We start from the raw sequence: 144179 nt of genomic DNA, 5'->3' as shown, positions 1-144179 counted from the left end.
CAGAAAGGATATATGCACCCCTATGTTCATAGCAGCACAATTTACCATAGCTAAGATCTGGAAACAGCCTAAGTGCCCATCAGCAGATGAGTGGATTAAAAAACTGTGGTACATCTACACAATGGAATACTATGCTGCGCTTAAAAAGAAGGAATTCATACCATTTGCAACAACATGGATGGAACTGGAGAGCATTATGCTAAGTGAAATAAGTCAGTCAGAGAAATATAAATATCACATGATCTCACTCATCTATGGAAAATAATGAACAACATAAACTGATGAACAAAAACAGATCCAGAGACAGGGAAGCATCGATCAGACTGTCAACCCTCAGAGGGAAGGTAGGGGAGGGTGGGGGGGAAGGGGGAGAGATCAACCAAAGGACTTGTATGCATACATATAAGCCTAACAAATGGACACAAACAACAGGGGGGTGGGGGCATGAGTGGGGGCGGGGTTGGGAAGATAATGGGGGGATGAGGACAAATATGTAATACCTTAATCAATAAAGAAATTTAAAATAATAAAAAATAAAATAATAAATAAATTGTACCCCCAGAGCCAGAAGACACATCTACTAGCCACAGCCATGTCAATTACACCAGCCAGTTGGAGGCCCTGACTCTTTAGACTCAGCCATGTTTCATGAAGCACTGGCAAGACAAGATAGATCACATGGTCACTGAAACACAGGGCTTTCAGAGCCTAAAGGAAAATAAATCCTATTATGTTCTCTCTGAATTCATCAGTTCAGGTCATAAATACATGGACAGAGCCCCTCTTTCCCACGAGGGAGTCGCTGCTGAGAATGGTAAGCATGAACACATGCAGCTCTGCAGTGGCATTCTCGGTGAGCTGTGTCCCCGAATGACCTCTCTGACAACTGTAAATCATTCAGCTAAACTTAAAGTAAAACACTTCAATCTCATAGCACCTTTTAGGGGAGTTTCATGCAGCACCCATAAGCCAAATAACGTAGGTAGCTATTTCAACACTGAAAACTGCGCTTGCTTCTCTCTGGGGCTAGGACAGAGGGCACAGAAAATAAGACTAGATATCTAATTGAAACTGCCCAGAAGCCTCCAAGTGCTTCACACTGAGGGTCACAGAGCACGATTAGTGGACTGGCAGAGTAGTCTGCATTTCCTCTGGGCCACGTCCTAGGAATCTGGTTGTAATCATGATTGTTAATTATCAGAACCGGACTTTGGTTGATGATGTATGAAGTGGCATGAGGATGTGGGCTCTTGTGTGCAAATGTACACAGTTCATTGACTTTACTCTCAAATTCCCACACTGCAATCATCAAAATGGCATGGGAGCTGCCCCTGAGATGAATACCCATCCAAAACAGTCAGTTACAAGATAGGCCACGGAGACTGCAGCCAGAGAAAGGAATTCCAACATGACAGATGTTTGGCTGTTATAAGTTTAGAAAAAGCAGAGAAAATGAGAAACAGAAGCATGAAGCCAAGGTTAGAGCGGCTTCTTTCCTGGAGGCCTCGACCACAACAGCAGCTGCTCAGAAGGCACCAGTTGCCATAAGGCACCTCTAAAAAGATAATCAGCGAGAGGGCTTTCCCCAAATACTAAAGGTCAGAAAGCTGTAGACGTTTTGATCCCAGCCTAGCACACCATAGGTCAGAGAGACCTGGCTTACAAGCCTCTGGGAAGAACTGTTAATCATTTATTTTGAGAACATGCAATCCAAATAAAGTGCCTCCTCCTGCTTTAGAACAAGCCTCACTACAGATCTATTTTTTAAAAAACAAACAAACAAACAAACGCCTAACTCTGGATAGTTACTGAAGATTTTCATCAAGGGAGCTAGTTGGGGAGCAAGAGGTATAAATTACAATACACAACACACAGTAACACTTTCTATAAACCCTCTCTATTCACCTCTGTCCCCCAAGTCCTACTTCTTGGCACGGTGGCCCCTGTTCCCATTTTCTGTCTCTTAAAATACTCGAGCATCAGAAAGCTCTACTTCTCAGCAACCTGTCGGCATCTTTCCTTTATTACTCAGAGAGTTTCCGGCCCTTTCTTAGGATCGGTCATCAATCCTTCAGGGCTTCTTCAGTTTTTAACTCCAACCATGTCCCCAACTGGAACAGTGGTTCTACAGGGAAGAATTCTAGCTCCTGATAAGAAGAAAGAGGAAAAAGGCTTATATAAATTGCCTTTTGAATATTCATTTCTTTCTTGTACAAATACACACTGGCACAGACACTTATATACCACAGTTATAGGCTATATGGCAGTGATGGCGAACCTATGACACACGTGTCAGCACTGACACGCGTAGCCATTTCTGATGACATGCGGCCAAGGATGAAACATTTGTGAAATAATGTTTTTTCCTCAAAGTGACACACTACCCGAGTTATGCTCAGTTTTTTGGCGAAGTTTGACACACCAAGCTCAAAAGGTTGCCCATCACTGCTATATGGAGAAGCTGAAGTCATTAAAACATTCACTAATGAACTGATTTTGTTTATCCCACACTCCTCACAAATTCATTTATCCAATCCTGTGCTCTCTGAGGTAAGCATTTTGATTAGCAACTGGCTGTATTCATTTCATATTACTACACCCTAGGTGCCTTAAAACACCACAAATTTATCCTGTTACAGTTCTGGCGGTCAGAATTTGAAATGAGTCTTGAGGGGCCAACATTAAGGTGCTGGCAGGGCTTGTGCCTTCTGCAGGTTCCAAAACAGAATCCATTCCTTGCCTTTTCTTACTTCCATAGGCAGCAGGCTTTCCTTGGCTGGTGGCTGCATCACTCCAATCTCTTGCTTCCATCATCATATTTACCACTCATGTTGATCTCCTGCCTTCTTCTTATAAAGACCTTTGTGATTACATCATTCCTACCCTAATAATCCGGGATAAGATCTCATGAGCCTTAACTTAATTGTATCAACAAAGTCCCTTTTGTCATATGAGGTAACAGTCAACAAATTCCACAGATTAGGATATGAACATCATGAGGTAGGGTGAGGGAATTATTCACAATATCAGATGTCACAAACTTTATAAAAATCAGTACAAATTCAATGTACAACAACTGCAAAGTGAAATTGCCAGGCTTGCAAAAGATGAATGAATTCATAAAGTCAACAAAACTTATGGGTGAGAACTGCTAAAATTATGAGCAAAGCCATTGACAAATGGTAATTCAGCAGAGACAGAACAGAACCCCATACAATTGAAAAAAACAGAAAATCAGCAGGATGATAACAGCTGGCTAGAGCAAAGAAAAGAGTTATTGAAATACCACCTGATTAAGAGAGAATATTGGGAAAACTGATGAAGCCCTCAAATTTTTGCTGTGATGAAAAAATGTGAGATAAAAATAATATATAATGTAGAATTGTCTTGGAAAATTTTTCTACAAAATGAATCAATAGTGTCTTGATTACTTTCTTGTTCAGCCTTTTATAATTATTATGTTAATTTTATTTTAATAAGACTTACTTTTATAATTTTTAGTTTCATTTTTCAAGAAAAATAAGCAATTTAAACCTTTTTTCACTCTTTATTATAAAGTTTTGGTCCCTATTCTAAGCAGATTCATTTTAAATAGCTATTTGCTAGTAAAAATTAGCCTTAGAAATAAAGGCAGGGGTGGGGAGAAACCTCCCATGAAAACAGAATGTGCTCTAAAGTGCAGGCAAGCGGCCCAAAGCCATACAGCAGCTGCACAGGGAAAGCTGGGAGAGCAGGGCCCTGTGCCACCTTACACAGAGCCCTTCCCCCATCTGAGCCAGAGGTTTTCTCCCTTATTACAGCCTGCAATTTTATCTGGGGGGTGGGGGGGGGAGGCGGGAATTTCATTAGTCTGGTAAACATCACACTACAAAGTGATCCCAAAAATCACAGTGTCGCATGGGAAAGTATTTCTGAAGGAGGGGAAAAGAAAACTAAACTAAGCTAACAAAAAGAAGAACCACCATTTATTGAGTGCCTCCAAAGTGCCAAATAGGATAAGGTACATTCTCAGTAATCCTCTTCAAATTAAGTACCACCCTCCATTTATTGAAGCTGAGTTTCTTGAATCATTTTCCAGAAATCTCACAGATAGGAAATAGCAAAGTCAGAAGAGAACTGAAGTCTTCCCCACACTAAAGCCGTCGTTACTACACCATCTTTAGCATGATTGCATGCCACCACAGGTGCACCCTTGGTCTCCAGAACCTGCCTCTCCCTGCCATAAAGGGATAGAGAGACTGAGTGTTCTCTGACAGAGATCAAGAGTATAAGGGAGAATACCCAGTCTAGGCCCTTTTAAAGTCTTGTCATTTTTGTGACATTGAGGAATAAGGATGTTTGGAATCTCTCAGATCTCTGCTTCCTCTATAAAATGATAATATAATTAATGCTTGTCCTCATACATTTGCTGATTTCAAGAAATGCACCTTAAAATTCAGATGAATAGTAAAATTCAGTATTAAAGATAACCATTTCATACTATCCAAAAAAAAAAAAAAGACATTGACAGGAATTTTTGGAATGAAACAAGTTAATTCTAAAGTTAATATGGAAAAATAAACTTGCAGTAATAGTCAAGAATATTCTGAGGAAGGAGAGTAATGAGGTAAGCCCAACAGAGAAGAGGCGATATTATAAAGGTGTACTGATTAAGCAGTAAGGTATTATACCTGAAAGGACAGAACAGTAGAGCAAAACAGAGTCCTGAAATGGACTCAAATACCAACAGGAATTTAAGATATGATATAACTATACTTCTAAATCAGTAGGTAAAAGATGAATTGTCCAATGATGATGTCAGAACAACTGAGTAGCCATCTGGGGGGAAAATATACATCTACTTCATACCTTTCACAAAATAAAGTAGGGATGGATAAGGGATTTTAACATACAAAATGAAACCATTATAATTGCTCTAAGAAAATGGGAGAAATTTTCACAATCTTAAATTAGGATGGTCTTAACACTACCTTAACATTTTAGCATAAAAAATAAGGAATTTTACATCTTTTAATTTCTGCTTGAAAAGAACTAACAAAGTAGAGAAAAAAGCCCACTGTTCTTTCTATTCTTCTTGCATACCTCAGGGTACTTTCACTTGCTCTGAAAATGCTTTCTCCAGCTTGCAAACAACAAACAGGAGAAAATACTTACAATGCATATAAAGATTCCAACAAATCAGTAAGAAAATATCAACAACTCAAAAGAAAAAAAGGGCAAAAACAGTAAGTCATAGAAAATGAAATACAAATGACTTTCCAACATTTTGGAAGATATTGAACCTTAGAACAAGTGAATCTCTAATAATACTCTGATTCCAGCTTTTAACTGTCAGATTAGAGAAAAACAAAAATTTTATTGTGTATTATATTGGATAAGTGAAGCAATCACTTTCATACAATATTGGTGGAAATGTAAGTAGAACAACCTCATTATAGAGAAATTTGAAAATATCTACCAAAAATATAAACATACAATATTTTGACACATAGATTACACTTATATCAAAATTAAATATCTATGAATATTTACATTTACATAATTCTAATCCTAGTACATCCTATAAAAATACTCTCATTTGTATACAAATAAGTATATAAAGGGAAATGAAAATGTAACTTTTTTATAATAGAAAACAATGAGATAAAAATCAAATACCTTTCTGTTGAGGACTGGTTAAATAAGTGATACCAATACAATGAAATATTCTGTAGTCATTAATAGGAGTGAGATGAGGTATACTACCATTTGTGAGTGTTTAAGGGATATAAGTATAGTTATGTGTGTACATTATAGGATCAAGGATGGGTGAAAACTTGAATTTTTTATCATGTTCATATATTATCTATTCAAGAAATTAAGGGGGAAAATGTTCAAGCAAGGCCTTGAAACATTTGGGCAATTATCTGCGATTTACCATTGCTGGCACCACTAAGCTTTGTTGTTGACATAAATAATGAAAACTGACTATATATATTTTTTATTGTTCACTGAGCACTGAACTCAGTGGAGTCTGAAATTCAATAGGAGATAGCGTAATGTGATGCAAATGCACAGTAAGCATTTGGAGTTAGAAGACCTGTGTCTAGTTTCCAGCTCCATGTCTTAAGAGCTATGTGACCTGGAAAAAGGCACTTATATTTTGAACCGCATTTTCTTAACTATTTTATTGATTTTTTACAGAGAGGAAGGGAGAGGGATAGAGAGTTAGAAACATTGATGAGAGAGAAACATTGATTCAGCTGCCTCCTGCACACCCCCTACTAGGGATGTGCCCGCAACCAAGGTACATGCCCTTGACCGGAATCAAACCTGGGACCCTTCAGTCCACAGGCCGACACTCTATCCACTGAGCCAAACTGGTTAGGGCAATTTTTCCTTTTTTTACTTCCTTTTCATTTTATTGTATCTATATGAGAAGATGGAAGTTAGCTGAACCTATTGCGGTAATCATTTTACAATATGTATAAACTAGAGCACATCATAGCGAGCAGTTGAGTGGCCTTAGCATATCATTAGCATACTACGATTGAACGGCCGACTGGACGACCAGACACTTAGCATATTAGGCTTTTATTATATAGGATCAAACTATTATATTGTATGCCTTAAACTTATACAGTGCTATATGTCAATTATTTTTCAGTAAAACTGGATAATAAATAATATCTGAGTAGTGCCATATAAACTTAAAGTGACATAAACAAGCTAGCTAATATGTAATTAATTTATAGGAATTAAGAAACTTAATTGAGAAGAAGACAATCATCAGAAAATCTTGATGAGACCACATAACAATGAGGATCAAATATATGTTCAATGTACCCAATCAGAGGGCACTATTCACACCTTTGTCCAAAAAGGGGTGAGAAGGGGGAGGAGGGTAGTGTGTGTATGTTTTGGGATGGTGATGAAACATACATATTTTTTCTTTTTAACTTGAATCCCAACCAAGAAGTTATTCTTCCTCGTCAAGGAATTCATCTGCCCTGGCAGATGCTGAACACAAAGAGATACAACCCAGAGACAGCTGGCCATAGAGCAGAGAGCTCACTGAAAGGCAGAAAATGGACATGCCATTCAGGTGGGCCAGAAGCATTTTGTCAAGTAAATGTGCAAGTCATATTTCCATAGAATTGTTAAAGACATTTTATTTAAAATCTAAATTTGACTAACCACAAATAAAAACTAGAAAAAAATCTGCAAATAGTTCTAAGCTTCCTGGTATAAGGAAGAGATAATATACATGCAGGAAGAATGAAGAGAACCATCAGCAGAGCACAGAAGTCAAAGAAAGAAGGAATCAGAGGAATCTGGATGTGAGGATTTTAACACACATCTGCAAAGTGTCTGACACTCCTGTCCTTAACAGGTGGGTTCTGTGTTCCCTCCCCTTGAACCTGGTTGACATAGTGACTGGTTCACCAATAGCCTATGGTGAGAGTAGCACTATGTGGCTTTCACAGTTGAGGGACCTAGAAGCCATAGAAGGCCCATGCTCAGAAAGATTCCATGCTCTTCTGTTTCAATCTTGAAATTCCTAAGAGGTTTTTTTGAACAAGGGACCCACATTTTCATTTCGCACTGGGCCCCACACATTATGAACCTAGTCCTGCTCCTGAACCTGGGTATTGGAAGGCAATGCAGCTTCTGCTTGGTTCTCTGGAACACTCGTGGGAGAGCTATAAGCCACAGGTGCACTGAAGCCTGAAGCCACCAGGCTGAGATGAAACCAACCGTCCCACCCAAGAAGATCACGGGTGATGATCAGAAACTGTGAAAGATAATAAAATGGCTGCCGATGTGTTAAGTCTTTACATTTTAGGCTGACTTTAACACACAAACACACAAACACACACACACACACACACACACACACACACACACACACGCACGCACGTGCACCCGCACGTTAACTGGATCACTGAATTATGTCATAAATTCTTAATCTTTGGAGAGCTATAAAAGAGAAATGAGTGGTTAAAAAAGAGAAGAGACACTTCCTTTAGACATTTTCTTTAGAGCTTTTTCTCTAGCTAGTAACCATTAAACAGGAAAGGGAGATACATGAGGGGAATGAATGGGCCTGGAACCCAGGAAATAAGGCACAGCCTGCCTGACAAGTCACTGCCAGGGATGAAGCCTCTACCTGGCACCGGGCGAGCCAGGGGTGCATCAACTCCAACAGCCTAATTGAATGAGGTAAAGAGAGTAAAGAGAGACCGTATCTTATTAACCTAACTAATCTCCATTCGGTTTCCATGTCTCCTGAGATCAGCCCTCACACAGCGGAACCCTCTGTAACTCCATCCTCTGCTGGGGTCTGCAGGTTTAAGAGAAAGAGGCCACTGTTCATCAAGGACTCATCCTGAGCCAGACTCTCAACCAACACTAGTTCTAATTCCACAAACAACTCCATGGGGAGGTTTTATTGCCCCATTCTAGGAGTTAGGAAAGGAAGCTTAGAGTAATGAAGCAACTTTATAAAGCCGACGTCCACTGAGTGCTGATTACGTGTAGGCTCTGCTGCGTGCTCCATAAGCATTACCCCACTAAATGCTCATAGCTTCCCTCTAAAGCAGGGAATAATGTCATCTCTGTTTTGCAACAGACGTACCTACTTTCAGAGGAGTTTGGTAACTTGCCAAGTGTCACAGAGTGGCCATTGAGAGAGCAGAGACGCTGGGTCAACAACCAGCTCAGAACCTTTCTGCTTTGGCAACGCCAAAGGCCAGGCTCAGCCCACAGAACACCTTGTTGCCTCTTTGGTAAAACTCCCTTGACATCAAAAGTATGGTCTTTGGAGGGAGAAGGGGGATATATCTCCCTCAAATCCCTTGGCCCTGTTACGAGATTATTGAAATGTTTAGACATTGCAGGTTGGGAGATGCACGAAGGCTATTTGGTAGCAGATATCACAAAACTCAATGAGTTCATTCTGTACCCCACAAGGGCTCATCAATGGAGTGTGCCATTCAGAGTAACTGTAGCAAATAATACAAGACTTGGCGGTGGCCTGGGGAAAGCTCTCTGGAAACATACAGGCTCATCTTGCTTCTACTTGCATGAAATGTCTTTGTATATCTGTAAACCTGACCATTGCTTGGTTCCACTTCTCAGAGGATCGAGGCAGCACCTCTTAAAACAAATGCACTCAGCTACACTGTCCAGGCTGAGCCCTATCACCATTACAAGATAATGTGGCTCAAACACAGAACTTAAGCCCTTCCTGTCTCTTTAGCTTATAGTCACAAGTTTTTTATAACTTTCTGGGCTGATTATGCTGTCAGTTCCTAAGGTAGGCAACACCACCCCACAGACACCTCTTCTCCATGTCCTAGATGGGATCTTACACTATCTATTCCCAATCATGGCTTCTTGCTTATTGTGTAAATTGCATTTATCACTCTAAAAGGACGTGAAACATCTTGACTATTTTCTCTTATGTGGGACTTGAAATGCATCGATTTCTGTTGCTACAGCCCTAGTGATTGTTTATTATCTGTCAGTTCTAGTTTACTTAGAAGTTGCCTCTACCGAACCTAGCAGTCTACAACTAGCTCACAAAAAAGAGAGAATTAAGAGCCGTATTTCATCCACATGATGACATTTGCCATCCACCTTCCCGATTCTGCTCAGCATGTTTCTAGTGGAAAGGCCCCTGGCATCCGAGGGCTCTCTCTCTTTCAATGGCAGCAGACAAGCCCTCTAAATGCTTCCAGTTGTTAGAAGAGAACACAGTTGTCACTTCTTGTGATCAAATTCAGAACTTCCTGTTATTGCTGCCACCATCATGAACGTATGTCACAGAGCAAAGCCATGTGTGCTGTATTCCCAGGAATAAAGTCAGGAATACGCTTACCCCCAGACAGGTCCTGGGGAACTAACTACCTCAGAGAAGTAAAGGCAGGTCTACAGCACAGATGGTGGACTTTGCAAACGGAGACGTGGTGCTGGCAAAGTCATTTAATTTCTCATGAAGGGTAGTTCTCTTCTCTGTAAATGGTGATGATAATAGCTTACTGGCAGGGTTCATGTTAAAATTAGAAATAAAAATAATAAAATTAAAAATAATGTCTGAAAAAAACTTATTTTCATGCTTAGCAGATAGGAGGTCCACAGTAAACAGCTGCTGTTATTGTTATGAAAAGAAACTGGTATGGTTCTGGCCAGGTAGCATTGTCCCCATACACCACAGTTGTAGGTTAGATCCCCAGTCAGAGCACATGCAAGAATTAATCAATGAATGCCTAAATAAGTGGAACAACAAATCAATGTTTCCCTCTCTCTCTAAAAATCAATAAATAAAAATTTAAAAAGAATAGACACCTTTCTTTAAAATGTTAGTCTTATTTTTAACAAAGTTACACATGTACTTTTTTTTATAATTCTTTATTGTTGAAAGTATTACATATGTCCCCTTTTCACATGCACATTTTTAATGGTTAGATGGGGCTATCAGTCTTGTTATAAAAACACTACCCCTAATGTATGCCTCCTTTTTTTTTTAAATGAAATGTATTTCATTTTTTATTTTTCAATTACAGTTTACTCTTATTTTGTGTTAGTTTTAGTTGTACAGTATAGTGGTTAAAATATAGACTTTACAAAGTGCTCCCCCCGCCCCATATTTCCAGTACCCAACTGGCACCATACATACTTACTATATTATTATTTATTCTATTCCCTATGCTGTACTTTACATCCCCAAGACTATTTTGCAATTACCACTATGTATTTGTTAATCCCTTCACCTCTTTCTCCCAGTCCCCCAACCCCGCTCCCCTCTGGCAACCACCAGTCCACTCTGTCTGTGAGTCTGTTTCAATTTTGTTTCTACTCAACAGGCAATACCAAACTGTTTCCCACATTGGTTGAATCTGTTTACAATCCGACAAGTTCATGGTCTCTTTGATTCTGGAAACACTTGTCCTTCAATACTGTAAAATGGTTTTAATTACTTTTTGGTCTACATTCTGGCTGTTTTCTTAATTTTTTATTCCTGAATGTCCACTGAATTTTTATTTCTTCTCTCGGTTTTTTTATTTTTCTAGATCTCTTTTGTTTTCTGAATGTTACTTTTACATAGCCACTAGTTTTGTCTATGGTTGCAATATCTTCCTTCATCCCCCTAACTATATTAATGACTTTCTTTGGTCATATTTTCTTCTTCCTATTGCCTTCCTAGTGCCTATCCCCACCCCAACCCCATCCCAGGTGCTTTTGTGGGTTGTTTCAGTCTCTGTCTGCCTTATCGAATGTTTTTCTAAAATGTCTGAAGATCCCAGGTTATCTGCCTCTAACAAGTTTATTAGAAGACAGATGTGCATGGGTGAAGCTTAGCAACTTGGTTCTTTTGTGTAGTCATCAGTCTAGACTATTTCATTGGCAAACACTCGATGTCAATAGATAAAGATCTTTTCTCCTGGACTGGTCAAACTTTCCAGAGAAGACTCTTTCAGTCTCCTGCACGTAGGTGCAGGCTGACTCTGCATGCTGGGACCAGGAGAAGGGGAGGGAGAGTGGAGTCACAACTGTCAGTATGTAAGTATTCACTTTCTCCCTGTTGTTAATATAAATAAACCTGCATAAATAAATCTCCAGTTTCCTGCCAAGGTTGTACAGAGTGGGAGAGAAGTTTTTTAAGATATGTTTCTATGTTAATTAGGAAAACAGTTTCTTCCTCTCTCAAAATAATATAGTTCAGAAGTAGGCAAATGGTCCTGGATGTGTATGCTTGCTCAATGAGATAATCCAAAGATCCAAGTGTATTCTATTTATTGCCCCTTCTCCTAGAAGGTCCTTTTCATCTACATGGTCAAAAGTAACTCATCATATGATATCTACATTCCAGCCGACATGAGGAGAGGAGGGAGAGAATGAAGGGCAATTAGCTTCTTTTCTAAGGACCCGACCTATCATAGCCATTAGCTGGAATTTATTCATGTAGCCATATCTCCCTGCAAGAAAGACTGAGACTTGTAACTGCTAGCTGGGCAGCATGTGCTCAGCTAAAACTCGGTGATGAGGGGGTTCTATTCCAAAGGAGGAAAGGGCGATTGGGTTTGGAGATAGTAGCTTTCTCTGCCAGTCTCTCAAACAGATTTTCGAGCAGCCATCCTGTTCTTGGCCCCACCACCACTTCCCCCTGTTCTTGGCCCCCTTCCACCACTTCACACTGATTCTGTGGCTTTCTTGGGGTTTTGCAGTGCTAATCAAATCACTTTTTTAACTTTCCCAACTCTGGGTCAGGGTTCAGATTCCTTCAATCTGCTTTGCCATTTGCAACTAATGGATCTGCTCTCCAGCCTCCAGAGTTTCATGGCTGTTGTCTTTCTTCTTACCTTCTTTTCCTTGAAGATTTATTCCTTTATTAAAGAAACCTTTCACTCTTATTTTAATGATTTGGGATTTTGGGAGCAAGTGATGATTAAATATGTGTGCTTGGCCAGTTTTAAACAATTCCAATTTCACCAATTCTGACTTTTAATAGGGATTAAAAGTGATAGGCATCTGGTTTTGGTCTTTCATTGGTCATCTTTCATTTATTCATTTCTTCATTCTATAAGCATCTATTAAGTGTTTGTTATATGGTAATCACTGGAGAGACAATGGCTTTATCAAACTCATAGGCCAAAGGCAGAAACAGAACATCAAGACTAAGAGGTAAACATGAAATAACACTTAAGAAACAAGAAACAAAGAAAGCAAACATTACACTGGAACAGAAAATAAAGAGATAAATGCAAGGCATATATGCTAAACTTGCCTTGTTTGAGAAACTAAAAAGACACTACTGCGACTTTACAGCTTCTTATCTTTACATCTCCTTGCCTTCTGATTTCTAAATAGTTTCTCATAAAATTTTTCTTGTTTTTCCTTCCCAACTTATAGTTAGTGTTATAATGAATAGAACATTACCCTTTGACTCAAAAGACAAGGGCTCAAATTCCAACTCTGCCATTTTCCAACTATGTGACTCAGCCAAGTTATTCAACTTCTCAGAACTTAATTTTCTTCGTAAAAGAATGAAAAATTATAAAAAGCTTATAGTGAGAATCAAATTAGATAATTTATATAGAAGTATCTGGCATATAGTAGGTACACAGAAATTGTTTAAAGTAAATCTGAATGTTGAATACATTCTCAGCTAATACTCAACTTGTATTCTCCCTCAAATAGGCAAAGGACTCATGAATTAGTTTTCTGCTCAGATAATGAGGAAAAAATATGTAAATATTACAAACAAATATCTTAGGTGAAATCAGAATGACTGGATCAGATCCATGGCTTCCTCCACTTAGAATTATATCTGAAGGTGGCATTCATGCCTCTTGACATCTGTTTCAAGGGTAGGGATGTAACATCCGTATTACAAAGTTATAGTTAATGGAGTATCTACTGTGTTTTGGGTAATTCATTCATTCTCATTCTCTCTCTCTCTCTCCCCCCCCCCACCTCTCTCTGTAGCATGGATGGACTCTTGGGAAGCATAAGCTCCAATTTGAAGTACTCTTTTTTCCCATTACTTAATGTCTTAAATATCGTGAAATGCCCCTAAGAGATATTATTTAAACTTAATTCAACAAACGTTTATCATTCACTTCAAAGACACATAATACTGTGTTAATGTGCTGGGAGGAATACCAACATCATCTTAATATTTGTTGTCTAGAATATAATAAAATACAGATTACTCCAAAGTCTTTTTTCCCCCCAGTGATTCAGAGGGCACTTTATGATCTTACAACATTTCAGAGTAATCATTATGAACACCAGTTACAATTCTATATAGACCTGCTTATACAGAAAGGCTAAACAAGGTCTAAAAGACACAAAATATTGGCAAAGGTGACTTGTTCTCTTCTCTGTGCTCCCATAGCACTCTGTTCTATCTGGAACTTGGAGATTTGTGCTGTAGTAGCCCAAATACAGACTGTCCCCACCCCTGCTTCTAAAGTGTTCAGTGGGCAGATCTGCATCCTGTGCATTTTTGCATCCTCGGTACCTAAAATGCCTCAGGTACATGAGTGTACATTCAATAAATGTGGACAATGGATGGATGGATGGATGGGTGGATGGATGGATGGATGAGTGGGTGGGTGGATGGACTGATGAATATCTAAAGGTTTTCTCTTTCTAATTTTTGCCCTAGAAAATATACACTGGTAAATGTTGAAATTAAAGACACTCTAGAAGCACAATGAAGCTTAGCTTTTGCATTGCACATAGTGATGCTACCATTTCTACAGCACCAGTGTGAGCGTGAATAAAGGGTTAATATCAGGCCTGGCTAAGGCAGGCCTGCCTGAGAATGACCTCAGCTACCACTGCCCTGTTTCCTTGGAAACAGTAGAGTTAAGATAAATGGAGAACAGTTGTCTCTCCTTCTGTATTATGTGAAACAAAAACCTGCTTTGGGGGATCTGCGAGTTGACATGCAGATTTCAGACTTGATGAAAACCATATATGAGATTTGTGGGGGAAGGGGACAGTGGTCTCTCTGTGACAAGGTGACCCCAAACACCTTGGCTCTCACACCTTGATCCTGCATGGTTGAGGGGGCAAAAAATGCTGTACTAGGATAGCTGCTGGGCCTCCTCGGGAGTTGATGACACTGTATCACCTTGTCTCCTACCAGGTTTCCTTCCAGAAAACTGAGTAAGGTTTGGCTGCTTTGGCTTAGTGGATAGAGCCTCGACCAGAGGACTGAGGGGGTCCTGGGTTGGATCCTGGTCAGGTCAGTGGGGGGCATATGTCCCGGTTGTGGGCTCGATCCCCAGTAGGGGACATGGGGGAGGCAGCCGATCAATGATTCTCATCATTGATATTTCTATCTCTACCTCTCTCTTCCTCTCTGAACTCAATAAAAATCTATTTTTAAAAAAGTAAGGGTAACATTAGATTAAAGCCTGTCTGTGTCTCCTGATTTGCCAACTCAGACTCATAATAGCAGCTAAACTGTCTCAGTCCGTAATCTTCATACCTGGCTTTCCTGCTCCCAAATGTCACTCTCAGTACAGAGAAGAGGAAGTTAAAAGAAGGGTGGGGCGGGGAGGGAGAGAGAAAGAGAAAAGAAAGATCTCCAATCGGTACTTTCTTCCCAAGGATGGAAAATAAATCGTTTGTAAATTTAGGATGTCACGAAACCCAGGCAAAACCCAAGCCGGCTCCCAAGAGGTCAGCATTGTTGTCCCATCAAAATCAGAATGGAAGGGATTAAAATCAATCCAAGTGACAATGTCTGAATTAGGCACTGCACAATTTAAACTGCAGCACCAAAGAAAGGTCATTTGGGAAAGGAAGTGCCAAAGAGAAAAAGCAGGATGAGGGTAATTTGATGACTAGGGAAAGGTCAAAGGGGCATATTCACTGAAGGTCCCACTGGATAGGTAAAACAAGAAGGAATAAAAGCGAATGCATGTTCATTGAAATTAAAAACTCTTTCAGGTTGTTCTTTCTGCTAACTTCTTATGGCCTGAAAATGATTTTAAATTCCTGAAAGCAACTCTTTCTTCTCTGAGTGAATGTTTAGATGCTTTTACCTGGGAGTTCCTTGTGTGCTTTCAGCCAGGAAAAGAGTTCTAACAGGGTCTAATATCCCTTGCAGGCATATGTAACATTTTCAAGCACCAAAGAGTCCGCAAGCTAATGAAGGCAAAAGAGACCACATAGGTGACCAAAAGCCATGCAAAGACCCTGGCTCAGAGCCCTTGGAACTCACATCCACTAGGCTGACCATTTTCACTATCATTCATTATCATTCTTTTTTTTTTTTTTTTTAATGTATTGAGAGCCCACCATGGGCAAACAAATTTAGCCCTAAATTTCTTTTACTTCTTTATTCCATGTGTTTAGCTCTAAAGAGAAGTGCACTAGATGTCATTACTCTCCATATATTTAAAAACATTTACACAATCTTTAGTGGGTCAGTCTAAGAAATATTGATGGTTTCAGTTATATCAACATAAAATAAAGGTAGATGTGAAATGGTACATCTTCCTACAATAAAATGGTAAGTACAACATATTTAAAGTAGACTATACATACTAATCTTGTTTTAAGTAAAATTGCTTATACTCCTAAAGCCCTTTATATGCCCAAGCATTTTGCATAAATCATCTCATTTGATATTCTAAATAACCCTGTGATATAGTAAGGCAGACATTATTATTACTATTCAGATCTCTTGAAAACAAATAGTGGTTTAAAAATATCCATAGAAACACAGAAAGTTGTTAAAAGACTTTAAACTACAACCTAGATATTCTGACCTCTAGCAAAATAATCTATCAAAGAACTTAATAAAACTAATGCAAATTTTTTTCAGTTTAGTTCTACAAGACTTCAAAGTTAGTAAAAACAAATGAAAGTTGTTAAGCATCTCCCTTGATTATAAGGTAATTTGTCTGTATGCTATTAATTTAAAAATTCAAGCTTTTATAAAACATAGTCATTTTTGTGAAGCTACTGGGTGAGGAATTTATCCTATTTTTTATTTCCCAAGAGAGAGTTAGTAGGCAAATACAAGTTTAAAAATTCATATAGCTTAAGCACCAGTTCAAAAAATTTAATTCTATCAATTCGAATACTTTAATTTAGTCAGAATAAAAAAATTTTTTTAAATCAAAATTGAGACCCACTTCCTTTGGTATTCATTCTAACCATTCAATAAGCTCCATATTTTGTTTCAGAACAAATCTAGTGGGCATTTCAACCCACAAATCTTCAGATTTGCTTTAAATTCTTCTGGAAGATTCATACTTTTATAGGTGGGAAAGGAAATTAATAACTTCTGTAAAGGATAGAAAAAAGTATTTATAAAAGGATTTAGGGGCAGGAGCTTTGCAATTAAAAATACCATTTAAACATTCTACTTAAATCCAACCAAACTGGAGTGTCAGCGCAATTCTATTCGTTAATTTTGACATGATTTACTGAGTGTAATCCCCTTAAGTCAGAAGCTGACCTCGACAGCATTCAAGCTTCCTGTGGGATCAAAAGGAATAATAAGAAACATGTTACTACTGTAAAATAAGCAAGTCTGGTGTTGTGTGCACGTTTGTTCCTATGTTGTCAAGTAGACAAGCATGCAGCAAATACTCAGCAATAACAAAATAAATGTCCAGAGACCTTTTTCCACCCAACAAGCCGACAACTCAGCAACTTCAAACAGATTTTTTTCCTCTCGGAGCCAATTCACTTGCAGTGTAGGCTGATAAAGCAGTATTAATCTCCTGCTTTAAATCAAGTTTCTGTCACTGGGCTCCATTAATCTCCCCCCTGTTATCAAGTGTCTCCATGGCAGGAAATTATATTTCTAAATTGAATTTTGTTCTGGTTCAATGTAGTAAGAAATATTTTCCAGACTACTAATAGGATGCATAAAGACTGTGACTCTGACAATACTGTTAGATAAATAAAAACTATAAATTAAAACCACCTTTATTCTCGAGCAAGCATAATAGCAAAATAGAAAGCACTGATTACCTGAAAAGAGTAATCAAATAAAAGATTTTAAATGAAAAGTTAAGGTAGCAGATGGTTAACTTTTTAATTTACCTTTTTATAGCAAGTGCCCATAAAGGCAAAAAGAAAAAAAATCAATCCAATGAGTCTCTTTGTGCTAATAAAACACATATTGATTCTTAGTGCATATGCTTACTCTACAAGATGCCTGAACATGGTCCACCACCGGTAATGGGAGCAGATACTGTTTATGAGCACTTCAGTGGAGACAAATTTACAGGAAAGAAATGTCTTTGAGCTGGATTTATTATGAAAGAACAAAAACTTATAACTATAAGCAACAAAGAGATTTCATTTTATGGGCAGAGATCCACTCACAGTCGACCAGGACAATTCAGCCAAATGGCAGTTCAGTGACTAGGAGAGGCCTTCAAAATTATAGTCTCCTTTTTTGTCAGTGAACAATACAGTGATTTCAATAAGCTTCAGTTTATTTTCCATTGACATAAATGCTTTGTACTGCCACCTTTAATGCAGGCGTAGGTTCTCTGACAGTAGCAATTTGGGGAAAATCTCTTCAACATGTTATTGAAAGCGTGGTCCCAAGGTGGTCCACTTAAAACTTCCCATATTTAAAGAAACATTACATGAAAGGAGCTTTTCATCCTGCATCAATGTGAAGAGTTTGTAGGACACGTAATTAATTCTACCAAGATGCTTGAAGGATAAGCAGAATCTGATAAATGCACACAGGAATGGGGGGAAAGTTTTGCAGAGAGCAGGGAGATGAATGGATACCAGCATCTCTTTCCCACTAACCTATGCATCTTGGTCTGAATAGATAAGATATGTGGATCAAATCACTATTCCCTCTTCAACTTCACATTCAGAATATTTCAAACAGAAAGATCGTGATAGACTTAAGTCACTGTTATATATACTATCTTAGAATACCTTTAAAATAATATACAAATATTAGTCAAAACTAGAAAGCCAGACGAAATTAAATAAATTACCTTCAGAAGAGAAATAAATACAGCCTGCTCTTTTTTATAAATAAAAGCAAGAGGTAAATGGGAAGTCAGCATCTGAAAAACATACACCCTCCTCCTTTACCCTTTGACCCGATATTACCTATATGCGTGAGAAAGAAATGGCAGCATCCCAAAGTAGGGGTCATAAGTCACATTCTTTAAGAGCAGCCAACTGGGAATGGGACGTTTGAAAAAACTATGAAGCTTATTTTTAAAATTATTATCATTATATAACATAATTTTGACAGGAGAGCAGACAATAATATGCTCCTGGGAAAAATGGCAGCAAAAGAGGTCATTATTTTTCTATACGCTGCAATTCGACAATGAATTTTACATAAACAACACCACCATATGTCTAGCCTCTGGACTCACTTTTTATCAGAAAGGCCAGCCATCTCAGCAAGTGTGATGTACATTTCAAGCATTTACACCGTGCTTCATTTAATGCCATTTGGTGGGGTTCCACATGGAATTAATTTGTGATCCTGAAAGCCAGTTAAGGACAGTCTCCATTTTAAGCTAAATACATCTGCCAAAATGTTGCTTCACACATGAAATGTACTTTCTAGTGGCTAATTTCCAGAAGCATCTCATAGCCACCTATTGATTTGATATATAAAAAGTATACTTCAATTGCTATTCATGAAAGGGGAAAAAATCTATTATTGCCTAAATGGAGTAAAAAACAGAAGTCACACAAAAGCTCTTCCATCTTTCAGAAGAGAGATTCTTATACTGCATTTATTACAGTTCTCCAGCATCAGGCATTCTCTTGGGCTGAATGTTCAAGATTCTCATTTTTACCATTTAGTCCCATTTTAAGAGAATCTCCTTATTTGTCAAAACATACTTAAACATCCAGTTGTGTTGGTCCAAAAGCTTCTCATTCTAAATGTTTATAGGTAGAAAAGAGAAGTGTTAGGAGCCTACTTCACCTTGCCTCTTCCTGATATCTGAAAAAGTCTGACCAACCACACACCAGAAAATCAGGATATAACCAGAGGTTTCATTCCTCTGCCATGAGATAGTTTCTCAGGAAGGAAATCATCAGAACGGTATCAGGAAACTAAGGACTGTGGCAGTCTTCTGGAAAGAGCTCAAAGCACCGTATTTCAGGGAGCAAAGTGTTTAATTAGCTCTCTTTTGGAACAGAAAAATAAAATCTCCGAGTCAGCCAAGGAGAAAAAGATCACAAGAAATATTCTATCTCTAGCTCCACCAAAATGGCACCTATTCTCAATTTTTAAAATGTATCTTTAGTACCTTCCAACTTTAGATTTGAATATATTGAGAGCGTTGCTTTGAGTGATGGTGCTGGATTCTCCCTAGGCAGGTTTCCCAGGCCTTGGTCGGCAAACTGCGGCTTGCCCCTTGAGTGTGGCTCTTCCACAAAATACCACGGCCTGGGTGAGTCTATTTTGAAGAAGTTTAAGTTTAAAAAATTTGGCTCTCAAAAGAAATTTCAATCGTTGTACTGTTGATATTTGGCTCTGTTGACTAATGAGTTTGCGAACCACTGTCCCAGGCCATTCACCTTGAATGTCAAATTTCCCAGGATGCTTCTTTATGAGAGCCTCACTTCCAAAAGATACCAATCCTTAAAACTTGAGCTGAATAGGAGAATAGATGCTTGATTTTAAAAATATTTCATCAAGTTTTATCTGAGCAGAAGGGACAACTCCCAGGGCTAACATAAAGTGTCTTTAAAAATCCAACTTTATAAATGACCAGTTAATCAAGCATGAAAGCTTGACTGAGGAGGTAAGAAGGTTCACTGACATGACTTCTTAATACCCATCTGGTTCCAAACAGCCAATATTTATATGAAAAGGCTGAAGCTAATAACATTTTTCTTGTCTGTGTCAGTCTTAAGATCTAGCAATACCTACAAACTCCTAGAATTTTTTTAACTAAATTCTTCAACATTGCCAATCCACAGAATGCTGAGGACAAAGCAGAATGCAAATAAACTAAAAGAGCAGGGACCCGGACCTTAACGGAGTTTTAGGAGTTTTTAATTCACTGCTGCCATTTAAATTTTTGAAGATTTTCCATAAGTATCCAAATTTCTGGCTTATTTTTAAGTTGGAAGATCCAGCATCACTGAGCCCTCCTTCCATTCTGGCAATAATTGATTGGCACTGAGTAGCTGCTGTTTAATCCCCAGGCCAGATAATCTCCAAAATCCTTCTAGGAACAAAATTCTGAATATCTAAATATGACTGTAGTAAATTGGTTAAACTTTTCATTCCAATAGCATTAACAAAATAGAATTCATAAGTGTGAAGCTCAGAACAGTTCTCGGAAGTTAAAGTGAATTCCAGAATTGTGATTATTTAAAGTGACAGGATGTTTGCTCTTGTACTGAGCAGGATTACCATGGCAACAACACATCATCAGTAGGGTAAAACTAACCTGTCTCACCATAATCTAATTCAAACTCACATTCCCTATGAGTGGGTGAATAATTCAATGCTTAGTGAATTCTGCTTCACAATGAACATGGGAAGATCATAAAGCAACCTCACTATGAACACCTGGCTGCCACCAGCCAGCTATCTCTGTGGTATCTTTTCTGACACCTCCTGCTTAAAACCCAAAAGGTCACAAGGATCTGAGGCCCTGTTTTCACTGTCTGTATTCATATACTGAAAATGAAGATCAAGCAAGCCCTTCTGCGTCATGAGTTTTGAATTCATTGAGGTTTCTGTCCTCCTCAAGCTTGCTTTAGGACACCTGCATTATCATTTGACAGGTGTTCCTCCCTAGTCCCGGGCAGCAGTGCCCAAGTGCTTGTTGAAGGAGATGTGGGGGAGAAGGGGTGGACTCACAGTACTGAGGCACCAACTTCTGTCAGGTTCCTCTGCTCCAAATACATGGCCTTGAACTGCAGCCTCTGGAAGACCTCTGTCAGGACCTCACAGGTCTTAGAGTTGAGCTCCAGAACCTCATTCCTAAAACTCCACACACAGCACCCCATGGAACTTAGGAAAGAGGTGGCTAGGAGTGACGAGGAGTGGCCCCAGGTCCAGTCAGACCATCCTCAGGAACGCCACACTCATCAAGTGATTGTACCTACCTGACTTCCTCAGCACCTTCAACTCCACCAGCTTCATCAGTAACTTGTGCTGCTGCTCTGAGCCTCTCAGCAGTGACAGGTGTTCTCCGCCAAGTGTACGGAAGAGTGGCTCTGTGTGGCCGCATCCACATCGACCACCTGGAGCCTGGGGGGCTGGGGAAGCCCAACCCTGTGCCCAACTTCATTCCTACCTTGACATGCTGAAGGCGGATATCGTTCACTACCTCTTCTGAAAGGTTGCAGTGGTGGTATTCGTCAAAAGAAGCCACTCACATCAGCATCTTCAGGCTGGGCTACCTGCTGGCCTGCATCTCCCTGCTGCTCTTTGGCACAACCTTGCTGCTGACGGACACGGGCACGCACCTCACGCTGTGGGGCTGCTGCATTCTCTACATCGTCACCTTCATCGTCTCCAACACCATGCTCTCGCTCCTGTCCTACATCTCCATGGAGCAAACGCAAGCAACTTCTATGGTCCATCCAGCTTTTCAGCCTCCTGCCACAGTCAAAGGCTACTATGGCGTCAAGGAGACGCCGCTGTGGGTGAGGAGGTGGCATCCTCCCGGACAGGACAGCGTCTGCTTCCTGTTTCTGCCGCCGGCCCCAGCGGGTGTCTCCCTGGCCATGACTTCCTGCACCTCCGGGCCCAACTCCAGGCCTCTGCCCTGCAGGCCTCCAGGCGCCTCACCCTCTACAACGGGGTCAACCTCAAAAGCATCGACCACCCCACAAAAACAGAGACGTCCCTGACCCAGTGCAGACAGACGGAGCCCGTGGTGCCCTGGCTGGACCACACCACATACATTATCCACTCCGAGGATACTTGCAGTTTGAGTCCAACGGGGGGGGGGGGGGGGGGGGGGGGGGGGGGGGGACGGAAGTCCAGCCTGAGGACCCCAGGACGCCCACACAGAGAGCCTTAGGGACAGCGTGGCATACCGGATGGCATGGTGGGCAGCTCCCAGATGATGCTGAGGCCGCAGGGGCGGCGGGAACCGGCAAGGCAGCTGTCCACGGGGCCAGCCGGAACCAGGGGCCAACCAGGGGGCCCGGAGGACAAGGTGCCGAGCACATCCCCGGCACAGTGAGCGCTGAGCACGTGCAGTTCCCGTGGGCGCCAGGCGCTCCCGCGGGATCTTATCGAGGCGTGGGGGGCGGGGTCCAGCGGCGCAGAGGATGCCGGACCCTGAGCCCCACTGAGTGGGCAGTGGGCCCGCTTACATCACCCTCAGCGGCAGCGGCAGCGAGGAGAGGTCCGGGAGTGGCACCATGCGCGGCTAGAGCCTCCTCCACCTCCACCACGACTGCCACCCAGAGCGGCTCCTGGCAGGCGGCTACCGGTGTGGCCACCCCCTAGGCCAGTGATGGCGAACCTATGACACACGTGTCAGCACTGACACACGTAGCCATTTCTGATGACACGCAGCCACATGCCGGGGATGAAACGTTTGCTGCTCCTGAGGATGAAACATTTGCGACTAGAGTCTTGGAGTTAGTTTTTTCCTCAAAGTGACACACTACTGGAGTTATGCTCAGTTTTTTGGCGAAGTTTGACACACCAAGCTCAAAAGGTTGCCCATCACTGCCCTAGGCTAAGGTGACCAGACGTCCCGCTTTTGGTGGGACAGTCCCGATTTTTAACAATTTGTCCCGCGTCCTGCGGCGTTTTAAAAAAGTCCCGATTTTTGGAAAGAATGCACGACAAGCTAGGGAACGGCGGGAGAACGGGAAGGGAATATACGGTTTTCGGCGGCCATGTGGCTATTTAGCCAGGATATGAGTTTTATATTATTTTTGTTAATTTTATAATGTTAAACTTTAATTATGACAAATAATTGTTGAGAACTGATTATCGAGAACTGCTTATCAAAGTTCGCATTGTTGATCAGTTGTTAGAATTCGACCACCATTGTTTGGACTTAATGAACAATGGCATTTTTTGGGATGGGAAACGACGAAAACATTTTGAAACTGTCTCTCAGACAATACACATCGTACTGCGTGCTAGTAAGCTAGTTAAACAAGTGATGTCATTACAAATCAGCTATTCAGATAATTTAGGTAAGTAATTTATTTATTTATTTCATAAATACATAAATTTTCTTGAATTTAGCAGACAGTACTTGTATTATTTATATTTTATAGTGTCAGCAAAAAGTCCTGCGCCGGCCTTGAAAGTGACACTTACGACTTACGTCATGGCAAATTCAGAGGAAAAATAATACAAGTTAGTATTGTTATTATTTAGAAAGAAATATAGGATTAAAATTAAAATAATTTTTAAAATATATTTACTTTATAACAATCAAATTAATTTAATTTATAAACTAACAATAAAATATGTTCATGTAATTATGTACCTACTTACTGTGTTTTTAAGCAATATGTATATAATAATTTATAATATAATTTTAAATTATTTTTTTTTAGATTTTTAACATAATGAGTAAGAAAAGAGGATGCAAATTCAATGATGATCTAAGAAGTGAATTTCCTTTTATTAAAAAAACCAAAAGCGATTACAATATAGACCAAATTTTTAATCAAGAATCCCCCCCACCCCCCACCCCCACCCCCGGTCAATGGTGTCCCGCTTTACCAATGTTACAATCTGGTCACCTTACCCTAGGCACTGTTCTGCTTCTTCGTCATCATTGTCCTCAACCACATGGTCACCGCCTTGGCTGCCTTCCCGGTGCGGTGCTGCCCAGGCTGGTCTTCCTATGCGCCACGCTGTCTCCCCGAGGCCCAGCAAAAGCGTTGGGTGGCGGCCATCATTGTCACTGAGCTCGCGGTAGTCACCAAGGACCTGTTCTGGTTCGGCTTCTTCCCCTCGGCCAGCCACGTGGTGCTGCAGCATTAGAACAGGCCCTACTTCCCGACTTGGGTACCTGGCCAAGTACATCTCGGCTGCCCTGTCGGCCTACCAGGTCCACTTCCCCTATTCCCCCACCCCCCCACCCGCCACCCCACACCCAATCCTCAGCAATTCCTCACCAAGAGGGGGAGGCCCTCCCTCCCTTGCCCATGTGTATAGCAGTTTTCCAATTTAAAAGGTTTTTATCTCTACAAACGGACAAAAAAATAAGAATTTAGTTTGGGAAAGGCAGGCTCATGTCCAGTCTCTCAACCTCCTGGAACACATGCTTTCCAGAGAAAGAGCCCACACAGCCGGTGCTGGCTTATCGCCTTCTCTGGGCGAATCTTTTCCTGTTTCAGACTTAACGAGTGCTCGCTCCTTTGTTCTGCTTAAGTGCCTGTAAGTGGCTTTCTGGTGCACCCCCAGCTTTCGGTATTTCAGACGCCACAGGGGAGGAGGGGTCCAGGTCACCAGAGGGATGTGTGCAGGCCAATTGCCCTCTCAGTTGCCTGGGGCACCCACCAGCCGTGAGTGACTATCAGAGCCGACCTTGCTCTGTTAATTCTCTATGTGAGTGAAAGCATTGCTCCATCCAGTGCTTGACTGTGCTGTTTTCCTTGGTGACTGATGTGAAGATGCAGTGGGCAGAAGTGTTTGGACTTCTATTCCTGACGGCTGGCATTGTGATGATCTTTGCTGTCCTCCATGTATTTGGAATCTTCCCCTGGCATTGATTGCTCAGTGTTCTGCTGGACAGACTACTAATACATATCTGGGTTTCATTTGGGTGATGAAAATGGTCTAAACTTAGATCATCATGGTGATTGTACAACTTAACAAATACACTAGATGGACATGGTAACAATGCTTTCTGAGAGGACATTCACTATAAATTCATTAAAATTAAAACGGCATAACCAGTGCCTTCTGTAGCTTATGTCCATGTAAGGCTTATATTCCTAAGGAAGAAGAGAGGAGCCCATGAAGGCAGGCTTCTCATCTCCTCCACTTTAAACAACCCAGTCAACTTCCAGGTTCAAAGAGACCTAGGAGCCTAAATATAAAAGGAAGCTGTAATGAAAGGGAGGGTATGTATGAGACTTTCCTCTTACTCAAACAAGTTTCAATACTCTATTTGGTGACCCAACAGAGATAGGTTGCATGTCAGCTTAATGTCACCTCAACCTCGATTTTATCTACAGCTCATGCAGGCTGGGAATGTAATTTCAGGCATGAGGCTTAAATTTCACTTAAGTCAGAGATTCCCTCCCCCCCTTATTTTAAAAGATTATTTAAACTTTAGCATACTTATACTTCAGTACCCTCGATGCTATTGTTTCTTCTATTAAATTCCTGGGCCCATTCTGAAATGGGGAAGGGATACCTACATTCCAAAACACTTGCCATTGTCCAGCTCAGAAGACAAATCCTATGTACTCCAGTTCCAATGGTGGTCAGTGTTGTATGAATATGGAACTAAGTGGGACTTCAAACATTGTTAGTGACCTAGCAGTGCACTGGGCACAGATAAAGTTGCTTTTAAAAGCAATGTATTCTTCCCTCCCTCACATGTGCCTGCAGTCACTTTTGTTTGGCATCTACGCTCCTTCATGTTATTACAAAACCATACCCCGGAGTATAGCTAACTCAGTTTTCCCTTCACTACATTCGATGTAATTTTCACATCAAGGTGTTTCTATAGACTGGACAGAGTTAGAGTTCAGCTTCTTCTAGCCAAAGTGTTTAAATTTGACTAGACAGCAGCAATTGCTTTTTAATCTAAGCAAACTGATCTGTCAAAGGCAATCAACTCAGGGAAGTCACTCCAGGAGGATCCTAATAATCCCAATGAATCACACTGCCCTATATGAAACTCAGCCACTGAACCTTGACACAGTGTGTCACAAGTACTTAGAGGAATAAGTACATTCAGCTGAACCCTGTGCCGACCCACACACTCCAGCCTCTCGTGCATGATCACTGCATTTGTTCTGGTGGGGGAAGCACACTGTTGTGTGTGGTGATGTCAATTCATGTTTAATGATGTTACATCAACTGGGCTTCATGTTACATAACCCACTGTCCTCACAAGCATTTATCAACAATGTGCTTGATTCCTCCAAATGTAAAAGTTCGTTGTTTTTAATCACCTCCTATCTGTTGTTGTTGTTGTTGCTGTTGTTAATCCTAACCTGAGGATATTTTTTCCATTGCTTTTTAGAGAGTGGAAGAGTGAGAGAAACATCGATGTAAGAGAGACATATCTACTGGGCCCCCGCATGGTTTGAGAGAGCCTGGGAATGAACTGCAACCCAGGTGTGTTCCCTTGACTGGAAATCAACCCACACCCTTCCGTGGATGGACCCATGCTCTGATTATTGTGTAGCAATAATGATAAATTTGGAGACTTCCAGAATTGTTAGAAATTTTACTAGTTTTTCTGACTTAAAAGCAGTAATGATTATTTCCATTTCAGGCAGTATTATAGTGTAGATAGTCTGACTGACCTTCCCATTGAAAATACCCAAAATTGCTGTATAAAATTAAGAGAGCGGTGGGGGAGGGGGGGACTTCTTTAAACATGTTAATAAGCTGCAAAGTCAGGAAGGAAAATGGATGTACCTAAAATTACATAAAAATTACCCAGACAGCCCTGGCCGGTGTGACTCAGTTGGTCGCAGCATAGTCTTATGCACCAAATGGTGGCAGGTTTGATTTCTGGTCAGGACACATACCCAGGTTGCAGGTTCAATACCCCATCAGGTCACAAGTGGAAATGGAAGGCAACTGATCAATGTTTCTCTCTCTCTCCCTCCCTCCTTTCCTCTCCCCCTCCCTCTCCCTCTCCCTCAATTTTTGAAAATTTCTTTCATTACCCAGAGAGACAAGCTGAACCCTGAAGTCAATTTTTACTCTGATATTCACTGATTCTGATTACCTAGATCTTTGATTTTCACAGGGTCACCAGGTGAAAGTCTAATTGGAGACCTCATGACTCACAAGCTCACTTTGTACATTAGAAATAATAAGAAAAAACTATTTGCTCAATCCCTAGTGCTAGTAGATGAGGGGGAAAAAATCTCTCCTAAGAATTCAAAGCCAAAAAACAGGCCTTCATTTGGGTTTCTGGTATAAATTCACAGTACTAGAGTGGTAACAAACTTTAGGTTAAGAGTATGGTAAATGATTCTGGATTGGTAGTACACTTAGATGCCTGGCAGAATCAGAAGCAACCCCACCCCAAAGGGGTTAAAACCTTAAAATCAATTCTCAAAGAATACCCACAGATAAACTACCAAAGGATAAAAGCTCAGAGCAAAATATCACAAAACACACAAACAAATCACTATTTGTGCTTGAGTGTAGAGTGTAGGGCCAGTAGAAACTACAGTCATAAGAATCAGGCCCCAAAATACACCGGATAGTGCAATTACGCAATTGAGAGTGACCAGTATAATCTGATAGTATTTTCTTCAGTTGTATCTCTTATTTCTTGCTCTCTGGACATGGGCTTCTCTGATGTCAGTCATGATGTCTTCAGAAACTAACTCGGCACTCAAGCATGCATATCCTGAAGTACAGGGAAGTTGCCATTCCTGGGGCAAGCTTTGATCGATGGTGTGAAGGATAAATGCTCTCGTCTTTCACCCTTTTGGTGGACAATTGTGAGATGCCAGCTCTTCTAAAGTTTCTGGTGGACTTGAGTCCCAGTTGCCCACAGTGGATCAATTCATAGGACACCCTTGTATTGGCTTTCTCTCTTTCCTTATTTCACTTTCTACTCCTGACAACAGCTAATAGAAACACTGGAATTCAAATCTATGCAGTCTAACTCTAAGTCTGTATTCCAACCATGATGCTCTACTGCCTTCTTTTGTGTTAAACCATTGCAGTTTAAGGATGGCGGCTTGGTCAGAGCAACAAAAGTTGACTAAGATATATGCGACAAATAAACTCAACAAGAGTTGGAGATGGCCTGGATGTAGAACATGAGAGAAAGAGAAGAATAAAGAATGACTTATTGGTTTGGATCTTAGAACATGAAGGTGGGTGGTGGTCTCCATTTACTGACACAGGAAACTGGGATAGGGTGACAGATGGCAGAGGGACAATGAGGAAACAAGATAGCCTCTCTGGACACATTTAAGGGTTGAGATTGTTAATAACCATCCAAGTGAAAATGTCAAGCAGGCCATTGCATATAGAATTTTGGAATTGGAATAAGAAAATCCATTTTGCTTTTGTCCTCTACTCATAGATATACCATATGAGAACACTGTACAGACACCACTTTAAGCACTCCTACCCACTCCTACTATAAGCTTTTCAAAAAGAACCAGATATTGCCACTCTTCTGAGAGAAATGGAGAGCCTCCCTCAAATATGGTTGGAATATGAACAGTCTCCAAATAGAAATCCCCAGATCAGAATTCTCAAGGAATGACCAGAACCTAGAATTAAGCAAGCTAATAATTCACTCATTAAAAATTTGAAAACTCATTGACTAACACACATGAGCCTTATTTAACAGTAAGCTTATCATTTTTAACCTTTCCAGTTATTTGTTCAATCAACAGGTTGATCAATTTATTAGTCTTGAAATACAGAGGGCAATTTAATGATTCAATTAGGTCAAATATTGGAAGCAGTTTTGAACACTGTTTCTATTAAAACCTTCTTTTCCCCACACTAATACATTTCTGAAGCTGGCTTTTATATTTAATCATATGCTATGCTGCACAATTTTAAAAGCTGTTTCAAATATGCCTTCCATCTGCCCAACTGAATTTTATTTCCTTTGAGGGTAGCGTGTGGGTCACAATATCTAAACCAGTGTTGAATACATACAAGGCATTTAAGGAAATTTGTTGACTTGATTTGAAGTTTTCTCCACTAAATGTATATTCAACACCACACAGGAATACTTCCCCTCCATTGCATTCAATGAGACTCCATTCACACACAAGTATATGGCACTAGTCATTATATTGCTTATGGTTTTAATGGTTTTGCAACATTAGATGCACAACATATTTCCAAGCAAGCACCAAGTATGCTTAAAATTTAACATTTTATAAAGATAATAAAAGTTAATGATTGTCAATGATCTATGATCTGACAATACATCTGTTCTTTTTCATTTTGAGATAGTAAAATACCCACCCTAGCTTATTGTTGCACAGTGGGAAAGAAAAAATATAGTCCTATTAATCACTCTTAACTATTAGCTTATTAAGTTATAGTTTCCCAAAAGGCTTATCATACATGACTGTTAATAGGCTGCAGGTGTTTTCCTAAAAGAGTCTTTTTATAATGCAGTTATGTCATAAAGAGACAGCATGGAGTAAAGAAAACCCTCGTGGACTAAGAATCAGACAATCTGTGTTCTAAATTCTAGTTTGGTTAAGGAACCCTGAAACCTTAAGCCATATACCACCTCACTGGACTCCAATTTTCTGACCTGTGAGATGAAAGGACTGATTATAATAAATTAAACAAATTTATGCCAAATTGCATTGGAGCAATAAGCAGGTAATCATAAACTAGGGCCTAAGAATTTCAGAAAGGACATTTTAACAGAAATTTTTCCACATTAAAATAGCTTCAACCAAAATGTAAAATTGGGATTTCTGTTACTATTGTTAACCTTAAAAATAAAATTTTGTTGACTAATAACTGTGGAAGTGCACAAGAACAGAGAAGCATGTTTCACATGAAAAAAAAATCATGACTGATTTATATTGATACGCCTAAATTGTAGTAAAAGTAAGCAAAATTGTAATATTAGCTAGATACCTACCCATTCAGAGACAGCTGTTATATTTACATTGTCCAATGAGCTAAAAGGTTGTACTCCAAAGCTTATAAATCCACTTTTGGGAAACTATAAATGGAATCTAGGGGTTTCTAGTTTAACTGATAAGAGCATAAGTGACCCTTAATGTAGCTAAACTATATCTATACATATAAAAGCCTAAGCGACCATTATGACTGAATGACCAGAACAACCAGTCACTATGACATGCACTGACCACCAGAGGGCAGACGCTCAATGCAGGCGCTGTCCCCTGGTGGTCAGTACGCTCCTACAGCCAACCTCCCACGGTCCCTCCCCCGGGCAGGTCCCTTCCCCCAGCTAAGGCTCCAGGCACCGGAGAATCTGGGTCTGGGAAGCCTGTAGGAGAGCGACCCTGACGCTGATCGAGACAGAGTAGCAGCTCGGAGGGGGCAGAAGGGGCAAGGCAGCAGCCTAACTGCGAAGACATAAAGTAAGCACCACCATCATCTTACCTCTGCCACCGCATCGCGCCACTTGCCCTTCTGCCCCCCCTCAGCCACTTCTAGGTCGGCCCGCACCTTTCCAGGCTCCCAACAGCTGATTGGCTAGCGCTCCTATGGTGGTGTGCCACCATTGGCCGAAGTCAGCTACCTATCATGCTTGGGGGCAGAACCCCGAGAAAATGTGCAGCTGAGGTAGGACAGGCAACCTGTCTGTCTGTCAGCAACTCCACCCCAGGGAGAGTGAGGCAGCCCCAGCGCAGGCAGCAAAGTAGAGCTGTATTTCCACCTCAGAGCATAGCTGCTGTTCAGGCCGTTCTGGGGCGCGCTGTCTGTGGTCTTTGCTTGCCGCTACCTCAGCACATCTACATAACTAGATTGGGGCCTGCCGGCCAACTTCCTGCAGTTTCCCCAACCCCTGTGCATGAATTCATGCACTGGGCCTCTAGTAATGTAATAACAAATACTTGAGCTCTGGGTTCTGAGAATGAGGCTATGTCATATAAAAGGTTAATTTTCTCCCCTGTTCTTGGGATAAAGACTGAAAGTAAGCAATTAAACACCCTTCTACCACACTTTCTAACTCTTTTTTACACTCTGATAGGACACACATCCCTAATTGTGCTGCTGGAACAAGCCTACCCGGTCCCATCTACCAAAAAGGGTTCTGTGTTCCAACAGCTCTTCCTTGAGTCTTCCTCCAACAGTAATTCCACAACCATGGAGCAACTGATGAACAATTTGACAAATAACCCAGAAAACATTACCACTCCCAGACTATCACTAGTGTTAAGAGACCACTCATTATTTGTAAATGCAAACATATTAGAAATATGTGTTAATTTTAGAAACATGGTCAAGTAAATTATACTGCATACATACAACAGAATAGACTATGCCACTGTTTAAAAAACATCCTATATAATAAAGAGGTGATATGCAAATTGACCGTCACACCCTCACACAAGATGGCCACCCCCATGTGATCACAAGATGGCTGCCACAAGATGGCCGGCAGGGGAGGGCAGTTGTGGGCGATCGGGGCCGGCAGGTGACTGGGCCGGCAGGGGAGCAGTTAGGCATCGATCAGGCTGGCAGGGGAGTGGTTAGGGGCAATCAGGCAGGCAGGCAGGCGAGCAGTTGGGAGCCAGTAGTCCCGGATTGTGAGAGGGATGTCTGACTGCCCACAGGGATCGGGCCTAAACTGGCAGTCGGACATCCCCCGAGGGGTCCCAGACTGGAGAAGGTGCAGGCTGGGCTGAGGGACACCCCCTCCAGTGCATGAATTTCATGCACCAGGCCTCTAGTTTACAAATAAGCTATAATGATGGGAAATGTTTAAAAGATAATGTTGAATAAATAAGGGAAATACTAAATGCTATGTTCTTTATGAACTCAACTATGGGAAAAAAGTGCATTGAGAAAGATTAGAAGGAAAGACAATGGCTAGGGAGTAGAATTATAACTTACTGCTTTTTTCTAGTTAGTACACAAATCCATGAGTACCAGATTTCTGCATATTAAAAAGTACTTTTGTTATTGGGGGTGGGGGGGAGTTGGAGAGAAGGTGCTAATTCAAATAAATCTCTAATTCACAGAATTTTAGGTGCCATAAACAGTGCTAATTATCACACAATGTGGAAATAGAGCTTCATGGGCAAGGGAGCATTCCTTTTTTTCAATGTTTGCAAAAGAGATTGATTAAGGACCTGATTTTAAATTAACCACCCTAAAATAAGTTCTGTGATTATGAAAATATTGCTTATCACCATTTTATAGATTCAATAATAGCTATTACTGATACTTGTTTCCCTTGATTAAAGACACTGGGTGTTTATATATATGATATACAAAATAACACAGGCTTGTGATTTAGACAAACGGAAAAAAATGGTTATGTAGTGAAAAATGGTTATCCCACTTTATGCTTTCCCAGATTTAGCAAGTCTCTTGCCCCCATTTTTTCTTGAGTATAACCTTATATATTTTGTATTTACACACTAACCACTCTTCTGTACACCTTATTTCACTTAACATACTTTAGAAATATTGACATGCCATGTCATTTTTTATAAATACTAATTAATATTCTATTGCATGGATGTAACAATTTATAGGCAACCCCTTCCTGATAGACATTTAAATTATTTCCAGTTTTCTCTGACCAACAAGGCTTCAGTGATATTCTTGTACCAATATCTTTATGTACATGAACAAGTATGTTGTAAAATAAATTCTTAGAAGTGGAATTGTTGAGCCAAAGAGTGTGTGTACATTTTTAAAATATGATATTACCAAATTGCCTTCCAAAGTATTTGTACCAATTAACACTCCAGCGGAACATTTCTGGTCAACATAGATTTTTTAAAATATATTTTTATTGAATTCAGAGAGTAAAGGAGAGGGAGAGAGAGATAGAAACATCAGTGATGAGAGAGAGAGAGAATCATTGATCAGCTGACTCCTGCACGCCCCCCAATGAGGATTGAGCCCACAACCGGAATGCGCCCTTGACCGGAATCAAACCTGGAACCCTTCAATCCGCAGGGCGACACTCTATCCACTGAGCCAAACCACTAGGGCTGGTCAACATAGGTATTTAACGGCAAACTCCAATGCTGTCAATGGCCAGAAAAGTAACATATGTTAGTGAAGCAGGCTGGGGTGAGAAAACAGAAAACTGGAGAGCAAATTTAGTCACTGAAAGAAGCAGCTTCCACTCAAGCCCAGTCTCCTAGCAATGCCTTCCAGGAGTCTGCGCTCAGTGCTGTTAGATTTGTCTGATTTCTCAAAAGCCAAACCCTGGACTTCTGCATGAACTCTCCAGATTTTTTTAACATGTTGATAACTCATTAAAATTTTAGAATTGGCATGATTAATAAAACACATTGAGTGGGAATGCTGGTACACAACTTTGGAAGCTTCCCCAGTAAAATCTGAAACCAGCCCATACAAACAGAGGGCAAGAAAAGAGAAAAAAGAGGCAGATCACTCGATTGGTAGGTGGCAGTTTTAACAAGCACCTACTAGTTCTGAGGCTTGTCTTGGACAGCTGCAAGATGAGTAGATCTTTATTATTATTTTATTATTTTGAGAGAATCAATTTGTTGTTCCACTTATTTACCCATTCATGGTTGCCTCTTACAAAGTGCCCTGACCGGGGATCAAACCCACAACCTTGGTGTATTGGGACGACACTCTAACCAACTGAGCTACCTGGCCAGGCCAAGACACGTAGATTCTTGCACCCACCTGCCAAATTCTAAGTTTAAATAGAGGCATTAACTGGGCTCAGTCACATATACTTTACAGATGGTCTTAACACGTTGCTCTCTCAAGGCTATGTCCTTGAAAATGGCTCCACTGTGGGAATGGTGGGTAGAACATACATTCCAAGGACAGGGGAGGGGGTGAGGATTGCCCAGGTCCAGTTCTAAGGTCAATTGGTGGTTAAGTCATCTCCATTACTTCCTCAAACTGGGAATCATCGGTTGGCCCTCCAACTTGTAACCTACACTTTAAAACTTTCACACCCACATGGAATAGGCTGTATTCAACATACTGTTTTAAAGCTGGATTTCCTTAGATTATATTATATTTTGTTTTTCTGATGAATTAGAAGATGGATTTTATTAACTACATGGTCACTATCCACTCAGACTATTTGACTGACTAAACTTTCACCTGTAAGTTTTCATTAATGTTACCTATAATATGTTCCCTTGACTAACGTTTGTTTTACTTTAGAATTCTGTTTTCCTCCTTATATGGAACTACCACATATTCTAAGACTTAAGAAGTCATTTTTCTATTATGTAATCTTCTTTTACCCAAACGGAAAGAAATTTCTAATCATTTTTCTATGCGACCGTCCACTCAACATATCCATCTACTCACAGAAGAAATGGTGGATTAAATTTAAAAGACTTGCTGCCTCCAGTTTAAATAATATTTTTAATCCATGTAAAGTATTTTCATATTAACTACATTCTTATAGTTTAAAAATAAAGACAATGTGAAAGAATAAACCCTAAATTTTCTAGGTTTACATAAAAATATTCATATTCATGGATAAAATACCATGACATTTTTAATGTTTTATTATCTCTTATACATAAATACTTGCAAAAGGACCAACCCAACAAAGCCAATGGATTGCATAATTATAAACAGAAATTTAGAGACAGACACATGGATAGAGATCAGGCTGACATCAGTCCGTAAGGGGGTTGTTGGCTGGGGGATAGTGGAGGAATTGAGCAAAAAAAGAAAAAACTCATTGATAGGGACAACAGTATGGTGATTGCGGGGGAGGGGAGGTGGAGAAGGATATAGAGGGGTATAAATGGTGATGGATGGAGACTTGACTTGGGGTGGTGAACACACAATACAGTATACAGATGGTGTGTTGTAGAATTGTGCACCTGAAACCTGTGTAATTTTGTTAACCAGTGTCATCCCAATAAATTCAATAAAAAAGAAAACAAATAATGTTTGTAGCACAAAACAAAAAAATAGAAATTAATGTTTGTAAACATGAAAAATTAGCAATGTAATACTAAACTCAGTTACTTATTTGAAAAGACAGAAGTCAATGACCATTTTTACAATTAAATTTTGAAAACCAAAATTTAAAAATTATTAGCTTCATTTATTATAAATAAAGCATATGACTCTTAATTTTAGAGCTAATAAATTTTAAATAATTCCTAATTTTTAATGTCATCTGTTAAGATTTTTTAATATAAAAAACCACAATAACAAAAAAGGACCAAAAAACACATATTAGAGAAACTTTATAAATTAGCAAAGCTTTCAATGTATATGTCTATATACATATATACACAATAAATATTTGTCTGAATTGACATATACATGGTCAATATTTGTCAGTAACAAATATACCAGCTGCTCATGAGAAAATATGCACAGGTATGCATATCCATGGATATGCTATTGGATAGTCTGCTTTTGGTTTCCAGATGCAAGGTCCTAAGCATTACAAATTCCTCCATTAGCACTTCTAACTATGTGCATGTTCCTACTTCCCCCTAAAAGGTATGCTGTAACTACTCAAGTGTGTCTTTTCAAAATAAAAACTGATTAGATCACCCTAAAGTTGAAAAACTAACATTCTACATTAGGCATATTCACTGGAAATCAACATTTTAATCATAAAAAGCAAATTTAAGAAAAACTTACATATTTAAATTGTAATCTGCACATCAGATTACTTAAGTGTGTCATCAGAACTCACTGATAAAATAAAAAATGATAAAGTATATTTTAGGCTTACCTAAAATATAAATTAAGGCATAAGAGAAACTATGAGACCACAATATATATGGAAAATTGACCATTGAAAAATGCAAATAATTCATACAATATAGTATAACCTTTAATATATAAATTAGATATCATTTCATCAGCTGTTTGTTAGTCACATCAGTCTAAACTTTACATTACATAGTAAAATATTAAAAAGCTAGAAAACATCATTGCAATATAGATTCAATATGGGAAAATACATATTTGTGGTTTTATACACAATTTCAATTAATCCATTCTATACAATAGTTTTTCAAAATATAAATGGCACTTTACATGCAATAGGACAAACCAGTTTGGAGGTCCTACTATATTTTAATATACAGAAAAGTAAAGAGAAAACATCCTTTAACCGAGACAGTTACATAGCAGAGGTGGAATGTAGAACAAGATTTTGCCTTAACACAATCTTGAATAAGATTAAAGAAATATAAGGACAGTTTCTACTACTTTCAATTAGCATTCTATAAAATGAAGGCTACTGTGATTTTCTATTTTCTAAGTGTATCACAAACTGAGAAAACATAAAAGGGAAAAGGGGCAGGAGAGAAAACCTGATCCTTGATGAATTTTAAACAGCCCTGCCTGTGAGCTGCCTTGAGGCTGCTTTTCTGTTGACATTTCCTAAATTACTTCTGCCACTCGGACTGTGCATCAGCAGTCAGATGAGCTTTCCAGACTCCACTATGCCATTGTGTAGCCATAGCTGCCACAATGCAGTGCCACAAGAAGTCTGTCCTTGAGTATTTCTTTACTTGGGTATTCAGGTAACTTGAGCATGTTGATGCTTTAAAAGTAAAATATACCACCATTAAATAGAAAAACTGTAAAATTTCTGATTGTTTTGTCTAGCAATGAAAACTATGAAAATTAACATAAAACCACCCTCTCAAATTTGCATTCAAATTGGAAAACCCTGAAGTAGTATTTAAAAAATAAAAACAAAAGCAAAAAAGCCCCTGCTGCATTGTAGTTTTCTTTAGCCTGCAAACGTAGCGGAAGAAAATAAGTTCCTTTCAGCCAAAAATAAGCAAGAACAATTTAATTTGAAATGATGGTGTAATTTAGTGACACTATGACAATTTAACTTTAATGCTGGTTGAACAATATTCAATTAAATTATAGATAGTTTCCTCATATTCCTTACCAAAAAAGGGGAAAGCAAGGAACTATGTAACTATTTATTTGTCAGGGATTCCAAAATGCTGACAGAGATCACTGTTGAGATTCCTTCTACTCTTGTAGCAACGCAGTAATTAGACTTCATCACTCAAAATTAATCAAAACTTCAAAATGCATTTAAATAAAAAAATGTACAATGATGAGAGAGAATCGAAAAAAAAATGTAACATACCATGTGCTTGAAGTTGGTAGAAGATTTGGAGTATATGGCACAGCAGCGATTGTAAAGTTTTGCAGTCCACTTCCACCCATGATATTAGCAAATCCACCATGTGGGACCCTGGAACTAACAGTTCATATCTTAATATGTTGCAATCATTAAAAAAAATCTGTTTTAGATATATTTCCTAAGTTAGAGTAAGAATGTATACAACTCTAGGTCACTGACAAAATAATCCTTTTGCATCTGCAGCACTCCAACTTATTACCAAAAGTCACCATGTGGCCAGTTATCCAGCTTCCAGAGACACCCTCCACATTTCTATAAGCTGTACTATGCTTTCAATTAGCCACAGCACATAGCGCTACTATTCATTTAGCATACTGTAAGGGGCAGAAATAGAACATATTGGGGATCAGCTACAATTATAACAAACATTAATCATGCTCTGTTAACCATGACGGTTCTGTTCTGATTACAGAAAGCACATTCTAACCTGGCTGAGAGTTGTACACCTTGGGACATGGGAGCGAACATTGGAATGCAGTCTGTCCTCCTAGTGCATTGGTCGGCAAACTCATTAGTCAACAGAGCCAAATATCAACAGTACAACGATTGAAATTTCTTTTGAGAGCCAAATTTTTTAAACTTAAACTTCTTCTAATGCCACTTCTTCAAAATAGACTCGCCCAGGCCGTGGTATTTTGTGGAAGAGCCACACTCAAGGGGCCAAAGAGCCGCATGTGGCTCGCAAGCCGCAGTTTGCCGACCACGGTCCTAGTGAGAACTGCCTATCATTAGGGAAAGATTTACAGTCTCATGGCACCTAGTCCTAGAGATACTTGCTCTTTACAACCCTCGGCCCCTATTACCTGTCATCTGGTCCCGGGGCACCCCGTAAGTCCCCCCCAGCCCACGTGACTTGTAACCTGTAATGATTATCCCATGCCCACTTCCCTATACCTGTAATTCCTACTTCCCCACGTAATCTTATCCTTCTACCCAATATAAGCAGTTGGCTTATGGTGGGGTGGGTACAGAGCAGATGTTTGTGGATGACCTGCTGCTCTGCCATACTGCCAGCATTATTGAAATGAACATTCATATGTGATTCAACCCTGTCTCTGCTTAATTGGCTGAAGTAATGACAGGCATCCTGGACCCCTTGGTTGTCCAGTTAGAATACTGCATGTACAATTATTTTATTTAATGTGTGTCTCTACTAAACTGGGACTGATTTGAGGGCCCAAGTGTGTTATATTTGTATTTGTGTTTGTATCCCTGGGGTTAGCAAAATGATTGGCATCTAGTAGACATTCACTAAGTATCTGCTGAATAAATAAATGTTTGCTTGATTAACCCTTTGCACTCACTTGCTTTTTTCTCGATTCCTTTATTCTACTCGGGATTTAATTTTTTAAATACCCCAGATTTTACAAAGCGCGGCAGTAGAATAAAAAACTGGAGTTTCTTTTCATACAAACTTATTTATTTGGATTTTTTTATATTTCAAATTATTGATACATTCAAAGAGTAATTTTAATCTCAACATCCGAGTGCAAAAGGTTAAAGCAACAGAGGATCTTACATATAATCCAAATAATTTCCCGTTTAAAAAGAATCTAGGGTCAAAAGGATTTTGTTTTGTTTTTTACAGTGGAAATACTATAAAATTCTTCACATTTCTCTTTCCAGAGATTCACAATATCAGATGTTGTTGTTGTTTTTTAATGTCACCTAACATAGTCAAACCACAGGAAGGCTAATACAATATGTACTAGTATAAACACCACCAGAAAATTTAATCTTGGGTACATGGCTGTAGAGAATGTAATTACAACTTCTCAAATTCTATTGTTTACATTTGAAAGAAAATTAGTATTTCAAGTTAGCATATATATATATGTGTGTATACACACACACACACATATTAGTATACACACACACACACACACACACATATCATGATTAAACAAACTGATCCTGGAATAAACTTTGTTGTTTTTATTTTTTTTATTTTATTTTTTTTAATAAACTTTGTTGTTTTTAAAATGAGATGTTCTAGTGCTTTTTGGATAAATTAGAATAATGGTAAGCATTTAACATATAGGTGTCAATGCATATTCAAAACAGTAGACTAATATTAAAAATGTTTTCTAACATGATTCATAGTACAAACCATAATTCAGTTCAGTTAAAAAAAAACTGTTGAGCCGAAACCGGTTTGGCTCAGTGGATAGAGCGTCGGCCTGCGGACTCAAGGGTCCCAGGTTCAATTCCGGTCAAGGGCATGTACCTTGGTTGCGGGCACATCCCCAGTGGGGGGTGTGCGAGAGGCAGCTGATCGATGTTTCTCTCTCATCGATGTTTCTAACTCTCTATCCCTCTCTCTTCCTCTCTGTAAAAAATCAATAAAATATACTTTAAAAAAAAAACTGTTGAAATTTGAATAACCAAAACATCTTGAAAAAGAACAAAGTCAGAGGGCTCACACTTCCTGATTTCAAAACTTAAACTACAAAGCTACAATAATCAAAACAGTGTGGAACTGGCATAAAGACGGACAATATAAACCAATGAAATAGAGTAGAGAACCCCAAAATAAACCTTCACATATATGGCCAAATGATTCTCAACAAGTGTGCTAAGAACATTCAGTGGGAAAAAGTCAGTCTTTTCAATAAACTGTGCTGAAAAAGAACCAAGATAGTGGCATAGGTAAATGCCTGTACTTGCTGCCTCCCACAACCACATCAAAATTACAACTAAAATACACAACTATCATCCAGAACCGTGGGAAAGCTGGCTGAGTGGAAGTACTACAACTAGAGGTAGAGAGGTAAAGAAGAAAGCGCATTGAGACTGGTAGGACATGTGGAGGTACGGAATGGGCTGGCACCCGGGTGTGCCGATTTTTTTAAATATAATTTTTTATTGATTTTAGAGAGGAAGGGAGAGGGAGGGAGGGAGAGAGATAGAAACATCAATGATGAGAGAGAATCATTGATTGGCTGCCTCCTGCACGCCCCCCACCAGGGCTCGAGCCTGCAACCCAGGCATGTGCCCTTGGCCGGAATCGAACCTGGGACCCCTCAGTCCGCAGGCTGACGCTCTATCCATTGAGCCAAACCAGCTAGGGCAGTGTGCCAATTTTTTAATCGGGAGGGAGATACAAGCTCCTGCTTGCTCTGAACTCTAGTGCCAGGCGAGACTCTGGGGGACCCAGACACATACAGGAGGAAACTGGACTATCTGGCATCGGGGCAGGAACGCAATGACGGCTTTTTCAGATGGAGATGCTCGCAATGGTCATTGTTCCTGTGCTGGGACCTCCCCAGGGCAGGGCTGACTGGCAGCCATTGCTATTTGCTCTGCCCTGGAGATTCCCTGAGACCCCGCCCCACCCAATTTACAACCCCACCCAAGCTGTGGGCAGCAGCTTTTCATATGAATGGCCTGTCCTTTCTCAGCCTAAACACTGTCAAACAAGCTGCAGCTGGGTCAGGAAGCCCCAAACTTATCAAAAGGCCAAAGGCCGGCACCAGCAGCAGCCTGCTTTACTTCACAGCGGGGCCTTGTCTGGGGACTTCCAAACCCGATACAAAGAAGATAAATCTGCAGATCTCTCTGTAGCTCCTGCTGGGTGACCCAAGCAGTAGCTGACTTTGCACCTCCTTGGAGATCCAAGAGCCAGTTACCCAGTGGTCAGTATGAGACCATACCATATTACAACTCTTCACATCCATGAGACACACTCAAGGGGCAGACTCAGTGAACACCAAAGCCCCACTGAAGCAAGTCCTGCCCCATGAGGGTGTCTCCTGCACAGCAGCTCTTCCATTGTAGACACAGCTGGTCCTCACAGCCAACTGGCCTGAAGGTCAATTCCTCCCAGTGATACCAACAGCAATCAAGGCTCAACTACAACAAGACTGTGCACACAGCCCACAAAAGGGTGCACCAAGAGTGTCCACCTCAGGTGACTGGAGAGACTGAGCCACTAGGCCCTATAGGACACCTACTACACAAAGCCACTCTATCAACTCAAGGAGACTTAGCACTACCCAATACATAGAAACAAACACAGGGAAGCAGCCAAAATGCAGAGACAAAGAAACAAGTCACAAATGAAAGAAATGGAAGAAAGCAAACTGCTGGATATAGAGTTCAAAACCACAGTTTTAAGGTTACTCAAGAATCTTCTAGAAACCTCCGAGGAATTTAGTGAGATCTTCAAGGATCTTAGTGAGAATGCCAAAAAATGGAAAAGGACCAGTTAGAAATGAAGCATACAATGATTGAAATAAAGAATAATATACAGATATTCAACAGTATGCTAGAGCATCCCAAGAATCAAGTCAAAGATTTGAAATATGAAGAAGAAAAAAAAAAAACACACACCTAACCAGAAGAGCAAAAAGAAAAAAGAATCCATTAAACAAAATTACTGAGTTACCAGAGAGATCAAAGAAGATAAAAAAAAAACACACACACAGAAAAGAACAACATCATGGCAACAAACGACAATGAAAATACAACAGTCCAAAATCTATGGGACACAGTAAAAACAGTCTTGAGAGGGAAGTTCATAGCTCTACAGGCCTACCTCAAAAAACAAGAAACAATGGTAATAAATTATCTAACCCAACAACTCAAAGAGTTGGAAAGAGAGCAACAAGAAAAGCCCAGTGTAAGCAGAAGGAAGGAAATAATAAACATCAGAGCGGAGATAAATGACATAGAGACCAAAAAAAAACAATACAAAAGATCAACAAAACCAAGAGCTGGTTCTTTGAAAGAATAAACAAGATTGATAAACCTCTAGCCAGGCTCACCAAAATGCAGAGAGAGAGGACCCAAATAAACAACATCAGAAATGAAAGAGGTGAAGTAACAACCGGTCCCACAGAAATACAAACGATTATGAAAAAATACTATGAACAACTCTATTCCAAAAAAATGGATAACCTATATGAAATTGACATATTCTTAGAAAAATACAAGCTCCCAAAACTCAATCATGAAGAATCAAAAAACCTGAATAGGCCGATAACTACCAAAGAAACTGAAACAGCAATAAAAAATCTTCCAGCAAACAAAAGCCCTGGTCCAGACGGCCTTATAGGGGAGTTCTACCAAGCATTCAAAAAAGAACTAAAACCTATCCTCCTCAGACTATTCCAAAAAATTCAAGAGGAAGGCACACTTCCAAGCTCTTTCTATGAAGCCAGCATTACCCTAATCCCAAAATCAGATAAAGACACCACAAAAAAAGAGAACTACAGGCCAATATCCTTAATGAACATAGATGCTAAAATCCTCAACAAAATTCTAGCAAACTGGATTCAGCAATACATTAGAAAGATCATACACCATTACCAAGAGGGATTTATTCCGGGGATGCAAGGATGGTACAATATCCATAAATCAATAAATGTGATATATCACGTAAACAAACCGAGAGACAAAAATCACATAATCCTATCAATGGATGCAGAAAAAGCATTTGACAAAATCCAACACCCTTTCTTGATAAAAACTCTCAGCAAAGTGGGAATGGAGGAATCATACCTTAACATAATAAAAGCCCTATATGATAAACCTACAGCCAACATCATACTCAATGGGCGAAAACTAAACTCATTTCCCCTAAGAACAGGAACAAGACAAGGATGCCCACTTTCACCACTCCTGTTCGACATAGTACTACAAGTACTAGCCATAGCGATCAGACAAGAAAAAGAAATAAAAGGCATCCAAACTGGAAAAGAAGAAGTAAACAGTCCTTATTCACAGATGACATGATACTATACATAGAAAACCCCAAAGACTCCATCAAAAAACTACTAGACCTAATAAATGAATTTGGCAATGTAGCAGGATACAAAATTAACACCCAGAAATCTATCACCTTTTTATACACCAATAATGAACTCACAGAAAGAGAAATGAAAAAATCAATCCCATTTACCACTGCACCAAAAAAATTAAGATACCTAGGAATAAACTTAACTAAGGACATAAAAGATCTGTACTCGGAAAACTACAGGACATTGAAAAAAGAGATAGAGGAAGAAATAAAAGGAAGAACATACCATGTTCATGGATTGGTAGAATCAACATCATTAAAATGTCCATACTACCCAAAGCAATCTATAGATTCAATGCAATACCTATTAAAATACCAATGGCATATTTCAAAGATCTAGAACAAACTCTACAAAAATTCATCTGGAATAAAAAAAGACCCCGAATAATCACAGCTATCCTGAAAAAGAACAAAGTTGGAGGGATTACAATACCATACATCAAGCTATATTACCAAGCCACAGTTCTCAAAACAGCCTGGTACTGGCACAAGAACAGACATATAGACTAATGGAACAGAATAGAGAACCCAGAAATTGACCCAAGCCATTATACGCAATTAATATTTGACCAAGGGCCTGGGGTGGGGTGGGAACTGGGTGCAGGGGAGCTATGGGGGGAAAATAGGGACATCTGTAATAATCTGAACAATAAAGAATTTAAAAATAAATAAACTGTCCTCAGAAAACTGGATATACCACAGTAAAAAATGAAGTTGGACCCTTACTTAACACCACTTACAAAAGTTAACTCAAAATGAATCAAAGACCTAAACTTCAGAGCTAAAACTACAAAGTACTTGTAAGTAAATATAGGGGAAAAGCGTCATGACACTGGATTTGCTAATGACTGCTTGGATGTGACACCAAAAGCACAGGCAACAAAAGACAAGTAGATAAACTGGACTTCATCAAAGTTAAAAACTTATATGCCACAAAGGATACCAGGAATAGAGTAAAAAGGTAACACAAAATGGGTGAAAATATTTTCAAATCTTAAGTCAGAAGGAACTGACATCCAAAAAATATACAAAACTGCAACTCAACAATAGCGACAAAAAACAATTAAAAATAGGGAAAGGACTTGAATAGACATTTCTCCAAAGAAGATACATAAATGGCCTATATGCAAATGAAAAAGATGCTTAATCAAATCATTTGTCATTAGGGAAATGAAATCAAAACTACAATGATGTATCTTCTTCATACATATTAGGATGACTATTAATAAAACAAAAACCACCAATCCCTACCTCAAAAAAAAAGAAAAAGGAAAAGGAAAAGACCAAATATTGGAAAGGACATGCAGAAATTAAAACCCTTATGCATTGTTGGTGGGAATGTAAAATGGTACAGCCACTGTGGAAAACAGCCTGGCGGTTCTAGAAAAATGGAACATAGAATTACAGTATATATCCAAAAGAACTGAAAGCAGAGAATCAATGAGATATTTGAACATCCATGTTCACAGCAGCATCACTCACAAGAGCCAAAATGTGGATGCAACCCAAGTGACCATCCATGGGTGAAAAAATAAGCAAAATGTGGTATATATACACAATGAAATATTATTTAGCCTTAAAAAAGGAAAGAAATTCTGACATTTGCTATAATACAGATGAACCTTGAGGACATTATGGTAAGTGAAATAAGCCAGTAACAAAAAGACAAACAATGTATGGCTCCACTTAGATGAGGTACCTAGAAGAGTCAAATCCACAAAGACAGGAGAATGGTGGTTGTCAGGGGCTAGGAGAGTAGGAATGGACAGTTAGTGTTGTTGGGTACAGTTTCAACTGAGGAAGATAAAAGTTTGGGAGATGGATGGTGGTGATGGTTGCACAATGTAAATGTACTTAATGTCACAGAAGTGTACACTTAAAAATGGTAGCCCGACAGTGTTGCTCAGTGGTTGAGCATCAACCCCTGAACCAAGAGGTCACTGATTGGATTCCAGTCAGGGCACATACCCAGGTTGCAGGCTCGATAACCCAGTAGGGGGCATGTAGGAGGCAGCCAATGGATGATGTTTCTATCTCTTTAGCCCTCTCCTTTCCTCTCTCTCTAAAAATCAATAAAAACACATTTAAAACTAGTGAATGTTATGTATTTTTAAGCACACACACTGTAAAAGCTGTTGAAAATGAACCAAAATTTCTATTTGAAATCATGGATATGTATATACTCACAGGGGGAAAAATTAGCAATCACTATATATATACTCTGAAAATAGCCATTTTCTTTTCTAGTTTGGTTGCTATTAAATGTTTTCCTGATGAAATGCCTGAGCTTACCTTAGAGGTCTAAGTGAATATTAAAAGTATGCCTGGGGCTTACTAATAAAATGCTAATGCATGAGCAATTCCTACTTAGGGCAAAGGAATATCTGAAGAAGACATGAGTATGTCTGTCAACTGAAATAAAATTCAACTTTAGTTAATCTATGCATATTAACCTTTGCCTAAAAAATTAACAAAGGCAACCAAAAATGAAAAGGGATAAAAAAAACTAAGCTGTTCTCAATTTCCTATAGAGGCAGAATTTGAAAAACAAGTATACCACTGTATCAGGACAAGATGAGAAAACGAACCTTGGCACTTATTCTTATACAAATTATAACAGTACTTCCTTATTAGGATAATTAAGCTAATGTCTTCATACACCTCAATTTTGAAAAGTAAGCTTTAAAAAAACCTAAGATCTTACAATTTTGATAGAATAAAAGGAACAGGCCCTCTCTCATTTCCTGCTGATCTGAAAACTGTTATCTTTCTGAAGGATAAATGAGCAATATGTATCAAGGTTGTAAAAATGATTATACTTTCTATCCAAAAATTTCCCTTCTAAGAATTTATCCTATATAAATAATGTAGGCTATTGGCCCACCAAGTATGTAGCACAAAAATTCCTTATTTCTGCAGCCTTATTCATAAACGAGGGAATTTAGCAATAAAGGACAGTATCAATTAAAGGAGGTCCATAAATTGAAGAGTTAAGCAGCCATTTAAAAATTAGATCTATAAATGGAATAATTTTTAGTGATATATTGCAAAATTCAAGTTATAAAACAGGGACAATGTCTTTAAAAAGCAAAAATTTATATATGTGAGAAACATTCTGGAAGAATAACGATAATGTTAACAGTGATTATCTCCAGTGATTGAGATTAGAGTGATTTTTTAAAATTTGAATTGCCTAACCTTCCTACACAGAAAATGTAATTTTTATTAAATTATTTTCATTAAGTTATGCAAGTCACAGGGTATTTCTTGGCATGAAGAAGCCACCAAAAAAGCAAAACCCCAAAAACTTAACAAAGTTTTCTTTCATAGCTTTAGTCTACAGTCTGAATATTTGTTTTAATTTATCCTTTAAAATTAGATGTATGGTGGGACTCCAACTATTTTTCTAATTATATAGTTAAAAGACTAAGAAAATAAAGTAAAATGTTCGAGGACAAATATGTGATACCTTAATCAATAAAGAAATTTAAAAAAATAAAAATAAATAAAAAAATAAAGTAAAATGTTAATAACATTATCTATGTAGTGGAATTACTTAATAGAATTTTCATTTTGTTCTAGCTATATTCTCCATTTTCTGAGCTTTTATAATGCTTATATACTAGTTTAAAAATAAGACAATAGTGTGTCTGCCCAGTGTGGCTCAATGGTTGAGCACTGACCCATGAACCAGGAGGTCATGGTTCGATTCCGGTCAGGACAAATGCCTGAGGGGTTGTGGGCTTGATCTCCAGTAGGGGGCATGTGGGAGGTGGCCAATCCAGGATTCTCTCTCATCATTGATGTTTCTGTCTCTCTCCCCCTCTCCCTTCCTCTCTCTGAAATCAATAAAAACATATTTTTAAAAAATAAGACAACAGTGAACCCTAAACTACATACCTATATTTTATTTAGGTACACACTCACAATTGTTTTTAAAAAAGCAGAAAAAAACCCTGGCTGAGTAGGGCAGTTGTTTGGGGCATCATCCCATACAACAAAAGTCTGTGGGCTAGATTCCCAGTCACTTAAAAAAGAAATAAATAATAAAGCAGAGGGGGAAAAAAGTAAACACATCAAATTGTTTATAGTAGATATTGCTGGCAGAGGGTGATTTTTCTTATTCTTCTAATTTTCTGTGTGCCAACTTTCCTAGGAGAACTATGCACATTTGTAATAGAACAACTGAACTATATTTTCATAAATAGAAAGAAACGGATAAAATTCTATGTTATAAAAAATGAAAATCGAACCTTTTTTTTTTTACATCTTTCAGAAATATAACTTAAAAAAATTTTTCTAATCTATGGTATTTCATTGGTTGCAAAAGAAGACTTTTCAAAGAAGTGTGGTATAACAATTATTTTTATGACATGGATCTTAAAATTCAAAGTAAAGTTTGATAAGAATTGGGGAAAACCACTGTGTATGGGTATTATATGTGTTATGGTGCACACCCGCACGTGTGTGTGTGTGTGTGTGTTGCCCAGTACACACAAATATTAAAAATCTGGCTACTACTATTGACCAATCTGCAGAATTTTAAACATTTATTAAGCACTACTTTATATGTTTTATTTTAAATGCTTAAATAAATCTTTGTTTAATATCATGAAAGTGGAAAGGGAGGTAAGAAACTGACAATTCAGAGTAATAATTCATGTTGGTTGTTTATCTCTAAGCCATTAGAAATGGAATACATTAAATTACTTTCACATTATCATAAAAACACTTCCTACCTGCCAGTAACAAACTGCAGGAGAAGAACTCTCTCCTCTGGAGTAATATCTTCCACAACTTCCCAGAACCACTGACAACAATGAGAACAAAAAACTTAGCTCAATTTCAGAGCAATCGTAGACTTAATACCAAGAAGTATGCAGCATTCATAAAGCACATTTTATTCTAAGAGACTCATTTATCAAAAATTATTTCATACCAAGCTTTCATATTCAATTCCCATAAGAAAAATTTAGGGGAAAACTTTACTTCATTAATTAATGTAGGTTTTCATCCAATAGTGCTGAAAAGCTTACAAAATTAAATGGTAAAACTTAACTTCATTCTAAGCTCTAGAGAAATTTTACCTGAATAACTGGATCTTGTCTTTCATAGCCACTTGTGTATTCTGTATTTTTTATCCAATCACTCACATCAATTTCTGGCATGCCAGAAAGCAGTAGCTCCTTTGGGGAAGAAGGAAAATATTTCATTATTCTTCTTTGGGGGGAAAAAAAACAAAAACCTATTACATTTGAAGAGTAAATTTGCCTTAATTAGAAACTAATTCCATGTAAAACCGATTTATTTTTGTGACAGTGTCTGCATGTCATCAATAACAAGTACTGCATGGGAGAGAACACTTGATACTGATGATCTAAAACACTGTGAACTGTGCAGATATCTCTACATTGATAAAATTTAATTAAAACATAAGGAGACAATACTTTATGTTTATAGATAAACACTTATGCAGCAACAGCTTATATGTGAAGTACTTTTATGAACATTATCTTTATGGTTATTTTTATTTTATGAATTTGTTAAATTATATTAAAAGACCATTCTCTCAATATGAAAGTAACAACAAACACCTGAATAAATCCTGGGTTAAGCAAAGGAAAACATCATAAGAAAATCCTAATCATTAGGAAAAAGAAAGTAATAAAATAAAAATAGTTGTACTTAAAAAAAAAGACTCAGGCCTTTGAAGAACTATTCTGGAATAATTCAGATCTTTAATCAACTTTCCCTAAGGTGAGAGAAAAAAAAAAAAGCAATTTCCTAATGACTTTGGTAGCCTTTTTCCTAGAAAGATTATCAAATAAACAAAATAGCAATCAAATAACTAAAAAATGAAATAAAGCAGGGGTCCTCAAACTTTTTAAACAGGGGGCCAGTTCACTGTCCGTCATACCGTTGGAGGGCCGGACTATAGTTTAAAAAAAACTATGAACAAACTCCTATGCACATTGCACATATCTTCTTTTGAAGTAAAACAACAAAACGGCAAAAACACCCGCATGTGGCCCGCGGGCCGTAGTTTGAGGACGCCTGAAATAAAGAATGGCAAAAGTATTTACCATTATGTTTTCCAAGAGAAAAGAAAACATGAAAAAGAGCTTGTCCACACCTCTGAATCACAGTTGGGTTTGTTTACAGAGTCAGGTGAGGCAATAACCAGCCTACACTTAACTAAACCACGGACAAGCTGGAATAGCAGGATGGTTATTACACAGACATCAATGCAATGTGGTTCAAAATCACATTTCCTACAGCAACTACTCATAATATATACCAGACTAGCACAGTGTGTACTTTGAGGGTTAATGAAAGTTAGTATAAGGTGGTGTCTGAGAGCTCTTGGGTGTTTCTGAGATCTGAATAGGTGTCTGCAAGGTTCTCTCTTTTCCAACTTATCTAAGGCTAGATTTTCTCCATATAGTTCAACCAAACAATATATCACAGCAGATAATGTGCAGATGCAGATAAAAGTACCCATTTTCTTCTATTAAGCCAGATATTAAACTTGCAAAAATGTAAAGTAATGCCACTCTTCCCACTATTTTTGTTTCATTCTGGAAAATACAGTTTTCAATTTTAAAATTTTTTTGTTAATAGGCAATAAATTATTTTAATATGAATTAATAAATTATTTTACACTTCAAATACAATAAACATCAATTAATATAACTCACATAAACAAAAAGGCTTTTGCTGTCAGGAGGTCCTAAGACCTTTTGTTTGAGAACTGCTAGTGTTTTCGTTCTCCTTGCGATGGTATTATAAAATACATTGACTAAATAAAGGCGTTCTATTAGTGTCCATTTACCACTCACAAACAGTCTCCACTTTTCTTTGCACTGTTCCGTGCCCTAGGAGGCTGATCCTGGCACATTGGCCCTCTTATCTGTTGGCTTCGGGTTGGGTTCTGCCACAGAACAGGCAGGCAGAAGCCTGGAGGTGAGAGCACTTTCCGCTCCCTCTCTGCTTTAGCACCTCTTTCCAGTAGCCATTTCTCCTCATCACAGGGCTTCTTACAATAACTCCCCCAACTGTCTCTTCAATTCCAGAGGTGATAAAGACTTCCACTGCTGCTAGTCTCTGGACGTCTCACCAAATCTTATTTATTCTTAACACTGCCTGCACCTCTATAATAGTCCCTTTGTTAAAGCTCCTTTATTTGAACCATCTGGGGAAATACGGTTTTGTGGCAGGACCTTGATAGAGACCTGTCAAAGGGAGGGAGAATGAATTTTACACAGGTCTTAAATATGAGCTTAATCTTCTTGCCTTCTAAGCTAAAGTAAGCTTTTAATAATATTAATATGCTCTCATTGCCAATAATTATGAATAAAAATGACTGAGGCTTTATTATCTTAAGATTTTGAACTATTTCATGAAAATCATGTTATAACTTTTTATGAAGAGGATGAAAGATCTTTATTATCCTATTTAACACTGCTCTTCCCAAATAATCTTATCATCTAAATCAGCTCAACTTAATTTTAAAGCCAGAGTCTAAAACACACCAGGAATCCTAACCTAACTTCTAATATAAGAAGCACAATTGAAAATTTATCAGTAGCAGACCTAAATGTTAAAGACAAAGGAATAAAGTTTTTAGAAGAAAACATAGAAAAATACCTTCATGACCTTGGAATAAGAAAAAATTTCTTAAAAGGACACAAAAAGCTCCATTCATTTAAAAAAAATAAAAAAGATAAACTGAACTGTGCTAAAACTAAAAACTTTATTAACTAAGATTCCAGAGTGGAATACATATATCTAACAAAGACTCCTATAAAGAATATATAAAGAATCCTACGAATCAGTAACAAAGAAAACAGAAAACACAATAGAAAAACAGACAAATTACTTTAACAAACAATTCAAAACCAGAGTATACAAATAGCTAATAAACGTATCAAACACACTCAACTTCACTGATCATTAGGGAAATGCAAATTAAATTCATGATGAAATACCACTACCGATCCACCCAAATAGTAAAAATACAAAATGAAATTATCAAATGCCTGTGAAGAATGGGAACACCCAGAACTCCCAGACCTGGTGGTGAGGGAGTAACTTGACACACCACTTTGGAAAACTATTTGCTAGTATCTATTCTAATGAAATAAATGCCCACCATATATGCCAACAATTCTACTCCAAGCTATATAACACAGAGAATGAATGTATTTCTCCTAAAGACATGTACTAGAATGTATGTAGCAACACTATTTCAAATAATCTAAAAACCAAAAAGTACCTACCAAATGTTTAAGAGGAGAAAAGATAAAACAGTATACTGACACAATGAAATACCTACCATACAGCAATGAAAATGAACAAATTACACTGCATGCAACGTAAGTATTACTCTCTCACAAACAAAAAGCCAAGCCAAAGAAGTCAGATATATTCTAGGTGATTATTCCATTTATATTAAATTAAAAAACAGGCAACCTAACCTATGATACTGTAAGTTAGGAGAGTGGTTGCCCATGACTGGGGATAGTGAGTGAAAGGGGACAAGAAAGGGGCATCTGGGGCACTAGGATTTGTCAATTTCTTAATCTGGGTGCTGTTTTCATGGGTGCAGTCAGCTTATGAAAATGCATCAAGCTATACATTTATAATGCCTGTACTTTTATCTATGTATACTGTAATTCAATAAGTTTCACAGAACTTATCAGTATTAGTAAATTATGAGGCAAAGTTTTTGTCAATGGTTTATGTTGTTGCTATTGGTTTTTTACACCACAGGTCCAAGAAATAATGTAATTCTCTGTTTAACAGTTCATAAGTACTCCTCCATTTTTAAATGCTAAAAGTAACTTTTATGGTTATGCTAAACCTAGTCAAGTTTATGCTAAACAAAACCATTAATCCTAAACCTAAAAACAGAACCAAAAAACTCAAAACTGGTATTGTTTTATATTATTATTGATTTGAGAAATCAATTTGTTGGGGATCCAACCTTGGCGTTATCAGGACAATGCTCTAACAACTGAGCTACCTGCCCTGGTCCTCAAAACTGGTATTTAATGAAACTAAATCACAAGGGACTTCAAAATTAATTAGCAAATACTTTACTAAGATTCACTACGAGTGAAAAAAAATTGAGAATACTGGTATATATGTAAAATTAAAGGTATTGCACTTATTCATATGTTAAAATGAAGGGCAGAGGGTAAAACTAATTTTATGAAACAGAATAAAATCAAAGGATACTTTCCATTGATCTAAAATTTAATTTTCCAAATTATACTTTTAAAAAATGATACTCTATTTACAATACTGTGTTTTATTAAGGAGTTAGAAACTTAGAGAGTTTGGAAACTATTTATTACCAAAAACAAAAGAGAAAAAGGAAATAAGGGAAAATGCAGATATAAATCATATAACATCAGAAATCCCATTGTATCACAGTAAAAGGCAGACAAATCCTATCTAATAAGAGTAATATGCAAATTGACCATCACTCCAACACACAAGATGGTCACCCCCATGTGCTCAAAGATGGCTGCCCCCATGTGGACACAAGATGGCCGCCACAAGATGGCCAGCAGGGGAGGGCAGTTGTGGGGGGACCAGGCCTGCAGGGGAGGGCAGTTAGGGGTGACCAGGCCGGCAGGGGATGGCAGGTAGGGGCGATCAGGCTGGCAGGGGAGTAGTTAGGGGGTGATCAGGCTGGCAGGCAGAAGCGTTTAGGGGCAATCAGGCAGGCAAGCGGTTGGGAGCCAGCAGTCCTGGATTGTGAGAGGGATGTCCGACTGCCCGGGGTCCCAGATTGGAGAGTATGCAGGCTGGGCTGAGGAACACCCGCCCACTCCATGCACATTTCGTGCACCGGGCCTCTAGTTAAGTATAACAAAACATTCATTAGAGAATGGGCCCGGCAAAGAGAGTGGCATTCACAGAGTTTTGAAATGGAAAATTATAAAATTATATACATGATGAAATAAGAAGCTGAAAAGAAAACCCAAATATAACAAGAAAAACCTTAATCAAGTCTTCTTTTTGGAAGTATGAGAAGTTTGTATTGGTATTCTTTTTTACCACAGATGGCAAATAAAAAAAGTCAGAAATAATGGGAATTTTGCTTTTGGGATGACTGGCCCTCAGCTTCTTGCATGTACAGTATTTTGGAAACAATATTCCATTTTTATCATCACTGCATTCCACTTCACATTAAGGAAGTGCTAATATGGTTATTAAGCTTAAGAGAAGCACAATCACAGATGTTGTAACAAATCTCTAAACACGAACATTAAACCATATGTCTTATACATTATTCCATGCACCTCAGTACTCCAAAATTATTTTGAGTTACATCGACTGGAGTTTTGTATTGTTGTTATGATAAAGGAGCTGATGTTCTTCTTCCTTACCAACTCAAATTCATCAAACAGCTGTATGAGGGAAGGTGGAATGAACATATGAAAGCCTTGGAGAAAAGCATTGATCTGAGGTTGAATGGCTCTTGTCATTCGAAGTTCTGTAACAAGCTGGACATACTCCTCCTATTAAAAAAAATAGTTTTCATGATGACTTTTTTTTAATCTTATACTTAAGATAATGCTGAGATAATCACTTCTCATTTAAGAGGTAAAGATTTAGAATTAAGCTGGCACCAATATTCATACACCTCAGTAAACCAGCACTCTACCATTCACTAAACTGTTTCCTCACACCCTGTCTGTAACAGCAAGTGCTATCAAGATCAGTGGTCCCACTTCTGGGAATATATCCTAAGAATCCCTGAACACCAAGCAAAAAGAATATATGCACCCCTATGTTCATAGCAGCATTATTTACAATAGCTAAAATCTAGAAGTAGCCCAAGTGCCCATTAAAAAGCTGTGGCACATTTACACAATGGAATACAATGTCGCTTTGTGAGTTAAAAGCAATATATTGTATATAATCCTCACCTCCCAGGAACAAATACTCTAAACACAAAGGGGAGAAAACCTGTTTTGGGACCAACACTTTATTTATTTATTTATTTATTTATTTATTTATTTATTTATTTATTTATTTATTGGGGGGGGGGCCCCACTAACATGATGCTCTGCTCCCCAGCCCCCCCAAAAATCACAGGCACTGAGCTAGCTAGCAAGTTACTAGTATATACTGGCTATGAATTCTCTGTATATCTCAGATCTACACAAGTGTCAGTGAATTCCTCACAGCTCTCTCCAAACCCCACCTGGTTTCTACTGTCTAGCACAGGGAAAGCTGCCAAAGCTGCCACTTAATCCATTCTTACCCCCCATCCCACTCCCTACCTCCCAAAGGCTTTCTCCACTATATAGGAATTAATCAGTTACTACAAGTTACATACAGACAGTTACTAGAGGAAGACAGAAACATGTATCAAACAATCAAATAGAAACATAGAACTAAATTTCAGGGTCCAATCAAGAAATAATATATAATAACACACTTCTAAGTGATAACCAGCAGTGAATTCAGCATCAGCACATGATTATCTCAATATTTATGAATGCTCTAAAACTGCTTACTGGACACTACAATTTTTTTGCTCCATCCATTCATTAATTATATGTTTAAGATGCTATATGAGATCCCATCTTCCCTTAACAAGAATAGCTTTTATCCAAGAGGTTTTGTTTCCACAATCTTAAACTACTAATCAATAGTTATTGCTCAAGACCTTACTAAATTATGAAGCTTGAAAGTAAAAGATTTGTGAATTGCTCAAGTATACTTAACTTATTTTAACTTGCCATTTTAGTCCATATTTATCAGAATAGTACACATCTCTTATTTATCAATTAATTCTTATTATTTTCCCATACATTTTATTTTTAGAAATTAGTTTTCAGAAGTATACTAATCTTTGCTCACGTTACCTTCTATTTAATCTAATAATATTTTCCACATTTATTTCTGTAACTCTGGTTCATAGTTATTAAATATCAATATGTGAAAATCAGTTCCTTCAGATACCAGTCTCCATATAAGTTAATTTAAATGTGAAAACAAACAAACAAATAAAAAAACCCTGGCCAGGTGGGTCAGTTGGCTGGAGCATCCATCCAGTCAGGCACATATGGAAGGCAACTGATCAATGTTTCTCTCTCTCCCTATCTTTCTCTCTAAAAAAATAAATAAATAAAAACACATTCTTGGGTGAGAATTAAAAAATAAAAATAAATTAAAAATGTGAACTTGGTCTAAAAAATGGATCTTGGTCTAAATTATTTCTCCGTAAAATAACGAAATCCTAGCCATCACAAATCCTCCTGGGTGTAGTAAAGTAAGTTTTCCAGGTAGTTGAAAGATATAATTGTGTTTAACAGTTAAAATCCACAGAAAACAGAAAATAATCTAAATCCAACTGCTTCTAAAATAGTTGTTCTGCCTCCTTAAACAGCACATCTTCAAATAGAGTAACACCATTAACATTTTCTTGATGATACAATTATTACTATGAACATCCACTATTATTATGCACTAACATTTTGACTGTTCATACTGTGCTACAGAAACACACTGGCTGCATCCCCACTACATATGAATAGCTATATGCCTTAAAGAAACAGTGGACACACAGATGATAATCAGTCTACAAAATACTGGCATAAAGAGCTGCATGATCAGCCCGGCTGGCATGACTCAGTGGTTGAGCATCAACCTATGAACCAGGAGGTCACAGTTCAATTCCCGGTCAGGGCACATGCCCTGGTTGTGGACTCGATCCCCAGTAGGGAGTGTGCAGGAGGCAGCCGATCAATGATTTTCTCTCATCATTGATGTTTCTCTCTCTCCCTCTCCCTTCCTCTCTGATATCAATAAAAATACTTTTAAAATATTAAAAAAAAGAGTTGCATGATCAAACATTAAATATATACCAAACCTGATAACTCATTTTTTCTAAGGTATTAAAAAAGATGATATAACTTGGAGGGTTGAGTAAACTTTTATCCCCAACAGATGGCATATTTGCTCCCATGTGAGTTTTTTTTGCTAATTCTTTGAAGGCATAAAATAATACTAGATGCCATAGATGTAACTCAAAGAATTAACTATATACAAGAATCTATCTGAGTTAGTGCTTGTACTAAAATAGTTATGTTAACATATAGAAAGTTTTCAACTTAGAAAGCCTCAGCATGGAGATAAGAACAACAAAAAGCCCTAGCAACTTTTTTCTAGCTTAACCTCTGAGCCTGATAACTGATACAACATAGCTAAGAAAAAAGTAACTGCAAAGGGAAAAATACCACTAAGATTAAGGAGATGCAACATCTGACCTTAAGTTCCAGTTAAGTTATAGGTCTAGTTACAGAAACATTTTGTTTTAATAATCTAGTCTTCTGAATGTGTAGAATGAATATCACCCTTCAGAAATGTTTTTTAAAATCTAACTTCTTTTCAGGCTTTGGACCTAAATTATGTCTTCTTATGAGGGGTGATAGTGATGTTGAAACTTGAAATATTTTTTAAGCTATTTTTCTTCTTGAAAATCTTTTCTACTATTTCTAGAAAAATATTTAAATAAACCATATTTATATAAAAATTAATTTTTAATAGTGAAACCAAGATGTTCCTTCTAAGTAGACCAATAAACTTGGCCATATTTGTAAAACTATCTGAAAGTATTTTTTTTTTGCAATTAACAGATTCAATGTCATTATTATTCTCATAATTCAAATAACTGTTTGAATATAAATCCCTTGGTAATAAAAGCTTCCTTTCTGGGCTTCTCCAATTGATTAGTATTGCTCTGGTATGTAAGAGTTCTCACTGAAAACTTCTCCACCTAGAACTCAAAAGAATACCAGGTAAGAATAAGTAGGTAAAAGAAAAAGAGAGACACTGTAATATTTTTCAATAATTGTTTCTTTACCAGTATATTCTTATTTTTAAGGTCACATATTAGTTATAAAGATTGATAGTCTAGTAAAAATCCTATTACTTCAGTTTCCTTGAAAAAAGTTTAGTCATTGAAAATAGTGATGCCTCAGGTTACCATTTCATAGAGTTGGTAAAATTTTAGAATATATTAACTAAAAAGCAAGGGAAAGTATGTTCTTCTTATAAACAGGAAAATACTAAAGATAATTTAAAATCCAATCAAATAATACACACAAACATTTAATATGGAGAACTTCAGACTTGAACTGTTTTAAAAGTTTTGAATAGTAAAATGATTTCTCATAGTATACTTTTCTGAAGATGAAAATAAGGAATCACTTTAAGTCAATAATCTATATACACACACCTGTATTTTATGTGTGCATCAAATGTATGTGAAATAAATCAAGTGAAAGTGGCAATAAAATACCATCTACACTAATCTACACTAATAAAAGAGAAACATGCAAATTAACCATCACTCCGCTGTGCCCACCAGCCAATTAGGAGGGAATATGCAAATTAGGAGAAAGGCGGCAGCTGCCCAGCTGCTCCAGGTGCGGAGTGGCCTGGTGGGGCAGGATGCCTGCAATGAGAGGGAGGGCGGGGGGCAAAGGTATCTATAGGAGCAGCACTCTGGCCACAGTGAAGACGAAGACTACAGACTCCCTCCTGAATCTGCAGCTAAGATGGCAGACTCCAGCCGGAGTCTGCAGCAAAGACGAAGGCGGCACACTCCAGCTGGAGTCTGCAGCAAAGACGAAGAAGGCAGACTCTGGCCGGAGTTTGCAGCAAAGGCCGCAGACTCTAGCTGGAGAGAAAGCCTGGGTCCCAGGTGCTGGAGGAAAACCAGTGCTGGAAGCCAAGGGATGGAAGGCCTATTGCACGAATCTCTTGGTGCAAAGGGCCTCTAGTATGAAAATAAGTGGAGGAAAACATACTAAATTTGTATTTGCAACTTTGTTCATATTCAGTGACTTAGTAAGGGAGAGGCCTAGCAGTTACACAATCATACAGAACTTGACTTAAATTGAGGGCTCACCACTTAGTAATTTTGAGCCCTTAGACAGTTATTTAACGTCTAAAGAAATATACAGTGTGGATGAAAAGAGGCCACATGCTAACCTGACTAGCTCAGGGAAGACCTGTGTGGCAGCCTTACAAACTCAAGAGACTTAAAGTAACCACAAAGGATGGTCTGAAATTAAAAAAATTTTAACTAAAAAGCAGTTTGTGGTGGGTAGTCATGTCCTAGGCTGGTATCTTCCCTGACAAAGGCCAATCTTTACCTTAACTGAGCCTGTCTATTGTCTTTTTGCATCTAGGATAACATCATTGGAACGTCAAAGTAATTTTCCTTTTTCCAAACCCCTCAAAGCACAGACACTGCTCTGGAGACTACAAATCCCCTCATTGTTATTGAGTTAATTGTCAAGTGTTAACTATCTTGCACCCACCTAAATAAAAGAAGTATGTGTCTATCATTTTACTTTTTATCTAACCTCCTTCTGCTTTGCTTTCTCCCACCTCCCTAATCTATCACCAACAGATTTCACGTAACCCACTTACATCTCCTCTTCTGATTGTAATGTATAAAACAAGGTGCAAAACTGCCATTCTCCAGAGCATTATCTCAATCCGTTGAGATTCTGCTTCCTGGCATCTGTCGACAGTTTGGCTCAAATAAACTCACAAAAATTCTTCACAGGTTTGAATGTTTCTTACATTAACAATAATGTCATAGTTACAAGTTCAGGCTTGAAATTTATAGACTGCATGGGTTCAAATCCTAGCTCCAACACTTATTAACCACATGATCTGGAGGAAAGCTACTTAAGTCCTTTACCCTTCAGTCTCCTGACCTGTAGAAAAGGATACCTACATTTCACAGGACTATTTAAGTTAATACACATGAAGTACTTTGAACAGTGCCTAGCACGTTATAAGCACCTGATAAATGTCAGATGCTTTTAATATTAAAGCTGTTTCCACATTCAATAAATAGAAATTACTATCTCAAAAGGCTGTTATAGTAAATAGAAATGCACGACGAACACATCTTAAATACATGAAATATATACCAAGTACTCAATAAGCAGTACCTATTATCACTAGAAAACAACACTGATGGTAATGAGATTGATGAAGAGGAGGATAGCAACACCAACAGTCATTCTGGGGGCCAATCCACAAAAGTAGTAGTCCTCTTTGAGTTGTTCTCTTTTCACCTTCCCAAACAATTACTCAGTTCCATAAATTCTATATCCTTGAAAGCTATCTCATTTTCTACATCCTCACTGGCACTGGCATAAAATCCCCCAGGCATGCTCCACAGACCAATGCCACAACAACCTATTAGCTGATCTGTATTGTCCCATTCCATCCATTCCTCACACTCCAAGCTGAGTTTATTTGATCATGTGACTCCCCACTATAGCATCTTCAATCATCCCACAGCCTTTGGAATAATGTTCAAATTTCTGATTGTGAATTAAAGTCTTTCAGAATTTGGCCCTTTCTACCTCCCTCAGCTAATCTTTTTCCACTCACTTACTTTGCAATCTAAGCTAAGATGCACTACTCTCATCTATCTGTGGTTCCCCAAACACATGCTCGGTCAACTCTGTGTCTTCTTGTAAGCCTAGAACACTTCCTTCTCCCCTTCCTTACTCCCATTCTGACCACTTAATGGTTCTCCTCTGTAATCCAACTCCCGTGGCACCTCCTCCATTCCCTGATAGCCTGTCCCATTCCACCCCCATGTTTTCCCCTTCCAGCCAGAATGAACTTGAGGATTAGTATTGTAAAAGTCTTTTTAACATTTAAAACCCAAATAGCTTACTCTTCAGTTCTAACAGCTAGATCAATTTAAAGCTATAGGTATGTTTCTAAAGATTTTTAGTATTTAAAAATTAATCAGGCTATTTATTGAATAAGTATTAACTGTTTAAGCATCATCAATTAGATATAAAATTATACTTGACCCTTACTGGTCATATTCAGTTCTAACAGCTAGAACTTAAGGTTTGGGCCAAAAATGTTGCTTTTAATTCCAGATTTCATGGTTCTAGGATTTCACCTTTTCATCAAGAATTTAAAAGTGAAAGTAAAAGTAAAAGCAAAACTAAAATGAAAATACTATTTAAATGTAAATATTCAGCCACTTTCAAACGTGAAAACAGGGTTCTTTGTTTTTCCCATCTAGATTTTAAAACAAAACAGATACAAAATAAATTTCAAAGAGCATTATAGTTCCAATGTGGAACTGGGATATATTCTTCTGCCTTACCTTAATTGTATTTTTTTAACTTACTGCTTTTCAAAAAAGGGTAATTTCATCTAGTTACCAAAGCTTTTCAATAAAACTTAGAAATAAATGACTCCCCCATGTGGAGATGAGCTTACATAGACTTTCTCTTACTAACAAGCTTGGCAAGTCATTTAGCTTCAATATGATTATAAATTTTGAAGATGAACGTGACTATAACTTCATACCTATAAAGGTAAGTAGCTAAAAGGCTGACCCTAAAGTGACACAAAGGTTCATGATGGAAATGTATGTTAAAGAATTATACCTGTAAAGAACATGGTTTGAAAATTTTATTTGTAAATTGAATACTTTAACAATTTTAAAGTGAGTGGTCAATTTAAGCTATAGGTATGTTTCTAAAGATTTTTAATATTTAAAAATTAATTAGGTTGTTTAGTGAATAAGCATTAAGTGTTTAAGCATCAACAATTAGATATAAAATTATACTTGACTCTTATTGGTAATATTAGAAAGCAGAGGCTCAACTTATTGTGAGAAATGTTTATATTCCAAAATTGAAAGCTAAGAATTTACATATTAATGATTGAGATCCTGCTTTTACCTCTATTACCAAACTAATTATTGAAAAAGTTTAGCCTGTAATCAACCAATTAGTTAATATAGTTAAATAAAAATGTACTAAACTCACAAACAAAAGTTTCAAGCTCTTTAATATTACAATAGTATTCCAACCTCAGAGTAGACTCAAGATGACGGGTATACCTTCAGTGTGAGTATAGTCTCATTTGCTATTATTTTTTCAATGTCTCCCTTCTTTCTAGATTTCCATAAAATACACAAATGTAAAAGAATTAATAAAATATTAATCTAAAATTCTACACAAAAATCAGTAATAGTGGGAGGGAAGCTGTTAGGAGAAACAAGTATAAATATAGCTATCTATCATGCAATTGTTAGTGGGTCTCTCTACTTTGTCATATAAAATATATCTGAGAAGAGAGACAAATACACTCATCATCAGATACGGTATTTATAGGTAGGAATCATGTTTGAGGTTCTCTCATGAAAAGCAATCACTTGATTATTATAAAGATTCTATGACTTCATCACCTGTAATTGAGAGCATGTCTCCATTATAAAATAAAGCAACAAACTGACTACAAGGTGGACAATCTAATAATTAGAAGAATTTTTAAAACTATTTTTTCATTCACTAGCAAGTTCATATAGATTTTAAAAACTAATTTAAGCACTTTACTATTTTAAGTTTCTAGAGCTTCATATGACTCATTATATTAAAAGTCAAGTAAGCTCCTCCTCAACATGATTAATTTTGCAAATAGTATGAAGAACATCAGACTTCAAACTAGGAGACAGGAGAGCTGGGTTTTGGCCCCAGCTTTAGGCTTCAGTATCCTCATGTGTAAAATGAGAGGGTAAATAAAAAAATTTAAGTATAGATATGGAAAACTCAGCTCCTGATTTTATTTTCCAAAATTAAACTTCATGGTTTTGTGTGCTTTTTTAAAATATATTTTATTGATTTTTTACAGAGAGGAAGGGAGAGGGATAGAGAGTTAGAAACATCAATCAGCTGCCTCCTGCACACTCCCTACTGGGTGTGTGCCCGCAACCAAGGTACATGCCCTTGACCGGAATCGAACCTGGGACCCTTGAGTCCATAGGCCGACGCTCTATCCACTGAGCCAAACCAGTTAGGGCCATGGTTTATTTTATATGAACAGTATCTAAGTTTCAAAAAGGAAAATTATATAGCATAATATGTCTCCAATTTCCTGTGTATATCTGAAACTTTTAAGCCTATTTTTTATAGAAAACTATCCAATAACAACTAACTTTTGTAATGTGCTTTTAGGTTTACAAAATGTTAGTAATAATTCTCTATGGGAGGTAGTATTATCCCGATTTTACAGAATGGAAAACTGAGGCTCAGAGTTTAGCTAAACCATGGTCAAGTCTTTTGGTTTAAAAAAAAAATCAATATTTTATTAAATTGCTAGTCTGCAAAATGGTTTGATAAATATTATTTTTATAGGTAGGTGATTCTAAAGCTTTCTTAGAATTATAACTCAACTACAGGAAAGGAAAAAGATTTTAGTCTTCTTTAACCGTAAGTTTGGTTAATTAAAATATTTTTCTTTTATAAAATGTTATTAACTCTAACAGTAAAAATTTTTTTAGCTAGTACCAGGCGACTTTACAATAATTAGCCAGGAGACTTTAGAATATCAGGACCAAGTTACAAACAGTGGCTAAGGTAAAAATTCAAATACTTACTTTGTTATTTTGTGTCACCAGAATACTTCCACCCCCAGGTTTCAAAGGCACCTCTTCCATGGCTCCAAATACATCAGTCTCAACAGAAAAAGTCAGTTCTAGACCCAGATCACTAATATCATTATCTAAAATCCACTGCAAATTCTTGGCATATTCTGGATCAATAGATGCCACATCTTGGTAATTTACAGGAATACCTAAAAATATAAACATACAGCAGTTGTATTCTACATGTTTCTGCCTTTCCTTATCTGTTTAATGGTAAAATACTGCCCTCTACAGATACTATGTAAAACTGCAAAATATAATCAAATTCACAGCATGATTTAAATGGACGCTAATTCTTGAATTTGAGGCTTAATTTAAGCTTAGTTCTTCCACATTTTTACAATGTAATCTTTCTTTAAAAGCACTATTCAGGAAATTATTATAAACTTCAAAAAGTGCCAATTCTCTTAAGTATATTCATATCAAAATACATTCTTAGCATAAATATGCATACACTAAAATGAAAAAAAAAATTGTAGGTGTTTTTTTTCCTTTCCCTCAGGCCCTCATTTAAATGCCTTACAAACACAAATAGTCTCTAATCAAAATAAAAATGTTCTCATTCAAAATGCCATCACTTATCAAATTACATTTACTTAAAGACTATAGGAAAAACACTTTAAATAAATAAATTAGGGGGGTCAATTGGGGAAAAAGAAGACAAATGTAAAACTTTAGACAATAAAAAAAAATAAAAATAAAATAAATTAGAGCCATACCAAGAATGTGCTTATAGAATGATCTTGTGAAGTAAATGTTGACCAGCTGCCTATGGTTCAAAGCTAATCCCAAGATCTGTCCAGCAAAACGGAAATAGTTCAGGTGATCAGGATTTACATAGGAGTTGCTATTGGGCTGAAAAGTTGTTCCTATTAAAATAAATACAAAATAATTTGTTTTAAAGAATCTATATGCAGAAGAGACATCATTTTAATACAGATATATTTGTTCATATAAAACTTCAGCAAAGCTAAAGTTATGCATTAATTTCCACAGAATGTTCTTTGTGGAATATTTAACAGGCGGTGAAACTAGAAGTACAAAAGACATTAAGTCACACATGTACTAGTATATCACAGTACATCTTTGTGCAGAGAGAAAATTTGAGAATACTTTTAAACTTCACTTTTAAGTATTTTAATTGGAAGATGTGTCTGAGAGATCCTAGAAATAATATATTAAAAGATCACACACACACACACACACACACTCACACACACACACACACACTTCCCTGGACAGTGTGGATAAATAACTACTAGGCTGTGAATTAAGGCAGACATTGTCTCATTCAGGCCCAGTGCAGTAGATATTTACTACTTTTTGCTCCTTAAGGAACACAGCACTATAAGAAAATAACTAAAAACTTTACATGGACAACTATTCTTAAGTAATAGAACTACTAATCAGTGAACTTGATGCCTTTTAACAATTCTCAGGAAATCACCAAAAGTCCTCAAGTCAACCAATTAATCCTCATGGCAAATAATGTTAAATAAGTACCTCTGAGGTATAAAAGAAAAAGTGGCAAGGGCAATAGTTACCCATTACTGTCAAAATCTAGAGCAATGGGCTATATGACTCCACTTACATGAAAAAGATTTGGAAATAAGACAGTGGTGACACATACACCACACTATGAGTGCACATAGTGCCACTGAATTGTAACACTTCAAAATTATTAAAATGGTAAATTTTGTCACGATAAAAAACGCCTCAAAAATATCTAGTGCAATGGAAAAACCTAATACCAAGACCTCAATTTTAAGTAACCCTTCCCCCTGTTTTTCTGTGATAATCACTAACTTGGATTACAAATTCTCTTATCATTCAATAAATATTTATTGAGCTTGTGCTACCCTAAAATAAAGAATAATTGATAAAAATAATGAAACTGCATCAAAGGAAAATAAAGGAACAATGAAAAAGTACTAGAGAGTGAAAAGTTTGGTCATTTAGTATATGTACTTTGGCAATAATTGCCTTTGTGTTTTGTTGATCTTTGATTTATCAGAGTTGGCATTGGACTAATAAATTGCTGTGACCAATTTACTGAGATATAAGGTACAAATTTGGAAGCTTATGGCTGAATGATTTAAAAGAGCTAATCATTCACTGCTAAATACCTTTAGAGAATCATAATGTAAGACTCACTGGGTATTAAAAGTCAAGGCAAAGATGGCGGCATAGATAAACACCTATACTCGCTGCCTCTCACAAACACATCATCAAAATTACACCTAAAAGGCAGAACAACTACCACCCAGAACCACGGGAAAGCTGGCTGAGTGGAAATTCCACAACTAGAGAGGTGAAGAAAGTGTACTGAGACTGGTAAGAGGTGCAGAGGTGTGGAAAGTGCTGGCACCTGGATGTGCTGCTCTTTTAATCGGGAGGGAGATACAAGCTCCCACTTGCTCTGAACTGCAGTTCCGGGCAAGACTCTGGGGGACCCAGACACATATGGGGAGAAACTGGACTGTCTGGCATCGGGACAGGAAGAAACTGGACTGTCTGGCATCGGGAGAGGGCGGCTTTCTCTCAGAGGTGCTCACAGCGATCATTGTTCCTGCATGGGAGTGCGGGACACAGAGACCCGGGGACCTCTCCGGTGCAGGGCTGACTGGCAGCCATTGCTGTTTGCTCCACCCTGGTGATTCCCAGAGACCCCGCCCCACCCAATTTACAACCCCACCCAAGCTGAGAGCATCGGCTTTTGCATATGAACGGCCTGTCTTTTCTCCATCTAAAACCTGTCAAACTACAACTGGGTCAGAGAGCCCCAGAGCTTCCAAAAGAAGGCCCAAGGCCTGGCAGCAGCAGCCTTGCTTCACAGCTGGGCCTCGTCTGGGCACTTCCAAACCCCATACAAAGAGGAGGAATCTGCAGAGGTGGTGGCCCCAGACAGTGGCTGACCTTGCACCTCCTTGGAGTTCCAAGAGCCAGTGTACCCAATGGTGAGAGTGAGACCATACCGGATTACAACTCTTCACATCCATAAGAGACACACTCAAGGGGCAGACTCAGTGAGCACCAAAGCCCCACTGAAGCAAGTCCTGCCCCATGAGGGTGTCTCCTGCACAGCAGCTCTTCCATTGTAGACACAGCTGGTCCTCACAGCCAATTGGCCTGGAGGTCAATTCCTCCCAGTGACACCAACAGCAATCAAGGGTTAACTACAATACTGTGCAAACAGCCCACAAAGGGGTGCACCAAGAGCGTCCACCTCAGGTGATTGGGGAGGCTGAGCCACTGGGCCCTATAGGACACCTACCACACAAAGCCACTCTATCAACTCAAGGAGACTTAGCACTACCCAGTCCATAGAAACAAACAGGGAAGCAGCTAAAATGCAGAGACAAAGAAACAAGTCACAAATGAAAGAAATGGATGAAAGCAAAATACTGGATATAAAGTTTAAAATCACGGTTATAAGGTTACTCAAGAATCTTCTAGAAACCTCCGAGAAATTCAGTGATACCCTCAAGGATATGAAAAAGGACCAATCAGAAATTAAGCATACACTGACTGAAATACAGAATAATATACAGAGATTCAAAAGCAGACTACAGGATCCCAAGAATCAAGTCAAAGATTTGAAATACAAAGAAGCAAAAATCACCCAACTAGAAAAACAAAAAGAAAAAAGAATCCAAAAATATGAAGATAGCATAGGAGCCTCTGGGACAACTTGAAGCGTACCAACATCCAAATTATGGGGGTGCCAGAAGAAAAGAGAGAGCAAGATATTGAAAACCTATTTGAAGAAATAATGACAACGTGCCAAAACCGGTTTGGCTCAGTGGATAGAGCGTCGGTCTGTGGACTGAAAGGTCCCAGGTTCGATTCCGGTCAAGGGCATGTACATTGGTTGCGGGCACATCCCTGGTGGGGGGTGTGCAGGAGGCAGCTGGTCGATGTTTCTCTCTCATCGATGTTTCTAGCTCTCTATCCCTCTCCCTTCCTCTCTGTAAAAAAATCAATAAAATATATTTAAAAAAAAAAAAAAAAAGAAAGAATGACAACAGAAAACTTCCCCTACCTGGTGAAAGAAATAGACTTACAAGTCCAGGAAGCGCAGAGAACCCCAAACAAGAGGAATCCAAAGAGGACCACACCAAGACACATCATAATTAAAATGCCAAGGGCAAAAGACAAAGAAGGAATCTTAAAAGCAGCAAGAGAAAAACAGTTAGTTACCTATAAGGGAGTACCCATACGACTGTCAGCTGATTTCTCAACAGAAACTATGCAGGTCAGAAGGGAGTGGCAAGAAATCAAAGTGATGAACAGCAAGAACCTACAAGCAAGATTACTCTACCCAGCAAAGCTATCATTTAGAATTGAAGGTCAAATAAAGAGCTTCACAGACAAGAAAAAGCTAAAGGAGTTCATCACCACCAAACCAGTATTATATGAAATGCTGAAGGGTGTTCTTTAAGAAGAGGAAGAAGAAGAAAAAGGTAAAGATAAAACATTATGAACAGCAAAGTGACAACAAATACATATCTATCAACAAGTGAACCTAAAAATCAAATGAATAAAAAACCTAATGAACAGAACAGACTGGTGAATGTAATAGAATCAGGGGCATGGAAAGGGAGCAGACTGACAATTCTTGAGGGGAAGGGTTTGTGGGGGGTGCGGGAAGAGATTGGACAAAGAGCTTACACCTATGGACGAGGTCAGTGTGTGTGGGAGGCCTGGAGCAGGGTGTAACTGGATTGAGGGGAACTATGCGGGGAAAAAAGAGGAACATCTGTAATAATCTGAACAATAAAGATTTTTTTTTTTTTAAAGTCAAGGCAAAGTTCTGTGGGATGAAGAAAGACTTTAAGGATAAACATAGCCATAATTTCAAAAAATACAATATTCTGAGAATTTTCACAAATGTTTTTACCTATTAAAATAGTGAATGCTTAGGGTTATTGATGAACTAGCAAAGATTTTTGATGGACTGAACTTTCCCCACCTTGGTCTGTACAATTCCTTCTCTATGTACTTTCTGGGAAGTCTGGATTATTAAAAAGAATAGAATAAAAATCAAAAGAAAAAAATGGGGGAAAATATTCAGGAAACAAATAATAGTTTTTAACTTGGAAACTAGTTAAAACAGAATATAAATTCTATGATATGTTTTAAGTTCAAAATAAAAGCAACTGTGATACTCCCAGCTATTTTCATCGCTTCAGAAAAACTGTATTGTACAATTTATTCTTTGATTCCCGAAGCAGCATAAACACCAAAGGCCAAACTCTTGGCCACTATAGCATATTACTTGTCTAATGTAAGTATCTTAATTTAATTAGAAAGCAAGTTTTAAAGAGATTATTATAGACATTAGGTCTATTCAAACATTTCCCACATTTAGGAAATTTTAATTCTTAAATGTAATTCCCAAGGTCAACTATACATAAGAACAATTTCATCTAGATTTTAATCTGTTCATACTATGAACCTGAAAAGAATACTCATATGGTTTACAAAAAGGACAAATCACAATTTTTATAGTCTATGTGTTTCAATATATGCCCTACTATAAACTTATAGTATGAAGAAGTACCTCGACTAATGATTTCACACCAAATCTGTTTTTCAGGTATGGAACTACAACAGACTCAGAATAAAGGGCTATAAAGAAAAGAAATGCATCTAAAATACAATGTTTTAGCCCAGCCAGTGTGGCTCAGTGGTTGAGCGTCAACCTATGAACCAGGAGGTCAAGGTTCAATTCCCAGTTGTGGCACATGCCAGGATTATGGGCTCAATCCCCAGTGTGGGGCAGGAGGCAGCCAATCAATGATTCTCTCTCATCATTGATGTTTCTATCTCTCTCTTTCTCCCTTCCTCTCTGAAATCAATAAAAATATATTTTAAAAAATAAAAATAAAATACAATGTTTTAATGTTAAATCTTACATCAAAGATTAGGCCTAAATAATGAAATTTAATGCCACATTAATCTTGTAAAATTCAACAAATTCATCTCATAACAATCAAAGGAAACAGAGTTAAAGCAGGCAGTCCCATATCCTATATAATAAAAGCCTAATATGCAAATCAACCGAACGGCAGAATGACAGACGGAACAACTGGTCGCTATGATGCGCACTGACCACCAGGGGGCAGATGCTCAATGCCAAGGCTGGCACAAGTGGGGGCCCACTGATTGGCCTGCCGGTTGCCCCTCAGAGGGAGGCAACCGGCAGCAGTGGCGTTGGGGGGGTGGGGCCAGCGAGTGGGCCACACCAGGCTGGCCAAGGTGGGTGTGAGTGGGGAGGACCCCGACCACCCTGCTGGTCATCCCACAGATAAGCCCTGATGGCTGGCCAGGCCTAGAGACCCTACCCGTGCACAAATTTTGTGCACCAGGCTCCTAGTTCCTAAATAATTTCAAATACACCAAGTATATCTGAGGAGCCCATCACACAGGTGGATATCTACAGTGCCTAGCATCACTGCAGCCCTCCTCCACTTGCCTCTCTTAGAGTCACCCTTCTTATTCAAAGAAGCTGCACTGCTCATTTGGTTGGATGCAACCAGGAACTACAATTAATAATGCACTCTACCCTTATAAAAAAAATTTAAGCACTGGGAAAGAAAAAGTTTTCAGGGGAAAAAAGCAACTGTACATAGCATTTAAAAACTGAAATCCTACCTTCACTTAGATATGTCTCTATTAAGTTACAAAACTCTTAATTATTCCTCACACAGATGAGGCGGTACACTAATCATTTCCATTTAGCCTACAATGTCAAATTCAGTTCTGTTAAGTCACAAGTACCATTTCAACAGTTTTTTTATCTGTGTTAAATGGATAAATAAGAACTTCTTGGTTGTCAGGTCTTGACATTTAAAAAAGACTGAAAATTAAGTTACTATGCATAAGTAAATTGTAAGTTAACATTTGATACCATGATTTCTAGACTATGTTTGTTATAACCAATAAATTTTGAGACTTGGAAAATTAAATAGGGTTAGCAAATTTTAATTTTTTCAAATAAGGACTTGTATTATTTTCACATCCATCTACTATAACTATTTTACTAAAGGAAATTTTAACTCAAGAAAAGCAGACTAAGGGACAATCCTTAAAGTGAATAAATTTAGTTTTAGTTTACAAAGAGTTAATGAAGTTTCTTGGGGCCAGCACTAGTACTTGCGACAAGCATTGGAGAATCAACTGTTTAGAGGAAAGACTGCTAGACTGAGTCAGTTTCCATTCATTAACTGTGCTAACATAGACAAAAAACTCTGAATTTTGGTTTTCTTTTCTATGAAATGGGAATACCCCACCTATATTATAGGGCTACTATGGGAATAAAAGAATAAAATACACTGAAGTAGTTTGAAATGTGACAAGTCACAGAAAAAGTCATGGAGGCTGTACAACTTACCATCAGCTGACTGGGTAAACAATGCATAATCAGGATTGACTATCTCATTAGACAGAATATCAAACCATTCACGCACAACACCTTGACCCTGAGTTCAAGAAAATAAAATTAAGTATCAACAGAAATATATAAGATGGGGAAGATTTTATAAACAATAAAATTAAAAGCATATTAAATTTCTTCAGTTACCAATTAAATATTAAATTTTATTCAAGTGTATTTTAATCTTTTATATACATTGATCTTCACCACTTATGTTTATACCCACCATGCCTTCTTCTCCATGGAACCGTACAGCAATTCCTTGCTTTAGCTTTGCACAATTTGCTTTTGACACAACTTCACAGCTACTCCTAAAAATGGAATCTAAATATGCAGCGCTGGTTAACTGTACATATTAAAATTTACAATAGCTAGTGTTTGGGGCCTCACATGCACAGCATTTCTTTTGTAAGCATACCTCTGTGAACCAGCAGGATGTCATTCTCACTCACTGGCCTATGCACCATGTCTGAATCTGCTTGTCCTGAGTGCAGATGTTCATAGAACCATTCACAGCGATCTTTAAATGGCTGCCCCAACAAATAAGAGTAAAATACGTTAGTGTTTCAGTCACCTATTAAATTTACTTAACATGCTAAATACCCTTTCTACAAGTAATCATTGTTACACCTTTATTTATACCAAGTAGTTCTAGATAATGTCCTGACATTTCAACAACTATTTACAAAAAAGCAGAGCATGGCTGAAATACTTTGACTATCTAAAGAGTGTATTTATTAAAATTCCTTGCATTTTTGCCCAGCTGGTGTGGCTCCGTGGTTGAGCATGCACCTATGAACCAGGAGATCAGGGTTCGATTCCCAGTCAGGGCACATGCTCAAGGTTGTAGGCTCGATACCCAGTAGGGGGTGTGCAGGAGGCAGCCGATGGATGATTCTCTCTCATCATTGATGTTTCTATCTCTCTCTCCCTCTCCCTTCCTCTCTGAAATCAATAAAAATATATTTAAAAATAAATAAAAATAAAATGCCTTGCATTTTCAACAGCAAAGACTTGACAAATTAGATTATATCTAAGAACTTAATGTCATATATGTAATTAAATATATTTACTCTCATTTTCTCTTAAACCCAAAAAGGCTTATAAAAAATGAATTTTCACATCCAGAAAAATTATGTCTCATGTTCCATTTAATTTTTCATGAAAATAATCTTTTACATCTAACTTTATCCTTATTTCTAACCTCTGAATACATGCAGCAACCAAAAAAGAATTTGTAACCCCTTTCTTTCCTTCTTCTTTCCCTTTCTCCACCCTAAAAATTAAAGAATACGACCTCTTAAACAGTAAAGAAAGTCTCTACCTTTTGTTCATTTGCCAGATATGCAACTGCATGTTATTTGTAATTTTTTTATGATTACTCAGAAATTATTGCTGAGTAGCCAGCATATGCCAACACTGCAGGTAACATAAGAGCTATAAAAATCTCAAATTCTTTGCTAAAATTTTTTAATATAGTTAAAGAGATGAAACTAGCATTAGAACAATACATATATAATAAGTTCTAAATAGTGAAGTACAATAAACTAGAGTGCATTAAGAATGTAAAAAAATTAAGAATCCTCTCAGAACTTTAGTTTTCCCACCTGTAAAATAGGGGAAATAATACCTTAAGTGATAATTGTGAGGATTAAGTGAAATAATGCATATATAAGGCATAATAATAATTATAATAATAAATTAGCTAACATTTATTAAAGTACCTATAAGTTTTAAGCACTTTAGATGCATTTTGACATGTAATCCTCACAACATTATGAGGAAAAGGGACTCTTACTGTCCTTATTTCACAGAAGAAAAAATGCAGCATCCAGAGGTTAACTTGTAGAAATACTTAACACCCAAAATGCTCAAAGGGAGGTGTTGTTCTTATTATCTCTCATAACAATGTTAAAATTATTGTTAATAAGATTTAAAATTATGTTAAAATGCCCTTGCCATTATAAGATATTAAATATTAAACTATATCTTTAATCTATAAAATGTGAACCAAAAAATAAAAGCAAATGACAATTTTTAAAGTAATTCAAATGGAACATAAAAAAATATAAAATTCTACCTTTAAAAGCTAATAAGATATATGTAAGATCAAAGCATCCACATACATGTACACACACCTACAAAGCCAAAGGGCAGATTTTTGTATGTAAACTTTCTCAGTACCTGCATTTCCATAAAATAATTCACAAAACAGGACTGATTATAGAGGTTCCTCTTATTAGCATTTGTACAGCAATACAAAATGTTTCTCCCTTTAACTACAAGCCACCTGAAAACCACCAAACAGAACAAGAAGTCAATCCCTTAGCAGAGATCGTTTTTGTTTTTAACTGTTTTTTGGAACAGCCTCCAAGTTACAGAAAATTTCTAAGTATAGTAGAATACAAAGTATTTCTTTTTCCTGATGTGAGAGTAAGATGCCAACATGATGTCCAGTCAAGTTTAAAAACTTCAGTGTGCATTTCCCACCACCAAGAGAATTCTTCTACATACCAGAAAACTGTCAAAATCAGAAAATTAATGGCCACATTACTACAGTGTATCTAATCCTTAGACCTAATTCAAGTTTTGTCCTTTTCCTAATAATGTCCTTTATAGCGCAATACCTCAAGAATTTTATTTAGTTGTCCTGTCTCATTCTGGTAGAGTTTTTCATTGTTTTCTTAATTTTAATGACCTCAATACTTTTAAAGATTGCAGGTCACTTATTCTGTTAGTATGTCTGATGTTTTCTCATGATTAAATTCAGGGTGTGCATCTTTGGCAGGAATATTAAAGAAGTGATGCCATGTTCTTCTCTGTGCGCCAAGTCAGCTGGCACACTGATAGTTCTGCTTTGGTCACTGCCAAATGTGCCCACTGTAAAGTTTTTTTGTTTGTTTATTTTTATTTTAATCCTCGTCTGAGGATATGTTTATTAATTTTAGGGATATAGATACAGAGAGAGAGACAAAGACAGAGGAGACATCGATTGGCTGACTCCCATATTCACTCCAACTAGGGATCGAACCCACAACCTACGTATGTGTCTTGACCAGGAATTGAATCCACAACCTTTTGGTGTACAGGATGACACTCCAACCAACTGAGCCATCCAGCCAAGGTGGTAAAGGCCTTTTTTAAATCTTTGTAATTTGTAAGTATTCTATAGGGACATACTTTGAGACAGTAAAAATATCCCTCACACCATCAAACTTGCCATGTATTCATTAATTTTTTCAATACAGACTCATGAGTTGGTTGTATTTATAATATTTTGCCATCATTATTTATTTTGATGGCCAAATTGTTCCAGATTTGGCCAGTGGAGTACATTCAAGCTGGTTCTGAGCCATTTTTAATTCTGAGTCATTATAATTCTTTAAAAATTTTTCTTGCACATAAGATGTTCCAGACTCATCTGTACTTTCACTGACCCAGCCCTGGGATTAGTCATTTCTCCAATGAGTCCTGATTCATTAAGAACAGTATTTAGAGACCAAGAACTGGATGCTAGGTTAGCTATATCTATCTACATTAAAAATTATAAGCTCACACTGCCATTTCCAATTCCACTCCAAAGGCACATGGTTTACTCTATTTTCCTCCGTTTTGTAACTCCTTTCTCCAACAATGAGAAACAAAGCTCCCAATATATTCACTATACTTACTTATTTGAACAACCTGTATGTAGCTTACATGAACTGTTTGTTCACTGCATGCATGCCCTGCACCCCACTTGGGCTTTGTCAAACTACTCTGAGCCGCTGTCACCACCCTCCACACTGGACATTCTCCATATGCCAATGCAACTCGCATACTCCATGCTGAGGCCCTCTTCTACACAGACACCCTCCTTACCACACCCAAGCTCCAAACACCATAAGGGGAACACCACAATGTTTGAGGGCACCTTCCTCACTCTGGTCAGGAAACAAAATACTAGTATTCTGTGGGTCCAAGAGGTGGATAAGGTAGATAGCTGATGCAGATGCTTTTTGACTGAATTGTTCAGAAAAGGAAGGGATAAAGGAAGTGAAAAGCAAAGACAATATTAAAAAATAGCAAACTACATCTTTCAAAAACTAAGTTTCTTTCACCCATAATCTCATTTGCCCTAGAATGGAGTCACACAATTAGGTTAAGAAAATGAACTTAAGAACCAGACAGATTTTTAAATTCTGGTTCTCCCACTTAGTGCTGAATAACTTAACGTACTTAACCTCTTTAGCTTAGTTAAGAGTACCCATCTCACATGATTATTATAAAAATAAAATAACCCATGTAAAATAATGTATGGTACCTGGCCTGAAGTTAGCATTAAATAAATGTAAGTTATTATTACTACCTTCTCTTTTACATTACCATTATTAAACAGATGTCAAAGGATACCGATAGACATTTGCATAATCTTATAAGATTTAGTTCTTAGCTTTATTTAACTTCTGAAAGAATCCGTGTCCCTAAAGACATTTAAACACACCTGTAGTACTTATCCTATTACTACTAACCAAACCACAGCCTGCAGTCTATCCTACATTTCTGACAAAGTGTTTCCTAAAATTTTGCCAGGGTCATGTCATTCTCCTAAGGCAAAGCTATCACTGGCTCCTGCCACAATAGCAAACAAAGATTCTTTAATATAGCAGTCAAGGTTAAACAAAGGATGACCTAAATCTGCCTTTCCAGAATTATATCTCATTCCTCACCTACACAAAATTTCTGCTTCAACCACCTACATGTCCATATCTTAACTAGAATGTTCATCTTCCCCATTTATTCTCTTCAAATTTTGCATGTTTTTCAAGGTCTAGTTTAAAAACCATCTCCTTTTTGAACTTCCCCTGGATTATAGCAGCCAGAGCAAATGCTTCATCCCTTAAATGCCTGAAGAACCAGGTAGTACTGTAATTACTATCTTATAGGTACATTTATTATCTCCTCTGCTAGACTAAATTAAGATCCTCTAGGACAGTGGTCAGCAAACTCATTAGTCAACAGAGCCAAATATCAACAGTACAACGATTGAAATTTCTTTTGAGAGCCAAATTTTTTACACTTAAACTTCTTCTAACGCCACTTCTTCAAAATAGACTCGCCCAGGCCGTGGTATTTTGTGGAAGAGCGACACTCGCGAGCCGCAGTTTGCTGACCTCGGCTCTAGGAGAAAGGATACATGTCTTCTACCTCCAAAACAACTACCATTAATTGAACATATATGCCAGTCACTATTTAATACTCTTAATAGTTTTATGAGGTTTATCTCTATTTTACAGAAGAAGAACCAAAACTCAAAGAAGCTGGAACTGTGCCCAAAGTCACATAGCTGTTAAGTAGTAAAACAAGCTTTTTCTAACACAATACATGAATCAGGAGATATGTGGAATGAACCCTGGCAGGGGAAAGGTTCTCTGGTCAAATAAATTTGGAGAATTAACAAAGTTAGATCACTCTTTTAAGTGGAGGGCTTCTCAAAGCCTTTAACGTGATGCTGATAAACTTCATAAATCTCCAACAGGGCATATTTCCCAAAGGTATTTGGGGATAAAATCTTTTTCTCAAGGACCATGAGCTTTATAGGGCTAGTGTTCCATGAAGCTCATTTCAGGAAATGTGGAAACGTGTTCTGTTATCTTTGAACAGCCACTGCACGTAGGACCTCAATACACGTTTCTTGAGGAAGAAAAATTACTCCTCATACTAAACAAACATACTAACATAACTTCAGATATTAAAGAATAAGGTAATTTTACTCCTTAATAGTAGGAGGTCTCACGTATAATAATTACTTCACTAAACAGTACTCACATTTAGAAAGTCAATTTTCACTAAACAGACTAAAAACAAGATTAAGAGAAATTTATACCTGGGCTTTTATGATATGCATAAATCTTGACATCAACTCAGGACATTCAAGGAGGAAGTGAAAGTGGTCAAATATAATTTTGGGATTTCTGAAAGAAAAATACATTTTTTTTAAATGAACAGAAACGATGACTAGCATTAAGTGAAATGCAGATTTAGATATATGGATACTGAAACAGAAGAGTAACACACCGGCAATACTTTCACTTGTCACTGAACATTATTTTAATAGTTTAACAGAAGTAACATTTTTTCTGTTGAGATGAAAACATAAGTAAAGAAAAAAAAAGGCTACAAAGGCAGTCCATGAATCCAAGGAAGCCTTACCTGTTAACAAAGCATTTTAAGACTTCATCGTGTTTGCAGACAAATTCGATGAAACGAGGTGAAGTCATTCTGTGGGGAGTAAAAAAACAAGTCAGAACACACAGACAAAAGCTGATGATATGGCAAATTTGAAAACTATGTATTGAACTGGACTGGCTTCTAGACAAAAATTGGGTTTGGATCGTCTTAACAAATTTAAAAAATTGAGGCATGTCTACCCAATCTATAAAATGAAAAAAATATAAAATTTTCATTAGCATATAAACAAGTGACTTTTTTAAAACCTTGAAATGTTAATAAGCATCTCTGGTCTATACATTTCAAATACATAATAAAGTGATCCTATACAAAGTGGCATTCAGCATTCCTCATGCTAATAACTTACAAAATGCCTACCAAATAATTCTAGATCGGTATGAATATCCGAAAACTAGATCAGAATAGAACTTAAAATCAACCAATTACCAGCTGTTTTTTACTGAAATTACAAAAAATAAAATAAAAAATCATAGCATTGCTTCATCTATCAGAGAAGCAATAAGCATGCCATGTAAGCCTTGACAGTTGGGTTTCCCGTTTTGTAATGCAGGCGCCTGACTTAAGTTTTGGTTGCCAAGGCTTCCGCTTCAAAGAGGCATACACTTCAAAGATGGCTATCTTCAATAAACACATTGCCAGCCACCCAACTAGATAAGAGCCAGGCCACCTCCCCCCATTGAGGCTCCTTTGTTTTAGAGATCTTGGTTGACTTGGATAACTGACCATTTAGGCCACTTGTTTTCTTTCTCTTCCCACACTTTAAATTCCCACTCTTATGTTTTAAATTCACCAATAAAGACTGAGCACCAGAAAACCCCCACCTTCGACCCCCCAAAAAGCAGAACACCAGGCCCATACCCATACTGCTTGTGCGCTAGCTCTCTAGTGGGCCACGCTCTGGCTCGCGCTCTCTCCCTGTGACCTCGCTGTGTGGCCCCAGGTGTGCCATGTAATTTCCAGACCTTGTAAGTAATAAACCTTTTTTTTTTTTTTCAAAGTTTCCTGATGGTTATTGCTGAAGGGCGCCTTGCAATCATAATAAGAACCACAAGGGCTGGTCCAGCCACCAGATTGGTTATTGATAGGCTGAGACCTGCACAAAAAACAAAGCAGAAACCCTCTTACCCTGGAGGCATCTGACAAGAACAGCACATGTAAAAAGCTTGAATGACAGCACTTAGCCGGTTAGCTGTCATAGAAATAACATCCTGACAGTCTGCACCGGCTTCCTGTTTCCCTCCTAGAGCATCTGGTTTAGATTCCCTGGTGCCAGTGGATAGATTTTCATAGCTCCCAGGTCCTGGAGGTTCAAATGGAGGAATGGAAGTACCATCTTGATCTTGGCCTTTTTGTTTTAGTAAAATAGAAGTGATATCCGTTGAGTCCTTTTTGTTTTTCATCAGTTCTGTAGCTATTAAAACTAGCCATTCATCTAATGAGTGCCAAAGCAATTCAAGAGGCTGCGAGAAAAAGAAAAGTTTTTTTTAAAAAAGTATCATTCTGAAACTCCAGCCAAGCAAATATTATAAAAGAGAAAATTTACTCTAGATACTACTATCTTCCCTAATGTGACAGCAATCCCTATAGGTAAGTAACAAAAAGTTATGAATGTCATATAAATGACAATTTCTCCATTTATAATGAAAACTTAATTTGCATTTATGCATTCCTTGGAATAAAAAGGGAAAACTAAAACCTAACAAAAAATATATAAGCAATCTTCTTTTAAAATTTTTTATTTCGTTTTAAAAGCATACATACATATTCCAGTGGGTTCTTATTTTCATTCCTTTATAGAGATATAATTGGCATAAATATTGTATAACTTTAAGGTATACAATGTGATTATTTGATACATGTATACATTGCAAAATGTGTACCATAATTTAATTTTTTTATTCTTATATGATCACAGAATGCTATAATCAATCCAAATCATGTATTTTGAAAAGACACACCCTTACTACAATACTTCAACTAAAAGAAATAATATTACTTTTAAAAACCACTATGGGGAGAGATTATGCAACAATATTTGGAACCTTAGAATATGTTTAAATAACCTGTTCTGCCAGAAAATTATTTCCAATTATTACCTAACAAATCCCTCTGCTACATCTTTAGCCTTCCTCCAGGTTTCCATAACATTCTCTTTTTTAGAATATTTGACTTATTAAATTTACAAACAATTAAATCACCCTTAAGTCTCCACTTTAAATGTAAAACCAAAAAGCAGAAAACAAAATAAAATAAAACACCCACTACCATCAACAAAAACCTAATTCACTCATTCAGCAAGCATTTAATTAGTACGCACTTGGTAAACAGGTAAGCAAAAGGAGAAACTAATTATACCCTTTCTGAGGCTGACATTAGCGCCCTCTTCCCCACAAGAGGGCTTTTCCATGATTAGGCACAGGCTGCAGCTGGAAGATTCAGTGTCCCTGAGCTGCTTAAAGGAGAGGCAAAAGAACTGGCTGCCACAAACAATGACATAATACCTTCACTGAAATGTCTTTTCTTTTTTTTCTAATCCTCACTGGAAGATATGTTTCTTGATTTGAGAGGGAGAGAAGAAGAGAGGAATAGAGAGAAACAACGATGGGTTGTTTCCTACACTCACCCTGACCTGGGGTCAAACCTGCAATCTGGGCATGTGACCTGACCAGGAATCAAACCCACAACCTTTTGGTGTACAGGATGATTCTCCAACCAATTGAGCCACCTGGCCAGGGCTTCACTGAAAATGTCTTTAATTCTAATCCTGATTCAAGTCTGAGTCAATAGTTTCAGTTCATGAGCAAAACATTAAACCTGCTATAAAAGATGAAAAGAACTTATGTCAACAAAACTATTTAGCTTTACATCAGAAAATGAACTTCCAAAACAGAAAGAACAGTTGGTGATGATGTAAAACTGTTTGAAACAAAAGGAAAAAGGAATAATAGGCCTCTAAATGAGAATGGCTGAAACCTAGAAAATCAACCATTGGATGGAGATGAGCCTAAGGCAGGAAATGATTCCTGCTGCTCAAGCAGACGAGAGCACTGAGCCTGAACCTATCACAATCCTATTTTCAAATACTGGCATGTTCAAAAATGCAAAGCAAAATTTGAATAATCCAGAATACAAAAAAAAAAAAAAAGAAGTTTCCAATAAAGGAACACAGCATAGAATTAAAAGAGAATGAGGGGAAAAAAGAGAAGTAGTTAAGTCATCTTAGGCCTTTCTTTTCTCTCTTTACCAGCTTTTCATTTTTCATTCACGTGCTCTAAAACAAAATCCCAACCTTGAGGTAGTTTTACTTAGGGAGTTATCACTTAAAGATTTGTGCAGAAAATCCATTCCTCAACCACAAAAGAATACTGTGAAAATAACTTTAATTTCTAACTGTGGTAGTATCAGCCACAGACAAAAAAGATTATAATACATTTTAAAAATTAAAAATAAATCATTGTAAACCATATCTATGATGCTTTCTCTACTCATAAATAATGATAAAAACATTAGACAAAATACAAAGCACTGTACAGATCAACTGCTACTGAAAAATGAGTTAATGACTATGGGAAATATGAGGCGGCTTCTTGGCACTATGGAAATATTGCTTCATTTCAAATTATTGAGTGATCTTCACCACAGAATTACATTCTCCCTATAGTAACAATGACAATCATATATAATTTTTAAAACATTTGTATATGTAATCCCAACTTGCAGAAAAATTAGAAATTTTTCAAGATCCACATGCCAAAGTAAGATACAAATCTGACAGGAAAACATTACTAACTTTACTAAGTCCATTAATAGTATCTTGAATTCTTGTAAGTCTGACAATTCTCATCTTGATAATGTCAAATGCCACAACTCAAAAGGTAAGATTTTAAAGTTAGACGTTTCTCAATCTTTCTTGGCTTCCAATTTTTCCCAATTATACTTCTATGAAACTGCTAATAGTCGCAGCTTACTATTCACAATAGCATATCAAGATTCAGGAAGCCTAAACTGTCTGGCCCATGTTCATCCCTCTTCTAAACCAGAACTCCCTCCTCCTACAGATGCCCCGAGAGTTCCATGGCACTAGATAAAAATCTCTTAACACTAAAAAACTAGCTAAGTGTTCAGACAAATTTAAAGGACTTCTAAGATAAATGAGAAAACTAATAACAGGATGTTAAATAATTTCACCTACTAAAAACACATGGCCTATAACCTTATTCATTTTAAAGGAAAACCTGTTAGTTAATTTTAATAGAGGGACATACTACCTAATTAATGAAATAGAAAGTGGGGATCAATTGCTACTTTAGAAAAATGTAGTAAAAATTAAAATGATATTTCCAATTTAACATTACAGCAACTCAGCAAATGTATAAAAATTTTTACAACTTGAATCATCCCATCTTGAAGAGAAGACCTTATATACATAAATGACAATGTAACTTCTATTTTTATTCTTAAAGTGGAGAGCTAAGTTTTACAATAAAAATGTTTTAACAAAGTGGCAGATCAAAATTTAAGAGAAGATAAGTGATCAGAGGCAAAAGTAGTTGTCAATAATGCAGAAAATAATGACTTAAAAAGAAATAAAAATACTAACAAATAAAGTAAAAGACATACATATATGTGTGTGTGTGTGTGTGTGTGTGTGTGTGTGTGTGTGTGTGTGTGTATATATATATATAATTGATATATACAATAAAAATACAGAGTCTGGATTCCATGAAAAAAAAAAAAACTAAAGAAAAACAGTGATATCGTTTTCTACTCAGTTACATATGTACTGACTAGGTAGGTAAAAAACTAACAAGCATTTAATGCCTACAGAGAGGCTACTCAGCACATACTTATTTTCTGATATCAGCAAATAGATGGCAAATTCAAATTTTAACTAAAAAAAAATCAGACAATAGTGAATATAATGGTGACCATATCTATACATGATTTGATTTTTCTATTCATAATTATAAATGAGTAGCAAGAATGAGTAGAAAATAAAATCAGTGGTAGATTCAGTAACTAACAGCATGAGCACGTTAAGAATAACTTCATGTAAAGTGAATGTTTCAGCAGTAAAACTCACTTAAAGCAGCACTGGAAAAACAAGGAATCAATAATATAGATTAGAATTTTACACAGACAATAAATTATCACTCCTAATGTTCGAGGAAGTGGTGGTATGTGAAAAGCCAAAATCTGAATTACAATAAGATGCATAACTTCCTTCTTCCAGGAGGTGGCACAATAGGGAAAGAAAAAAGAAGAGGAAAAAAGTGAGATCTCTTTCCAATACTAATTTAAAAAAAGAGAAAGGCAAGGAAGAGAGAAAGAGAGAGAGAGATCTCTCTAGCTCCTGAAGCAGACAAACAGATGCAGAGATACTTATACATACCTTCCTAAAGGCTATCAGACCTATTCTAAGTATTAAGGAATCTACTAGTGTCAAAATGCTTACAAACCATTTATTTGTGTCTGCCAAAATTTTCCATGTAAGGATCATTTAGCAAAACTCAATATAACTTCATATTTTTACAGACAGTAAAGCTGTCAATCATAACTCGTTTTGGAGAAAGTGGCACATAAAAGCGGTTCTATCAGTTTTTGGATAGAGAACCTATATTTACACTCAACAGACTGTTTAAGAAAATATGTCTTTATGAACCCAAAAGCAAATTTTATACTATAAAAATTTCACAAGATAAAATACCTTTAAAAAATAATATGGAAAGTTATTAAATTACACATTTGTCCAAAATCTGAGTTACCTGAAAATATAATGCCATAAAAAAGCATTAATAATAGCAATTGCAGCCATGTTCCTTTTGTTTACTTCATAAAATTATCATTTAACACGAGTAGCAACACTGCCTTGGGTTTTATATGGAATCATTCTTCCAAGGATTCCATCCATAAATGTGCTTATATAACAGGAGCAACTGAAGCAACACAAAATGTTTAACAAAATACATCTCAATGATTCTTCCTTGAATTATCCCAGGAATTAACTGTTGGTACCCAGTAACTGAAAGTAAAATTACTCTGAAAACATATACACACATAATAATAAAATCTAAATAAAAACTCACAGTTTCTTTCCTTCTGAATAAGTAACATTTTTTAAAAACATAATGGCTGCATATGCCACCTTAAAACCCTATAGTCTGATTAAAATTAGATTTGGTCATGTTTAACATTAAGTATCTTTACCCTTAGAATAAAACACTAAAGGAATTAAAAGTTTACTTGTAAGAAAAATATAAAAGCTCACCAATTGAGACTTGCTGTTGATTAAACAGAGATGAAAGGAGGAAGGTGTGTCCTAACTTAAAAAGTGATACAGGTATGAACCAAACTTACGTCCTGTGTATGAGGTTTCTGATTAATGAATGCATGCTTTGTCAAATTCATCTCTTTTACGTCTATCTTCATAACAACGTCATATACTTTTCTGACCTTGAACACCTGGCTTCTTGGTGTTTTATTCCCGTTGTAGCCCATATCGATTCCATTACTGGGAGAGGAAGGACCAATTCGAAAGACATGACAAAATATCCTCACAATCCTTAAAAGGCTCTTCATTTGAGCATCATAATTACTAGACAGGCTAAAAATAAAAATTAAAATATGAAAAGATTAGATAGAATAAAATAAATTACATTTTAAAATACCTATTTTAAAACATTTTCATGAATTGGCCATCTGTTTCATAATCTAACAAGTAAAATTCCTTTCCTATCTTAACAGAGAACAGAATGTTTTAATAGGAAGTTACCAAATATATATTACTTTGATTGCATATGAACAAATTATTAATTTTTAATATAACCAATTCATCAGAATATAACCAATGATCAAAGCATAAAATATATAAATATTTGTTTTAAGTACCTGATCTAGAGTTATCTTAAGATAAGAAGTATTTTCTTACAATGGAATCTTAAAATCATCAACTATTAATATAGCCTAATAATTTTATATTACTTTACCTAGTTTAAACTTCTTCCAAGCTAATTGCTTGGTCTAAAAAAATGTTATTTTTCATTTTCCAGCCAGTGAAATATCTCTTTTGTATGATACAAAAAGATTATAAAACCCAAACTTCACCATACCCTTCTCAGTTGATTATAAAATAACTTCTTTTCAAGCCACCAGGTCTCAATATAAAAGTTTCAAAATTAATTTCCTAATTTAAAGCCCCATCTACCACCTTTGGTTTTTATGAGAGTACACCTCCATTCAGTGTCCTACTTAGCAAAGGTTGTGATTTCTCTGTTCATTTACACATTGTTAACTATCTTTACCTCAATCACAAATATAAAGGAAGATAACGCATTTAATGAAACAAAATATATGTGAAAAGGCCCTCAGTAAGTATTTATTATCTTTATCAAATACTCCTAGAATCAGTTAGACAAAAGGCTATTCATTTTTCAAAAGTGCGCTAAGTAACAGCTCAATTATCACTAATTAATATATATTTATTTTCTTGAAATTTCTATTAAAGTAAATGGCCAAAATTACATTACCTTGGGTTTAAAAAACACAAAATGATTCACAAATTAATAAATGAAAGGCAAACTGCAAAAATACCATTAAACATAATATTAAATGTCAATTGTAATTTAATTTTAATTTTAAATATTATTTATTATTATATAAATTGGAAGGGGGAAATAATTTGTATTTAAGATTCTCTTAAGAATCTACCTTGGTAGCTGTGAGATAATAGTAAATGTATCTACTGGTCACTCCCCCAGTTCCTGGGGAGCTCCTAAAACCCTTATCATTTCCTAAGTGGTTAGAGCACTAGGAGCATCTTTTGTTCTAACAGTTGATCTTTGATGTCAATTCCTAACACAGAAACCCTATATCTCTTGGAATTTCCTGGCTGAGAGCACTGTCTGTTGTTCTACTGATGTGACTCTTGGTGGGCTCCAGGATAGAATGGAAGCTGGTCACGAGAAAGACCAAGCCATGATTAGAAGCTTGGAATTTTCAGCGCCCCCTTACCCCAGACCCATTCTCCAGAGAGAGGAGAGGGGCTGGAAGTGGTGTTAATGTTTCACATGCTTATGTGACAAAGCCTCCATAAAAAGCCAAAACATACGCGTTTGGGAAGCATCCAGGTTGGTGATCATATCCATGTACCAGAAGGATGATGTAACCAACTCCATGGGGACAGAAGCTCCTGTGCTCAGGACTCTCCCAGACCTTGCCCGAAGTATCTCTTTAACTAGCTATTCATCTATATCCTTTCTCATATCCTTTAATAAACTGGCAAATGTGTTTTCTTAAATGTGTGAGCTGTTCTAGGAAATAATCCAATCCAAGGGGGAAAAGGTCATCAGAACCTCTGCTTTGCAGTCAAGTCAAACAGAAGTTATGGGTAAGCTGGGGACCTACTATTTGGGAGTAACATCTGAAGTGGGGGAGGGGAGCCTTGTGGGACTGAGCCCTTAACCTGTGGGAACTGATGCTATCTCCAGGTAGATAGTGTCAAAATTGATTTAAATTGTAGGACACCCGGCCCAGTTAGTGTGGCTTAGTGGTTGGGCATTGACCCAGGAACCTAGAGGTCACCAGTTTGATTCCCAGTCAGGGCACATGCAGTAGAAGGCATACAGGAGGCAGCCAATAGATGATGTTTCTCATCGATGTTTCTATCTCTCCATCCCTCTCCCTTCTTCGCTCTCTAAAAATCAATAAACACATATTTACAAATAATAATAAATACATTGTAGGACACCCAGCTGGTGTTGCAGAACTGCTTGGTGTAGGTAATAAGTGTTATGAGTGTGGTAGTGATAGGAGAGTAAAGGAGAAACACAGAAGGAAGACTAGTGTTCTCAAAACAGTAGCAATTCTAATAATACTAACAATCAATACTCACTACTAATCCCAACAAAAGTCCATAACATATTCTATAAAGCATTTGAAAAGTAGCATTGTAAGTACAGACAGTACAGTTTAGCAAAGTAGCTTTAAAACTTGTACTGGCAATACCAGTAGATCCCTTTTTCCTACCCTGCTTCCACTGTTCCATTAACCTCCTTGTTGATTTTAAGAGCTAGATTGAAATCTAGGAGCTGCTTTTTATAAGCAAGGGTATGATCCTGGATCTTCTATGTATTAGCCTGGCATATAATTGAACTTCACCATTTTCTTATAGGTAACACAGAGATACTAGTAATAATATCTAAATTACAAGGTTATTATGAGGTTTAAATAAAACAATGCATGTGAATGTTCCTTAGCTTAGTACCTACTTAATAAGTATAAAAGATTAACTTAAAATAAAAACATACATACATAAAAACATAAATGCTTTCTGATTACTGAAGAAGAGCTGAAAATGGGACAAAGATTTAGGTAGAAAAAACAAGTAAATTTTCTAATGTAGGAAAACAGGTTAAAGGTATTATGAGGGTATTTAAAATAATCATCATTACCTCTAGCATTTTCCATTTATATCATCACAACTATTATCACTGTCATCTCCTCTACATGTGCCTGGCACTTCAAAGCACCTTATTATTTCACTAGAGGCCCGGTGCACGAAATTCGTGCACAAGGGGGGGGGGGGTCCCTCAGCCCAGCCTGCACGCTATCCAATCTGGGACCCTTTGAGGGATATCCGACTGCCCCTTCTGGCCCGATCCCACAGGGAGTCAGACATTCCTCTCACAATCCAGGACTGCTGGCTCCCAACCGCTCGCCTGCCTGCCTGCCTGATTGCCCCTAACCGCTTCTACCTGTCAGCCTGATCACCCCCTAACCACTCCCCTGCCAGCCTGATCGACACCCAAATGCTCCCCTGCTGGCCCGATTGCCCCTAACTGCCCTCCCCTGCTGGCCTGGTCACACCTAACTGCCCTCCTCTGCCGGCCTGGTCGCTCTAACTGTCCTCCCCTGCAGGTCTGGTCGCCCCAAACTGCCCTCCCCTGCTGGCCCGGTCACCCCTAACTTCCCTCCCTTGTCAACCTGGTCGCCCCTAATTGTCCTCCCCTGCAGGCCTGGTCGCCCCCAACTGCCCTCCCCTGCAGGCCTAGTTCCCCCCAACTGCCATTCCCTGCAGGCCTGGTCACCCCCAACTATCTTCCCCTGCCGACCTGGCCGCCCCTAACTGCTCTCCCCTGCTGGCCTAGTCACTCCCAACTGCCCTCCCCTGCTGGCCTGATCACCCACAACTGCCCTCCCCTGATTGCCATCTTGTGGTGGCCATCTTGTGTCCACATGGGCGCGGCCATCTTTGACCACGTGGGGGTGGCCATCTTGTGTGTTGGAGTGATGGTCAATTTGCATATTACCTCTTTATTATATAGGATTCTTACAACAATTCATTAAGACATTTACTATAATTTTTCAAAAAGGAAATAAAATCCTGATTGGACTGTAAATTAAACATAGGGAGAGATCTTGTCTGTATTTTTCACAAGCACCTAGCAGATGGTCTGGTGGATAGATAGTAGGCACTCAAAAATAAGTATTAGATGGCCCTGGCCAACGTGGCTCAGTTGGTTGGGCATCGTCCTATGCACCAGAGGTTGCTGGTTCAATTCCTGGTCAGAGCACATGCCTAGGTTTTGGGCTTCATCCCCAGTAGGGGGGTGTGCAGGAGGCAGCTGATTGATGTTTCTTTCATTGATGTTTCTCTCTCTCCCTCTCCCTTCCTCTCTCTCTCTAAAATCAATAAAAACATATTTTGAAAAAAATTAAGTATTAGACAGATGGGTGGATGATGGGGAAACTATGAAAAGTTACTTGCTGAGATCACAGTAAATGGTGATGTCTGGATTTATACCTGAGTCTGGTGTAAATGTTTTTACTTAGTATGTCTGAATCTTAGAAAGTCCTTATCCAATAAGTAGATTAATGGAAATGACTAAATAAAAAGAGAGCATTATGTCAAGCTGGAATTCAATGACTCTTACAGAGTCTAAAGTAGTCTCAGAGGTAAAAATAGATTTTAAAAATTACCAACTGGTATACAGAGTGAAACTACTGAAGAAACACTTAATGGCTGAAAGAACACAAGAAGGTGACCTAGCAAAGATCCTTTTGAGTAAATAGTAGAGAATGTGATTCTGGTCTGCAGTATATGGAAAGTGTGAAGAAAGACATAAGAAAAGGGCTAACATAATAGATTTGACAATGTAGCTGATTTATAGAAGCAAAATGTAACTGGGAGGAAGAAGTCCGGTTGCAACTAACCAAGGTAAGGGAAGACCATGACCTATTAAGACTATTAATGTATTAAGAATAGAAGTGAAAAGACTATTACAAAGTGGAAATCATCCAAATTAGAAGTGGTCTAAATTTATAAGCTACAAAATAGCACATTAACCATTTCTAAATGGCTGTTTATTCCTAATTGGAGTAGCTAACCACATACAAAGAAGTGTAGTTGCAGGAAAATGTAATATATATAAATGGAAATATTATAAAGGCATTAACTCCATGGACTGAGAACCACATAATCTTTGGAAGGAATAAAGAATTGGAAAGGGGGAGAGTTCAAGGAGAAAATTTTATAAGGAATCATTAGGGTACACTGAGAGGTTGAACACTAGTGTATAGCCAATTTTATATATTAGTTATCAAGATTCCTCAATTACTTTCTTGATTCTTCTTACTGCACATTTTACTTACATGATTGTTCTAAGCAATCATGTTGTAAAATTCTAGACACATATGTCCAAATCCACTTAAGTCCCTAGTGTTACCTCTTTATGGAAACTAAAGTCTCCTTAGTAAAAGTTGATTGCCCTGGTCCTTTAAAACAAAACACACAAGGATGTGTCAGCAAATTTTTAGAACATCTTACCACTGATAAAAGGCATCCACCAAAATAAACTATTCCCAGAAATGCCGAAAAGGAGATAAAGCTGACAGATATTGTTAACTATTGATCTGTTTATATTTTGAAACACTTACCTAAGCAGTTTATGACCATTTGTTGTGGCAACCTCAGCAAGGCTGGTTAAAATCTTTAGGTACTGGCTTTCACTTTGCTGAGACAAATGTTCTAGAACTTGCCGTAACTAAATTTTTTACAAATAAAAAAATGTGATTATATAAACTTTATCAAGAAATTAAGTACCTATTAGTTTAATAAGTATCCCCAAGCCAATTAGCTGAAATCAAGTCCTTTACAGTTATTTTGTCTTGCATAAATTCAAAGCTAATATAGAGATAAGATGACCTAAAATCTTTGCTCACAATCACCTAGAAAGCAATAAAAAAATAGAAATAGAACAGAAATCACCAAGTTTATTTATAGAAATTTAATTCTAAAATTTAAGAGAAATATAAATGCTGCAATTTTTCAGAGTAGAGCTATTCTAAATACAGATCTCAATAAACTAGTGATTACCAATCATAACATGATATTCCTTAGATTCTTTCTCTCTAGCTATGGGGAATATTCTAATTATCTTTAGAAGAAACCAAAGACCCAGAGGAAAGAAGATTCATAGGGCCAAATATTAGCACAAAGTTTATTAATTATTATATAATTCATATTTATCCTATAATACAGATAACAAATTTATTATTACAAATATTAAAATATTCATATTATAAGTTATTATAATATACATATTTACATTATTCATGTTTGTAATGTACATTGTTTATAAATAATATTAACATTATTATAAATATTTATAATAATATGATTAAGAAACACATTTGTAAATTGCCATATATGTTAAACATGCATAAAGCTTGTTCATTTACAGGCTACTAGCACAATTGCATTACCATGTTTTCTCGGAGATCTTCATTCTGTGTCATTTGAATAATTGTCTGGAAAAGCCTAGGGTGATATTGAATTAATACTTCACAGGTCTCTCCATATCCACCCTAAAAAATATATTTGAAATTATCTGGGTTTAAAAACAAAGTTCCTAAAGGAAAACGTATAGACAGCACAGATAAAGAGCTTGGTTCACACTTTAGAAGGCAGTCCATCACAAGTCCAGACCACCCACACCCTGACTAAACAGCTGTAAGTCAGAAGTTCCTCAATTCCTCTTTGAGTTTGATAATTTGCTAGAAGAGCTCACAGAATCCAGGGAAACACTTTACTATTACCTGTCCATTATATAGGATACAACTCAGGAGTAGCCAAATAGAGGAGATTCATAGGGCAAGGTATGTGGGAAGGAGCACAGAGCTTCCATGCCCTCTCTGGGCATGTCATCCTCCCAGCACTTTAACACAGTCACCAACCCAGAAACTCTCTGAGAACCCCACTATTTATGGTGTTTAGGAAAGTTCCATTATATAGGCATAATTGATTAAATTACTGATCATCAGTGACTGATTTCAAGCTCCAGCTCCTCTCCCCTCCCCAGGAACAGAAGAAGAAGCTGCCCTCTAATCCCGTGGTTGGCTCCTCTGGCAACCAGCCCACATCCTGAAGCTATCTAGGGGCTTTCAGCCACCAGTCCTCTCATTAATATACAAAAAGACATTCTTACATTCTGGAGAACCCAAGGGTCTTAGAAGCTCGTGTGTCATAAATTGAGATAAAGACCAATATATATTTTCTTATATCACTGTTCCTTTTAAAGAACATATTCTTTACAGAATAAAAATCTTTGTACCCACCCTCTCATTTGAGAAAAAAACATTATTTTATCAGTCTCTTTCTATTATAAAGTAAGGGGCTAAGAATAGATATTAACAACATACTTGTACACATAAATCCAGAGGGGTTACTCCATTTTTATCTGGCAGATATTTGGCTCCTCGTAATAGAAGAATCTGTGCTGTGTCTCTCTGACCATGACTGTACAGAAAGAGAACCAAGTTAAAAATATAATTGTTTTAATTTGGTCTTTTTCTACGAATTATGGACAGTTAATATGAATCGAGGATTAAGAATTTTTAAGAATTGAGAGGAAGATCTGAACTACATCCTCAACAATCAGGAAAACATTCCTCAATGTTAAGTCATACTTTCACTATGTAGGTAAGAAAATGACCTATTAAATATGAGTATTGAACTTGAGACACCTTACCTACAATAAATCATAATATTTTGGGATAAATAACTGCTACTGAAGACTGTGCTTTGGTTTCTTTCTTCCAGTCACTTCCTTCTCAACTCTAATCATATTTGCTTAACAATCTTTGTTCAAAGAGATCCAATGTTTGCTAGGTAAAAACTTAGTGATGCCACCCTAGCCGGTTTACTCAGTGGTTAGAACATTGGCCTGCAGACTGAAGGGTCTCAAGTTCTATTCAGGTCAAGGCTTGGTTGCAGGCTTGATCCCCTGCGCCAGGGCACATGCAGGAGACAACCAATCCATGTGTTTCTCTCACATCAATGTTTTTCTGTCTCTCCCCCCTCTCTAAAAATCAATGGAAAAAATATCCTCGGGTGAGGATTAACAACAACAACAAAAAACTTAGTGATGCCCTCGCCTGGTGGCTCAGTTGGTTGGAGCATCATCCCATCCACCAAAAGGTCGTGGGTTCGATTCCTGGTAAGGGCACATACCTAGGGCACAATCTCTGGTTGGGGCACATATGGGAGGCAACCAATTGATATTTCTCTCTCACATTGATGTTTCTCTCTCTCTCTCCTCCCCCCACCTTCCTCTCTCTCTAAAATATCAATAAAAACACATCCTTGGTAAGAATTTAAAAAAAACCAACTTAATGATGGGGCCTGACAGGGTAGCTCAGTTGGATAGAACATCATCCTGATACACCAAGGTTGCAGGTTCATTCTCCGGTCAGCAACCTATACATAAATAAGTGGAACAACAAATCTCTCTCTCTCTCTCAAATCAATGAATAAAAATCCTACATAATAAAATGGTAATATGTAAATTACCATCACTCCGCTACGCCCACGATTGGGCCAGCAGGAGGCGCAGGGGGCAGGACTCAGGGTGGCCGGGGTAGCTGATTGGGCCAGCAGGACGCTGAGCCGGAGGCTTTCGGAAGGCCTGGTGCACCGGCGGACAGACAGCCAGCCGGCTCCCCCGCGATCAAAAGCCAAAGCGGGGGAGCTGTCTGTCTGTCTGCGCCGGCGCAAGGCCTTTCGAAAGCCTCCGCCGCGCCGGAGGCTTTCGGAAGGCCTGGGGCACCAGCGGACAGCCAGCCAGCTGGTGCACCAGGTGCATGATTAAATCATGCACTGGGCCTCTAGTAAATAAATAAAACTTGATGAGAATATAATACTAGCAGAAAGTACTTCTATAAAATTCTTTAACCATATCCCTATGCTTAGACTAACTATATGAATATCCCAGTTCTGTACAATACTAATCTATCTATATATATAAAAGGCTAAGCGACCATCCAGTAGCTATGACGCACAATGACCACCAGGGGGCAGACACTCAATGTAGGAGCTGCTGAGCTGCAGTGACTTGGTTCTCGAGTGACACACCCTGGAACCAAAAAGGAGGAAGCCTGATTCTGGGGTGCTACGGGGTGCATCACTCGAGAACCGCCCTCTCGCAATCCGAAACCCCCTCGTGGGATGTTGGAGAGTAGGTTTCAGCCCAATCCCCGCAGGCTAGGCTGAGGGACGGCACGTGCACTGGGCCTCAAGTATACTCATCTTTTACTATTATACATGGCATTGTTCTATATAAGATACTTTTCAAACATGTAATTATAGTGATTCATTCCAAACATTTACTAAGCATTTCAACAGAAAGCACCGTACTACACATTGACTTCAAAGTGGTGAATAAAATAAGCAAAATTCTTGCTTTCACTGAGCTTTCGGTCTAGTAGGGGAGACACACTGTAAACAAGCAAATACACCATATATATGTTAGAAAATTTGGAGAGAGGTTTCCTTGGATTGGTGAGGAATTGCCTTTCTACAAAGTAACAGTTAAGCAGTGACATGAAGAAGGAGTCAGCCATCTAAGAAGCCTAGGGAAGACCTTTTCAGGCAAAACAAACAGCAGCATATAGAACAGCCTGCTGGAAAGAGTCAGCTGTGTTTGGGGAACTCAGAGAACCAATGCAACTGAAGCACAGTGAGCCAAGCAGGGGTCAGACCACGCAGGTCTCACGGGTGCATGCAGACTTGATTTTATTTGAAATATAACAAAGAGGCACTGAAAAGTTTTAAATATAGGGTTTAAACACAAACTGACCAGACTGATTCATTTTTTAAAGATCACTTTGGCAACTGAGGAAAGAACAGATGGAAAAGAAAAAAGGAATCAGGAAAACCACTTATGAGACTACTGCAGTACTCTAGATAAGAGGTAATATCTCTAACCAAAGTAGTTTTAGTGAGTTGGAGAGAATAAAGAGATCAGAATATATTCTGAAGGTGGAGTTTATAGAACTGACTAATAAATTCCAAGTGGAGGGTCAGAGAAAGAAAGACATAAAAAACAATTACCTACTTTCTGGTTTAAACGGAAAGGATATGGGTTCCGATGACTGAGATTAGAAAAACTGGAGGAGGTTTGAAAAGGGAAATCAGGAACCTGTATTTTGGACATGGTGACATCTGAGATTCTATGAAACTTTCAAGTGATGGTGTAAATCAGACAGGTGGACATTTCAAATCTGAAACTTCAAAGAAAGGTCTGATCTAGAAACAACCCCTCAAGATAGAATATGATTTCAGGGAATCAAACAATGATATTATTCATAAACTCAAGATACTACGGAAGGAACTGGTTTTCTTAAGTATAATTTTAGAAAATAACTAAATTCAGATAAGATCTAAAGTCTAGAGATTCAAAGTCCTTGTATTGTAATTCAAAGTTGTTCAATGGTGATTTGAATCAGTCTGATCAAAGTAACATCAGAAATCCTAAAGAGAAGCTAAACAAGAAGAAAAGCAGGTCTTTCAGTCTAAAACAAATCTCCAATAAAATGTTATAAAACAGAAAAAAGGATAAAGAAAATAAGAGATTTTTGGAGAGCTCTATATTTGAATTTAAGAGCCTAAATAAATATTATAATTAATATAATCTAAACCAAAGGAAAGAATCACTAGTGTATTGTGAACTGTTCCTAACTGCTAACTACATTTATATAACATTGTGTGTGTGTGTGTGTGTGTGTGTGTGTGTGTGTGTGTGTGCACGCGCACGCGGGGAAAAGAGGTGTATGTGAATAATTATTATATTGCTACCTCCATAAGGACTGAGGTATATTTATTACTGTATCACTAGTGCTATAATAATGGATGGCAAACAGCGAGTGCTAACTAAATGTTTGCTAATTATATAAATGAATCAATGAACAAAGTAAGTGCTTTAAGAAAATGAACCAAGACATAGTACAAAAATAACTTAGTGCAGAATTTAATATATAACAATAATGATTCAAAAATTTTTTTTTTAATTTACAAATCCAGAGAAAGCAAATACAGGGCTCTGGACCAAGACATACTTTAATAGCTTATCCCATTGGAATTGACCTTAATAAAGACAACTAGGAAAATTAGTGGAATATGTCTTTTCTTATTAGTTAATAAGTAATATAAAATTGAATAATCAAAGATATCAAAAGCTCCACTTACACCATATAAAAACACTGGCAATATAATAGAAAATACTTTTCCTCATGTGGTTAAGTAACAACCATAATGCTATACGAGGTGTACCAGTTAATGTGGATTTTTTTCAATAGAAGGAGTTACACATATATTGATATATAAGCGATTTGATATGTATGCTATTTTGTTGTATTGACAGCAAGCTTCAAAACTTCATATGTCAAATTTGCTGAAGGTGTTAACATCATAGATATTTTTACGCTTAAAAATGTCGAATTTCGTGCCAAAAAAAAGAGCATTTGCAGGAAGTTTTAATTCATTACTTTATTTTGAAGAAAAAGTTATTGTATACTTCGGGAAGCTTATGATGAACATGCTCCATCTCAAGATACTTGTGAATGTTGGTTTAAACGCTATAAAAGTGATGATTTCGATGTGAAATACAAAGAATATCCAGGTCAACTGAAAAAGTTTGAACACCAAGCATTATTGGATGAAAATGCGTGTCAAACTCAAAAACAACTTGCAGAAAGATTAAACATTGCTCAGCAAACAATTTCCGATCCTTTACAAGCAATGGGAAAGATTTTAAAGGAAGGAAAATGGGTGCCACATCAACTAAACGAAAGACAAATGGAAAACCGAAAGGTCACCAGTAAAAGGTTGCTTCAACGGCATGAAAGAAAGTCTTTTTTGCATCGAATTGTAACTGGCGATGAAAGTGGATTTATTCTGAGAATCCCAAATGCAAAATATCATGGTTTGATCCAGGTCAACCATCAACATCGACTGCAAGGCCAAATCGCTTTGGAAAGAAGACAATGCTCTGTGTTTGGTAGGATCAGGAAGGTGTGGTGTATTATGAGCTTCTAAAACCAGGTGAAACCATTAATACTGATCGCTACTAACAACAAATAATCAATTTGAACCACGCTTTGATCATGAAATGACCAGAATGTGCCAGAAGACACAGCAAAGTAATTTTGCTTCATGATGATGCACCATCACACACTTCAAAACCAGTTAAAGACACGTTAAAAGATCTTGCCTGGGAAGTAGTAACCCACCCGCTGTATTCACCAGACCTTGCTCCTTTAGATTACCACTTGTTCAGATCGATGGCACACACACTTTCTGAGCAGCACTTCAAAACATACAAAGTGGGAAATTGGGTCTCTGAATGGTTTGCCTCAAAACAAAAAAAGTTCTATTGGGACGGTATCCACAAATTACCTGAAAGATGGGGGAAATGTGTAGCTAGCGATGGACATTACTTTGAATAAAGCACTTTCGATGGTTCTCTTGAAATTATCATGTTTTCTCTGATTACAAAAGCCACCATTATTAACCAGTAAACCTAGTATACTTCATCTTTAAAGCCAGCACAGTATTAATGAAAAAACAAGAGAGCCTTAGAAAATATACAGAAATGTTTGTGTTTGGAAATATAGTAGATACACAACATTCTTTAATGACAGTATCTGGAAATATAAAATCTCATACCTGCAAGCAAAGTACAATGGAGTGGCTCCTGATACATTTGGCCTGTTAATATCAGCACCACTGTCTAGCAAGCATTGCACTGTCTGGGGAGAAAAAAAAAATTAAAAGTAGACCAGAAAAGTCAAACAAAGACACAATTATCACAATTTTAATCCATATAAGAGAAGTTCTCGCCACAACTTGAAGCTTTAAAGACTGAGTAGGAACATAACAATTATGATTGCTGAACAAATTCAATTTTTGGTAAGCTCTGTGTCTCTCAGGCACTATACAATATATGCGGAATTGTCAATGTAATATAAACTGTACTAACCTGGGAAAGCTCTAAACAACTGACACATGTAGCTACCAAGGACTTTAAATTTGTCTAATACAACTGAGGAATTAAATTTTAATTTTATTTTAAACAGCCATATATGGCCAGTAAATTGAATAGTGCTGCTCTAAATATTTGAATTTAAAAAACAGATTTATTTTGCCTCTAAAAAAAAACAAAAAACATAGGTACCAGCCCAGCTGCTGTGGCTCAATGGTTGATTGAGCATTGACCAACGCACCAAGACCAGTTCGATTTCTGGTCACGGCACATGCCTGGGTTGCGGGCTTGATCCACAGTAGAGGCATGCAAGAGGCAGCCAATAGATGTTTCGTTCTCATCGATGTTTCTCTCTCTCTCTCCCTCTTTCTTCCTCTCTCTCTAAAAATCAATAAAAACATATTTTAAAAAATAGGTACCTGAGCTATAAATCTCTCAAAGTCAAAGAGCATAATTGTTAAAGTACAAAATGTTAAAAAGCTAAGAGTCCTTTTGTTGTTAACAGCAGCCAATACTGACTCAGTTTTTCTGATCATTATTCAAATGTACTCTGTCCTCTAAGCTTTTCTTGTGCAATCATCTAACTCAGTGGTCGGCAAACCGCGACTCGTGAGCCACATGCGGCTCTTTGGCCCCTTGAGTGTGGCTCTTCCACAAAATACCACGTGCAGGCGCGCACGTACAGTGCGATTGAAACTTTGTGGCCCACACGCAGAAGTCGGTTTTCGGCTCTCAAAAGAAATTTCAATCGTTGTACTGTTGATATTTGGCTCTGTTGACTAATAGTTTGCCGACCACTGATCTAACTAATATTAACAAAAAGTAAGCTAATATAAAATCTTAAGAATACATATCTTATGATTAGGGATTAGGCAAGGCTCGCCTGAAAACCTTAAAAAACAGAGTCTAGTTATATTCCTATGATCCTCATTTGAATTTCTCCTGCAAAAAGAAAATGCACAAAAACTTAAAAGTTTTTGGAATTAGACTGTATAACATTACGTCTGGGTTGAACACACATATTCATCTTTCGTGCTGCTCTAAAACCTAGTGCAATGGTAGTAAAATAATAAGACTATAGCTCTGGCCGGTTTGCTCAGTGGTTAGAGCCTGCACACCAAAGGTCTCGGGTTCAATTCCCAGTCAAGGACATATACCTGGGTTGTAGGTTCCATCCCTGCCCAGTTGGGGTGCATGCAGGAGGCAATCAATCGATGTGTCTGTCTCACATCAATGTTTCTCTCTCCCTCTCTCTTCCTCTCTCTCTAAAATCAATGAAAAGAAACACACAAAGAAGGCTCACCAAGTACCCAGTCTAATAAATTAAAAGACTTTCAACAAATTACATCAAAGTGAAATTTCATAATACTGAGGAAATTTGATTCCAGAGATAATTAGAAATCAGACTGGCATGAACAGCAACACCGGAATCTAAAAGATAAAATGCCTTGAAAATTGCAAGTTAAATGACTTCCAACATAGAATTCTATAGCTAGCCACACTATCATTCAAATACACAGTTTTAAATTAAAACACACACACACCCACAAAATATGCTTACCTATATACTAGTAAGATTTCAAAAAAATTTACCTCCAATGTACCTTTCTCAAGAAGCTACTGGAGCATATCTTCCTCCAAAACAAGGGACTACACTAAAATATAATAAGATGTAGAATCCAGAGGACTGGAGATCAAACACAGGAGAGAGTAAGAAATTTCCAGGTTTAGAGAAAAAGAATAAAACTGATATTATCTAATGAATCTGTCTTTGTAGAAAACAGTACTGAGATACCTCTCAGCTCATATTTTTGTAGAAGCATATAGGAAGAATTATTGATTAATAAAAAGAAAATTGAGCAAAGTCAATTTTAAGAAAAATAGTCCCCTAGATAGAAAATGTTGTTATAGTTCACTACTTGACTCAGCAGTAAACAATATTTGCCCAACTATATATACAAATGATGCTGTCTAAGCAAAATCTGTGATATAATTAATTTTAGAAATTGGGGAAGAGGGCATGGGAAGAGGATTTAAAGGCGCTAAACCCTCATGCACCATAACAAGAACTGACCCAAAGATATCTAAAAGTCATGAATTGAGAAAGAGCAGAGGAAGCATGTTCTTTGGAAACAGATATCATAAGAAAAGGTGAAAGAGTTGAATATCGTTGCCTGGTGATCATGACGTGTCAAAGAAGATTGATGATTTAATGGACTATCATTATTACAAAGGTTTTGATTAAAACATTTTAAAATATACTATTCACATCTTGTTCTTTGAATTTACTTCTATCCCAAGAGAAATTCTAAAATCTATATAATCTATTAATATAATATAAATATTACATAAAACTTTATTATCGGCTATAGAATTCTTTAAACTGGGCACAGTGGTCTAGTACCACTTTCAAAGAGAAGAAAAATAAGCATTTGGGTCATTTTATAAGATAAGGCCTATTTAAGCCTTTTGATCATGGTTTATCCCTTTTTTATTTTTGACCTAGAAGTTCTCTGTATAATCCCAAAAATGGGAGATGGAAAGCCGTAATACTGTTTACTGTTATAGAATTTATAGACAATAAACTATCTCTCATAAAGCTCAGAAGAGATGAAAGCAAATATATCAAATATATGTAATATGCAATTAAAACCTAGCAATCCAGAGAGAAGCTGAAATAAAGTAATTATTAATAAAACAAATATGCATCCATAAAAATTATATAGTTGTTAAAACTAATTAATGATATAATATTAATCACCTTAACATGTGCCTGGACACTACTAATAAGGATTTATCATTTCATTTAATACATCCTGTGAGGAAGTCAATATTCTCTCCACTTTTGCAAGCAGGAAACTGAGTCTCAAAGGGGTCAAATAATATGTACCCAACACACAAATAAATAGGGAAGCAGGAATTAAAACCTAATGTTTAATAGCATAAACATTATGCTATTTACCAAAAGGCAGAAATTCTAACTTTTCTGAATTCAGATTACTAAATATATTATGACTAATTTGGCGTATCTTCATAAGCTACATCTAATAATTCCCTACTGAATAACTGCCTAGCCAACTATTTGTGTTTACTTTTTAAATGATGCTAAAACCATATTCTTTTTATAATATTTCTCTATTTTTATTTATATTGTAGAGCTTAACAATTTAGCCATTAGACTAACGTACAGTCAAACCTGGGTTTTCAGGTGGCTCCCATCTCAAACAATTTGGTTCTCAACTAAGTTGTTCAAGGGGAGAGAGATGGGGATGTCTTGGTTGTTGAAAAGCTTCTCTCAGGCTACAAAGGAGAGAATGCACTAGTATGAGTCAGTTTACCACTAACATCTCAGGAAATAATGCTGTGAATGTTTTTGTGGGGGTTTTTTTTGTGTGTGTTGTTTTATTTGCTTTTGTTGCTAGTGAAATGGATGATTAGCACAACTTTAAAACATAAAGAGGCCATCAAGAGTGCTAATATTGCTAATGGTGTGAAAGAAATGATCACTGGCAATTGAAGAAGTAGAAAAACCAGTAATCCCACTTCTAGGAATGTATCCCAAGAAAACAGAAACACCAATCAGAAAGGATATATGCAGCGTTATGTTCATAGCAGCACAATTTACAATAGCTCAGATTTGGAAACAGCCTAAATGCCCATCAGCAGATGAGTGGATTAGAAAACTGTGGTACATCTACACAGTGGAATACTACGTTGCTGTAAAAAAAAGAAGGAATTCTTACCATTTGCAACAGCATAGATGGAACTGGAGAGCATTATGCTAAGCAAAATAAGCCAGTCGGAGAAAGATAAGTATCACATGATCTCACTCATTTGTGGAATATAATAAACAACATAAACTGATGAACAAAAATAGAACCAGAGACATAGAAGCATCAAACAGACTGTACAACCTATGAGGGATGAGGGAAAGCGGGGCGGGGGGGGGGGGGGGGGGGAGGGTGCAACCGAAGGACTTGTATGCATGAATATGAGCAAAACCAATGACACAGACAGTAGGGAGGGAGAGGGCTTGTGCTTGGAGGAGAGGGTGGTGGGGGAGAGGTCAATGGGGGGAAAAAGGAGACTCATGTAATACTTTAAACAATAAAGAATTTAAAAAAAACAACTGTTGCTGACTTGGATCAACGAAAAGGAGTAAGCCAGTGACAGCAAGAGAAGATGCAGTGGACTGACCTCCTGAAACACATCCCTGGAAGGAGTGCTGAAAGTGATTCATTTGAGGCTAGTAGGGGATGGTTCAACAAATTTAAGAAAAGAAGTGTTTGTTTACAGATTAAACAATACATTGGGTATCTACTGTATTTAAGGTTAAAACAGGGAATCATCTGGGGGTCTGGAATGAATTAATTCCATTTACATTATTTTTAATAGGAAAAAATAATTCGGTTTTCAAACAAATCGCTTCTCAAACAACCTGCCAGACCAATTAAGTTTGAGATCCGAGATTCCACTGCATTCCTCTACTGTTCTCTTCAACAAAGTGGTGAGACAAACTTGGGGCAAGCCATAGTAAGAAAGCATGATTTACAATATGAACTGTCTCATGTTCCTATCATACTCTTGTTCTTCCTATATAATAAAAGAGAAACTAGAGATCAGCCAAAGGACTTGTATGCATGCATATAAGCCTAACCAATGGACACAGATACCAGAGGGGTGAGTGCATGAGTGGGGGAAAGGGGGCAATGGAGGGATAAGGACACATATGTAACACCTTAATCAATAAAGAAAAAAAAAAGAGAAGAAATTTTAATGAATAAAAAAAATCACCTTGCAGCACTGAAATGAGTGAAAAGTCATCAATATTTGTTATTAAAAAGTTTACAGATTTCTTTTTGTAAAAGCTCTGAAATAGGAGAAGAAAGTCTAATGCAGAATTCAATTATCAATTAAATGGCATAATGGGACAAGGAGCAAGAAAGTCACAAAGAACCTAAATCACTGTTTTTTTGTTAATCCTCACACGAGGTTACTTTTTCTATTGTTTTTTTAGAGAGGGAAATGGGGATGGGGGGAAAAAGAGAGAGAGAGACACTGATGTGAGAGAGACACATCAATTGGCAAAGCTGCAATCCAGGTACGTGCCCTTGAGACCAGGAATTGAACCTCAGGCACTTCAGTGCATGGGCCAATGTTCTAACCACTGAACCATGCCCATGGCCAGAACCTAAATCACAGTTTTAAAAAAATTTTCCAGTCTATGTACACAAAGGATAAATAACTTTGTAACTAGTAAAGCTCAGGTGGGTGAAACTGAGTATTTATTAAATAAAATAAATACATAAAAGCATTGGAAGAAACAATACTACTTAGATTTTAAACTATATAGAAGTATAAGGCAAAAACATAATCAAAGAGAATAAATTATAGATTCAACTACTAAAATCCATAGGGATTCTCAAAAGCAAAGATTTCCAGCAATACAAACAAATCAAACATGATCTTTTATAAGAATCAGCGCTATCAATATTCATTGCACTTAAAGGTACAAAAGAAAAAAGTGACACTAGGAAATGGAAAGAAAAAGGCAGGGGAAAATGGTACTGCATTTGACTAGTCTATTCCATCTTTCAACAAAAATTTCCATGTCTATTATGTACTAGGTACTACTCTACATGCTGGAGTTACAGCAATGAATAAAAGAGACAAAGGATAAAATAACTTTGTAACTAGTAAAGCTCAGGTGCCTTTATGAAGCTTACGTTCTAGTGGAAAAGGAAGACCAAGAAACAAAAGAAATAAACAAAATATGTACTATGCTAGATGGTGATAAAAACCTATCCAGAAAAATGAACAGAATTCGAATGACAGATTTGAATTCGTTTTAGCAAATTTCTCACTCCTAAACCCTTATACACAAGTATTTCTGTAAAAACTACACTGTGTCTGCTTAACAGAATATAAGCCATTAATTAAATAATAATAATAATAATTGTGATTTACAATGTTCATAAGTTCTGTTTTCAAAATTGTATGGCTTCTCATTCACTTGTAAAAATTAAGCTCAGCAGCTTACAATTTAATAACTGTAAACATGTAAAAGTATACCAATGTAAATATTTGTGATTGTAGCTGAATACCTATATTTTTCAAGTTATCACAACACATTTTAAGTACTACAGTGAAATGAAATCATTTTATGTGACTAATTTAGATCACCAAAATATGCTTTTAAAAATTCCCTCCTCCCCTCAAAAAACAACAATTATTCTCGGATTCCTAGGGAATCTCCTATAGAGGGGTCTTCTTCCTCATAGAATAAGCAAGTGCTGGGAAGGGACCTTGAAGGAAAGCATTGAAAGGGGATTTTCATATGGCCCTCAAGAAATTCTTAAGCAGAAACAACACATTTTCAACAGAATTCATGACCTTTCAAGTGATAAAACAATATCTTGAGCAGAAAACTAATGTGCAAAGCTAATGTTCGGGTCAATCACAAAAGTCATTTAATTGAAGGCAGTGACTAACGAAGACCACCTGTGCCCAATACACTGATAAATTGCAAAGAAATCCAAGGCAGCTCTACTTTATCAATGTCAACACTCTATCAAAGTAAAAAGGAATAGATATTCAATATTAAAACTACAGTAAAATCTATTATGGTACTATCATTTGCTAAAAGGCCAAATAACAAAAAAGCAAGCATCTTTGTTTTATCGTCTATTAAAAAGAGTTGTGATTATTAACTAATGTCACTCCAATAAATTTAATTACATTTTAAAAATCCTGAACATTAGAAAAAAATTAGTAGCAATGCACAAATAACTTAAGCACTAAGAAAAATGGCCAACTCACTAATCAGTGGCTGGTTTATATAAATCTTCTCTAGAAATCTGTCCACATAAAACTATGGAAACTTTGAACTCTTATGTAACATCTAGAAAAAAAAATCAATATTATCCAATTCTGTGAGAAAAAACAGAGTAAAGAGAACTTTTTATTATTTGCTCACATTGCCTAGAAGTGATAAAGTAGAATTCTAACATTAAAATAAATAAACTTACTCTAAACCTAAAATACAAAAGAAAGAAAGAAATGTTGGAGTGTCTACCTTTGTGCCTCAAGGCAGATCCAATTAATGTTTTTGCAAAGCTTTCAATTAAGCATGGTCTATAATCTCTGGATGAAAAGCTTGGGAGCTGGCTTAAGATAGCAAGAGAGCTATCTGAACATAGGTGAGCACTGTTCCTAAACAAGCCTAGAATTTCAGCAAAAAATGCAGTCAGTTCTATCAAAGATAGTCTATAATACCATAATTAGTATCATATAGCTAATTAACAACTGACCTAAGGAAGTTGTGTCAAAAGAGCTTAAATCTACTCTAAGAAGGGTTCAGCTACCATTTTATGTTTGTGAAGCTTCATATTCAGCTATATCAATTTAGAAATATGAAATTTATTCTGATAAAAGTAAAATTTATTGTACAAATAAATTGAAATTCATCCCTAAACTAATCCTGCTGTGTACTCTAACTTATATAAATTGAGAATGAACCATCTGAAAGTTTTCTAGGGTTTCTAAATCCAAAGTATTCCAGAAATCAGTAAGCAACTATTTGTGGCAATTCAACACATCAATAAATGTAATTAATAACAAAGAAAAACATTACCAAAATATTCATTCAACTTATGACCCAAAAAAAATAGAGTCAATTATACACTATGTAGAATAATATGAGGCTTCACTACTCTTTCTAAAAATGAGATTAAAACTCAAAAAATATAATAGCTTATTCCACAAGAGTAAATCAATTAAGGATCCAGATAGTGCTCTCTATACTTTGCTTGCAGAATCCCATCATCCACATTAATAATGACAGTAATAGTACGAATACTATTAGTGCTCTTAAGTGTTTTCCAATGTGTTCACAACGCTTTTCTTAATTATGTGATCAGTAAACAGAATATACCTTAGGAGCTACATAAGACATGGGAACAAAGAGTTGCCAAAGACTATATATAATAAGCCAGCTGAATAATCAAACTCTGAAATGATATGTCAAAATCAATATTGAAAAATAAACCATAATATTAGTATCATACAGCTAATTAACAACTGACCTAAGGAAAGTTATAGAAAATTGCATTATTCAGGAATTGTTATGATCACTTCTTTGACCTGAACACTTATAAATAGGAATAGAAGTAGTTTAAAATCATAGTGCTATTATGTTGCAAGGACAAATAAAAGATCGGAAGGTACTCTTCAACTGCCCAAACTACTTCCTTCCAACAAGAGGATGATGAGACCTTTACTGCTAATGAAATTGTTGCATGTATTTGAAATCATAGCGAAGATTACTCAATTTCTTAGTTATGACAAAAATGAATATATCAAATCTTTTAACTTTAAAAAAGTAATGTAAATCTGTAATTCTTGGCCTAAGAGCAAAAATATAGTCTTCAATTACAAATTCTACAAAGCTTTAGAGCTCTTAGCTAGTTACTCAAAATCTTATCATGCCCCTTTGAGATTTACTCTAAAATGAGATTAGATTGAAACTTCAGAGGATTTCTTTGTCATAGCTGTCTCTATAATTTGAAAAGAAATGATATGCTTTTAAAAATGTTTTAAAATAGAGTTTCTTTCCCCCTCTAAAGTTTCCTATTTCATTTTATAAAAAATACATAATCAATATGCAAGCTTTTAAGCTTAAACATAAACTGAAATCTTGAAACCTGTATCTACATGGACACCAGTTTTAAATACTTGTTAATGATTTGATGTAAGAACTGGCTACTTTGAGACAATGAAAAGGCCATTTTCACTTGCCACTAAAGTCCCAACTGTAATACCTGACAAAGCATTTTAGACTCAGTATTCAACTTATGGAAAGATACACAGAGTTTAAAAAATCAATAATCCCTATCCAGTAATAACTTATCATATCTTATAACCCAATAAATCATATTCAGTTCTAGATAAAAGGATATGCTTATCCATGGAACTGTGAACATGGACCAGAAATATATGAGTAATTATGAGACACAGGTAATATTAGTACAACTGTCAACACAGATTTTTAGAAGTACAATTCAGCCTGGAGGCAGAAGGTATGCTAATTTTTCAAGATTCCTTCTTGCCCTAACTGAAGAAGGATTAAATATGAATATAATGATTCCAAAAACAGTTTTAAATACTATCTGTATATTATCCTTGCAGATAACTACAATTGATCAACTATGACAGAATGGAATCTCACTCACTAATACAATCAACCACCAGTCAACATAGTTTTTTGTACACTTCCTCCTCTACTATATCTGCAAAATCTCACCCTGTAAAACTCATCACCACAGTAAAGTCAGACTCCCTATAAATCTTCTGAGAATATAATTCTTCAAAGGCATTTGGCTATGAGGAATTCTCCCTTACTTTACCACACCTGCTTTAAGTTGCAAACCATATGGAATATATTATACTTATACTACCTACCTTTCAATAACTTCAGAAGGCAATTCTAAATTTCTAATGCAGCCTGAAATGCACGTTTTGAAATAAGATTTTCTATGTAATTCTTGCTTCTTCACTTATTCAAGGCAGCTAAAATGAGATTTTGTAGATCATTCCTAATCTGAATTCCAGTTTTTTCCTACACAAGTTCCTGAACAACAGGTAGGGTTTGCAATCTTAGTACATGACACTCCACTTACCTGTTAAAAAGATAAATTTAAAAAAATAAAGTACAGTCCACTATAGAAAACACACACACACACACAGACACACACAGAAAAAAACCCTGGACCACTCAAGAGTAGAATATTTCAGATCATCTTTTATCATACAAAATATTTTTTAAATTTAATAGTGTGGACTCTGAGACAATGAAAAGAAATATTCCTTGAAAATACTGGGTTACTTTTCAGATGATAAAAGTCAAAAAAATTTAAAACGAACAATGATGTTCAGAAGAAATTCCATGTAATAAAAAAAAATCCTACATCCCTCCTTTTATCGAACTCTTATTAAACATAAGACAACGTCAACCTTGGCCTCACAATCTTAAAGAAGTGAAATATTCTGTGAACTGAAGTCATACATAAAGCATCTAAACACGTAGGACCCTATATCCTGAACCCAGGTTAGGAAAAAAGTGTTTGCAGAGAAGGAAATCAATGACTCCATTAAGAATTCTCCCACAAAAAGATAAAACTCAAACAGTATATATAAAAATAAATATAAACAAACAAATTTTGTATCTTTATAGTTGTTGTATTGGGTTGGTCTTTGTTGTTGTTATTTTTACGGTTAGCAAGTAAATAAACAACATTCTATTATCAATAATAGTAACTGGGAGGGGGGGAGACAACCTGAAAGTAACCAGGAAATTATAGCAAAGCAGAAATTCATTTATAATTATAAGCTAACAACCTTTACATAAGGCAGCAAAGTCTCCTAATGAGAGAAAACTCATTAGCAATTTTAAAAGCCAAATGTTTGCACATAGGATTAACAAAAAACTATTGCTATAAAGAAATACATGATTTTAGAAACCTAAAGTAAGAAAAAAAACAGCTGTCATTCTAGTGCTTGCATCATATTCTGAGAGAGTAGACAAATATGATAACCCAAGTTAAATGATTTAAACAATGTCAGTATTCACTTTCTTTATATCTAATCCCAATAATTGAGGCTTACTAATAAAAAATAAAAATATGAAAAACTTAGTTGATAAAAAACTGAGAACAAAACATAATTGCTAAAATTATATATGAACATACCACATTTAAATTTTTAATATATTCCGCCATTTAAAAATCTATGAATCAAAAATGAAGTTGAAATCCAAATTACAAATATTTTAAACAAATGCAAAAGCACCATTTTCTATTCCTTTTTCCACATAAAATGTATTAACCAGAAGTCCGTATGATGCAGAAAATGTTGTAACAAGATTTTGCTATGATGCTTCATGTTTGCAATTATGCACAGTGAGAAACTTTTCATGGATTCAAAGTTTTCAAAAATAAACACATGCAACTTAAAGTTCTCACAGCTGAATTTACCGTCTTGTGACCGTTCTGGCAGGCCACATGCAGCGCTGTCTGCCCCATTGCGTCCTCAACATCGACGTCACTGACGTGCTGTACAAGGTCATGGAGTAGTTCTGTCCGCCCATTCACAGCCAGCCAGTGTATCTGTGCAGTTATTTAGTTACTTAACATTTATGCAAGAGTGTTTCATATAAAAACAGCAGATAAATGCTATTACTTCCCAACTGTGAGCATAATACACACTAAAGACTAAAATTTAAGCCTATATATATTTTCCTATATTTTTATAGGTGAAAAATATGCATCAAGATATGTTATACCACCATGTATTTCAAAATCAAGCACTTTATGGTTCAAAGTAATTAAGTTTAGACTTAGGATCACCAAATACTCTCCTTCTTAGATGATCCTGCACTCTTATGAATAGCTTTCCTCTATAGAAAAGGTACTGAATAACTTTCCTTCCCCAGAAGCAAACATAAATTAAAAAGTAATTAACAAAGTGGGCATGATAGTCTTTACTTCAGTTGGTTAGAGCATCTACTCCATACTCCAAGGTTTTGTATTCTATCCCTGGTGAGGGCACATACAAGAATCAACCAATGAATGCATAAATAAGTAGAAGAACAAAGCGTTGTTTCTTCCTCTCTCGCTCTCTCTTGCTCTAAAAAGCAATCAATAAAATTTTTATAAAATCCAATTAGAAAATGGACAAATGACATGAACTACCATCTATATATATAAAAGCCTAAGCGACCCTCGCAACCAAACAGACAACCGAACAGGCTGCATGGGGAGACTAGGCCGGCAGGGAGGTTAGTGAGGGGCAACCAAACGACCGAGCAGCAGGCTGCTTGGGGCGACCAGGCCAGCAGGGGAGTTAGTGAGGGGCAACCAAACGACTGAGCAGCAGGCTGTGTGGGGAAACCAGGCCCACAGGGGAGGCAGTTGGGGGCAACCAGGCTGGGGTGGGGGGGTCGGGGGGGGAGTGAGGGGCGATCAGGCCAGCAGAGGAGGGCAGTGTGGGGTGACGAGGCTGGGGGGGGGGCAGTTGGGGGCAACCAGGTCGGCAGGAGGGGCAGTAAGGGGTGACCAGGCCAGCGGAGGGGCAGTTAAGGGTGACCAGGCCAGTGGGGAGGGAGGCAGTTGGGGGAAACTAGGCTGGCAGGGGGGGCAGTTGGGGGTAACCAGGCCAGCAAGGGGGGGGGGCAGTTAGGGGTGATCATGCAAGCAGGCAGGTGAGCAGATAGGAGCCAGTGGTCCCGGATTGTGAGAGGGATATCCGACTGCCAGTTTAGGTCCGATCCCCAGGATCAGTCGGACATCCCCCGAGGGGTACCAGATTGGAGAGGGTGTAGGCTGGGCTGAGGGGAACCCCCTGTACACGAATTTCATGCACTGGGCCTCTAGTTTCATATAAGAGGATGAACAAATGGTAAAAAAACGCACATAAAAAGATGTTCAACAATATCAGCAATTAGGCAAAAGCAAAGTAAAACTACAAGAGATACCAGGTGTACCGGTTAATAATGCGGATTTTGTAATCCGAGAAAACACGATAATTTCAAGAGAAACATCAAAAGTGCTTTATTCAAAGTAATGTCCATCGCTAGCTACATATTTACCCCATCTTTCAGGTAATTTGTGGATACCGTCCCAATAGAACTTTTCTTGTTTTGAGGCAAACCATTCAGAGACCCAATTTTCCACTTCTTCGTATGTTTTGAAGTGCTGCTCAGAAAGTGTGTGTGCCATCGATCAGAACAAGTAGTAATCTGAAGAAGCAAGGTCTGGTGAATACAGCGGGTGGGTTACTACTTCCCAGGTAAGATCTTTTAACGTGTCTTTAACTGGTTTTGAAGTGTGTGATGGTGCGTCATTATGAAGCAAAATTACTTTGCTGTGTCTTCTGGCACATTCTGGTAATTTCACGATCAAAGCGTGGTTCAAATTGATGATTTGTTGTTGGTAGCGATCAGTATTAATGGTTTCACCTGGTTTTAGAAGCTCATAATACACCACACCTTCCTGATCCCACCAAATGCAGAGCATTGTCTTCTTTCCGAAGCGATTTGGCCTTGCAGTCGATGTTGATGCTTGACCTGGATCAAATCATGATTTTGTGCATTTGGGATTCTCGGAATAAATCCACTTTTCATCGCCAGTCACAATTCGATGCAAAAAAGCCTTTCTTTCGTGCCATTGAAGCAACCTTTTACTGGTGACCTTTCGGTTTTCCATTTGTCTTCCGTTCAGTTGATGTGGCACCCATTTTCCTTCCTTTATAATCTTTCCCATTGCTTGTAAATGATCGGAAATTGTTTGCTGAGCAACATTTAATCTTTCTGCAAGTTGTTTTTGAGTTTCACACGCATCTTCATCCAATAATGCTTGTAATTGTTGGTCTTCAAACTTTTTCAGTTGACCTGGATGTTCTTTGTCTTTCACATCGAAATCATCACTTTTATAGCATTTAAACCAGCATTCACAAGTATCTTGAGATGGAGCATGTTCACCATAAGCTTCCCAAAGTATACGATAACTTTCAGCAGCACTTTTCTTCAAAATAAAGTAATGAATTAAAACTTCCCGCAATGCCGAAACCGGTTTGGCTCAGTGGATAGAGCATCGGCCTGCAGACTCAAGGGTCCCAGGTTCGATTCCGGTCAAGGGCATGTACCTTGGTTGCGGGCACATCCCCAGTAGGGGGTGTGCAAGAGGCAGCTGATCGATGTTTCTCTCTCATTGATGTTTCTAACTCTCTATCCCTCTCTCTTCCTCTCTGTAAAAAATCAATAAAATATATTTTTTTAAAAAAATAAATAAATAAATAAAACTTCCCGCAAATACTTTTTTTGGCATGAAATTCGACATTTTTAAGCGTAAAAATATCTATGATGTTAACACCTTCAGCAATTTGACATATGAAGTTTTGAAGCTTGCTGTCAATACAACAAAATAGCATACATATCAAATCACATATATATCATCATATGTGTAACTCCCATCTATTGAAAAAATCCACATTAATAACCGGTACACCTGGTATAACTATCCTAAACAATAAAAGCCTAATATGCTAAGTGTCCAGTCGTCCATTCAACCAATCAAAGCGTAATATGCTAATTATATGCTAAGGCCATTCAACTGCTTGCTATGAAATGCACTGACCACCAGGGGGCAGATGCTCTGACCGGTAGGTTAGCTTGCTGCTGGGGTCCGGCCGATCAGGACTGAGCGAGGCAGGCTGGACTCGCCCTGGAGCCCTCCCGTAATCCCTTCCTGGCTGGCCAATCTCCCGCGTTCCTCCCTTGCCCCGATCGTGCACCAGTGGGGTCCCTCCACCTGCCCTGTGCCCCCTCACAATCTGGGACCCCTCAGGGGATGTTGGAGAGCCAGTTTCAGGCCAGGCCAAGGGACCCCACTGGTGCACGAATTCATGCACTGGGCCTCTAGTACCCATCGTAATTGCTAAAATAAAAAACATTAACAATACCAAATGCTAGTGGGAATGCTGAAAAACTAGATTCCTGGAGGGGTGGTAAAATGATACAGTCACTCTAGAAAAGTTAGGCAGTGCATTTGAAAAATAAACATGAAAATGCCATACAACCCAGCAACTGCATTCCTGGGCATTTATTCCAGAGAAATGAAAATGTATGTTCACCAAAAAAACCTGTACACTAATGTTTATGCTTATGGCAGCTTTATTTGCAATAGCTCCAAACAGGAAACAACCCAGTTGTCTTTCAAGAGGTGAGTGATTAAACAAACAGTGGTATATCTACACCAAGGAATACTAGTCAGTAATATAAAAGAACAAACTACTGATACACAAAAAAATCTGAATCAATCTGCAGGGAATATGATGAGTATACAAAAGCCAATCCCAAAAAGTTCCACACATTATGATTCCATGTATATATTCTTGAAACAACAAAATTTCAGAAAAGAAAAATAGATTATTGATTGCCAGGGGTTTGGCATGGGAGTTAAGGGGGAAAAAGGTGTGATTAGAAAAGAAGAGCAACACAAGGCATCTATGTGAAATTGGAAATGTTCAGGATATTGACTACGGTAGTGAACCCATGGATCTACACAGATAATAAAACTGTATAAAACTTAATATATGTACATACATACACACACAGGTAAAACTGGGTACAAGTAAACAAGTAAAACAGAAAATGAGTAAGACTGTATCAATGTCAATACCTTAGTCATGATATTATATTATACTATGGTTCTGTAAAATGTGATCATTGAGAAACTGGGCAAAATATACAGGGGGTTTTTCTATATCTTACAACTGCATATGAATCTACAATTACCTCAATTTTTTAAATGCAAATCTTAATTACATGAAAAATAAAATGTTTTATAAGACAGAAAAGTAACTATAGAAAACAACTTAACCTAACAATGAATAGTTTTCACACAATCAAAAACTATAACATTGAAAAATGACATAACTAAAATTATGACTCTATTCTAAAGGTCTGAGGGAATGTGCTTGTACATGAAGGGATATGGGAAGAGAAGCTAAAAAAGAGAGCAATAATCTTATTGTTCAGAAAATCAATAGGTGATGCCTAAAACTGAAAAAAATCAAAAGGTAGCAATATTAGCATGTCATTCAGATACAGGGAAAACAAAATGTTTAAATCCATTAAAAATAGTTGAGAGGAGCTCACTATAGAATGAGAAATTTGGAGGTTGGGAGGAAGATCAAGAGAATGTTTTATTTGGGGGGGGGCAAGGGTGTCATAAAATATATGTATATTTACTTGAGGCATGATGTCATACAATTCACCTATTTAAGTATACAACCTTTAGATTTTTAGTATATTCAGAGTTGTGTGATCACCACCTCCATCAATTTTAGAATACTTTCATTTCCCCAAAAAGAAAACCTGTACCCATTAGCAGTCACTGCCCATTTCCTCCACTTCCTAATATAGGTAAATATAGATAGATATAAGCATGAATAAAATAGATTAAAAGTCACCCTGCCAGCTGGGTGAAAAGAGTCACCACTGCCGAAGCCGGTTTGGCTCAGTGGATGGAGCGTGGGCCTGCGGACTGAGGGGTCCCGGGTTCGGTTCCGGTCAAGGGCATGTGCCTTGGTTGCGGGCGCATCCCCAGTGGGGGCTGTGCGGGGGGCAGCTGGTCGATGTTTCTCTCTCGTCGATGTTTCTGACTCTCTATCCCTCTCTCTTCCTCACTGTGATAAATCAATAAAATATATTTAAAAAAAAAAAAAAAAAAGAGTCACCACTGACATCAGCATTTCCTACTGACGTTCTTTTGCTTCTCACTGAACTTTACCTTAGAGGCAATGAATTCTTTGACAGTAGTTGTGGGATGGTATTGGTGACAAAACAAGCAAATATTCCAACACTCCTATTGCATCATTTTTATAATTGTGCTGAATTCAGAATAAAGCAACTCAAGTCTAAATACTTCACCCCTAACAGCAATACATATAAGACAGGAAAAAGCCTAAGGGTGATGAATGATAGAGCCTTTGCTGACACCAATATTTTGAGTTGTTTTTTTTTGTTTGTTTGTTTACTCCTAACCTCACCCCATCCTTGACAATGTGTCTTGGCAATATTCAGGATGGGTGAGTATAAAATGTACTTTGTTCAAAAACAGTGGTGGAAGAGTGCTTTTAAAGGTAAAAGTGGAAAGGGCTGGCTCTCTATCAGAGGATGCTCTTGAGCAGATCATCTTAAGAAAGAGCACATAGAAATTGAAGATCTGTAAAGTGATATCCTTACACATATGCCACAAGCCTTTGGAAGTATTCATGAAACCCCAGGGTATCTGAATACCATGTTAAGCTCACTGCTCTAATGTAGCATGCTCTCTTTCATTTCCAAGCCTTCACCAATCTATCCCACAGAGCTAGAACTCTCTTCCCCACTTCCTCTCCCACTCCCACCCCCACAGCCACCACTTTTAACACTCCAATGTCTAATTGTTCCTTTGGCTTCAGCTCACATGCTCCTAGGTAAGGATGGATCCCCCTCCATTTCTTCCATAGCTCTCCTTCTCCTATGTTGACATTACAATGTGTCACCAACACCTGCTGAGTTTTGTGTTTGAAGATGACAAGGTCTGGGTCAGAGATATTCACTACTCTATCCCAGCAAAGTGCCTACCTAGCATATAATAAGTATTCAAAAAATTCCTGTTGAAAGAACAAATGAAGAAACATGAAGAGTCTTTTGTCAGGTTGACCAACCTAGAAAGCATGCAGTCAACGATTCTCTCCTTTTGTAAAAACAATCCTGGGGCTCTTGGCTCCCTACTGAAGGTTACTTCATCTCAGCAGTGCTTGGCTTTACTCCCCTGCATGTTTGGTGACAACTATTCAATTCTGTAGCAGCACATTTCCACCATCCCAGCTTCCTTCAGCCAGTAAGGTCAATGAACCCAACTATTGAATTAATTCCACCATGGTGGTCTGGGACAAGGCAGGAACATGCTTGGCAGCCAGAATAATATCCAAGAAAAGGAGGCACACCACACCAATCAGGCCCAAAGGAGAGAACACCAAGGTTGATCCCAGGCAGAAAAAGAGTAGAGGCTTTTTCTGTAACAGTTTTGTATAATCAAATGACCCTTTAAATATGCACATGAATAGTTTTTAGATTAAAATTTGATGTTTAAAAATGTCCTACTCCACTTCCTTTAAAGTTTAGGAGTGGAAGAAATTAGCAGATAAAAATTATGCGAATATTGGACACCTTATCTTGCCTACTAGTATACTAGACAGTGCTCTAAGGATAGATTGCTGACAGTTCCATAGTTTTATAACCCTCTGTGATATCTAGCACATCATTAAGCAACCTATAGATATTCAAAATAGTTTTTCTTTACAGAGTAGATGGTGTTATATTGTAAATATATAACAATATCTGGATTATCACAGGAATTGTGGATTTCATATAATCATGATTTAGCTTATTCTTTAATAACACATTCAGAGAATAATTCAAATCTTAGGGAAGCTGTTTTTGTATGCCCTACCACCCAAATCCCCCCTCCTGGCAAAAAAATTTAATCAGAAAGGTCTTGAAAACTGGCATGGTCAGTAAATGCTTAAGATTCTTCTTTATTCACAAATTAAAGGATTCAAAATCTACAAATACTTCCAAGAAAGGTAAAATTTTTTTCAGCCTTATTGAGATATAATTAACAAATAAAATTATAAAATACTGGAGGCCCGGTGCACAAAATTCGTGCACGGGTGGGGTCCCTAGGCCTGGCTGGTGATCAGGGCCTATCAGGGCTGTCTCACCCAGTCCCAATCGGCAGCTGGCTGCTGGCTTCCGGTTGCCAGACAGGGCCAGAGGGATGGGGGGAGGGACCATGGGAGGTTGCCTAGCCGTGGGAGGTTGGCTGTGGGAGTGCACTGACCACCAGGGGGCAGCTCCTGCATTGAGTGTCTGCCCCCTGGTGGTCAGTGCATTCACATCATAGCAACTAGTCGTTCTGCCGTTTGGTCAATTTGCATATTAGCCTTTTATTATATAGAATTTAAAGTATACAGTGTGATGATTTCATATACATTGTAAAAGGATTCCCACCTCCAGTTAATTAATATCTCTATTACCTCACAAATAGGGAGGTAAAAATTTAATAAGTAAAACTTAACATCTTCTGTCATGACTTCAAAACAATTTCTCAATAATCACAAAATTCTATTTTATCTCTACTTAAAAAATGAATGTTTCATTAAGTAACAATTTGAGCCGAAACCGGTTTGGCTCAGTGGATAGAGCGTCGGTCTGCGGACTGAGGGGTCCCAGGTTCGATTCCGGTCAAGGGCATGTACATTGACTGCAGGCACATCCCTGGTAGGGGGTGTGCAGGAGGCAGCTGGTCGATGATTCTCTCTCATCGATGTTTTTAGCTCTCTATCCCTCTCCCTTCCTCTCTGTAAAAAATCAATAAAATATATTAAAAAAAAAAAAGTAACAATTCGATTAAATTTTTTTTTCAATAATCTCTTCAAATATCCTATACCATCTCTCTATAATATCTATGTAGATCAAAGTATAACAACCGCTTGGCCTGTGTGGCTCAATGGTTGAGCATCAACCTATGAACCAGGAGGTCATAGTTGAATTCCTAGTCAGAGCACATGCCCAAGTTTCAGGCTCAATCCCCAGTAGGTGGCCATTGAAAGTCCATTGAAAGTCGATGACAAAAGCTAGGGGAATAAGACTTCAAAACAAATGAAAAGGCATAAACTCAAACAGGAGAAAAAAAGAGAAACATGGTGGGCCATATCTTCTCTTAATAAATATAGCTGAGAAATATATCTCAAATCATTCTGCATCTTCTTAATTATCACAAAGAAGTAACTTGCAAAAACACTTGTACTGCACTTTGCATTACTATCACCTTCAATGTTATTTTTCTAAAAAACATTTTTAAAATCTCATGAAAGTCTTAGCACTTACTGCTGTAAGGCCTTCATTATTACAAATGTTGACATCAGCACTGTATTCTAATAATTTACTCATGCATTTCTTCTGCCTAAAAAGAAAGAAAATCACAAATAACTGATACTAGAAATACAAACTAATAACTATTATGCTAAAATATTAACTACACTCAACATTAGTGTGTTGAGTGTAGTTAAAATATTAACTACACTCAACAATATTAACTACACTCAACATTAATATGTATCAATCCATATCTTTAATATTTAAATAAACACTATAACATTTGAAATAATATACAAAATTGTTTCTATGACTCAAAGATAACAGGATAGAGAAAAGGCACAATAAGATTTTCATGTCATTGGTACACTCATCATTCAAAATGCTGAGAAATTTCTAGTGTTGACTGAATGTCTGAAATAGTAATCTCCATTAGCAATCCTATATAATAAAGAGGTAATATGCAAATTGACCATCATGCCCTCACACAAGATGGCTGGCAGGGGAGGGCAGTTGTGGGAGATCAGGCCAGCAGGAGAGGGCAGTTAGGGGCAACCAGGCCAGCAGGGGAGGGCAGTTAGGAGACCGGGCCAGCAGGGGAGGGCAGTTGGGGGTGACCAGGCCTGCAGGGCAGGGCAGTTAGGGGTGACCGGGCCGGCAGGGGAGGGCAGTTGGGGGGGGACCGGGCCTGCAGGGAAGGGCAGTTAGGGGCGACCAGGCTGGCAGGGGAGGGCAGTTGGGGGCAATTGGGCTGGCAGGGAAGCAGTTAGGCATTGATCAGACTGGCAGGGGAGTGGTTAGGGGGTGATCAGGCGGGCAGGCAGAAGCGGTTAGGGGCAATCAGGTAGGTAGGCAGGCAAACGGTTGGGAGCCAGCAGTCCCAGATTGTGAGAGAGATGTCCGACTGCCGAGAAACCTTGGCAGTCGGACATCCCTCAAGGGGTCCCAGATTGGAGAGGGTGCAGGCAGGGCTGAGGGACAACCCCCCCCCCAGGTGCACGAATTTCGTGCACCGGGCCTCTAGTATAACGTAAGTCTAATGGAAGAGGAATGAATATAGCAAAAGCATGTCTCAATTTTGTATCCTACATTTATGATTGTAAATTATGTGAAAGTGAATACTAAGATGAATTATAAAAACACTACAGGCCCGGTGCACGAAATTCGTGCATCGGGGGGGGGGGGGGTTGTCCCTCAGCCCAGCCTGCACCCTCTCCAATCTGGGACCCCTTGAGGGATGTCCAACTGCCCGTTTAGGGGATCGGGCCTAAACAAGCGGTTGGACATCCCTCTCACAATCCAGGACTGGTGGCTCCAAACCACTCACTTGCCTGCCTCCCTGATTGCCCCTAACCGCTTCTGCCTGCCAGCCTGATCACTCCCTAACCACTCCACTGCCAGCCTGATTGACGCCTAACTGCTCCCCGGCCGGCCCGATTGTCCCTAAGTGCCCTCCCCTGCTGGCCTGGTCACCCCTAACTGACCTCCCCTGCCAGTCTGGTCACCCCTGTCTTCCCCTGCAGGCCTGGTCCCCCCCCAACTGCCCTCCCCTGCTGGGCTGGTCACCCTTAACTGCCCTCCCCTGCTGGCCTGGTCACCACTAACTGCCCTCCCCTGCAAGCCTGCCCCCCCCCACTGTCCTCCCCTGTAGGCCTGGTCCCCCCCCAATTGCCCTCCCCTGAAGGCCTGGGTCCCCACCCAAACTGTCCTCCCCTGCAGGCCTGGCCCTCCCCCCCAATTGCCCTCCCCTGCTGGCCTGATCCCCCCCAACTGCCCTCCCCTGAGGGCCTGGGTCCCCACCCAAACTGTCCTCCCCTGCAGGCCTGGCCCTCCCCCGCAACTGCCCTCCCCTGCTGGCCTGGTCTCCCCCAGCTACCCTCCTCTGTTGGCCTGGTTCCCCCCAACAGCCCTCCCCTGCTGTCCTGGTCCCCCACAATAGTCCTCCCCTACAGGCCTGGTCTCCCCCTCAACTGCCCTCCCCTGCAGGTCTGGTTCCCCACAAGTGCCCTCCCCTGTAGGCCTGGTCCCCCCCAACTGCCCTCCCCTGCTGGCCTGGTCCCCCCACAACTGCCCTCCACTGTAGGCCTGGGTCCCCCCCAACTGTCCTGCCCTGCAAGCCTGGCCCTCCCCCCCCATCTGCCCTCCCCTGCTGGCCTGGTCTCCCCCAGCTACCCTCCTCTGTTGGCCTGGTTCCCCCCAACAGCCCTCCCCTGCTGTCCTGGTCCCCCACAACAGTCCTCCCCTGCAGGCCTGGTCTCCCCCCCCCCAACTGCCCTCCCCTGCAGGCCTGGTCTCCCCCCCCCCCCCCGCAACTGCCCTCCCCTGCAGGTCTGGTTCCCCACAACTGCCCTCCCCTGTAGGCCTGGTCCCCCCCAACTGCCCTCCCCTGCTGGCCTAGTCCCCCCCAACTGCCCTCCACTGTACGCCTGGGTCCCCCCCAACTGTCCTGCCCTGCAGGCCTGGTCCCCCCCACCTGCCTTCCCCTGCAGGCCGGTCACCCCCTCGCCCCCAAACTGCCCTCTCCTGCTGTCCTGGTCCCCTGCAACTGCCCTCCCCTGCTGGCCTGGTCTCCCCCAACTGCCCTCCTCTGCTGGCCCAGTCACCCCTAACTGCCCTCCCCTGCAGGTCTGATTCCCCATAACTGCCCTACCCTGCAGGCCTGGTGCCCCCCAACTGTCCTCCCCTGCAGGCCTGATCCCCCACAACTGCCCTCCCTTACTGGCCTGGTCTGCCCCAACTGCCCTTCTCTGCTGGCCTGGTCACCCCTAACTACCCACAACTGCCCTCTCCTGCAGACCATCTTGTGGCGGCCATCTTGTGTCCACATGGGGGCAGCCATCTTGTGTCTTGTAGTGATGGTCAATTTGCATATTGCTCTTTTATTCGATAAGCACAAAATTAATAAAATACATGTATATGCATCCTACTGCTTACTTCATTTTCTTTAATTTTTACTGTAGTAAAACACACATAACATAAAACATAGCAAATTAACAATTTTTAAGTATACAGTTCAGTGGTATTAAGGGTTGCACATTCACATTGTGCAACCATCACCATCCTCCATCTCGAGAACTCTTTCATCTTGCAAAACTGAAATCCATTAAACAATAACTCCCCATCTCCTCTCCCCTAAGCCCCTCGCAACCACCATGCTACTTTCTGTCTCTAAAATTTGGGCTTATTTAAGTACCTCATAAAAGTGGAATCAGTTGCTTGTCTTTTTGTGACTGGCCTAATTTCACTTAGCATAGTGTCCACAAGATTTATCCACGTTTTAGCATATATCAGAATTTCCTTTCTTTTTAAGACTGAATAGTATTTCAAAATATGTATATACCACATTTTGCTTACCCATTCATCTGTCAATGGATACATATTTAGATTGTTTTCATTTTAGCTATTATGAACGGCTATGAACATGGGTATAGAAATATTTCTTCAAGACCCTGCTTTCAATGTTACTGGGTATATATCCAGAAGTGGGAATGTTGGATTATATGGTATTTCTATTTTTAATTTTTTGAGGAACCACCAAAATGTTCAGAGCACCTGTACCATTTTACATTCCCACCAACAGTGGACAAAGTTCCAATTTCTCCACATCCTCATCAAGACTTGTTACTTTCTGTTTTGTTCTGTTGTTTTTCTTGATAGTCATACTGAGTGTGACGATAACTCATTATAGTTTTGTTTTGCATTTCCCTAATGATTAGTGACAGTGAGTACCTTTTCATGTGCTTAGTGGCCATTTGTGTATCTTTGGAGAAATGCCTATTCAAGTCCTTTGCCCCTTTTGAACTGCCTACCCATTTTATTTTGCTCACAATGATTCATCTTACACTGATCCATTACTATTCACTATTCAGTATTCATCTCAATGTCCCCTTCATTAAATAACAAAATGAAAACTCATGCTTTGGAAATAAAGTGATATACACATATGTGTGTATATAATATCCATTTTATATATACACTGAGTGGCCAGATTATTATGATCTCTGAATGTATAATAATCTGGCCATTCAGTATATATATATTAGAGGCCCAGTGCATGAATTAGTGCATGGGTGGGGTCCAGCCAGCCTGGCCAGAGGGAGGGGACATGGGCGGTTGGCCGGCCTGCTTGCTGGTCGAACTCCTGGTCGAGGGGACAATTTGCATATTAGCCTTTTATTATATAGGATATACACTGAGTGGCCAGATTATATTATGCGTTCAGAGATCATAATAATCTGGCCACTCAGTGTATATATGCTTTGATTAAGGAGATATGATATAGTCCATGGCATAAAAGTTTATTATCTACTTGAATAAATAATTATATGCATAAAAATACATAACAGTGTATGTGTACTATATTATGTGTACTATATTATGTATATACTAGAGGCCCGGTGCACGAAATTCATGCACGGTTGGGGGGGGGGGGGTCCCCTCAGCCCGGCCTGAACCCTCTCCAATCCGGGAGCCCTCTCACAATCCAGGTCCACTGGCTCCTAACTGCTCTGCCTGATCAGCCCTAACCACCTCTGCCTCAGCCCTCGCTACCATGGCTTTGTCCAAAAGGACATCTGGAAGATGTCTGGTCTAATTAGCATATTACCCTTTTATTAGTATAGATAGTATTAATATATGAGTACAGTCTTCACATATATAGTATATGGCATACAGAGTATTTAGTATATACAATATACATGTGTATATATCACTACTCAATTAGATCATAAATTTCTTTATGCCGTGGATTATATCATATTTCTTTAATCAACTCAGTACTAAGCATAGCTAGGCATTCTCAATTAACTTTATAGATTATTATTAATCTTACAAGTCAACAGCTACAAATTTTATTGGCTGAACAATCCTATCTAATAAAGAGGGAATATGCTAATTGACCATCACTCCGTCACAAAGATGGCTGCACCCACAGCTGAGGCTAAGTTCCCATAAGGAGCCTTAAGAAGCAATCAGCAGGGACCTGAGGCTACGCCTTTCCCCGCCCCCGTGGAGCTTGACATGGGACCTCAGGTGACGTCCCCCACCCGGCAGGGCTTAACAGGGGACCTCAGATCGTGCCCCCCGCCCTTGCATCAGGCGGGGGACCTCAGGCTGCACCCCCCACCCCAGTGCCAGGCCAGGGGACCTGAGGCCACGCCCCCCACCCAGCAGGGCTTGACGGGGGACCTCAAGGTGCGCTTCCCATCTTGGTGCTGGGCTAGGGGACCTCAGGCTGCTCCCCCCACCCAGTAGAAGGCGTGCAGGAGGCAGCCGATCAATGATTCTCTCTCATCTAGATGTTTTTCTCTCTCTCCATCTCCCTTCCTCTCTGAAATCAATAAAAACATATTTTTTAAAAAAATGTAATGGTCTCCAACTTAAATGTTCTCACCCCTCCGCAAAAAAGAAAGAAAGATAAATATATGAGTTGTGAGATGATGGTGAATCAATGTATTAATTAACTAGATGGGAGGAATCCTTTCACAATGTATAGATATATCAAGTCATTACAATGTATACTTTAAATATTTTATTATTGTATTTGTCAATTATACTTCAACAAAGATGAGGTGGGGGAAGTAACAGTCTCCTAAATGACTAAGTCTTCCTACGATAATTTTGGCCCTGCTGTGCACCAATCTGTCCTTTCATTTACAGTTGTTGAGACAGAGTACTGAGATATTTTTCTATATGTAACTTTTTCAAATAGCTTTGTTATTATCCTACCAGAACTAGGGATAAGGTATCTAAACCTGAGATTAATTCAGCAAGTAAATAAATAATTTACTCTATGATTTTGGTTGTGACCTCCTACAACATACCTAATGTGGCCAAGTATTACAAAAACAATAAGCTGTTACCTAAACTAGTTTATATGCCAAATCAGAAAATGGGGAAGACCAGATAGGGTCAAAGGACTATATGCCTTTTCCAGTCCAACCTAGACAACACTGAAGTTCTTGTTCTTTGGGTTTCACTTTAATCCTTGTATACAAAAATTTGTCTCAGACTGATGCAGTAGACAATTTTAGCCCCATATCCCTACCTAAAATCCCAGTTCAAAACAGAAAACAAAAATATTTTTAAGAGTAATCAAAAGAAGAGACACATGGAAATATACTTTCATAAAGAAGTTTGATAGCATTAGAAAAATGTTTATAAGGTCCTCAAACTCACAATTAAAAACTACTTATTTTCATTTTGAACATAATTCTAATCATTTTTTTTAATACATTTTATTGATTTTTTTACAGAGAGGAAGGGAGAGAGAGAGTTAGAAACATCGATAAGAGACAAACATCATTCTGCTGCCTCCTACACAACCCCCACCGGGGAGTGCCCGCAACCAAGGTACATGCCCCTGACCGGGATCGAACCTGGGACCCTTCAGTCCGCAGGCCGACGCTCTATCCACTGAGCCAAACCGGATTTGGCAATTCTAATCATTTTTGTCTGGTTTCTCAGTCCAACAGAATTTTAAGAAGTAAAAAATAGTGGTAGATGCAGACAGAGATGTGACATCTAAAATTTTTTACAGAAAAGAAGAGAAACCCATAAAAAGTATAGCAGGATTTAAAAACGGTACAGAATAACATAATGATGTTCATAATGATGACCAGAGTTACCAGGAAAAGGCAAAAATTATATTCACATTTTGGAAATAATACTTTCATAATGGAAAAATGCTGAATTTTATTAAAATTTTTAAAAGAGGGCTAGCAAGCACATTATTTACTGAGAAAACATCTTGTTGTAAACTCTCTCTCTGTCTCTGTCTCTCGCTCCCTTCCTCCCTCGCTCTAAAGTCAATGAATAAAAATACTAATAATAATAGTTACTCTGTATTTAATTCCATAAATAAAATTAACTAAATAAGCAATTTGGAAAATACACCATAGAATAAATTGTGACAAAAGATTAGCAGGAAAAAGGACACCAAAACAAAAAAGGCAAAAATTTTTCCTTTAAGAAATTAAAATGTCACTATAAACCAAGTAAAAATTAACTTCAACAAATATATTTTCAAGAAGAAAAATGTCAGTAAACAATTTCATAAATTATTAAATATGATAATTATTTAACAATTGAATATAATGAACCAAGACCCTCTTCCCAAGACCAATACTAGGAGGGGGGGGAATCAAATCAATGTAGAGTGCCTTGAATAATAACAACACAACTTAATCTACTTAAGAAAATGAAACATTTACCCATTTCTAGCTGCCAAATGAAGTGGTGTACAGCCTGAAATATCTTGATAGTTAGGATTTGCTCCTTTCTTTAACAGCAGAACCAAGCATTCCACAGATCCACAACTAAAACAATATTAAAAATAGATCAGATACATTCAACAAACAGCCAAGTTGATATAGCAATTAAAGAACAAAAAGATTTATTAAACACATTATTTTTGAGGTTCATATTAACCTAAAAGATTACTTCTGTCAGAAATAATAAATATCCTCTACTTTAAAATATAGGATGGGGCAAAAGTAGGTTTATCGTTGTTCCTATGGAAAATAATACTATAACTAATAAATAATAGCATAAAAATAAACTCTGTTTCATGTACTCACAATTGAATACCTATTTTTGCCCACCCCTGATTAAGGCCAATGACCATATATAGTTAGCATATAAAATCTCATATCGGTTGGGTAAAAGAAAAATTTCAATGAATGAGAGTCTAAATATTTCTAAAAAAGACAACCCAGTGCCTAACATACTCTGCTCTGATCTAGAACAAGCTAAGACAGTAGATGTGAGACTTGAGTCAAATCCCGAGGTTAACAATATATTTAGGTAAAGAATGTAAGCATAGCCCTTACATTTATAACCTATAAAGAACCATTCAGATGTCTGTTCTCATTTCTCTCCATAACTACCCTGGGCCAAGACTGATTCAAATCCTACTACTACTGATCATTACTCTAGACCAGAGTTCAATTCAAAATAGCTTTAATCTTACTTTGCTGCAATGTGAAGCAAGCTTCTTTTCACACGTCCAAATGCATAATTAACATCAAACTTTGAATTTGATAGTAGTTCGGAAACAGATCTACACAAAAGTATATTAAAAGAGTTGGTACATTTTAAAAGAGTTTTAAAAAACAAAGATCTAGAGTTAATAGCTCTTTAGTTACTCTTATCAATATATTTAAAATATACTATCCCAAATAAACCAAAAAATGGACACTGTTTTCTAAGTGTAGCATGGCATCCAGCAAAGTATCATCCAAAAACCAACTGCTCTGACATATAAACTATTGCTGAATGTTTCTTCTTCTGCACTCTGTGTAATCTGCTCTGAGGATATCCAAGTAGTCCTCAGCTCCTCTTAGAAATTTTTTTTAAGAAATAGTACTTCATTTTAAAATATATATATCTATCTGTTTTTATTGATTTCAGAGAGGAAAGGAGAGGGAGAAAGAGATAGAAACATCAATGATAAGAATCATCTAACAGCTGCCTCCTGCATGCCCCCTACTGTGGATGGAGTCCACAATCTGGACAGGGCATGACCAAATCTAACCATGACCTCCTGGTTCAGAGGTCAACACTGAACCACTGAGCGACACCGGCCGGGCTCCCCGAGAATATTGAGAAACAAAGAGAGTAGGGCTTGCTGCACCCCTTGCAGAAACCTGAGCCCATCTATATTAATTTTGTCCAAATAAGAAAAATCAAAGACAAAAAAAAATATTTTAATTATATCAAAATATAGTTTCTCTTCACTTTCTTCTCATTACACCAAATTACCCAATGGCTAACCATAGCAGAGTTGTCTGCTGCAAGTGTAAACACCTCATCCCACAGTCAGATAACTGTATCTTATATGACCAACCAAATACCTGACTTAATATCTGACTATTCATTTAGAAAATCTCTTACCATAGGATCTCAGAAAATCTTTTTCCTTAATTCACAGACAAAAAATTATAAGAGGTTAAATAACTTGCCCCAGGACAACATCTATGAACAAACTGTGTGTGTGTGTGTGTGTGTGTGTGTGTGTATGCACGTGTGCATGTGTGTATATACATTTAGATAAATTTGTACTTCTCAGAAAGTATAAATTTGTAAAATAGGAACTCACCTGTGTTGATCAGCCATAACCATTGGCATTAATGTATAAACAGCAGTTTCATTATCTGAGTAAAACAAAACAAAACAAAACAAAAACAGAAAAGAATTCATTTATTTCAGACTTTATCCAAAGGGTAATACCTAAAACTATCTTAAAATTTTCTTAACTCCACATAAAAAGTGAGGAGAAGAGGTAAAAAGTTAAGGATAGTGCAGAATACCACAGGTATTGCAAAATTTGCAATGCATAACTTCTTATCCTCTCTACTTGCTCACTCCCTCTACATCACCACAAAACTGCTCAGCTTCTAGATCTGAGGGAAAAATTAGAGCCCTAACAATTTCTATAGCTTTAACAACTAAAATTTCTTTTAGTTCCAAAGAGGTGTTTATTGACTTCATGTTTTATCATACTTACATGTACTTTGGGGAAACTTATCCTATATAATAAAAGGGTAATATGCAAATCGACCGGACAGCAGAATGACCGGTCGCTATGACACGCACTGACCACCAGGGGCAGATGCTCAACGCAGGAGCTGCCCCCTGGTGATCAGTGTGCTCCCACAGGGGGAGCGCCACTCAGCCAGAAGCAGGGTGAGCGCAGCACAGTGGCAGGAGCCTCTCCCACCCTCCCAGGCAGTGCTAAGGAGCAGCGAGCCTGGAGTAAGGAGCAAGGGATAATGGACTGCAAGAGGGATGCCTAACTGCTGGCTTAGGCCCCAGGAATGGGCCTAATCAGGCAGACATCCCCCGAGGGATCCCGGACTGTGAGAGGGCGCAGGCCAGGATGAGGGTCCTCCCCAACCCCCCTACTCCTGTGCACGAATTTTCATGCACCGGGCCTCTAGCAAGTATATACAGATATTAAAGCTATATATGCTAAATAATTTTAAAAACATTAAACATACATGCTTGCTTCTTGACAATATTATGACTAAAGGAAATATTTTAGTAGAAGCTTTTATGAAACTATTAAAATCTTATTTTTACTTATTTAATTATTCACATATTCATTTATATCTTTTATAGAAATAAATTCACACAAACATGATCCAAAAGAAAACATCACTGATGCCATATTATACTTATGTAAGTTTCAGCCAGTTATTTACAAAGAAGTAACTCTGACAACTCCCATTTAGCCCTTAAAACGTTAAGACCATCCTAGCCAGTTTTGCTCAGTGGATAGAGCGTCAGTCCACAGAATGAAGGGTCCAGGGTTCGATTCTGGTCAAGGGCACGTACCTGGTTTACGGGCTAGATCCCTGGCCCCGGTCCGGCTGCACGCGGGATGTGTCTCTCACATCCATGTTTCTCTCTCTCTCTCTCCCTCCCCCTTCCACTCTCTCTAAAATTCCTAAAACTGCTGGGATCACGCCTTGTTTCTTGGTAGAAGCTCCCAGCCCCCACCTATGTGTGATGAATAGATACAGAATGATAACGGAAAGGCATATTAAAGAAAAGTGTAAATATGTCTACTAGTCCACAGAGTATTTTAAGAGTACAAGTTTGACACGTGCCACCTTATTTATCTATTGTCAAAATACAATAGTGCTCTACGCTTTCAAAAAGTGAAGACTGCTGAACCGCCCTCGGCAGCCTAAAGTAAACAATACTATCTGGGCAGCATCTCTCCCTCCCCGGAAAGCAGCGACAGTGAGATGACCCACAACTGGAATATTTCTGGGACCTGGGTCCCCGCCCTCCGCCGGGAGAGACTCCGGTCTCTTCGGCTTCTTCCACCCGTAGGACCCGCACAGCCCAGCACTTCCCGCAAACCCCACCTGCCCCGGCGGGCGCGGCGGGCGCCGGGTGCTGGGGGGTCCCAGTCCGGCCCCTCCCAGCTCAGGAAAGTAAACGTGGGCATTGGGTCAGCTTTCGGTGAGTTTCCCAACGACCTCTCCAGGGCCCGCGCTCCGCCCCCGCCCCGGGCGCCCCCAGCTCCCGGCCGCGCGGCCCCGCTCACCGTCCGGCAGCTCCACGGTGCGAGCTCGGCGGAGCGAGCGAGTCAGGCGGTTGAGTTGCTCCATCGCTCTCTCCATCCTCGGGGCGCCCTCCGCGCTCCTCCAGCCGCTCCGGCGGCCTCCGTGCCCGGCGCCCTACATCCCGCCCCGACCCGTCCTGCGGGCGGAGGCGCCGGCTTGCCCCGGCCAGCGCCCGGGACGGAGAGGACTGCTCGGGGCCGCGTTCTCCGTCCGGATCGCGGGTGTAGCCGGACAGACCACCGAGGGAACACACCCAGCACCGTCGCCTCTGGTGCTCTTCCGGCCGCCTCGGCCCTTCCCTCCTCGGCTCGCACGGCCTTCTGGGAACCGTAGTTCCGAGCCCGGCGAGCCGGGCGACACGGGCGGAGCCACGCTGGGTGCGCGGCTGACTCCTCACTCAGGCCCCGCAGAAACCCGGGCGGTGTGTGCGGAAAGCAATGCCATGCCTGGGCGTGCCCCAACTTCCTGGAGAGACTTTCGGGGTGTCACCGCGCCCACTGCTCTGGTTCTCCAAAGTTGTCCGCGAGCCGCTTCCTTGGCCTTCAATTCTATCACTTTCCTGTTTAAAATAGAAACCATCATCTCGGTTTGGGTACATTTGTTTTTCAGATACATAAACTGTTGAAATATTATACAATTTTCGTATGTCAAATCTAAAGAATAATAATGTCAAACAAATGCAAAAGCAGAATATAGTAGTACTGCAGCTTCATAAACCTTGGAGCAGAGCAATTTCTGAGACATCATGTTGCAGAATTTATAAATGACAATCTACAGTAGCATTCTGTAACCATCTTCTAGCATCTTCTGCTCCTGTGGCGGACAATGAGCAGGGTGGGGAGTGAAGCCCACCTTGGAGGCTACTGGGGACTCCTGCCCCTGCCCACAAACTTCAGGCTTGGTGTGCACAGGACACTGGAAGCAATTTATGTAGAGCAACAGCCTAGGTAGTGGTGGTGATAACAGGGACTGAGGTGCTAGCTTCTGTCCAGCAGTGGGCAACTTGACTTTCTGAGTGGTATTGGGAGGCCAAGAAAGGTTGGAGCATTTCTTGTTGAAACCAGATTGCAATGGGCTGGGCATGGCCCAGACTGTCCCATAGCATTTGGCATTCCTTGGAAGCTGTGACCTCTCCACCTTGTTGCCAGACTGGTTGGTTAAGTCTCATCTGAACCAACTGGTTAGGAAGTCTACACTGAGCCTGTGGCACCACTGGAACGAGAGTGACTGGTGGCTGCAGATTGCAACTGATTTAGGATGGCATGGCAAGGAACACCTGTGCCAGCCACCATCTGCTCCCACACAGCCTGGATGGGCAAGTAAGACTAACTTTCTTCCTCTGGACCAGCCAACATACATTATCAACATACCTGTGCCCATTCATTGTAGGAAAAACTTTGCCTCTCTGAGGAAGATGCTGTGAAAGTCCAAATTCTTTGTTTCTCTTTTACATTCTGGTTCTGGTTATATCCAAGAAAAGAAAATACTCCCTTATCATTTAATTGTAAATGGTGTTAGCCAGGCTCATATTCGCCCACATGGATTCATGGAGGTTTTTTTTTTTCCCCATTTCAGTAAAATTCTGCCTTTTTTAAACATTCAACTTGGGTTAGATAAAAGATGATGGTGAGTTCATTCCATCATCATTGACTTAGTCCCAAATTCAATGCAAATAAATATTTATGTACAAGGTGCAAGGTAGAAGTACAATAAAGAAGACTTTTTTACTCTCAAGGAGTTCAACTTTTGGAAGGAAAGTTAAGACATGTACCAATATGATAGCAATACATAGAAAGGTATGGAAAGTCCTTCAAGTTGTGCCAAAAACCCTGGGGATGTGAGGGAGAGTGTCATCAATGTATTGTAGGGAGGGATTAGAATTAGTGAAAATTTCATGCATGAAAAAAGGAGTCAAGTTAACACATGGTGAATAGAAACAAGCAGGACAACTGATTAATAGCAAATAAGAACAGTTGATACTTGAGCATTCATAGCTGATTTAACTGAGGCTTATGAATAATTGTATAATTAAGGCTAACTAACATGTGTTAGACAGATTTAAGTTAGCATTGAATCCCTGCTTAGGAGCTTGAAGCCAGTTCCACAAGCAGAGAGGAGCAACGTAATCAAGCAGAATAGGAACAAGAGAGTGGCAACAGCTGAGTGAGTGATGAGGTCACTATCCAGGTGAGTGGAAACAAAACACGGTATTGTGGTGGGAGTGAAGAAAAAAAGATAGATGTGAGTACTATGGGTTGACAGGATGCAGAATCTAGATTCTAGATGGGTAAGAGTTAAAAATGACTCCAAAAGTAATGGTAGTCAGGAGTAAGTTCTTTTAAGGGACAAAAGCTTGTTCAAAAATTGTTAAAACTTTTAAGCGAATTTTCATGGAGGAAGACAATTATTTTAAATTAAGTCATCTATTGCTCATAAAGCTAGGTCTGAGACATTCAAATTTAGCATAGTGTACATTTGAGTCTGTCTTTCCTCCACTTTGGTGCAGTGGGCTTACTGATGATCACAGATTATGTTGTTTTTCTCTACTGATGTGCACATACTGTGTCTCTAACCCCAATCATTAGATTACAGAGTTCGGAGAGTCTTATCAAGGCTGAGACCAGAGTATGGGATGATCTTATGCTAAATACATTTAATAAATGCATCTGTCATCTGAGTCCTGGTTTCCCACATCAAAACAGTGTGGGTTTGATTTACATAAAATCACCTTCAACTGCCCGTGAATTGATTTGTTCACTTTTTGTTCAAGACAATGAGTGTAGTGAAAAAGTAAAAGGTCAAATTTCCAGGATAGAGTGGTTTACGACTAGGGATTGAAGACATGGGCATTCTAGTTCTGATACTGACACCAGAAAACTAGGATTCATTAAAACTGTCTGATTTCAAGTTTCTCTGTCTGCAAACTGAGGTTTATTAATCAAGACTTTTTCAGTTGCAACCAATGGAAATCTGACTTCAGCTAGCTTATGTTACATAAAGAATTTATCAATACAACAAGATTGTTCATGGACCCCAAGAGGGGAAGACACCATTAGAACTCTCTATGGTTTCTGTTGAAGTTCTAAACAACTTAAGACATTTCACTTCCCACCTCACAATCTATGCTGCTGTCTGCACTCTTCATACTTTAAAGTCTAAACTCCTAAGCATGTTATTTAAAGCTTGACACAGTCTGTCCTCAAACAATCTTTTCAGTCTTATTTTAATAATTGCCTATATTTATTAAGCCCTTACTGCTCCCAGGATTTGTCTTAGAGGGAAACAAACCAGCATTAGAATTCCTGGGTCCACTCCTACTAACCTTGTGCCTTGAAAAAACTCCCTTGCCTGGCCGGTGTGGCTCAGTGGTTGAGGGTCGACCTATAAACCAGAGGGTCATGGTTCGGTTCGATTCCTGGTCAGGGCACATCCCAGTTGATCCCAGGTGTGGGGTGTGCAGGAGGCGGCCGATTAATGACTCTCTCATCATTGAGCGCTCTCTCTCTCTCTCTCTCTCTCTCTCTCTCTCTCTTCCTCTCTGAAATCAATTAAAAAATATTTTTTAAAAGCATGCAGATTTAAAAAGAAAAAACTTCCTTAACCCCTAGAAGCCTTTATTTTCATCATTTTCAAAATGGGGATAATTATAGTATCAACAAGTATTATTTCACTTATTCCATTCTGTAATTCATGGTGGGAAACATGGTCTCATATTTTACAGCATATCTTGATGGCCCATTCTTAGTCCAGGGTGCAGGGTCAAACTATTTAAACAGACTGCTCTCTTAGGAGCCATGTGAATGTGTTATGGTACAGTTCCCCAAAATATAGGAGCCAAGAGATGCAAAGTAATTTGGCCAATACAGAGAATGTGGACTTATTCAACTCCTAAAGTCTGCCTGGGAAATAACACCCTTATTTGGCACATACTTTATGTCTATTCTTCCAAACTGTTCTGTTAAATTTTTGGCTTCTTTTGTTTGAATCCTTCCTCATTTTAGCACTGCCATACTCACAGGAATTCTCTATTAATTGAAGATCTTAGCACTTGTTGTTTTTAGGGAAAAGGTAACCTGAACTAACAGAAGTTGCTTTCCCCTCTACCCTCCACAATAGCCACCATGGAAGACTGTGCCTCCTCACCCCTCTCTTGACCTAAATTGGCCATTTGGGGAAGGGTCAGGAATACTTGGTCAGTCTCCCGACTCTGAGCCTTGGAGCTTTCATGTTATCAAGGGAGGAGCAGTTTCCTTATCGCTTTATTGTACCTGCACACATATCTCAGCTCCAAAGTCCTTATTCAACCTCAGTTCTATAGAATTAACCATTGACTTCTGTGCCCTTGCAAGCTGCTTCCTACTTAATCCCACAGTTCCAGTTTTACCCCTACATTTCAACATATTGGGCACTGGTTCTTCAAATTAAATCTATGACTGAGTATGCCCATAGCATTCACAAAGGCAGGGCTTGACTTGGTATGGCAGTCTGGGCAAACAAACAAACCCACAAAACAATAAAGATGGTTGGATCTATCTCTTAAAAATTTACAATTACTTAAAATATGGATACCTGAGAATGCAAGTATATAGACTTAGAAGTAGAATGTAGAAAACTTTTGAAGCTTAATGGTACTTTCTTAGCTGAGCACTAACTCAGTTGGAGAGGAGTGATTTCTTTTCATCCTCCTAAATAATCTATACAGAATTTAGGCTTTTTGTTCTCTCTTTCTAAATTTCAACATAGTAGATCCAGTTACCCTTCCTGGGTCATTGTTGAGAGAATTTTGGTGGGAATGGGGGCAGACAGCAGATAAAAGGGGAAGTGGGTATTCTAAACTGGATTGCTGAGGCATAGTGGGGATGGGAGGGGACCATCTACCATACACTCCTGTGCTTAGCCCCACTGATGCCTAAAAGAGCTTCCTATTAGAGGATTATATTGCCCTGATCACCTCATTTCTGGAACAAATTGTTCCCAGGAGCACTGAGGGTGGAAAGAGGTTTGATTCTCTCTGAGAGACCCACATGGCCATGTATTGCTAACAACGATGCCCAGAAAAGTGCCACTAGACTGGCACTTGGGCTGAGGGCAGCTGCACAGCTATTCTATTCTGAACACCTTTTTACAATTGGGTTGATTATAGCTTTATAAAATTTTGCAAGCTATCATCAGAGTGTAAGTCTAAAAGAAATAGCCTTTCATCCTTCTGACAACTCTCTGTTTCTCCAAATCCCACTTTCATCGTGTGTTCAACAGATGGAACAAGTACAGAGCCCTGTTTCATGCTCAAAGAGGTACTGAGAAATATAAGGTGCTGTCCTCGTCTATAAGAAATAACAAGTGAGAGCTGTGATGGAGATGGGCAAGAGGTAAAACACATGGCGGAAAACATATTAAGATATACATGCACATTGTAATTCACTGAACACGTATTTATTGTGTAACTATTCCATTCCAGGTGCTGTTCTAGGTATTGAGGATATAGCAGTAAGCAAAATAGGCAATATCTTGATCCTCGTGGGTTTATGTTCAAGTAGAGAACACTTAAAATATGAATATTAAAATAAACATGTTATTTTAAAGTGCTGGGGGAAAAGGAAGAGAAGGAACCACAAGTACAAAAGTCATGAAGTGGAAAAGAGCGTGGAGTGTTTGAGGAATAGCCCAAAGCTCAGTGTAATTTGAATAAAGTGAGCTTGGGGGAAGTACTAAGACATAAGATCAAAGAAATATTGGGGTAGGTAGACTATAGTTTGATGAGCCACTAAATGAATTAAAACCAATAAAATGATGTAATCCAATGTATATTTTTAAAAGTACTTCCCTAGCTACTAAGTAGAGAGCAAACTGTAAGAAGGTACAAAAGTGGAAGATAAGAGGTCGGTTAGGAGGTTATAGCAATGGTTCTGTAGAGGGATGGTAGAAGATTAAACCAGGATTGTTTCAGTGAAGATGGTGAGATATAGTGGTTTTAGAGAATTTGCTGGTGGATAGGATGAGAGGTTTGAAAGAAAGAGAGCAGTCAAGAGTCTGAGATTTAGAGCTAAGGATTTTGTCCTGATTTACTGGGTGATTGGAGTTGCCATTTATGGATATGGAGGACACTGGAGGAGGAGCTGGTTGGGGCAGGGAGGAATCAAGAGTCTTTTAAGTTTGAAATACTTATTAGACATCTAAGAGGAAATGCCAAGTAGAAGGTTGGATCTATTAAGTCTGGCATTGAGAAAAGAGGTCAGGACTAGACATATTTCTCATATCATTACATTACATATCTCATCAGCATTGGATAATATTAAAACCATTAACTGGATGAGACCCCTTTGAGAATGACATCAACATTTACACATAGGAAAGTATAGAAGGACCTAGCGAAGCAGTGAGAATTGGTAGGTCTGAAGCCAACTGAAGAATGTAGTTAAAGAGCTCCTGAGAGTTGGAACTAAGAAGATTGAAAATTGACTCTTGGGTTTGGCAGTACAGAGGTCATTTAATATCCTTGATATGTGCAATTTCAGTGGAGTGATAAGTGTAAAAACTGATTGGAATAGGTTTAAATGAAACTTTCCTATAGTGCTGAAGATAATGTTGATTGGTATTACTCACTTGGAGGACAGTTGGACAGTATCTATCAAAATTCAAATGTACATGTGTTTGACCTAGCAATTTAACTTGGAATTTATTCTGTAGATATACTTGCATATGTACAAAAATAACATGTAAAGGTAATTTTTTAAATTTACCACCCTAACCATTTTTAAGTGGAAACTATGTGATGGGATGGAGGTAGTAGCTAATACTATAGTGGTATTCATTTTGCAATTTATAAATGTATCAAATCAACACATTGTATACCTTAAATTTAAACAATGTTATGTGTCAATTACATCTCAATAATACTGGAGGGGGGGCAGGAAGAAAACAGCTAGTTCAAGGGGGAAAATCTGGGTTTTAAGGAAGCAGGTAATGTTTTAAGATACTGAACATTATAATATGGGGTGGGTTTGTGCTATCACCCTTGTTAAGCAAATTAGATTATTGTTTATTTCCCTGCTAGCCCTTATCTATAACAATAAACGTGTAATATGCTAATTAGACCAGACAGCCAAACGACCTTCCAGATGTCCTTCTGGATGAAGCTGGGGCTGTGAGGGCTGAGCCCCTTGCACGAATTTCGTGCATTGAGCCTTTAGTATGCTATAATTGCAGTAATTGTCTGCTCAATAAAAATAAAAGAGTAACTTACAGGCAGCTGTGAGTTCATAGATGACCCAGAGCAAAGTTGTCAGAATCTGCATGTGAGGCTGTAATTACAGGACCAGAGCAGAATCCACCATGACTGGAAGTCTAATTGTCGCTCAATACCAGAGATCTGGGAAAATTAGAGAATTATTTCTAAATCACCACTGCCAGGTATTTTAGAGCTGCAGGTCTGTGGCCATAAATATTTTCTTTTATCTTTTAAATTTCACCCTTTATTTTATTTTCTACACCAGGAAGGCTCAGAAGCTTTTCACTAGAATAATGAGACAACAAACTTAGTCCTAAGATGAATAGGTATTTTAAATGGAAGAGTAATTTATATTTAATGACTATTACAATTTCTCAAATACAGTTTAGTTTAAAATTCATTTGGCATAAAAACATACAGTATGATAATGTATATATGTATAATAAAACTATATATTTATAAATTTACACATCAATATTAATTCATTTTTTAAAGTCTATAAGGATAATACCCATTAAGAATATGACAATGGTGTCACCTCTGATGAGGGACATTATATTGAAAGAAGAAAAGTTAAGGTCACATCTAGCAATTTATACTTTACATGTCTCTACATTTTTTAAAGGGTTTAGCAAAAATAAAATCCCAACTTGAATTAAGTATTAATGTTGCTATTTAATAAAATAGAATAAGAAACAAAACTTGTGAATTGGTAGAGAGGATTTGGTCAGGCTAGATAGAATTCCTGTGCCCTTTATAGCTCTGTTACTATGACCCATTTATATTATAAGCATGTTTATATAAAAAGCCTAGAAGTAATTTTAATATGCACTTGGTATTTTATTATTTTAATCGTGTAATTTCATTCATAAGCCTTTTATTTTGTTTCCAACTATTTAAAATAACTTTTAAAACTTTTTGTTATGAAGTTTTCCAAACAAAAACACAAAGAGGGACTATACAGTAGTTGGCAAAGTAGGTTTTCAGCTGTGAGTAAATAAAGCAGTTTATTCTTGTATTATTATTTGTTAAATATTGCATTATTTTCCATACAAACAACTGTAAACCTACTTTGTCAACCCCCATATATAAGGAACCCCCAAGTATCCATAACGAAGTTTCATTCTATGGCCAAACTTGTTTACCTGAAATGAAAACTTTATTTTTTCTATTTATATAACTTCTTCCTCTTTGTAATCATCTTTATCTAAAGATAGAGTTTCTAACTATCTGGATTCTAATCCATTCATCATTCTCAACAACTTTAACCTTTAAAATCATCTTCCATCAATTACAGGATTATTTATCAGAGTTCCAAAACTCTCTGGAACAAACTTATTTAAAATCAAAATCCCCTAAGATTTTCTCTGTCTCTGTGACAATTCAAAAATATAAAAAATCTTATGCAAAGAACTACAATGATAATTATGTATATAAAACTATCAGTGTGCATTGATGGAAAGTTAAAGAGTTGGATAAAATAGAGGGAATCAGAAAAAAATAATTTGAAAAAATATATATAAAGGTTGTATCCACACTTAAAAATTTTTCTTTCAAGCCATGGCCTTTGTGGGTTTTTTTTAAGCATCTTTTGGCCAAACAAAAATAAACTAAGGTGGCCGATGCAAGCCCAGTTCACTATTTTACTTCCCCCACATATCATCCTCTTGGACATGCTTGAAACTTAAAATAGTGTTCTTGTCCAATGCATGGCACAGTGGAACTCAGAGGCCAAGACCATCAGTTCATATGGAGAGCAAAGTGGAGTGTAACCACAGGGTGTTTCAGAACAATAGAGATTCAGGACCATGGACAGCGACACACAGGTCCTCACATTCCGTACTGTGACTAGTTTGCTCTGAAAGAAAGGCATCTGTTACTGTGTATCGAATGGCTAGAACACACACACAGACACTGTTCAGAGGCCAACTGCAGAGGTCAACCTAGCATCCATAGAGCCTAAGCAGAGGCATGGTAAATGTCTTCAAATCCAAAGACCAATACCTAGGAATCACTCTCATGGAAAAGAAAAGTCAAATTGAGGACAAAAGGAAGGACTGGGATACAATAAAATCGACATGGGAAGGCATTCAGACTTAAGGTCTAGAAACAGCACTTTCAAGTGCAGAAGCAGGCAAGCAGGTCCATACAACAGTGCAACTAGAGTAAGGTCCCTGCCCTTTTATCTGAATTCAATTCAAGTTTATTCAAATCTACAGGCACCGAATGTATGCTAATAATAGTGAGATAATAGTTTTAAACAGTAACCCTGGTGTGGACAGATAAGAGCTAACAGATTTGCAGTCCTCACAGGCATGAAGAGGGTTCTGCACTTGTCTGCAAGGTATGCCTTACCCATTTCCATTCAGTCAATCAGTTGCTCCTCTTAGGGGAGGAAGTTTTTCATAAATAGATGTAGTTAGATTAAGCTTATTGTCAAGGAGGTGACACTGCCTGCTACAAATAGATGCCATATGTGCTAATTACCTCAAAACACAGGAGCTATAGAGAGATTAGGGTAATGACTTGGATGGATGAACAAATAGGTCAGCTGGAGATGAGTGAACTGATTTGTCTAATATTAGAGCGGAGCCCTACAAACCCCCTGCCTGAACAAAATCAATTGTTTCTGTAGCTTTAGAATTTAAAGTATGGTGTTAAGCCCCTATAGTTTTAAATTTCTATGTATTTGTCAGGTTTCTGCCTCTGGAAAATTATGAGATATAAAAACACTCTCTAACAAAACTGCATTCCTAGAGGTTTATGATTTGTCAAAAGATTCTCTACCATCCTGCAAGGCTTTCCTAATTTCCCTAATATCTGCCACAGAAAGGCTTTGAATGTGAAAATCTTCAGCCACTGCATATCAAAGTATAACGCAAAGATATTTCTCCATAACACTTAGCAGCAGATCGCACTTTATAATCCTATATAATAAAGAGGTAATAGGTAAATTGACCAGCACGCCCTCACAAGATGGCTGCCTACAACCAGGCCGGCAGGGGGGTTAGTGAGGGACGACCAAACAACTGAACAGCAGGCTGCGTGGGGCGAACAGGCCGGCAGGGGGGTTAGTGAGGGATGACCAAACGACTGAACAGCAGGCTGCATGGGGCGATCAGGCTGGCAGAGGGGGGCAGTTGGGGGTGATGAGGCCGGCAGTGGGGGGGGCAGTAAGAGGTGAGCAGGCCAGTGTGGGGGGGTTAGGGGTGACCAGGTTGGCAAGGGGGTGCAGTTGGGGGCAACCAAGCCGGCAGGGGGGGCAGTTGGGAGTGATTAGGCTGGCAGGGGGGGCTGTGAGGGGCGACTAGGCCGGTGGGTGGGGGCAGTTGGGGGCAACCAGGCCGGCAGGGGGGCAGTAAGGGGTGATCAGGCTGGTGGTGGGCAGTTAGGAGTGACCAGGCCGGCAGGGAGGGTCCAGTTGGAGGCGACCTGGCTGGCATGCAGAGGCAGTGAGGGGTGATCAGGCTGGCGGGGAGGGCAGTTAGGGGGGACCAGGCAGGCAGGCAGTGAGCAATTAGGAGCCAGCAGTCCAGGGTTGTGAGAGGGATGTCCGACTGCTGGTTTAGGCCTGATTGGTTCGGGCCTAAAGCAGCAGTCGGACATCCCCTAAGGGGTCCCAGATTGGAGAGGGTGCAGGCTGGGCTGAGGGGAACCCCCCCCCCGTGCACGAATTTCATGCACCAGGTCTCTAGTTTGAGGATATAAAAGAAGTGATACGTTTAGAAGCCAACACAGAGGGTTTGCTGATCTAGGAGCCAAGGGACACAGATCCTTAGTTCATTCCTGCCTTTAGGGACTTTGTGAAGTTCAGACATTTAACCCTCAGTGCCTCATTTTTCTCTTTTTATAAAACTGTTTTCACAGGCAAGTATCTATACCTCGGTGGTTAAGGCTAAAGTTATTTAAAAAAAAAAAAAAAAGGAAAGGGTGATTTATTTTGTACTTCTCCCTGCCTTTCAAATACATACTCTTCAATGTTTATCCTACAAAAATAGTGATAGAATGAGAATGATCATTTGTCAAATTTAAAAAAGAAAAGAAAGAAAGCTAAGGTATTGGACAACATGATCTGATTTAACACCTTTTAATTTCCTTAGGCATCTAAACACCATCTCTATATGTTCTGCTGAGACATTGCATTTCTGTGATGAGAATGAGGTCAGAGAATTTAAATAATAAACACCATTTTTAACACCATAGGGAAAACGGAAGGTTACTCATACGATTGGATGTAGTGGGCCCCTATCGAATCAAAACCAGCATTTAGATATGTCGAGCCTGACTTTTTTTTTTAATATATTTTTATTGATTTCAGAGAGGAAAGGAGAGGGAGAGAGAGATAGAAACATCAATGATGAGAGAGAATCATTGATGGGCTGCCTCCTGCACGGCCCCTACTGGGGATTGAGCCCACAACCCGGGCATGTGCCCTTGACTGGAATCAAACCTGGGACCCTTCAGTCCCCAGGCTGACACTCTATCCACTGAGCCAGACCAGCTAGGACTCAAGCCTGACTTTTAACATTCTTCTTTTCCTTTCTCCCCTGCCATCTCCCATAGCTGCACACTCCCCCAACCACTCACCTGAAGCCAAAGATGGAGAAAACAGTATGCTGTGTGGCTGAACTCCATTAATTCCCACTGGAACCCTCTATAAAGAGAAGTTACAAAATGAATTACAAGGGACACTTTAAATGGAACTCTGGAAGCCAAAGGAGACAGCTTGATATAAGCGAGAAAGAGGGGCATTCTCTACGTGTCTTCGCACAGCACAGTATGACTTGACTTCTCCAACAATAGCTTCAGAAAATTTAGAGCTGCTCGGGCACCTCCAGATTTGGCAACTCTGAAAGCAATGAGAAATGGCAGCCTCAATAGATTCATCATTCTGTCAGATAAGGCAGCAAGGGCAGGCACAACTTTCAGGGGCTTCTCTTCTCAGGCAGCACATTAACCAGAAGTGACCAGAAGTTCAGAGCACAGAAGGGCTTCCTTACAAAACATGCCCTGGGAATTCAGAGGGCGATTGGGGGTCCTGTGATAGTAGATGAGGACAGAAATGTTGAAATGTGATCCGTCACTTACTTGACTCCCTCTGTAGCCACAGATTGGTGAAGACTGACAAATTCAGCTTATGTGAATTTTCTGGTAAAATCCGATTTCAAATATTCTTCCCATCATGTTCATGCTAATTTTTGACATTTGTATGCACCCATGAAACTATCAACAAATTTTCCATGTTTCTACTTAAATGTTAAGCACATGTAATATAATTAACCTATTTTTTACTGTCCTTTTCTGCTAATTATAATCTCTGTATCTGTTCTAAATTGGTTTAAATTTATTGATTTTTCTTCTTTTAGTTCCCATTTTCCTGCTTTTTTGCATTCCTGTTATCTTGGATTGGATATTGTGAATTTCACTTAGTTGAATGTTGCATATTTTTGTACTCGTATAAAATTTCTTGAGCCTTTTCTGAGATGTAGTAAAGTTACTTGAAAATAGTAACATTTAATTAACTCACCACCAATGCCTTGGCAGGGCCAAATGATTTCTCAGGCCTTACATGGCCTGCGGGCTAGATGTTTCCCACCCGGACTCTAGACTCTCAGCACTGTCTCCACATCTCAGGGAGTCCTTAGTTCTGTCTACATTCTCCCCCTCTGCTCAAAGGCCAAGAATCTTCCTCAAGGCAGTAAGTTGGGTCAGCTGTAGAGTTCCCCTCGTTTGTTTCTCATCTCCCAGGGATCACTCTTTTATTACCAAACTAGAGGCCCAGTGCACGGATTCGTGCACTGATGGGGTCCCTCAGCATGGCCTGCAGGGATCGGGCTGAAACCAGCATCCAACATCCCCTGAGGGATGTAGTAGTGCATGAAGCAGCAGGCGGCTGGGGAGGAGCTTCTCCCACTCATCCCTGCACTGCTCATCCTGGTCAGCTGAGCGGTGCTCCCGCTGTGGGAGCGCACTGACCACCAGGGGGCAGTTCCTGCATTGAGACTGCCCCTGGTGGTCAGTGAGGTCATAGCAACTGGTTGACTGGTCGACCGGTGCTTAGGTTTTATATATATAGATGCACAGTGTCCAGAAAACTGCTGTTTAGTATATTTTATCTGAGTTTAAAAATTCTTTTTAAGATGGAAAAATAAATCCAGTCCCTGTTAATTCTTCTTGGCAGGAAGCAGAAGTAATTACTTCTACTTTGAGCATAATTTATTTCATCATAAGTTTACACAATCAAATTTTTAATGATGGTTGTGTAAATCAACTGACTCACAAAATTCCTGAAAATTTAACAATTGGTTCATACAAGCTACCTCTAGCACACCTCTGCTTGAGCTTCATTTTCTACATCCATCAGACAGAGACTGTTCAAGGCAATTTAAGATTACTTCCAGTTTATCAAGTCTAATTCCATGGCTTTAGAAAAAACTGCTCTGATTTATTCAATAATTTAAAAATATGAAGCAAATAAAATAAAATAAATCCTTCAAGATTTAGACTCAGAATTTAACCTATCATACTATTCTCTTCTCTTTATTTAATAATCTCCTACTTCTATGCATACCAAGGCACATTTCAAGTTCAGGCCTTTGTCATCACTCTAGACCAGTGGTTCTCAACCTTTCTAATGCTGCGACCCTTTAATACAGTTCCTCATGTTGTGGTGACCCCCAACCATAAAATTATTTTCGTTGCTACTTCCTAACTGTAATTTTGCTACTGTTAATGAATCATAATGTAAATATCTGTGTTTTCCGATCATCTTAGGCTCTACAGCAGCGGTTCTCAACCTGTGGGTCTTAGGCGACCCTGCTAGCGGTTCTCAACCTGTGGGTCATGACCCACAGGTTGAGAACCACTGCTGTAGAGCCTAAGACCATCGGAAAACACAGATATTTACATTACGATTCATTAACAGTAGCAAAATTACAGTTATGAAGTAGCAACGAAAATAATTTTATGGTTGGGGGTCACCACAACATGAGGAACTGTATTAAAGGGTCGCGGCATTAGAAAGGTTGAGAACCACTGCTCTAGACCAAGACATTACTGTAACTGGTATGTCTGCTTTCAGTCTTGTTCCTCTTCAAGTGTACCCTCCATGCATCAGGAGGACCATCTTTCTAAAACCACAGATTTGATCAGGTGTTTCCATTATCTGCAGGATAAAGTCTAAGCTTCTTAGGATGATATATAAGGTCTTCGCAATAAAAGAAATATAACAAAATAAATTACTCCCACAATTACATTCCCCTCTGGAGAATGGTATGTCCACACCCACGTCATTTCTCAAGGAGGCACAGGATGCTTTACAGTCCTTTGATTTCCAAATTGACCATGTAGTTGCTTTGACCAGAGCATTGGCCTGCGGACTGAAGGGTCCCGGGTTTGATTCTGGTCAAGGGCACATACCATGGTTGAAAGCTCCATCCATGGCCCCAGTTGCAGCACGTGCAGGAGGCAACCATTCAATGCATCTCTCACATCAATATTTCTCTCGCTGTCTCTTTTCCTCCCTTCCACTATCTCTAAAAATCAATGGAAAAGTATTCTCAGATGAGGATTAACAAAAAATAGAAGAAGAAGAACATACCCTGGTAGCCTTTGTCCTTGCAGCCTGAGTTCAGAATGAGCTATGTGGGCTCAACCATAGCCTGAAGCAGAGTTCCCTAGGCAATCCCAGCCTAGATCAGCCCATCTACTGTTTACCTGCAGACCAATGAGCATGAAAATAAATGCTAATTGTTGTCGGCCACAAGGATTTCTGTGGTTCTTTATAGTGCAACAAAAGCTGATGGATACAATAACCGTTAGCCCTTGTTCCTGCCAGGAACTTTCATATCTCTTAGCTCATTTAACTTTCACAATAACCTGTGAAACAGCCTTACTTGCATTGTACAGATGGGATAAATGATATTTAGTGAGCTTATGCTGCTTAAGTTTACATACAAAGTATGTGTGGTGGATATGGGATTCGAATTCAGATTTGTCTTTCCCTGCTATACACCATGCTTTCATACTGCTCCCCCAATTTCTACTAGTTTTTGCTTTAGCAATAACATATCTAAAATATCATCCATATCTCTAGGCTTTGCTCATGCTGTACTGCACTAGGCATATGACAGATATCCAATAAGTATTTACTGAATGGTTAATAAATGACTGTCTAGAGTGTCTTTCTTTGGTCACCTGGATAATTCATAAATAATCTTCAAAACCTGGTTTAGAGATCACTCCTATGTGAAGTTTTTCTTCCTCTCTCCAATAATTTCTTTTGTGTTTTTCAATCTTTCCCATAGTTCCAATATTCTACCTCTTATACTATATTGCAATTATTTCATGACATTTGTTTTTCTTACCCTAAAATTCCTCAAATTCGTTTGTGTACCTAGGACTAGTCTAGGAATAGTACATGCCTAATAAGTGTATGTTTTCATTCTAAGCATTCTTTGTGATCACCAAAATTGTGATCCACACTTATAAGCAGACACTAAAGAAATACTTAAAATCCTTTCCTGTATCCTAGGATTTCTCACCTTTCTTTCCTGCTCCTCTTGAAAATTATTGCATATAGCAGGATGTTTTTATTGGAAAGCCCTATGCTTATACATAGAATACATGCAGGAAAAAGAGTGAATATTTTGTGTTTTATTTCAAGGTTCGGAATAACTTTTCTTAACCAAAGTATTTGAAATGCATAGAATTTTATAAAGAGGAATAAAATTACCTTAAGTTTTGAAGTCGGTACTTTTTAAATCACTTCTGATAGAACCCGCAGAAAAGACTGCTTGGCTCAATCCAAGAAGAGCAACAGCCACTAGATGTCAGCACTTCTGAACTGTAATCCTGTCAATGGCTCTGATGTCAGTTTTCTTTATTTTTAAGGTTATCATCTATGACAAAACAAATCCGAAAACATATATAAGGTGTGATTGAAATATAAAGTAATTGATTTAGAAAATAATAGAATAAACTTAATTGTGACAACGCCTTGTAACAAGAATAAAAATCTCATTTTACAAGCCCTAGAGGCCCATGAACTGGCACTTTGCCAAATCAGGACCAGGACAAAAATTCTCCTTGTAAGGATTTTCCTTAGGTAGTAGCCTGTTATCTCAAGAACCAAATAAGTGGACTTTGCATCTAGGTATTTGGGGTTTTCTTCAGGTCATGAAAATAAGATGTTCTTCACGTTGTGGTCCTCCACCTGCACCCCCCTATGTACCTTCTTGCTACCTACCCAACAACTTCTTCAATGTCTCTTTTTATTCATATGTCACAGAATCATTAAATTCCCTAGTGCTCCTCTTTTGAAGTATATTCAAAAAAACAAATCAAAATCAATGCACTGACAGGCTGCATAAAATACAAAAGTTTCCTCCTTCCCCCTGACCCCAACACAAAAATCCCTCCTTAGGCTGCTTTTGAAAAGCAAAACAAAGTAAGATGCACCAAGAGCAAAGAGCATGCCAAAGGTGTGTCCACTGAGACTCTCACTGAGAGTAATGCAAGTGTAATTAGCTGCTTAATAAACCATTATTAAGCTGTCTGGGGTTGAGGGTAGAATGTACACATTTGGCTCAACTGACTGGCATCATTTTGATCAGAGTCTGAAATAAAACAATAGAGTTTGTTAGATCACTGGATAGATACTTTCATAGGTAGCCTCAGAGATCTCTTCCAAAGCTGAGGTTCTATAATGAGGCTAATTAAATAGCCCATTTCTTGCACCATCAGAACTTAGTTTTAAGAAAATGTCTTTATTCTTATTTAAAAATAAAAACACCGGTAAAACCTCATCACAGAATTAACATTTCTATTGAGCATGCCCTATAACACAGAAGTAAAATAAGGCACTAATATTGCTTTGCATTTTCTTCAACTTCAAATTTTTGTTTACATGCTCTGAGAATTTTGTCCTAAACTATTATAGTTAAATTATTATACACTAAGATTCTCTTTCAATAATTATAAGATTTATATTTTTCTCTCTAACCATAATTACCAGAGTTATTTAAGCTTAGTTTGTTTAAATGGGTTCATTGTGTATCACTATTATTTCCTACATAATTAGATCATTTACTTTTATTTATCTTTTGAAGATGAGAAAAAAAATTCTTAAAGTGCTTTTATTTGTTTTAGTAAAGATTTATGGAGGGTTAGAGAAAGAGTTAGGGTTATTTGACACTGTCTTTTCTTGTATTATGGAGTTCATTTTTTTCTTTAGTCGCCTTGAGAATCAAAACAATTATGTAAATTTTTGTTCTTCCAAAGTGTGCTTTTCATCTATAATTTACATTCTTTATTCCATTCTGTTTTGTTCCAGTATTTTTATACAGGTCCCATGTGGGTGTTTATTGTCAAAAAGAAAAAATAGTGCAGTGGAATTGTCTTAATGCTGCCTTTTCTTATTCATTTTGGGACCATTTGAATCCTTACCTTAGAAAATGAAGTGGAGATTTAATTTTAATGCTTTTTATTCCATATTCAGTCCTCTCCATGTCTAGTGATGGGAGTGGTTGGGTACCAAACCTGTTGCTATAGGGTAACCACAGTGTTAGGGTTTTATATTAAAAACTCCTCACTTCTGTCCAGTTATGCCAAATTATGAAAAAGTACTTACCT

The 144179-nt window shown here is 38.2% G+C and overlaps 1 protein-coding gene across 6 annotated transcripts; it reads right to left on the bottom strand.

Annotated features, from left to right (window-relative positions):
- Nucleotides 1-34850: 34850 nt before the first annotated feature.
- Nucleotides 34851-126600, bottom strand: HACE1 (HECT domain and ankyrin repeat containing E3 ubiquitin protein ligase 1). Of its 6 annotated transcripts, none has more exons than XM_079780841.1 (24): nucleotides 126301-126600; nucleotides 124342-124396; nucleotides 123214-123303; nucleotides 122456-122560; nucleotides 115257-115332; nucleotides 106780-106923; nucleotides 95446-95528; nucleotides 90144-90240; nucleotides 89208-89309; nucleotides 88380-88486; nucleotides 82803-83049; nucleotides 77571-77905; nucleotides 76407-76475; nucleotides 76081-76168; nucleotides 70633-70744; nucleotides 70441-70538; nucleotides 70173-70260; nucleotides 63496-63645; nucleotides 62729-62925; nucleotides 53664-53795; nucleotides 48351-48449; nucleotides 48003-48073; nucleotides 37407-37520; nucleotides 34851-36839 (listed from the first exon to the last, which is right to left on the bottom strand). In XM_079780841.1, the coding sequence occupies exons 1-24, from the start codon at nucleotides 126374-126376 to the stop codon at nucleotides 36737-36739; spliced, it is 2838 nt and encodes a 945-aa protein (XP_079636967.1). In that variant the 5' UTR covers nucleotides 126377-126600; the 3' UTR covers nucleotides 34851-36736. The 6 variants fall into 6 exon arrangements, with proteins under 6 accessions (XP_079636967.1, XP_079636969.1, XP_079636968.1 ...); XM_079780843.1 differs by having other exon boundaries at nucleotides 82899-83049; XM_079780842.1 differs by having other exon boundaries at nucleotides 106792-106923.
- Between the last annotated feature and the right edge of the window lie 17579 nt (nucleotides 126601-144179).

The sequence above is a fragment of the Cnephaeus nilssonii genome (assembly GCF_951640355.1).
Source record: "Cnephaeus nilssonii genome assembly, chromosome: 9".
In the NCBI taxonomy this organism is placed as follows: Eukaryota; Metazoa; Chordata; class Mammalia; order Chiroptera; family Vespertilionidae; genus Cnephaeus; species Cnephaeus nilssonii.
The sequence above is the reverse complement of the archived record's forward strand: the minus strand, read 5'-3'. Positions and strand labels throughout refer to the sequence as shown.

What these genes read in the sequence shown, in the direction of transcription:
- HACE1 (XM_079780841.1), bottom strand. Translation starts at nt 126,376, where the DNA reads ATGGAGAGAGCGATGGAGCAACTCAACCGCCTGACTCGCTCGCTCCGC. An exon ending in TCTTGTCAGATGCCTCCAGG is followed by an intron (nt 76,476 to 77,570) that starts GTAAGAGGGTTT and finishes TACTCCCCACAG; the next exon opens with AATGACTTCACCTCGTTTCA. An exon ending in CTACCAACTTCAAGCACATG is followed by an intron (nt 36,840 to 37,406) that starts GTATGTTACATT and finishes TTACTTTTAAAG; the next exon opens with CATCAACATGCTCAAGTTAC.